General features: G+C 39.3%; 1 pseudogene; it reads right to left on the bottom strand.

Annotated features, from left to right (window-relative positions):
- Positions 1 to 109,805: 109,805 nt before the first annotated feature.
- Positions 109,806 to 110,479, bottom strand: LOC131277564 (zinc finger CCHC-type and RNA-binding motif-containing protein 1 pseudogene; annotated as a pseudogene).
- Positions 110,480 to 144,179: the final 33,700 nt, after the last annotated feature.

Raw genomic sequence — 144,179 nt, 5'->3', positions numbered from 1 at the left:
CTGGACAGCCTATCCAGCAAGGAGATGTGTGACATTGGTAAGTGGGTGTCTGGGCAGGGGAAGAACTAAAGGAACAGGGGCTGGATGAGAGGGAGGCTTACCTTTCATTATGTAGCTTTTTCAACATTTGATTTTTTTTAAAGATTTTTTTTATTTATTTCTCTCCCCTTTCTCCCCCACCCCAGTTGTCTGTTCATTGTGTCCATTTGCTGTGTGTTCTTTTATTTGTCTGCTTCTGTCTTTGTCAGTGGCACAGGAATCTGTGTTTCTTTTTGTTGCATCATCTTGGTGTGTCAGCTCTCCATGTATGTGTTGCCATTCCTGGGCAGGTGGCCCTTTCTTTCATGCTGGGTGACTCTCATTACGGGGCACACTCCTTGTGCGTGGGGCTCTCCTATGCAGGGGACACCCCTGCATGGCAGGGCACTCCTTGTGCACATCAGCACTGCATGTGGGCCAGCTCCACACGGGTCAGGAGGCCCGGAGTTTGGACCCCGGACCTCTCATGTGGTAGGCAGATGTCCTACCCCCTGGGCCAAGTCCGCTTCCCTCAACATTTGATTTTTATTAGTAATATCTTTTCCTTGTTTTGCCATTAGGATAATGTTGGCCTCCTTGAGAGTGTTAGGAAATGTTCCCTCTGCTTTGTTTTCTGAAAGAGGCTGTGGAGAATTGGTTTTATTTTTCCTTAAATGTTTGGTAGAATTTGCCAGTGAACTATCTGAACCAGGTCCTTTCATTTTGGAATGTTATTATTGATTCAAATTTTTAATGGCTATAGGGCTATTCTGATTATATATTTGTTTTTGTGTGAGTTTTGATAGCTTGCACCTCTCAAGAACTTTTGAGTGATTACATCTAAGTTATCAAATTATTGGACCTAGGGATGTTCATAGTCTTATCTGATTATCCATTTAATGTCTGTGGAACCAGTAGTGATGACCCCTCTTCTATTCCTGGTATTAGTAATTTTTATCTTCTCTATTTTATGTTTGGTTAGCCTAGCTAGAGGCTTATCAGTTTGATTAAATCTTTTCAAACAACAAACTAATGCTTTAGTTTGGGAATACATTTTCATTTCTATGTGGTCAATGTACAGGAGTACACTTGCTGGGCTGTATGATAAGTATATATTTAGTTTTATAAGAAACTGCTAACTAGTTTTCAGAGTGACTATATCATTTTACATTCCCTTATGCAATGTATGAGAGATTCAATTTCTCTGCATCCTCACCAGCATTTGATGTTGTCACCAACAGCATTTTAGTTGTTTTAATCATGTGTAGTTATATATCATAATGGTGTAGTTTGCATTTCCCTAATGGCTAATTATATACAGCATCTCTTCCTGAAGTTATTTCCAATCTATTTATCTACTATGGTGAAATGTTTGCTCATATATATTGCCCATTTTCTAATAGAATTGTTTTTTCATGGTTGAATTTTGACAATATTGGAAATTCTTTTAATTTATTCTATATATCTGTTTTTTTTTGTTTTTGTTTGTTTGTTTTTGGTGTCAGGGCCAGGGGTTGAACCCAGGACCTTGTAAGCAGGAAGCCAGTGCTCTACCACTAAGTCACATTGGCTCCCCTGAATTTTTTTTTCATTTCTTTGCTTGTTTTTTCTTTTTGTTTATTTTAGCAAGTACCTGCAACTGAACCCAGAACTTCCCATGTGGGAAGCAGGCACTCAACTCCTTGAACCACATCCACTGCTAATATTCTAGATACCTGTTCCAGATTCAGCTCCAGATATTCTAGGTATCTGTTCTTTCTTTGTCATAGTTAAGTTTGCAAATATTATTCCCCATCTGTAGTTTACCTTTATAGTTTTTTTTTTTCAGATCTGCAGTTTTAAAATTTGGTGAAGACCAATGTATCATTTTTATTTTTTATAGATCTCATTCAAAGCACTCTTCCTTTGGAATCTCTTTCCATGTTTTCAAATATCAAATAGTTTTGATGATACTCCAGTCTTTCTCTTGCCTAGCATGACAACTTCATTGGTTCTTCTGCTTCAGTGTCACAATTTTTAAAAATTTTGTTTCCCTTATTTTTAAAGGAGCTTTAAATGACATAGATGTTCCATAAAAAAATATCAGGGATACCCATATACCCTACTCCCTCCCCCTAACACTTTTCCCCAAGAACATCATCATTCATTAATGTGGTCCATTTGTTTCACATGACAAAAACATTGAAGCATTGCTGCTAAGCATGGTCTATAGTTTACATTATGTTTCACAATTTGCACAGCACATTTTTAAAAGTTTTGAGAAAATGTATAGTGACTTGTATCTGTTATTGTAGTATCATGCAAAATTATTCCAGTGTTTCAAAAATACTGCATGTTATACCTATTCTTCCCTTTCCCTCCCCTCAGAACCTCTTGTGTCCACTGTCTTTATATCAGTGTTACAAGTTCTTACATTATTAGAATAATAGTAGTCTCCTTTAATCCATAGTTGTGTTCCTCCTGTTTGTTCATTCCTCTCTCTTTTGGAGTTGAAGTTGTGTCACTTTCTTACCCCACATCATTCCAGCACCAACTACTTCAAATATGTGCAAAACCTGACCACCCATTTCCCTAACTGCTACTGCTCTGTCTCATCTACCATATCACTTGCCTGGACTACTGTGGTAGCTCCCTAACTGGTCTGCCTTTGACTTGCTTGCCACTGTGGTCCATTCTTACCTAGCAGCCAGAATGATCCTGTTGAAATCTAAGGCAGGTCTTATCTCTTGTTTCTCTTTACTGAAACCCCCATGCATTCCCAGCTTACAGTAAAATGCAATGGTATTACACTGGACTACAAGAACCTCCACAATGTGTGCCCCAAGTTTTAAAAGCTGTTTTGAGATACAGTCACATACCATATAATCTATCCATAGTGTACTTTAGTATAATCACAGAGTTGTGCATTCATCACCACAATCAAGTTTAGAACATTTTCATCACTCCTAGAAGAAAAGCCCTATGTCCCTTAGAAATCACCTCTCAATACCTCTATCAATCCCCAGTCCTACATAACCACTAATCTCATTCCATCTTTATACATTTATTTATCTTTACATTTTATGTTAATGAAATCATAGACTATGTAGTACTTTGTGTGTAGTTTCTTTCACTTAGCATAATGCTTTCTTAAATTATTGCAATTTTTTAAAATTAGGGAAGTTGTATGTTTACAGAAAATTCATGTAAAAAATACAGTGTTCTTATGTTTCCCTCTATTGTTGACTCTGCATTAGTGTATTACCTTTGTGAGGATTGATGAAGGAATATAAGATATTAGTGATAACTATAATCCATAGTTTACATTAGGTAGGTGTTTTTTATCTACCTTCCTATTATTAACAACATATAATAGTGTCAGACATTTGATATAATTCATGAAAGAACAATTTTATATATGTACTATTAACCTCAGTCCATCATCCACAACAGTATTCACTTAATTAAACAATCCCATGTTTTGGCTTCTAATTTTCCTTCTAGTAACGTATATGACCTTAAACTTCTCTCAACCACATTTACAAACATAATTCACAGTAAGGTCCTGCCATCACCACTATCCATTCCCAAACACTTATAATCAACCTAAATAGAAATTCTACACAATTTAAGCATCAGCTCTCCATTCTCTACCCCATTCTATCTCTTGGTAACTTATAATCTAGATTCTAACTCTATGATTTTGCTTATTATAATTCTTTCATATCAGTGAGATCATACAATATTTGTCCTTTTGTGCCAGGTTTATTTTACTGAATGTAATGTCCTCATGGTTCATCCATGTTGTCTCATGCATCAGAACTTCTTTCTTAGAGCCGAATAATATTCCATCATATATATTTACCACATTTTGCTTATCCATTCTTCTGTTGATAGTTATTTGGCTTCTATTTTTTCTCTATTGTGCTCTGAACATTGGCATGCAAATACCTGTCTAAATCTCTGCTTTCAGTTCTTTTGGATACATATCCAGAAGTGGGATTGCCAGGTCATATGGTAATTCTAAGTTTAACTTTTTGAGTTACTGCCAAGCTGTTTTCCAGAGCCAATGCATTATTTTATATTCCTACTAACAGTGTACAAGTTTTCCTAATTATGTGCATCCTCACCAGCACTTGCTATTTTCCAATTTTAAAAATAATAGCCTTTTGTATGGGTGTGAAGTAATAACTCATCATGCTTTTGATGTGCCTTTCCCTAATGGCTAATAGACTTGAGCAGCTTTTCATATGCTTATTTGCCATTTGTATATGTTCTTTGTAGAAATGTCTATTTAAATACTTTGCCCATTTTAAATGAGTTTCTTTGCCATGCCCTCCTCCCTTGGAGGTTACCCAGTGACTCAAGCTCTGTCTTCCTTCTCCACTTTTCACTGGCTATGTCCTTGATGTGGAAATAGCCCCTCATCAGTTGGCTGCTTCCTCCTCCTCCTTGATTCCCAGCTCTAGTCTTGTGTTCTCTGACTTAGGCAACTTTTTTTTTTTAGGTACCAGGACTGGGCATTGAACCTGGGACCTCATATGTGGGAAGCTGGCACTGAACCACTGAGCCACATAGGCTCCCTTGAGTTGGTTTATTCATTTGTTTGCTTGTTTTTAGAAGGCACCAGGAACCAAACCTGGGGCATCCTGTGTGGGAAGCAGATGCTCAACTGCTTGAACCTCATCCACTCCCAGCATCTTTCATACCTGCTCTGTTATCCTAACACTGACCCCCTCAAGTTGTATTTGCTAATTCTTTATTTCTTCCTCACTGGATTGTAAATCACTCCCATAAGGCTTACATCCATCTCTCCCTGCCCTGTGCCTAGTACAGGGTTACATACACAGTCATCACTCACTGTTTAATAGAGTATAAAGAGTGGAGATGGTGGCTCTTTCCACTGTCTCTACGATGAGTCTCCTGGCTGGGGAGGTGGTTTCAGACCATCATATTTGCAGCCCTTGAATGTAGTTGAGGCTCACCATGGGCTTTGAGGGCAGCCCAACTTGGGTGGAATTGTGACTCTTGTGGAGTCATATCCACAGTGGGTTAGCCTAAAGTCAGATTTCCCTGTACTTAGATCCTGGCATGTACTTGGTGATTCACTTCAGGGAAAGTACTTTGAGATCTTTGTACCTATCCCTCATCTGTAAAATGGTGATAAAAAAAAGCCATACCTAATTTTTAGACTTTATTTTATAAATCTAATTTTAGCTTGCCTGACTCCCCAAATAGCCTCCTTCCTTCCCTATTCTGCAGAAAGGAGACTGAACAATTCAGTGGGTCCCATGCTTTTTAAAATTAAAAAAAAAAAAAAGGAAGCACACTTGGCCCAGTGGTTAGTGCATCCATGTACCACATGGGAGGTCTGCGATTCAAACCCTGGACCTCCTTGACCCGTGTGGAGCTGGCCCATGTGCACTGCTGATGCATGCAAGGAGTGCCATGCCACGCAGGGTGTCCCTGCATAGGGGAGCCCCATGCACAAGGTGTGCACCCCATAAGGAGAGCCGCCCAGCACGAAAGAAAGTGAAGCCTGCCCAGGAATGGTGCCGCATATATGGAGAGCTGACACAACAAGATGATGCAACAAAAAGAAACACAGATTCCCATGCCACTGACAACAACAGAAGCAGGCAAAGAACACGCAGCAAATAGACACAGAGAAAAGACAACGGGGGGAGGGGAGAAATAAATAAATAAATCTTTTTTAAAAATTTATTGAAGTATATCTCATACATAAGCATACATAAACAATAAGTATATAATAATAGTTGGGAGTTTAAAAAACAAACATATAGCATCGCACAGAACTCTCATACCTCATCCTACCACCAATATCTTGAAATGTTTTTAAACATTTTTAACTAATGATTAAAGGACATTGTCAAACTATTACAACTAACCAAAGCATTTTCCCCCAACCCACCCTATTATTATCTTTATATCATTTATATATGATCATACATAAACAATAAGTATGGTAAAAATTGTGGGCTTACAAAGCAAATGTATAACATCATACAGGGGTCACACACATCAACCCTCCATCAACACCTTGAATTTTCATGAGACGTTTGTTACAAATTATGAAAAATTATTGTCAAAATCTTAAAGTCCTTATCTTACATTTGGTGTATTTTTCCCCCAACCCACCCTCATTACTTTTTAAAGTATATTTTTATGGAAGAAGTTGTAAACTTATAATCATCCACATGTGCAGAATTCCCAAACTACACCCCTCTATCTGAACATTTGTTACAGACAAGAATATCATCTGATTGTTACCATGTCCATAGTGTACATTTGGCACACATACTCCACACTGCCCCATTATCAACACAGTACATCTTTGGCATAGATGCAAGAATATTATATTATTGCTGCTAACCACAGTCCAAAGGTCCCTCTAGTTGTATTTTTCCCATGCTTCTCCACGTTCCCACCACCTTGCAGTAGTGATGTACATTTGCATTAGCTAACAAAGGACACTCTTGCATCTGTACCATCAAACACAATTCTCATCCACCTCTTGGTTTACTGTGCTATTTAGTTCCTAGATTATTCTCTAGCATTTTGTCAATTGGCATTTCATACCTAGACTAACATTTTCAACCACATCCCCATTTATAAACTAGCTTTTATAAACTAGAGTATTACCATCTACTCTATACTTTTCCACACTTTTATAGCAAAGCTAATTAAAACTTCTACATATACTAACCATCAGTAGTCCACATCTCATTCCTCCTCTTATGTCTTTTAAGAATCCACCACCTACCACCAAGTCTTGAAAATACTTTCCCACAATTTCTTCTAGAAGCTTTATGGTTCTTTTATTTTTAGATTTTTGATCCATTTTGAGATAATTTTTGGATAAGGTGTGAAATAGTGGTCTCCTTTCCTTCTTTTGGCTATGGATATCCAGTTTTTTCAGCACCATTTGTTGAATGGATTATTCTGCCTGACCTGTGTGGGTTTGACAGGCTAGTCAAAAATCATTTGACCATACATGTGAGGGTGTGTTTCTGAACCATCAGATTGATTCCATTTGTCTATGTGTCTTTCTTTATGCCAGTACCATGCTTTTTTTTTTTTTTTAACTTCTATAGCTAGGAAATATGATTTAAAGTCTGGAGATGAGAATTTTCTTTTCCTTTTTAAGATGTTTCTGGCTATTCAAGACCCCTTAACCTGGCAAATAAGTTTAATATTCATGATTTCAATTTAAAAAATGCTGGTGGAATTTTTATCAGGATTGCATTGACTCTGTATATCAATTTGAGTAGAATTGACATCTTAATGATATTTAGTCTTCCAATGTGTGGGCATGGAATGTTCTTTGAGTTATTTAGGCCTTTTTTTATGTTTTTAAAATATTGAGTTGCAGTTTTCTGAATACAAGTGCTTTACATCTTTGGTTAAATTTATTCTTGACTATTTGAGTTTTATCTGTCATATTTTTTTTTTTAATTTTTTTATTTTTTATTGACTTTGTAATAATATTACATTAAAAATATATATGTGAGGTCCCATTCAACCCCACCCCCCCACCCCCCCTCTCCCCCCCCCCCCAACAACACTCGTTCCCATCATCATGACACATCCACTGGACCTGGCAAGCACATCCCTGGGCACCTCTGCACCCCATATACACTGGTTCACATCATGGCCCACGCTCCCCTCTATTCCATCAAGTAGGCCCTGTGAGGATCCACAACGTCCGGTGATTACCCCTGAAGCACCATCCAGGGCAGCTCCACGTCCCGAAGACGCCTATCTGTCATATTTTATTTTCACCATTCCTTTGATACTTTAGTTACTTTTATTGATATATTCATTTCTAGACTCTCTTCCAGGCCTCTCTCTTCTGTCTTGTCTTTTCAGGCTCTGGCACACCCTTTAATATTCCTGAAACTCTTGTCTCTTGCTTAGAAATTCTCTCAGTTTCTGTTTATCTGTGAATATTCTACTCTTACCCTAATATTTTTAAAATATTTATTTATTTATTTTATTTCTCTCCCCTTCCCTCCCACCCTAGTTGTCTGTTCTCTGTCTATTTGCTGCATGTTCTTCTTTGTCAGCTTCTGTTGTCAATGGCATGGGAATCTGTGTTTCTTTTTGTTGCATCATCTTGCTGCATCAACTCTCTGTGTGGGCAGTGCCATTACTGGGCAGGCTGAACTTTCTTTCACACTGGGTGGCTCTCCTTATGGGGTGCACTCCTTGCACATGGGGCTCCCCTACACAGGGAACACCCCTGCATGGCATGACACTCCTTGCACACATCAGCATTGCACATGGGCCAGCTCCACTTGGGTCAAGGAGGCCCAGGGTTTGAACCACGGACCTCCCATGTGGTAGACGGATGCCCTATCCACTGAGCCAAGCCTACTTCCTTCACCCTCATTTTTGAAAGACAGTCTTGCTGAATATAAGATTCTTGGCTGAAAGTTTTTCTCTTATAATATCTTAAATATATCAGACCACTGTATTATTACTTCCATGACTTATGGTGAGAAATCAGCATGTAATCATATTGGGTATCCCTTATGTTATGCATTGCTTTTGTCTTTGTCTTTGGCATCTGACATTCTGATTAGAATGTGTCTCAGAGTTGGTTTATTAAGATTTTTTTTGATGGGAGTTGATTGTGCTTCTTGGACATGGATATCTATGTCCTTCATAGGGTTGGGAAATTTTTTAACATTTTTTCTTCAAATATTCCTTCTGCCCCTTTTCCCTTCTCTTCTCCTCTTGGACATCCATGATATGTATATTTGCATGTCTTTTGCTACATTTAGTTCCTTGATTCATTGTTCAATTTTTTTCCATTCTTCATCTGTTCTTTTGTATGTTCACTTTCAGAGACCAGTCCTTTCTTCTGCCTCCTCAAGTATGCTATTATATGATTCCAATGTTTTTAAAATTTCATTTATTGATTTTCATTCCCATAAAACCTGCAATTTTTCCATGTATTCTTTCAAATTCTTCTTTGGGCTCATGCAATGTTTTCTCAGTATCCTTAATCTCTTTAACCATCTCATTGACTTTATTAAGGAGGTTTGAACTTCTATGACTAGTTGTCTCAACTCTTGGAGGCTTATCTTGTTCCTTTAATTGGGCCATATCTTCCTGTTTCTTGGTGTGGATTATAATTTTTTGTTGTTGTCTTGGCATCTGGCTTACTAGGGTATTTATTCTGGGTGCAGTTTTTCTCTTAAGTTTAGGGCTTCCTGCTCTTTCTCCCTTTCTGTTTGTGCAGTAGGAGCCAAGCATATAGTTGGTACAATAAGCTGTGAAGGCTTAAGCTGCCCTCCTTACCAAGGGACGGATGAGGTTTCTCCCAACTTTCTCCATTGCCAGTGGTAGGGACAGAATCAGAGCTGTGTGGAATAATTCAAGTCATGCAGGCCTAGACTGTAGTTACCCAGAGAGACTGATGAAGCTTCACAGCCCTTTCTCCCCTGCCTGGGGCAGGGATGGAGCTGTAGGTGTGGACAGCAGACTATGGAGTGTGGGTCCAAGATGACTGCAGTTGCCCTAGTAGACTTCTAATTATTCAGTCTGTGTCAGCCAAAGGTACCTGCAATTACCTGGATAGGCTGGTACAGGGCCTTCCAGTGTCCTCCCTGCTGGAGGTGGGGTTGAAGCCTATGATAAGGCTGATCTGGATGAAAGAAACTGGTCCTTATGGTCACAGTGATTTTCAGTCAGGCTGGCTTCCCCTCATGCTGGGGACATAGTCAAAATGGTGGCTACCAGCCTCTTTCTGACTTGGACAGGTTCATACTTTAGCTGTTCTTAGGGTTAGACTTTAACAAGCTGAATTTACTAATCAGTAGTTGAAATCAGTGGCTAACAATCTCTTCCTTCCCTGTTTTTGAGAAAATGGAACTTCCAATTCCAGCCACAGAATAGCTCTTGGGGTGACTTGTGCTGCCATAGTAAGATATTCACTGGCCTCTGTAGCTTGGCTGGTAATTTCCTGGAAAGCCTAACACAGGTCCCCCAGCTTCCTCTCTGCTGGAGGTGTGGCTGAGGCCTGGGCTACAGCTGCAATCTGATCTGGATGGAAAGATGCCTGTCCCTATCAGCACTGGGATTTTCAGTCTGCCCCACTTCCCTTCATGCCAGGTGCAGAGTTAAGCCTTTTTCTGACGACAGTATCAAACTTTAGCTGTTCTTAGGATTATACTTTAGCCCACCAAATTTACTCATCAGTAGCTGAAGTTGGTGCCCAACCATCTCTTCCTCCCCATTTTTGGGAAGTGGACCTTTCAATTCCAGTTGTGGAACAGCTTGTGCCTCCAATGGAGGATGGGCACTGGCCTCCATGGTGCGACTTGCTCTACTTACAAGCCTTCTCTGTAGATGGGCAGTCTCCTCCTCCTATTCTTTCAGGGATGTTGCAGGATGCTCTTCTGGCCTCCTGGAGCCCCCAAACAGGTGCTTCAGCTAGCTCCAGAGAGCTCTGCATGTTTACTAACTGCCCTATAGCAGAAGCTGACTCTAGGAGCTTCTTACTCTACTGCCATCTTGCTGGATATCCAGTCCTATGCTTTTTTTAAGACAAATTGACCAGGAATATTTCATATCTTAGACATATGCATTTCACCGCTTACAGAGCAGAGGTGAGTTTTCTTCCCTTGTTCACTCTGGTCCTAGGGCCTTGATGCCAGTCCCACACTCTTTAGATGAAGCTATGATTTGTCTAAACCTTAATTAGAAGCAAAAAAAAAAAAATCAGCTTCAAAACACTAAATGTATCACATGTGTTTTATTGGGTGTACTAGTGATGATATAGCCTGTTCCACAGTCAGAGTCCCCTTCCCTGGACCCACTGTCTTGGGCCTCCACCTGTCTCCCTCCCTCCCCAGGGCCTCTTCTCCCCAGGCTCCCTGTCTACCAATCCCTTCCCCAGGCCACTTTTACCCTGGGCACCCCATCTATCCTTTCCCTGGATCCACTATATCTGGACTCCCAGACCTTAAAGTCAAATCACATTTTTTAAAAAAGGTTTTATTTATTTATTTGTTTTTCCTCCCCCCACCTCAGATCACATTTTTAATATTTATGTGTCAGGCTTCATACTCAGGTTTCATTTATTTTGCTGCTTTCCCTACCCCATTAGCTGGGACATCAGAAACTTTAAAGAGTTAAACCTGGCTTCATCTGTCTCCAATTGTACAAGTCAGTGGCTTCTCTATACTTGATTTACAGAGCAGAGATATATTATGTAAAAAAAAAAAAAACAGGTTTTATTTATAAGACATCTCTAAGACTGACAAGGAAAATGGGAAGGGCAGGAGGCACCTATGGGCAGCTGTGGGCTCAGCCGGCTCCACGTCTGGAGGGGTCAGGTCATCACCTCCTGTCCTGCCCAATTAATCTGGCTACTGCGACCCTACCAGATGATAGCCCAAACCCCCAACTTCAGGAACAAAACTGCAGGGAATGCAAAGGAAATGGAAACTTTTATCTTTGGGACTCCAACTGGCTCTAGGAGTGAAGAGAACAGGGGTTGGTTTGTATAACACATTTAAATTGGTCAATCGCAGATTCAGCCTGAAGGAAAGTGAACAAGACTCCTTTTTTTTTTATTAATTTATTTTATTTCTTTCTCCCCCCACCTCGATGTCTGCTTTCTGTGTCCATTCGCTGTGTGTTCTGTGTCTGCTTGTATTCTCATTAGGCAGCTCCAGAAACCAATTCTGGGACCTCCCAGAGTGTGAGACAGGTGACTATTCTCTTGTGCCACCTCAGCTCCCTGATCTGCAGTGTCTCTTATTGTCTCTCCTCTGTGTCTTTTTGCTGTGTCATCTTGCTGCACCAGCTCTCCACATGTGCCAGCTTGCTTTCACCAGTGGACCCTGGGCACCAAACCCTGGACCTCCTATATGGTGGATGGGAGCCCAATTGCTTGAGCCATGTCCACTTCCCAAGGCTGCTTCTTGAGGTTCCACTCCCTCAGGCCAGCTTTTGCCTCTTAGACCCTGAGATGGTGGAGCCCCACCTGGAGAGAATTGAATGAGCTGAGGGCCCACAGTTCTGTCTCATGCAAAGCCCTGCCTTGTGATGACTGAACCCTGAAAGCAAGGCTGTTCCTGGTGGGTTGGTGGGAATAAAGGGATGAATGTGCATGTAAATCCAATATGGGTTTGAGAGGTGCTGGGCCCTCCACGGGATGGGGCTCTGCCATGGCAGGTCCCTGGGTGTTGGGTAGCTTAGAGGGGCATTAGTGCCTCAAAACACAAGGTTCCTCTTAGGGGTGCTGGTTCCCACGATGGCAGTAGGGGTGCTCTGGCTCCAGGGCCCTAGGGCTTCAGGCTTAAGCTTATTCCATAGCAATTTGTAGTGTGGGACCCCCCTCCATTCTGCTTTTATACTGAGTGCTTGAATGTTGGAGCACAGATCTGTGACCTCCACTTGGTTCCCAAAGCTCCTATGTGCTGCTTAAACCCCGACTGGAGTGGTGCTGCCAAATGTTGAGATTCACTGCCTCACGTTGGCCTTGAAATTGGTCACAGCACAGGGCACGTTGGTGATGTATGCAAAATCAGATGCATTGGCTGTGCCAGAGGAGAATTCAGTAGGGGTGGACCCATAGGCCAGCTGGAGCCTGGCTTGGGTGCCCAAGGTGGAACTTGTGGGTATCAACCCCCCAAAGCTAACTGGTGCTGCCCAGGGATGGCTGGCCTTGAGGAGAGGTTGAGGTGGGAGCTGCCAGATTTGCAGACTGGAAAGAATGGTCAGAGATGATGGCTCCATGAGGCTGCCCACCAGGGACTCCAAATAGGGACTGGGGGGGTGACTCTAGGGTTAAAGGGGTCTTTACACTTTGGGGTGGGGTTCCAGAACCCAAGTGTGGGCAGGCTGGGGGTTTCTGGCTGAGGCAGTGCTGCCACTTGGGGTGTCTGAAGGGCCTGGTCAGATGGGAAGAAGGTGGCACTGGAGCCAGCTGGAGGCCCACAGAGCAGTAGGGGGGAGGGATGTTGTATTCATCAGGGTGACCCCAAGGTTGGAAGATGGCAGGAAACCAAGCCTGCAGATATGCTGCTTGGGAGTGGTTGTGGATTTTTTTCCCCCATTTTTCTTCATTTATTGAAGTATATCACTCATACATAAAATATATAGGCAATAAGTTTATTGTAATTTTTGTGAACTTACAAAGCAAACATACATAACATCATACAGGGGTCTCATACCTCATCTTACCACAATCAATTCAGTTCCGTTGGTCTATGTGTCTGTTTTTATGCCAGTACCATTGCTGTTTTTAACCACTGTAGCTAGGTAATATGGTTTAAAGTCCAGAAGTGAGAGTCCTCTGACTTTGCTTTTCTTTTTTAAGATGTTTCTGGCTATTCAGGACCCCTTCCTTACCCTTCCAAATAAATTTCCATTCATTTTTAAAATGCTGGTGTGGAATTTTTATAAGGAATGCATTCAATCTGTATATCATTTTGAGTAGAATTGGCATCTTAGTAACATTTAGTCTTCCAATCTGAGCATGGAATGTTCTTCCAAAGATTTTGGTCTTATTTATTTCTTTTAACAATGAGTTGTGGTTTTCTGAATACAAGTGCTTTACAACATGGGTTAAGTATATTCATAAATATTGAGCTTTTATCTGTCATATTTTACTTTCACCACTCTTTTTACTTCAGCTACTTTTACTAATATAATCTTCATTTTTAGACTCTCTTCCAAACCTTTCTTTCCTGTTTTTTCTTTTCAGGCTGTAACACACCCTTCAATATTTCCTGCAAAGCTAGTCTTTTGGTTATAAACTCTCTCCATTTCTTTTAATCTGTGAATATTCTAAACTCAGCCTCAATTTTTAAAGACAATCTTGCTGGATATAAGGATCTTTTCTGGCACTTTTTTCTTGCAATATCTTAAATATATAATAACTCTGTCTTCTTGCCTCCATGGTTTCTGATGAGAAATTGGCATTTAATCTTATTGGGTATCACTTATGTGTTATGCATTGCTTTTCTTTTGCTGCTCTCAGAATTCTTTCTTTGTCTTTGACATTTGACATTCTGATTAGTATGTGTCTCAGTTGCTATTCAGATTTATCCAGATGGGAGTGTGTTATGCTTCTTAGATGTGCATATCCATGTCCTTCAATAGGGTTGATTAATTTTCTACCAGTATTTCTTCAAATATCCCTTCTGCCCTTTTACTCTTCTCTTTCTGGTCTACCCATGACACATATGTTTGCATGTCTCTTGCTATCATTTATTTCTCTGAGACCTTGTTCAATTTTTCCCATTTTTTTAATCTGTTCTTTTGTATGTTTGCTTTCAAAGGCCATTTCTTCAAGCTCACCAATCTTTATGCCTCCTCATCTGTTATTTTATGGTTCATGTGTATTTTTAATTTCATTTATTGTGCCTTTCATTCCCATAAGATCTGCTAGTTTTCTATGTATGCTTTCAAATTCTTCTTTGTGCTCATGCAGTGTCTTCTTAATATCCTTAGTCTCTTTAGGCATCTCATTGAATTAGTTAAGGAGATTTGTTGGAACATCTCTGATTAGTTGTCTCAACGTTGTCCTTTATATCATCTGGAGGCTTATCTTGTTCCTTCAAGTGGGCCATAGCTTCCTGTTTCTTGGCATGGATTGCAGTTTTTTGTTGGTGTCTTGGCATCTGGCTTACTAAAAGTATTTATTCTGGGTGCAGTTTTCTTTTTAGTTTAGTGCTTCTTGTCCTTACTCCCTTGCTTGTTGTGTAGTAGGAACCAAAGATGTAGTTGGTGCTTTAAGCTGTGAGGCTCAAGTTGCCCTCATTTCCCCAGGGACTAATGAAGCATGTCCCAACTTTCTCCTTTGCCAGGTGTATGGACAGAGCCACAGCTGTGTGTGATAATCCAAGTTTTGCAGGCCTTAATTGTAGTCACCCAGAGAGACTGATGATGTCTCAAGTCCTTTTCTCCCCTGCCTATGGAGGAGTGGAGCTACAGGTATGGGCAATAATCTATGCCATGCATGTCCAAAATGATTGTATTTGCCCCAGTAGAGTTCCCACTATTCAGTTTCCCCACTGAATGTACCTGCAGTTACCTGGAGACGGTGGTGAGGACCCACCTGCTTCTTTCCTGCTAGAGGTGGGGCTGAAGCCTTGGCTTGGCCTGCAGGCTGATCTGAGTGAAAGAAGTTGGTCCTTACCAGCAGGGTGATTTTCAGTCAGCCCAGCTTCATCTTTGCTGGGGGCAAAGTCAAAATGGCCTACTGGCCTTTTTCTGACTTGGATAGGTTAAAACTTTAGCTGTTCTTAGGATTGTACTTTAGGTGGCCAAATTTACTAATTAGTAGCTGAAATCAGTGGCCAACCATCTCTTCCTTCCCTGTTTTTGGGAAATAGAGCTTCCAGTTCCAGTCACAGAGGAGCTCCTGAGATGGCTTGCACCACCAGTATAGTATGATTACTGGCATCCATGGTGTGGCCTGTATTTTTCCAGAGAGTCTGGCAAAGGTCCCCCCAACTTTCTCTGGAAGTGGGACTGGGTCTTGGGCTAGAGCTGCAATCCAATCTGGATGGAAAGGAGCTGGTCCCTACCAGCACTGGGCTTTTTAGTCCATTTGCCTCCCTCGTGCATGGGGTGGAGTTAAAATGGTGGATACCAGTCTCTTCTGACTTGGATATGTTTAAATTTTAGCCATTCTAAGGACTATACTTTAGCCTGCCAAATTTACTAATCAGTAGCTGAAGCTGGTGCCCAGTTGTATCTTCCTGCCCATTTTTGGGAAGTGGAGCTTCCGTTTCCAACTGCAGAATAATTCCGAAGTGGTTTTTTCCTCCAGTGGAGGATGGGCACTGGCCTCTAGGGCATAGGGTGCTTTACTTATGAATCTTCTCTGCAGATGGGCAGTCTCCATCACTTCAATCATTATTAAAGTATTTTAATTTTTTTCATAATAATAATAATAATAAAACAGACAAGAATGGTGAAAAATGAAAGAACCCAGATTGACTTTGTATTATTAAATTAAATTGAAATTGTTTCCTATCTACTTTTTGCTGGATTTTTATTGTATTTCATATTCAAAACCAAGCCACAGTCTCAGTTATCAATAGGATTATCTATAATATAAACAGAACACACAAAGTTAAGTAAAAACAGTACCTTGTTGTATCACGTATTTACACATTGTCCTGGGAGAACAAAATGGAGAAAATATTTGCCTTGGGGCCACACATGATCATCTCAATACGTGCAAAAGAGGGCATTTGACAAAATACAACATCATTTCCTGATAAAATCCTTCCAAAACATAGGAATAGCAGGAAACATTCTTAATACAATAAAATACATATATAAAAAATTGAAAGCTTTTCCGCTAAGATGAGGAATAAAAGAAGGGTGTCCACTCTGTCCACTGTTATTCAATATTGTGCTACAAGTTCTGGAAGAGCCATTAGGCAAGGGAAAACAAAGGTACCCAAATAGGAAAGGAAGATGTAAAACCACTATTCACTGATGATATAATCCTATAACTAGTACATTCCAAAAAATCTACAACTACACTCCTAGAACTAATAGACAATTTCACCAAAGTGGCTTGATACAAGGCTAATTTACAAAAATCAATAGTGTTTATATACATTATTAATGATAAATCTGAGGGGGAAGTCAGAAAAAATTTCATTTACCATAGTTTCTAAAATATCAAATACTTAGGAATAAATTAAAACAAGACCATAAATTACATATATTCAGGAAAGTATAAAACATAGCTAAAAGAAAGAATGATGATATAAATAAATGGAGGAATATTCTGGATGCATAACTGGGAAGACTAAATATCATTAAGATGTCAATTCTATGCAAACTGAACTACAGTTTTAACACAATCCCAATCAGAATTCCAACAGTCATTTTGGGGAATTGGAAAAGCCAATTTTTAAAAATGTCTGAAAGGATAAGGGCCAAAATAGCCAAAAATATCTTTAAAAAGAATAAAGATGGAAGATTCTCACTTCCAGGCTTTAAAAGATACTATCTTGGTACAGAGGTAATAACAGCTTGGTACTTGAATAAAGACAGACAGATTGCCAAATGGAATCAAACCAAGTGCTCAAAACAAGACCTTCAAATCTGTGGTTAAGTGATTTTTCACAGAGCTGTCAAAGCTACTCGGCCAGGTCAGTACAGCCTCTTCAACAAATGGTACTGGGAAAACTGGATATTCTTAGCCTAAAGAAAGTGCCCCCTATCCCACACCTTATTAAAAAATGAACTCAAAATGGATCAAACAACTAAATATAAACGCAAGGACAATAAAACTCCTAGAACAAAAAAATTAGGTCAGCATCTTTAGTACCTTGTGGTACATGGTGGTTCCATGGAGATTACACCCAAAGCACAGGCAATAAAGAAAAAATAGGTAAATAGGACTTTCTCAAAATTGAACACTTTTGTGCTTAAAAAATTTTACTAAGACGGTGAAAAGGTAGCCAACTCAATGAGAAAATATCTTCAGAATCCACATATTTGACAAGGGTTTATTTCCACATTATATAAAGAGATCACACAACTTGACAAAATGGCAAGCAACCCAATTTTTAAAAAGCCAAAAGACTGGAAAATTTTCCAAAGAGGTAATACTAATGGCCAAAATGCATGTGAAAAGATGCTCAACCACCACACCAGGGAGCCAAGAGTGCCTACAACTGCATGCAGGAGAATTGCATCCATCATCCATGTGGAATCTAAGCCCCATCTCAATATAGAGGTGGAGTGGACATAACCATCCCAGGGTCCACAGGATGGAGGAATAGAGATGGATTAGAGTGGACTTACTGATATTCTATTCTGGAACTATTGTGATTAGTAATGGAAGAAAAGGTAGCATTAATGTGGAAAAGTGGCCATGGTAGCTGCTGAGGGTAGGGAGAGGGAAGAAGAGATATGATGTGGGGGCATTTTCAGGATGTCCAGGGACAGTTCCTGGACATCATATGTCCTCCCATGGCCCACTGGGTGGACTGGGTGAGAGTGTAAACTACAATGTAACCACTATCCCTGTGGTGCAGCAGTGCTCCAAAATGTATTCACCAAATGCAGTGAATGTGCCACAATGATGAAAGAAGTTGCTGATGTGGGAGGAGTGGGGTGGGGGGGTGGAGGGTATATGGGGACCTCATATTTTTTTATGTAACATTAAAAAATAAAAAAAGAAAAATTGGGGTATCAAAAAATGAAAAAATGAAAAAGTTTGGTTTTTGACATTTTGCCTTTCATCACTGCTATAGGTATTGTCCTGTATGTACAGTGGCAAGGCAATTTCTTCCATTTCTTCCTCAGTGTCTATATCCTTTCTTTTTTTTCCCTAATTATTAAGTTTGTCTTCACATAAGTTTTAGATCACAGTAATTCACATGTACTCCCACATATCCAACATCATTTTGTGCCTTCCCCAGCAATGATCCTTTTATGTGTTCATATTATATTTGCTGCAGCTGATGTACAAATATTGAAACAATAGCTTTCAAACATGGTTCCATTTGAGTTTACATTATGCTTTGTATTTTTGACTATACAATTTTCTAAATTTTTAGTTATTTTATGTTTTACATTATGGTTTGCATTTTTAGCCTATAGACATTTATACATTTTTTGTGTAATTTAACATGTTCTATATCCATAATTGAATGTCTTGTGGAACACTTTTATTGCCGCACAGTTACACTGATTCCATCTATTCAACCCCTCTTTCCCCTCCCATCAGGGCCCACCACAACAATCAATCTTCATTACTTGAAGACCATATTCAGAGATACTTGCAACAATGTTGAGGACTTGACATACTTGACTACCCGAACCCATTGGGAGCCACCAATTCTCTTGAAAGATACAATTCCCTTTGTTTCAGAACATCAGTCCTGCTCAGGATGTGTGTATACCTTCACTCTCATTGTATGGGTCTCCACCCAATGATATAATGCACTATGACAAAATGAACACTCACACACTCCCTAGAAGCCTGCCCTGTGTCAGATGCCCCCCCCTTAAGCATCTTAAACAGGTAACCTTCCATATTATATTTTCTAAAGAGTTTTTCTGCATTATAATTTTAACATATACCTGACAATCTCCTATGTTCAAATGTTCCCCCCAATTTCTTGGGCCATCTGCCCCATCCTCCCATCCCTAGCCCCCCTCAAGCCCACAAAGTCCCATCCTAAGCCCCCATTTTATCCCTTCCCTGTATAAATACTTACCTCCAGCTTATCATAGATTTCTTTTACATCTCTAGTTAAATTTATTCCTAGGTATTTGATTTTATTTACTATTGGAAATGGTATTTGATTCCTGATTTCCTCCTCAGATTGATCATTATTGGTGTATAGAAATGCTACTGATTTTTTGCGCATTGATCTTGTAACCTGTGGCTTTACTGAACTCATAAGTTCTAGAAGCTTTCTTGTAGACTTCTCGGGGTTTTCTATGTATAGGATCACATTATCTGCAAATAGTGAAATTTTGACTTCTTTCTTTCCAATTTGGATGCGTTTTATGTCTGGTGATTGCCTCAGTGCTTGAACAAGTACTTCTAAGACTATGTTACATAGAATGGGTGATAATGGGCATCCTTGTCTTGTTCCTGATCTTAGAGGGAAAGATTTTAGGATTTCACCATTGTAAATGATGTTAGCTGTGGTTTTTTTTTTTAAAGATTTATTTATTTATTTCTCTCCCCTCCCCCCACCACACTGGTTGTCTGTTCTCTGTGTCTATTTGCTGCATCTTCTTTGTCCACTTCTGTTGTTGTCAGCAACATGGGAATCTGTGTTTCTTTTTGTTGCGCCATCTTGTTGTGTCAGTTCTTCATGTGTGCGGCACCATTCCTGGGCAGCCTGCGCTTTCTTTCATGCTGGGTGGCTCTCCTTGGGGTACACTCCTTGTGCATGGGGCTCCCCTACGTGGGGGACATCCCTGCATGACATGGCACTCCTTGTGTGCATCAACACTGCACATGGTCCAGCTCCACACAAATCAAGGAGACCCAGGGTTTGAACCACGGACCTCCCATGTGGTAGATGGATGCCCTAAACACTGGGTCAAGTCTGCCACCCCCCTTCAATCTTTTATATGATATATTACATTAATTGAGTTTCTTATGTTGAACCATCCTGCATACCAGGAATGAATCCCACTTGGTCATGTGTTGTTGAATACGATTAGCAAGTATTTTGTTGAGGATTTTCACGTCTATGTTCATTACAGAGATTGGTGTGTAATTTTCCTTTATTGTGGTGTCTTTGTTTGGCTTTGGTACCAGAGTAATCTTGGCATAATAGAATGAATTAGGCAATGTTCCTTCTATTTCAATTTTTTGGAAGATTTAAGAAAGATTGGTGTTAGTTCTTTGTGAAATGTTTGGTGGAATCACCTGTGAAGCTGTCTGGCCCAGGGCTCTTCTTAGTTGGGAGGTTTTAATGACTGATTCTATCTCTTTTCTTGTGTTTGGTTTGGTGAGATCATCAATTTCCTCTTTTGTCAATGTAGACTGCTTATTGTTTCTAGGAATTTGTCCATTTCCTCTAAATTGTCCTTCTTGTTGGAATATAGTTTTCAAAGTATCCTCTCATGATAGTCTTTATTTCTGTGGGGCCAGTGGTGATATCTCCTTTCTCCTTTCTTATTTTGTGTATTGCATCTTCTCTCCTTTTTTCTTTGTTAGTCTAGCTAAGGGTTTGTCAATTTTATTGATCTTCTCAAAGAACCAGCTCTTGGTTTTATTTTTTCAAGTGCTTTCTTATTTTCTATTTCATTTAGTTCTGCTCTTATCTTTGTTATGTCTTTCTTTCTTCTTCCTTTGGAATTAGTTTGTTGGTTTTTTTAAACTAATTCCTCCAAGTGTGCAGTTAGTTCTTCAATTTTAGCTCTTCTTTTTTGATGTATGAATTTATGGCCATAAATTTCCCTCTCAGTACTGCTTTTGTTGCATCCCATAAGCTCGGGTATGTTGTGTTATCATTTTCAATAGTTTCAAGGTAGTTATTAATTTCTTTTGGGATTTCCTCCTTGACCCACTGTTTTTATAAGGGTGTGTTGTTTAAGTTCCATTCTTGGTGCCAAATCTAGGTCCCTGGCCCTAGCAGATTTCCAGTTTCATTCCACTGTGGTCAGAGAAATTATTTTGTATGATGTCAATCTTTCTGAATTCATTGAGACTTTTTCTGTGGCCTAGCATGTGGTCTATCTTGGAGAATGATCCATGTGCACTTGAGCAGAATGTATATCCTACTATATTTGAGTATAATGTTCCATATATGTCTGTTAGGTCCAGCTCCTCTAATATATTGTTCAAAAGTCTTTGCTTCTTTATTGATTCTCTTTTGAGATGTTCTGTCCAAAGTTCATAGTGGTGTATTAAAGTCCCCCACTATAATTGTAGAAGCATCTATTCCTTCACTTAGTTTGTCCAGTGTTTCCTCACATATTTCAAGTCTCCCTTGTTAGGAGCATAAATGTTTATGATTGTTCTTTCTTCTTGAAAGATTATCCCTTTCACTAATATGTTGTGTCCATCTTTGTCTCTCACTATTGTTTTGCATTTAAAGTCGATTTTGTCTGATATTAATATAGCTACTCCTGCCCTTTTTTGGCCATTGTTTGTTTGTAAGATTGTTTTTCAACCATTCACTTTAAACCTCCTTGAATCCCTTGGTCTGAGATGCGCTTCTTGTAGAAAGCATATAGATGGTTCATAGTTCCTTATCCAATCTTCCAGTCTGAGTCTCTTGACAGGTGAGTTTAATTGATTGACATTCAGTGTTAATATTTTCAAGGAATTTCTTATGTTAGACATATTTTCTTTGGATTTGTGTTTGTCATATTTTGTTTGATTTTATCTGTGTTTGTCTTTTTTGTTGCTTTTACACTCTGCTCCAACTCTGTCTTTCTTGGTTTTTTCTTTCTTCCTGCAGAACTCCCTTTAGTATTTCTTGAAGGGCAAGATTCTTGTTGGCATACTCTCTTAGTTTCTGTTTATCTGTAAATATTTTGAACTCACCATCTTTTTTTTTTTAAGATTTATTTATTTATTTAATTTCCCCCCCTCCCCTGGTTGTCTGTTTTTGGTGTCTATTTGCTGCGTCTTGTTTCTTTGTCCGCTTCTGTTGTCGTCAGTGGCACGGGAAGTGTGGGCGGTGCCATTCCTGGGCAGGCTGCACTCTCTTTTCATGCTGGGTGGCTTTCCTCATGGGTGCACTCCTTGCACGTGGGGCTCCCCCACGCGGGGGACACCCTTGCATGGCAAGGCACTCCTTGCGCACATCAGCACTGTGCATGGCCAGCTCCACACGGGTCAAGGAGGCCTGGGGTTTGAACTGCGGACCTCCCGTATGGCAGACGGATGCCCTAACCACTGGGCCAAAGTCCTTTTCCCTCGCCATCATTTTTGAATGCTAACTTTGTTGGGTAGAGTATTCTTGGTTGGAAATTTTTTTCTTTTAGGACCTTGACTATGTCATACCACTGTCTTCTTGCCTCCATGGTTTCAGATGAGAAATCAGTGCTTAATGTTATGGAGCCTCCTTTGTATGTGATGGCTCTCTTTTCTCTTGCTACTTTTAGTGTTTTCACTTTGTCTTGATTATTGGATAATTTGACAAGTGTATGTCTTGGGGTAAGCCTGTTGAGATGTATGCTGTTTTGGGTGTGTTGTGCTTCCTGAATAATGTACATCCATTTCCCTCAATAGGTTTGGGAAGTTTTCAGCCTTTATTTCCTCCATCACCCCTTCTGTCCCCTTTCCCTTCTCCTCCTTCTAGGATACCTATAACGTGTATGTTTGTGTGTTTTGCATCATCATTCAATTTCCTCAGTCCCTGCTGGATTTTTTCTCTTTTTATCCATCAATTCTACTATCTATTTGATTTCAGATGTACTGTCTTCCATATCACTAATTCTCTCCTCTGCCTCTTTGAGTCTTCTGTTATTTGCTGAGAGTGTATTTTTGATTTCTTGAATTGTGCTGTTCATCACCATCATATCCATTATCTTTTTGTGTATATCAATTTCTTCTGTATTCTCTCCAAGTGTTTTTTTCATATTCCTAATCTCTTCCTTCCCTTCATTGAATTGGTCCCTAATATATGTTTTGAGAGCTTTAATTACTTGTTCTGTGTTCTGCTCCTCTTCCTGCTTTTTACTGTGTTCATTGGATTGGTGCATGTTTTCCTGATTATTGGTTTGGTTTGTAGTTTTTTGTTGTTGTCTGGTCATCATTTTATCTTGACAGGTTTAGTCAGTTGCTTAACTTCTTTGTGGGGGTTTAATTAGTTGTTTTTGTGTGTGTTATGTCTTCTCTTTGTCACTTTGTTCTTCTTATTCTATTTCCTTGTTGTCCTCTAAATTCACTTGAAGGAAAATATTAGGGCCAGAGAAAGCAAAAGGAGTAAGAAAAGAAAATGAATAATAGTAGTATTGTATACTACTATTGTATATAGTATTGATATACTAATATAGTAAATATTAACAGAAGAAACATGTGAGAGCTAGGAGAATGGATAGTAGATTCATGTAAGCTCTGTAGAGTTATAACAGTAAGTAAAGCAGAGAATGTATAATGAGACAGAAACTGAATATGGGGAGGAATATATTGTGAATTAAAAGGCCACTGTGTTCAGGAGAGACAGAAAGAGAAAAGAAAGGACAATAATATAAAGAGTGAATATAAGACAGAAAACAGAACAAAAGTATTAGAAATAAAAAGTCAGAAAAATAGGGGGGCAAACAAAGAGAGGTGTAATGTAAGGGAAACAATAAATGATGGAGGATAGAAAGATGTAGAGGAAAGGGGATAGTGTAGGTGGCCAAAATCAATACACACAGAAAAGAGAAAGTTGAGGATGAAGAAATACAGCAAATGTGAAGTGCTCCCTGCAGCACCTAATATAAAAAGAATAAAAAAGAAGAGAAAGAAAGAAAGAAAAGGAAAAAAGGGACAAAAGGGAGGGGGAAGCAAGCAACAAGAAGAAAAAGAGAGAAAAAGAAAAACATAAAAAAGGGCCTTCGGGGGATAAAGAGGAAGGGAAAAGAACAGAAACCATGAAAATATCAGACAAAGCTTCGAGCAAAGGAATCCTCTTTTCAGTTAAATAAAATGCTTAGGGATCTGACATTTGGCCTTTCTCCCTTCTCACTTCTCTCTCTTCCAGGGCAGCAGGAAAGCTACCTGCGAGGTCTGGTAGGAGATTCGAGAGGGTTCTTGTTGAACCAGCTCCACACAGAAAACAATGACTTAATTTCCAGAGAGAGAGCACCCACACCTCACCAGGAACCCCAAGTATGCTATTGGAAACTTGGAAAGCACCTCCTTCAGTCCCTCTCCTTAAGGTGTGCTACAAGAGGGCTAGTTGATTTTCTGAGTCCACCTTCTCCCAGACCAAGTTTCCTATCCCAGGGTATTTAGGTGAATAGGCTTTCTCAGCAGATTTGCCACTCCTTTCTTCCCAGGCTCTCCCCAAGCTAGCCGGTATGCTCCTCCAAGTGGAAAAATAAAAAGAACAGAAGTGGGGGGAATCACCAGAATATTGAACCCATATTAGCCAGGACCCCTGCTGCACCCCCCATCAAATCCCTCCCACCCACAGAATCAGTCCAAACCTGGAGGGCTAGGGCAATCCCGGACCTCCAGGAGTGCTGGACTAGGGAAAGGAAAATCTGGGATACTGCAAACCCAGGGTATGTAGGTCCGTGGAACATGGGCTATGGGACCTCAGGGGACACTGACCTGGGGACCATGCATCCAGGGACCATGGGGCCCAGGAATACTGCTGCACAACTGACAGTTCTCAGGGCATACCGCAGCTGCCAGCCCCAGAGGGAAGGGTCCCACCATCCCACAGCTTCCAACCTATGTACTTGTAACCCGCAATTCTACCTTTAGCAAATGCCACCTCTGTCACTGTCTCTCCAAAACAACATCCACACACCCTCCACCCTGCAAGCCCCCAAGACAGCCCACTCTGGCAAGACTCCATCCCCACTTGGCCACCTCTTTGCAGGAGAGAATGTAAGGGGCACTCACTCAAACACCATCTTGCCCTGCCTCTCCTAGCTTGTTATTCTAACCTTCCCCTTCCCAATTTCCTTTCTGAGTCATGATCTGATGATTTTAGCACAAGTACCTGAGAAATACCAAGAAGCCTGTTGCCAAGGTAATTTATTTTTATATTTCATAAAACATCAACTTTCATGCTCAAACATGGTAACCCAAGTTGGGACACCACCAGGAACACAGCTAAGTGAAAAATCATGACATGAAAGTGGGCTGAGAACTGTGGTCAGGAGACTTGCAGCTGTGAGCAACAGAAAGAAAACCGCTGTGAATTTAGCACCACCAAACAGAATCTTTTGGGGATCTTGTTACCCTGTGCAGGGGCATTTCCAACAGAAGGCCCCTCCCCCCCCAGTCCTGTGCCGCTAGGAGATACAGGTCTCTGTGAGGAGGTGATTTATGTGAGTGCACAAGCAAGAACTGGGGGATCTTCCCAAAACCTGTTCAAAGTGAGAATGGGAGCCAGGGTTTTTATAGGCAAAGGCGAGGGCTAGGGGAGAAGTAAAACAAGTAAAAAAACAAACATAGTGAGGACTAGATATTCCAGGGGCCTTGTGAGGAGGATACATGCAATTTCTCAGGCCTGTGTTCTCTCAAGCACATTCACCTTGTCCTTGGTTTTAGCACCAAATAAGTCAGAGTTTAGAAAGTGTTGTGCAGGTGCCTACATGCCAGTCTCCATGACTCCTTTCTCAGTGAGCACTCAAGGATATCAAGGTTTTTATCCTCTGATGTAAGTTACAGATTTCCTGGGTCACAAGATACTCCTGACACCATTCTGTTTGGTTGTGCTTTGAGATTTTTATTCCAGTAAGCAAAACTGAGAAGGGTTGGTTAATATTCTTCAGGGAACAAGATGCAAAATGTAAGCTTCTAAAATTAGACTAATTGAAAACTAGTTCGGTTATGTCTGGGAAGACCCAGAGCTGCTTAAGTGAAGAAATTTTTATGAAGTGTATATTCATAAAATATAAAATATAATATAGCTATCAGTCTCACTTAAGGAATCAAGTAGCAGTAGATCCATTATAGGAGTGATCCTTCACAGCCTGCATGGTTTCCTCTAGGTCTCAGGCACGTCTTAATTTTCATTTCCACATTCTGGTGCGTTCCTTAATTCTGTGAGGCTGACCCTTCTCCTGACCCTACAATGCCTACTGAGCTTCATTCCTCACCTGCATGGGGTTGTCTATATCCAGGGCACATGCGACGGTTTGCTCGGTCGGTAGAGGTGGGGTCTGGCTGCGGACAAGGGGTCGGTTCAGCTTTGGATGGGGGGTCGGTCCCACTTGGGACGAGGGATCGGTCCCGCTTGGGACGAGGGGTCAGTCCGGCAGCAGATGAGGGGTCGGTCTCACAGGGGTTGCGTGGTTCGGCTGACGGGGTCACCCGGCAAAGCCGGCGACGAAGGCGTCGCCTGGAGAAGCAGGCGACGAACTGGGGACAAGGGAGGCCAGGCCCTTGTTGGGGGCTCTCAGGACTGGAGGGCGCACGGCAGAAGAACTACCGTGGAGACAAGGTAAACAGGCAAGTCCACTTTATTGAGGGAGAGGCAACAGTTTTATAGGGCCTGGGGAAGGCTGATTGGTCGAAGCCATGCCCTGTTCTGATTGGTTGCTGGAGAAAGGTCAGTGGGCAGTACTGGATGGGGGAGGGGTGGTGGTTAGGGATTGGCTGTCGCTGTTGCTGGGGGAAGGGGCAGGATTTAGGGATTGGTGGCTGCTGTTGCTGGGGTGGAGGGCAGACTTGAGTTTCCCGCCCACACCTGGCTGTTGCTGCTGTCAGGGGAGGGGAAAAGGGCAGACTGGAATTTTCCGCCCTGCACCTGTGCAGGGAGAAAGAAGAAGAAGGGTGCCGCCCCACAGGCATCGTGTGGCGCCATCTGGAAGGAGGGGCGGCCGCGGAAGCATGGCTGCCGAGAAGGGGAGACCCGAGGGCTCTCTGTGCCCATGCCGAGCTCCCTTCAGGGGTGGCGGTGAGTCTGACCAGCCACCCTATTATGGGGGCAGCGGTTTGGAATAGGCCTACCGCGGCCGCCGCCCCTCGCCAGGCTAGCAGACCACACTTCAGCTCGAGGGGTGACTGCAGTCACAGATGGAAATTTCCAAGATTACTTGATGATTGCCTTCCATCTACACATCCTATAGGAGCTTATATGCCTAATTCCTGTTAGGTCTCTCTTTAGAAAAACTGTAATTCAGACAAAAACCACTTGCAGCCTTCTAGGAGATTTGGTTATGGTTTTGGGATAGGCAACAGAGTAGGAAGGACACTACAAACATTTCATTCCATTTGCAAGTCTACAATAAATGAATTGTTTTTTAGAAAATATATGCTTCTGTGAACTACCATTCTCTGGAAGATGACATCTGAGGGGGATCATTTGGCCCTTTGCCCAGAGACCTGAAGGTCACTGGAACACTGAGTCATGTTTAGGACTTGCTCATGGAGATGCTGCTGAAGATAAGAAGACACGGACTTGAATGCAAGGGTCACTTGGTCCCCACAGAGGTCACATGATCCCCAGCAGACTCTTGTAGCCACCCCTCAACAAGGCCATGGCTCTGTTTCTGTGGGATTCCTCTTTGCTCCTGGTCTTTCTAAGCACCAGGACACATTCCAATGGCCCAAACAGGAAAAGCAGGAGTTGCATTACTTGCCATGACCTTTCAGAAAGCAGCTGTGGGTGTTTCTGTGCTTGTGCACATGTGTATCTGTGGGTGGGTATGAGACAGAGAGAGAGGGAGAAAGAGAGAGGGGCAGAATGTATGTGTATGTGACAATAAACATTCTCAATTTTCTCTGACTCCTATTAAGATAATAAAAGCAACTCACTGATTGCCTGGACCCATTAGAAAATTCATAGGTATGTCCTCATAAACACATGTAATTATTGCCATTCAAAGGTGAGGAAAATGAGTATTAGAGAAAAAAATAAGTAGCAAACATGAAATTTGAAATTGGTCAGCTCCTGATTTCAATCCCCAGTACCCTTTTCGTGTGAACATCTTTGGTTCAGTTAACCTCTCAGTCCCAGTTTTCTCAATGTACCATGATAATGCATCTACTGTACTGCTGAAAACATATTTTGATCATTTTTAAATTACATGTTATTAAATGAAATAGATACAAGAAGGAGGAGTTTGCAATGGAAGCAGAAAACTTTATCAGTAGGCACAATGGATTGAAGTTACAAAGCTAATTATAACTGAAAAAATGATGTCCTGTAAAAGAAGAGGACCAAGTTTGGTCTCTTCCCAGAAGGTGTGAGAAATACTGGGGGTGGGCAGGTATTGACTGTAAAGGGGCATGAAGGAAAAATTCTTTGGTTGGTTTGTTGGTTTCATTGGGATAGGCCTTTATCAAAGTGTATTGGTGTGAACAGGTGAATGGTCTGGCTCGTATCTATATGAATTAAATCTCTGTATAATTGAGAAAAAATGATTATTAGCTGAGTAATATTCCATTGTATGTCTATACCACAACTTATCCATTCATCTCTTTTTTTTTTTAATGAGAAATTTTATAATTTTTTACATGGTTATTATAATTTTTTTTTTCAATTTATTTTTTTAATATTACATTAAAAAAATATGAGGTCCCCATATATCTCCCAGCCCCGCACCACACTTCTCCCCTCATAACAACAATCTCCTCCATCATCATGAGACATTCATTGCATTTGGTGAATACATCTCTGAGCACCGCTGCACCTCATGGTCAGTGGTCCACATCATAGCCCACACTCTCCCACATTCCACCCAGTGGGCCATGGGAAGACATACAATGTCTGATAACTGTCCCCTCAGCACCACCAGGACAACGCCAACCCCTGAAAATGCCCCCACATCACATCTCTTCCTCCCATTCCCTATCCCTAGCAGCCATCATGGCCATTTTCTCCACACCAATGCCACATTTTCTTTTATTACTAATCACAATAGTTCATGAATAGAATATCAGTAAGTCCACTCTAATCCATACTCTATTCCTCCATCCTGTGGACCTTGGAATGTTGTGTCCACTCCACATCTATATTAAGTGGGGGCTTAGATTCCACATGGATGCAGGCTGCAATCTTTCTGCTTTCAGTTGTAGGCACTCTTGGCTCCCTGGTGTGGTGGTTGACCTTCTTCAACTCCATGTTAGCTGAGAGAGTTAAGTCCAATACACCAGAGTGTAGGAGCTGCAAGTCTGTTAAGGCTTAGGGCCTGGCTATCACATAGTCAGTCCAGAGATTCAGGTCCCATGGGTATACATTAAACCCCAGCACCAATTACAGTTCTGGTAAAAGTAACAGGAGAGGCTTTGGACAAAGATCACATCTGAGTCCAGCTCCATCACACAGAAACACAAACTCCAAAGCAGGGCCAACTGACATGGCACTAAACTCCATCTGCCATGACCATAGAATCTGTGGGTCTCTGTAGCCATCAGAAGAACCAATACCCAGGGTTGTATCTACTTTATCTGTCTCTGGGACTCTGCTCAGGTGTGCATAAGGGCAACCCCTCTGATAACCTCCTGGCTCTTTTTGAAGACTCATAGCCCTATAAACTCATTTGTCCTTTCCATTTCCCCCTTGATTCAGGTCAAAATGTATTTTTAACTCCTGGTATTATATGTAGACTGAGATAGTCTGCTGGTCTGAGTTGACCCTTTTATTCAAGGTCATTTTCTAGTTACATCATCAGCTGGTACTTGGTAGTAATCCCTTGGTGCCAGGGAGGCTCATCCCTGGAAGTCATGTCCCATGCTGGGAGGAAGGCAACACATTTATATGCTGAGTTTGTCTTTGAGACTGGCCACATTTGAGCAATATGGAGGATCTCAGGAGGTAACTCTTAGGCACCCTGCAGCTCTAGGCTTTGTTCTTATTTCAGGTGCACAGGCTCACAAGCATAGTCATTAGTATCAAGGTCTCCTTGTTGGACCTTCATTCTCTTTTGGTCTTTGCCGTTGCACTTGGGGGATTGTTGCTGTTTCTTTAGGGACTGTGATAGAGCTCCTGGCTAGGAACTCAGCACTCCCTCAATTGTTTTTAATTTATATCCACTATGAAAATATCCAAACATTTTTATGCACCCTGGGTATATGCCCTGTAGAAATCCCTGCCAACCATGTGTTCCCTGTCAATAACATCCCACACCAGTATTCCTCTCCTGCCATTGTTGAACCTCTCTGTGATCCAAAACTTCTTGGAAAGTGAAGCCCAATATATTGCCAGGTTCCATTAATAGTAAAATGGAATATAGTGATGAGTTTAAAGGTTAGATATAGAATACATATTGATTTTTAGAAAAATTAAGGTAAAAATAAATTGGGGTATCAAAAAATGTAAAAATGCAAAAGCTTTGTTTTTGATGTTTTGCCTTCCATCACTGCAATAAGTGTGACCCTGTATGCAAATTGGCAAGGCAAATACTTCTGTCTTTTCCTCACTGTCTATGTCCTATCTTTTTCTTTTCTTTTTTTATAATTAACCTTATCTTCACAAAAGTTTTAGATCACAGTAATTGATATATACAATATACAGTACTCCCACATATCCAACATAAAACCTTTTCCCTTCCACAGCAATAATCTTTTTACATATTCATACTATATTTATTGAAACTGATGTACAGATATTAAGACAATAGCTTTCAAACAAGGTAACATTTGTGTTTTCCTTGTGGTTTATATTTTAGATGATACAATTTTCTAAATTTTTAGTTATCTTATGTTTTACATTATGATTTACATTTTAGCCTATCAGCCCCTATATATTTTTGGTGTAATTTTATGTCTTATATCCATCCTTGTGTACTCTTGTGGAACATTTCTATTGCCCACACAGTTACATTGGTTCCATCTATTCAATACCTCTTTCCCCCTCCCCTTAGGGCCCACAGTGACAGTCAATCTTCATTGCTTGAAGGGTCATGTTCAGAGATACTTGCAACAGTGTTGAGGGCTTGATATGATCAACTTCCCTAATGCACTGGGAGCCACCATTTCTCTTGAGAGATACAATTCCCTCTATTTAAGGGCATCAGTCCTCCCCAGTATGTGGGTATACTTTCACTCTCATTATATGGGTCTCTATCCAATGATATAACCCACTATGGCAAAATGAGCATTCACATATTCCCTAGGAGCCTGTCCTGCATCTGATTACCTCCTTTAAGCATCTTAAACAGGTAATGATCCTTATTATATTTTTTAAAAAGTTTTCTCAGCATTATACTCTCAACCAAATACCTAACAATCTCCTATGTTTGTATGTTGCCCTACCCTCTCCCCAATTTCTTGGGTAATATTACCCATCTTGCCATCCCTAGCCCCCCTCAAGCCTGCAAAGCCCCACACAAAGGTAAACCTATGCCCCAATTTTATCCCTTCCTTGTACAAATACTTACCTCCTGCTTATCATAGATTTCACCCATGTAGGTGTCTTGTTACATCCTTCCTCTACCCCCCAATTTCTTTTAAGTCTATCATCCAGTCTCTAGCTCTCTGAGGCAGCTTGGTTTACTTATTTCATATCATTGAGGTCATGTAGTATTTGTCCTTCAATGCCTGGGTTGCTTCACTCAACATGAGATTCTCAAGATTCATCCATGTTATCACGTGTGTTTGTAGTGTACTCATTCTTATAGCTGACTAGTACTCAATTGTATGTGTATACCACATTTTATTCATTCATCTGTTGATGGGCATTTGGGTTGATTCCAACTTTTGGCAATAGTGAACAATGCTGCTATGAACTTTGATGTGCATATATCAGTTTGTTTCCTTGTTTTTGGTTCTACTGGGTATATACCCAGCAGTGGACTTGCTGGGTCATATGGAAAATCTATGGCTAGTTTTTAGAGAAACCGCCAAAATGTCCTCCACAATGGCTGGATTCTTTGACATTCCCACCAGCAGTGGATGAGTGTTCCCATTCCTCCACATCCTCTCCAGCATTTGTAGTCTTCTGTTTTTTTCATAGCTGCCAATCTTATGGGAGTAAGATGGTATCTCATTGTAGTTTTGATTTGCATTTCCCTGATAGCTAGAGATTTGGAGCATTTTTTCATGTGCTTTTTAGCCATTTGTATTTCTTCTTTGGAGAAGTATCTGTTTAAGTCTTTTCCCCAATTTTAAAATGGGTTCATTGTCTTTTTCTTTTCAAGATATAGGAGTTCTTTATATATGCAGGTTATGTAAGTCTCCTATCAGATATATGGTTATGAAATATTTTCTCCCATTGTGTAGGCTCTCTTTTCACTTTCTTGACAAAATCCTTTGAGGTGCAGAAGGCTTTAATTTGAGGAAGTCACATTTATCGATTTGTTCTTTTGCTGCTCGTGCTTTTGGTGTAAAGTTCATGAAGCCACTTCCTATTACAGGGTCTTGTATATGCTTCCCTACACTGCTTTCCAAAGTCTTTATTGTCTTGGCTCTTATATTTAGGTCTTTGATCCATCTTGAGTTGATTTTTGTATAAGGTGTGAGATGGTAATCCTCTTTCATTCTTTACATATGGATATCCAGTTCTCCAGGCACCATTTGTTGAATAGGCCATTCTTTCCCATTTGAGAGGGTTTGGTGGTTTTATTGAATATTATATGACTATATATTTGAGGATTTCTATCAGAATCTCAATTCGGTTCCATTGGTCTGTGTGTCTGTCCTTGTGCCGATATCATGCTGTTTTCACTACTGTAGCTTTGTAGTATGTTTTGAAGTCAGGTAGTGTGATTTCTCCAATTTCATTTTTCTTTTTCAATATGTCTTTGGCTATTCGGGGCCTCTTTCCTTTCCAAATAAATTTCATAGTTAGTTTTTCTAGTTCCTTAAGGAAGGCTGTGTTGATTTTTATTGGGATTGCATTGAATGTGTAGATCAGTTTTGGTAGGATAGACATATTGATAATATTTAGTGTTCCTATCCATTAACAGGGAATGTTCTTCCATTTATTTAGTTTTCTTTGATTTCCTTGTATAGTCTTGTGTAGTTCTCTGTGTATAAGTTTTTTACATCTTTAAATTTATTCCTAGGTATTTGTTTTTTTATTTATTATTGTAAATGGTATTTATTTCTTGATATCCTCCTGAGCTTGCTCATTATTGGTGTACAGAAATGCTACTGATTTTTGCACATTGATCTTATAACCTGTGACTTTGCTGAACTCATTTATGAGTTCTAGAAACTTTGTTGTAGACCTCTCAGGGTTTTCAATGTATAGGATCATGTCACCTGCAAATAATGATATTTTCACTTCTTCCTTTCCAATTTGAATGCCTTTTATATCTGGTTCTTGCCTCAGTGCTCAAGCAAGTACTTCTTAGACAATGTTAAATAGAAGAGGTGATAGTGGGTATCCTTGTCTTGTTCCTGATCTGAGAGGGAAGGATTTTAGGATTTCACCATTGTAAATGATGTTGGCTGTGGGTTTTTCATATATACTCTTTATCATGTTCAGAAAATTTTCTTGTATTCCCATCTTTTGCAATGTTTTCATCAAGAAAGTGTGCTGTATTTTGTCAAATGCTTTTTTTGCATCTATAGATATAATCATGTGATTTTTTTTTCCTTCAATCTGTTTATGTGGTGTTTTACATTGATTGATTTTCTTATGTTGAACCATCCTTACATACCTGGAATGAATCCCACTTGGTCATGCTGTATAATTCATTTAATGTGTTGTTGAATACAGTTGGCATGTATTTTCTTGAGGATTTTTGCTTCTAGGTTCATTAGGGAAATTGATCTGTAATTTTCCTTTCTTGTGATGTCTTTGTTTGAGTTTGGTACTAGGGTAATGTTGGCATCATAGAATGAGTTAGGTAATGTTCCTTCTGGTTTGATTTTTTGGAAGAGTTTCAGCAGGATTGGTATTAGTTCTTTCCAGAATGTTTTGTAGAATTCACCAGTGATGCTGTCTGGCCCAGGGCTCTTCTTAGTTGGGAGGTTTTTAATGACTGATTCTATCTCTTTACTTGTGATTGGTTTGTTGAGATCATCAATTTCTTCTCCTATCAATATAGGCTGCTTATGTGTTTCTAGGAATTGTCCATTTCCTCTGAATTGTCATTTTTGTTGGAATATAGTTTTTCAAAGTATCCTCTCATGATAGTCTTTATTTCTGTGGGATCAGTGGTGATACCTCCTTTCTCCTTTCTTATTTTGTGTATTTGCATCTTCTCTCTTTTTTTCTTTGTTAGTCTAGCTAAGGTTTTGTCAATTTTATTGATCTTCTCAAAGAACCAGCTCTTCATTTTGTTTATATTTTCAAGTGCTTTCTTATTTTCTATTTCATTTAGTTCTCCTTTTGTCTTTGTTCCTTTCTTTCTTCTTCCTGTGGGATTACTTTGTTGTTGTTTTTTTACTAATTTCTCCAAATGTGCATTTAGTTCTTCCATTTTTGCTCTTCTTTTTTAATGTATGAATTTATGGCTATAAATTTCCCTCGCAGTACTGCTTTTGCTGCATCTCATTAGTTTTGGTAGGTTGTGTTATTTTCATTAGTTTCAAGGTAGTTATTAATTTCTTTTGAGATTTCCTCTTTGACCCACTGTTTTTCTAAGAGTGTGGGGTTTAATTTCCATATCTTGGGGTGAAATCTGGGCCACTGGCCTTTGCAGATTTCCAGCTTCACTCCACTGTTGTCACAGATATTGTTCTGTATGATTTTGATCTTTCTGAATTCATTGAGACTTTCTTTGTGGCCTCGCATGTGATCTATCTTGGAGAATGATCCATGTGCACTTGAGAAAAATATATATCCTGCTGTATTCAGGTATAATGATCTGTATAAGTCTATTAAGTTCAGCTCCTCTAATATGCTGTTCAGAGTTTTTGTTTATTGATTCTCTTTTGAGATGTTCTGTCCAAAGCTGATAGTGCTGTATTAAAGTCCCCGAATATAACTGTAGAGGCATCTATTCTTTCACTTAGTTTTTCTAGTGTTTGCCTCATGTATTTGGAGGTGCCCTTGTTAGGAGCATAAATATTTATGATTGTTCTTCCTTCTTGAAAGATTATCCCTTTCACTAATATATAGTGTCCTTCTTTGTCTCTCACAATTGTTTCGCATTCAAAGTCTATTTTGTCTGATATTAATATAGCTACACCTGCCTTTTTTGGTTATTGTTTGCTTGTAAGATTGTTTTCCAGCCATTCACTTTCAACCTCCATGAATCCCTGGGTCTAAGATGTGTTTCTTGTAGACAGCATATAGATGGGTCATATTTCCTTATCCAGTCTCCCAGTCTGAATCCTTTGACAGGTGAGTCTAATCCATTGACATTCAGTGTTATTACCTTCAAGGAATTATTAATGTTAGCCATATTTTGTTTGGACTTGTGTTTGTCATAGTTTGTTTGTTTTTTTCCTTCTCTTTTTGTCTTTTTTGTTGCTTGTACACTCTCCTCCAACTCTGCCTCTCCTGTTTTTTTCTTTGTTTCTGCAGAACTCCCTTTAGTATTTCTTGAAGGGCAGGGTTCTTGTTGGCATACACTTTTAATGTCGGTTTATCTGTGAATATTTTTAACTCTCCATCATTTTTTAATGCTAGCTTAGCTGGGTGGAGTATTCTTGGTTGGAAATTTGTTTTTGTTTTATTATCTTGACTATATCATACCACTGCCTTCTTGCCTCCATGGTTTCAGATGAGAAAGCAGCACTTAACCTTATGCAGCCTCCCTTGTATGTGATGGTTCTCTTTTCTCTTGCTGCTTTTAGAATTTTCTCTTTGTCTTGAGCATTGGATAATTTGACAAGTATATGTCTTGGGGTGGGCCTGCTGGGATTTATGGTATTTGGGGTGCATTGTGCTTCCTGGACGTGTACATCCATCTCTCTCGGTAGATTTGGGAAGTTTTCAGCCATTATTTCCTCCAACACCCTTTCTTTCCCCTTTTCCTTCTCTTCTTCTTCTGGGATGCATATAATACATATGTTTCGGCATTTTGCATTGTCATTCACATCCCTAAGTCCTAACTGGATTTATTCTATCTTTTTATCGATCACTTCTACTCTCTGTTTGATTTCAGATGTGCTGTCTTCCATGTCACTAATTCTCTGCTCTGCCTCTTCTAATCTGCTGCTATTTGCTGAGAGTGTATTTTTGATTTCTTGAACTGTGGTGTTCATCACCATCATATGTTATCTTTTTGCATATGTTTGCAATTTCCTCTCCCAGTGTTTTCTTCATCTTGTTAATCTCTTCTTTTGCTTCATTGAGTTGGTCTCTAATATATGTTTTGAGATCTTTACTTGTCCGATGTTCTGCTCCCCTTCCTGGTTTTTAGTTTGTTCATTGGATTCAGCCATGTTTTCCTGATTATTGGTTTGGTTTGTAGTTTTTTGTTACTGTCTGGTCATTATGTTATCTTGACGGGATTAATCAGTTCCTTAGCTTCTTTGTCTAGTCTTGCGGATCAATTAGTTGTTGTTCATGCATAAGTGTTATGTATTCTTTTTGTCACTTTGTTCTTCTTACTCTGTTTTTTTGTTGCTTGCTAAGTTCACTTTGAACGAAAATATTAGGGCCAGGGAACAAAAATGAGTAAGAAAAGAAAATGTATAAAGTAGTATAGGTAATAAATGTTATCAGAGCAACAATGTGAGATCTGGGAGAATGGATATTAGATCCATGTAAGTTGTGTAGAGTTATAGCAGTAAGTAAAGTACCTATAATGAGACAGTCAACTGAATATGGGGAGGAATATAGTATGAAATAAAAAGCCAGTGTTTTAATGAGAGAGGGAAAGAGAAAAGAAAGACAATAATATTAAGAGCGGATAAAAGACAGAAAACAGAACAAAGCTATTAGACATTAAATGTCAGACAATTTGGGGGCCAAAGAAAGGGAGGTGGAATGTAAGAGAAACAGTAGATGATGGAGGATAGAAAGATGTGGGGGAGAGGGGATAGTGTAGGTGGCCAAAATCAATACATACAGAAAAGTGAAAATGGAGGATGAGGAAACACAGCCAAATGTTAAGTGTTCCCTGCAGCACCTATTATATAAATAAAATAAAATAAGAAGGAAAAAAGAGAGAAAGGGTGTGGGCAAAGAAAAGGGAGGGAAACAAGCAAGAAAAAGAAAAAGAGAAAAAAAACTAAATAAATGAAAAAGGACCTTGGGGGAGAAAATGGGAGAAAAGACCAGGTTGCAATATTAGCAACCAAGACAAAAAAAAAAAAAGAACCAACGTTTTAAGCTAGGAATCTCTTTTCAGTTAAATAATACACTTAGGGATCTGACCTTCCCCCTTTCTCCTTTCCTCACTTCTCTCTTCCAGGGCAGCAGGAAAGCTGCCTGGGAGGTCCAGTAGGAGATTCAAGTAAGTTCTTTTTGAACCAACTCAACACAGAAGACTATAGTTCTTTATTTCCAATGTGAGATCACCTACACCTTACCAGAAATCCCAAATATGCTACAGGAAGCTTCGATAGCATCTCCTACAGTTCCTCATCATTAGATGTGCTAGGAGAGGTCTAATTGATTTTCTGCCTCCACTTTCTCCCAGACCAAGTTTCCTATCCCTGGATGTTTAGGTAAATTGGGCTTTCTCAGCAGATTCACCTCTCCTTTCTTCCTAGACTCTCCCCAAGACAGCTGGTATACTCCTCCAAGTTCAGGGAGAGAGAGAGAAAAAAAACACACACAAACTCCAAGGGCTAGGTTAATCAAGGACCTCAGATAGACCTCAGGGATTGGTATATTCAGGAATGGGAAGTCTGTGATATTGCAGACTCAAGGTGTGTGAGTCTCTGAAGTGTGGTCCACCAGGGTTTAGGGGACACAGGCCTGGGAACCCTGTATCCAGTTAACAGCGTGCCTGGGAGCACCACAGCATAACACAGCCTTCAGAGATCCCCACAGCTGGGTGCCAGCCCTAGGGGGAGGGGTCCCTCCCACAACCTCTGACCTCCATGTCAGAAACTCAAAATTCCACCTCTCACAAGAATCTCCTCTGTCACTGTCTCACCAGATCAACATCCTGACACTTCCTGCCCTGCAAGCCCCTGAAACAGCCCACTCAGGGTTTGGGAACACCCCACATGACAAAGATTCCAGGGATCACCAAGGCCTGGCCACCAGCCCTAGGGGGAGGGGCTCCACCCAGAACCTCTGACCTCCATGTCAGAAACGCAAAATTCCACCTCTCACAAGAATCTCCTCCATCACTGTCTCACCAAATCAACTTCCAGACCCCTCCCACACTGCAAGCCCCTGAAACAGCCCACTCAGGGCTTGGAAACTCCCCCAGCATAGCAAAGCCTTCAGGAATCCCCAGTGCCAGGCCACCAGACCCAGGGGGAAGGGTCCCACCCACAACCCCAACCTCCATGAAAGAGACCCAAAATTCTACCTCTTGCAAGAATCTCCTCTGTCACCATCCCACTAAATTGATGTCCAGACACCTCCTGCCCTGCAAGCACCTGAGATAGCCTAGTCCAGCAGGACTCCAACCCTACTCAGCCTCTTCTTTGCAGGAGAGATTATCACTCAGATGCAATCTTGCCCCCCCCCCCATTCATCTCTTGATGGACATTTGGTTTGTTTCCAACTTTTGGCAATAGCGAATAATGCCGATATGAAAATTGATGTGCATATATCTGCTTGTGGACCTGCTTCCTATTCTTCTATGTATATTCCCAGCAGAAGGATTACTGGATCATATGGCAGCTCTATAGTTAGCTTCTATAGCACAGGAACCATCAAACTGTGCACAATGGCTGCACAATTCTATATTTCCACCAGCAGTGGATAAGGGTTTCTATTCCTCCACATCCTCTCCAAATCTTGTAGTCCTGTTTTTTAAATAGTTGCCAGTCTAATGTGTGTAAGATGATACCTCTTGCAGTTTTGATTTGTATTTCTCTAATAGCTAGTGATATTCAGTATGTTTTCATGCACTTTTCAGACATTTGTATTTCTTCTTTAGAGAAGTGTCTATTCAATTCTCTTGCCCGTATTTAAAAAATGGGTTGTATGTTTCTTTTATTTTTGAGATGTAGGGTTTCTTTTAAAATTCTAGATATTAGGCCCCTATCAGATATATGGTTATCAAATATTTTCTCTCATTGAGTAGGTTGCCTTTTCTCTTCCTTGAGAAATGGACACTATAGGCAGGGCAGACAGCTCAGGATTTTGGCACCCTACCAGCAGGCCCTACTTCGAATTTATGCTCTATATGACAGAGTTGGGCTCAGTGGTGGTTTTCCTAACATGGCTCTTTTGCCTCTTCCATTCGAACCTGTAGTTAGTGCTAAAGACTCAAATCTCTGGGTTGTCCATGTACCAGGTGGGCCCTGAATCTCAACAGATTTGCAAAAGTTACTCTCCAGGTCATTGACTCACCCAGGATAACTAACCAGATGATAATTGACAACAACCATCTCAAGGAACAGAGAGTCTGCAACTGCACCCAAGATAGTCCCATCCATTGACCCCATGGGATCTAAGCCTCTTTTCAACTAGAGACAGAGTGGTCCTCACCATCCCAGAATCCTCAGAATTGGGAAATGAACAATGGACAAGAGGAGGCTTACTGTTATTCTATTATAGACTTATTGTGATCCTAGCAATGGAAGAACTCTTATCATTGAAGTGGAGGCAGTGGCCACTGGAGGTTCTGAGGGGAAGGAGAAGGAAAAATAGGTATAATTTAGGGATATTTTTGGAACGTGGGAATTGTCATGAATGACATTGCAGTGACAGGTATAGGCCATCATATATCTTGTAATAACTTACAAAAATGTGGGAGTGTAAACTATAATGTAAACTATAATCAACACTTAGTGGCATGTTCCAAGATGTGTTCATCAATTGTGGCAATTGTACCACATTAATTAAGGATATTGTTGATGTGGGAAATGAGGGCTAGGGATTGGGACATATGGGAGTCCCCTAAATTTTTTATGTAACATTTATGTAATCTACATTTCTTTAAAAAAATTTTTTAAAGTATATTAAAAAAATAGTACAAATTTAAGCATATTCTTCCCTGAATCAGAACAAATGTATGTTAATATCACATGATATTAAAAAATAGGGTGGTATTTGGGTGAAAATACACCTAAAGCAATCAATGGACTGTAGAGAATAGTAAAATATTAATATTTTTCTATCAATGGTAAAAAAAATTGACTGAAATAAACCAAACACAAAGTACTACATATTGTTAGGCTTCATTTATATGAAATGTAAATAAAAATAAATTTATAGAGATGGAATGAGATTAGTGGTTATGAATGGCAGGGGAAGGACAGAGGGATTGCTGACTGCTAATGGGTAAGAGACTTTTCTTTTTGGAGTAATGAAAATGCCCTAAAATTGAGTGCAGAGATGAATGCACAATGCATTCATTTTTACAAAAGCCATTTAATGCATACTTTAGTTGGATTATATAATATGTGAACATATCTTAATAAAATTGCTTAAGGAAAAAAAAAACTCCCAATGCAGTGAAGTCAAGGACAATAAGTCTTCACTAGTGATTTAAGTAGAATTTCTCCAAAGGAGATATACAAAAAGCCTGAAAAGATGCTCAAAATCATTGGTTATCAGAGAAATGCAGATCCGAACCACAGTGAGATACCAATTAACATCCACTAGATGGCTATCACTAACAAAACAAAAAATAGTAAATGTTGGTGAAGATACAAAGAAATACAAATCCTAATATATTGCTAGCAGCATTGTAAAATGGCACAGACTCCTTGGAAACCAGCTTGGAAATGCCACAGAAAGTTAAAAATAGAATTACCATAAAACCAGCAATCCCACTTTTTGGTATATACTCAATAAAACTGAAGGCAGGGAACTCAATATCCATAACCAAAGAATGACAGAGGACCACCATGTCAAACCTTATACAAAATCAATGCAAGATGGAATAAAGATCTAAATACAAGAGCCAAGACCATAAAGACCTTGGAAGATAATATTAGGAAGCATCTACAGGATTTTGTAATAGGAAATGGCTTCATAAACTTTATACCCAAAGCATGAGCAGTAAAAGAAAAAATAGATAAATGGGATCTCCTCAAAATTAAAACCTTTTGCATCACAAAGGGGTATGCCAAGAAAGTGAAAAGACAGCCCACACGAAGGGAAAAAGTATTTGGTAACCATATAGGGGCCAAATATGGAGCACATATAAAGAAATCCTGTATCTCAAAAATAAAGATATAACTCATTTTAAAAATAGGCAAGTGATTTGAACAGACCCTTCTCAAAAGAAGAAATACAAATGGCTAAAAAGCACATGAAAAGATACTCAACATCACTAGCTATTAGGGAATGCAAATCAAAACTACAATGAGATACCATCTTACATAATTTTAACTGGTGGCCATTAGAAACCAGAGGACTACAAATGATATAGAGAATGTGGAGGAATGGGAAACTTCATCAATTGCTGGTGGGAATGTAGAATGGCCCAGCAATTGTGAAGGATATTTTGGCAATTCCTCAAAGAAACTATAGATTTTCTATATGACCTAGCAACTCCACTGCTGGGTATATAACCAAAAGAATTGATAGCAAGGACAGAAAGAGTTATATGCACACCAATGTTCACAGCAGCATTATTCACTGTTACCAAAAGTTGGAATCAGCTCAAATGCCCATCAAGAGATGAATGGATAAATAAAATGTGGTATATACATACAATGGGATATTACTCAGCCATAAGAAAGAATACAGTACTAACGCATGGGAAAACTGATGAATCTTGAGGACATTACATTGCATGAAGCAAGTCAAGTCTTGAAGGACAAATATTACATGACCTCTCTGATATGAATTTAGCAAATCAAGATGACAGAGAGCAAGGGTCTGAAAAATAAGGTTACATGAAATAGGGAGAAGTTTGTTAGCTAATGCCCATATATGTGAAATCTATGAAAAGGTGGAAATGAGTAGTTGTGCAGTGAAGGAATATGGCAGGGGTACAGGGTTACTACTATTGGGTTGGGCAGTGCAAGCTTGAAAGGGTGGGGAGGATGTGTTGGATGCTCCATTGAACTGGGGGGATTGTTGAGGGAGGGAGGAGGTAAACACTGAGGATTGGTAGGTATGTGGCTGAAATTACAATGTTGAGAAAGCTCTTTTGGCAATATGAAAAGGGTTACTAGTTTAGGGTGTTGAATGGGGGTCATTTGGGACAGGGTGCACCTGGGACAGTCTTCTAGAGAAAGGGCAAATGATCATTTCATCATAGTGTGTTGTATCATTGGGGGAAGAACCACATAATGAGTGGGATATAGACTCCCATCCTGGGGAGGCCCAATAAGTTCTCAAAATAAGGAGAGGGTGCCTCTTGAGAGCACACACAGTTTCTTATAGGGAAAGACAGACTAGTGTGTCAAGCCCTCAGCATTGTTGCAAGTATCTATGAATCTTGTCCTTCAAGGAGTGAAGTCTGGTGGTTGCAGTGGACCCCATGGGGAGGGGGAGGGAAGAATAGAATATATGGAAGGGGGATATTTAGGGGACAATGGAAGTGTTCTGCATGATCTTGCAATGATGGATATAGCCATGTTAAATTTCATCAAAAATTTATAAAAATGTATGGTCTAAAGTGTAAACCATAATGTAAACCATTGACCATGGTTAGTAGCTATGTTTCAATATTTCTACATCAGTTGTAACAAATGTACCATCCACATGTAAAAAGTTTATTAATAGGGAAGGGGGGAAAGGGGGAGGATTTGGGGTATATGGGAATCCTCTATATTCTGTTTGTGAGTTTACTGTGACCTAAAACTTATTTGAAGAGAAAATGAAAAAAGTAAGACACTGAGGAAGAAATGAAAGAAAATTCCACTGTACATACAGGACAACAGATATTGCAGTGATGAAAGGCAAAATGTCAAAAAAAAAGTATTCATTTTTAAAAAATATTTTTTATTTGAATACCCCAATTTTTAAACTTTATTTTAGTTTTTGTTTTTTCGTTTATATATTTTATTTCTTGTGTTTAAACCCATTATTATTATTTCATTTTCCTATTAATTACATTTGGTGATATTATTGGCTTCATTTTGAAGAAGTTTTGTATCACAGAAGGGTTACAACTGTGGTGGAGGAGCATCATTGGTGTGGGGTGTCAGTGATGTGGGATACATGGAAGGAAGTTCACCTGGACATACATGTGAGGTATATACATGTGCTGGAATGTTCATGGGGCATTGTCACAGTGAGTGGAGATTCATGCAATAATTGAAAGAATATTGAATTCCCATCCTGGGAAGCTCTGCCACATTCTCTAATGGAATATCAACATTCCCCAAGTACGGAGGCAATGACTAGAGAAGAAGGATAGTCCACTGATGGACCCCTGATATTGATGACTGCTTTAAGCCTTTGCTCTTGAAATTGAAACTTAGCCTAGTGTTGTAGGGTGCCTAAGAGTTACCCCCTGAGATCCTCCATGTCACTCAGATGTGGCCTCTCTGTAAGCCAAACTCAGCATATAAATATATTACCATACCCCAGTGTGGGATGTGACTCCCAGGGATAAGCCTCTCTGCCACTCAGAGTTTATTACCAAGCACTGGCTGGTGATGCAACTTGAAAAAAAGGGGGGAAATGTAAAGACAAATGAGTTTATATGGCTAAGAGTTTTCAAAATTAGTTGGGAGGTCATCCCAGAGGTAATGCTCATGCATGCCTCAGCTGGATCTCATAGACTACCAAAGTATATTCTACCCCAAATAGTGGGGCTTCTGAGGGCTCTGGAGACACCCAGGTCCTAGAGGCAGGTAGATTTCAGAGTTTGGTGTCTCTCCAATGGGCCCTACTTTGGAGTTTGTGCACCCTAGTGTGACAGAGTTGGACTTAGATGTGACTTCTCTACACATGCCTTCTCTGTCCCTTCTATTTGTACCTATAGTTGGTGCTGACATTGGTAGGTGTACATCCAAGAGATTTGAATCTCTGGGCTTTCCATGTGCCAGCTGGGCCCTGAGCCTCAGTGGAGATGCAATACCTACTCTCTAGTTCATTGAACTCACCCTGGACAACTGACAAAGAGGTGAGGATGGACAGCCACCATAGCAAGTAACTGAGAGTGTCTTCAACTGCAAGCAAGGGTCCCATCCATCAGCCATATGGGATCAAGTTCCCTTCTCAATTAGATGTGGAGTTGCATCACCATCCCAGAATCCTCAGGATTGGTGAATAAAGAATGGACTAGAGTGGACTTGCTGGTATTTTACTATAGGCTTATTGTGATTCTAGTAATGGAAGAAATTATTTCATTGATGTGGAGACTGGAGGTGCTGAAGGTTGGGAGAGGGAAAAAGAGGTGCATTAGAATTGTCCTGAGTGTCACTTAGAATTGTCCTGAGTGACATTGCAATGAAAGATACAGGCCATTATATATCCTGTCATAACCTACAGAGTTGAGTGGGAAAGAGTATAAAGTACAGTGTTAGGTATAATCCATGCTTTTATCAGTTCTTCAGATGTGCTCATCAATTGCAATGAATGTTCCACTCCAAAGAAAGAAATTGTTAATGTGGGGAAGAGTGGATATTGTGGGGATGGGGAAATTTTGGGAGTCCCTTATATTTTTGTGTGTAACGTTTTGTGTAATCTAAGTATCTTTTAAAAAATAAAAAAATACTTAAAAAACTCTATTACAGATGACATGATCTTATATTTAGAAAATTCTGACATATCTACAACAAAGCTTTTAAGCTAATAAATGAGTTCAGCAAAGTGGCAGGAAACTAAATCACTATACCAAAAAAAGGTGGTGTTTCTAAGTACTAGTAATGAGCAAATCGAGGAGGAAATAAAGAAAAAATTCTATTTATAATAGCAACAAAAAATTCAAATATGTAGAAATTAATTTAATCAAGAATGTAAAGGACCTTTATTCCAAAAACTACAAAACACTGCTAAAAATAATCAAAGAAGACCTAAACAAATGGAACGACATTTCGTGTTCATGCATTGGAAGACCAAACATCATGAAGATGTCAATTCTACTCAAACCCATTTATATATTCAACACTATACCAATCAAAATTCTAACAGCCTAATTAACAGATATTAAAAAAGTCGATTACCAAGTTTATTTGTAAGGGAAAGTGTTCCTTAATAATAAAAAACATCCTAAAAAAGAAAAACAAAATCAGAAGATGCATGCCTCCCGATACTGAAGAGTAGTATATAGCTACAGTGGTCAAAACAGCAGGGTAAAGGAAGCTGACTTGGCCCAGTGGTTAGGACATCCATCTACCACATGGGAGGTCTGAGGTTCAAATCCCGGGCCTCCTTGACTGGTGTGGAGCTGGCCCATGTGCGGTGCTGATGCACGCAAAGAGTGCCCTGCCACACAGGGGTGAACCCTGTGTAGGGGAGCCCCATGTGCAAGGAGTGTACCCCGTAAGGAGAGCCACCCAGTGCAAAAGAAAGTGCAGCCTGCCCAGGAATGGCACCGCACACACAGAGGGCTGACTCAGCAAGATGACACAACAAAAAGAAACACAGATTCCTGTGCTGCTGACAACACAGAAGCAGACAAATAAGAACATGCAGCAAATGGACACAGAGAACAGACAACTGGGGGAGGGGAGGAAGGGGAGAGAAATAAATAAAATAAATCTTTAAAAAAAAACAGCAGAGTATTGGCATAAAGATAGATACATTGATCAATATAATGAAAATGAGAGTTCAGAAATAGACCCTCACCTTTAAGGTCAAATGGTTTTTGATAAGCCTACCAAATCTACTTTTCTGGGCCAGAACAGTCTCTTCAACAAATGGTGCCGGGACAACTCGATATCCATACAAAAAGAATGAAACATGAGCCCTATATCACCCCCTATACAAGAATCAACTCGAAATTGATCAAAGACCTAAATATAAAAGCCAAGACTATAAAACTCCTAGAAGATAATGTAGAGAAATATTTACAAGCCCTTGCAGTAGGTGGCAGTCTCCAAAGCCTTATACCCAAAGCTTAAGCAACTAAGGAGAACATAGATAAATGGAACCTCCTAAAAATTAAACACTTCTCCAGCAAAAAGGACTGTGTGAAGATGGTAAAAAGGCAGCCTACACAATGGAAGAAAATATTTGGTAATCATACATCTGACAAGGGTCTAATATTCATTATATATAAAGAGATCCTGCAACTCAACAATAAAAATTCAAATGACCTGATTAAAAATTGGCCAAAAAACTTGAATAGGTATTTTTCTTAAAAAAGAATTACAAGTGGTGAAGAAACACATGAAAAAAAATGTTCAACATCACTGGCTATTAGGGAAATGCAAATCAAAGCTACAGTGAGATTTAATTTCACACCTACTAGAATGGCCATTATTAACAAAACAGAAAACTGAAGGTGTTGGAGAGGATGTGGAGGGGCAGGAATGCTTATTCACTGTTGGTGGGAATGTAGAATCCCCACTGTGAGTCTGTTTAGTGGTTCCTAACAAAGTTAGATATAGATCTACCATGTGAACCTGCAAGACCACTACTAGGTATATAACCCAGAAGAACTTAGAGCAGTGATATGGACAGACATCCACACACCTATGTTCATAGTGACATTATTCACAACTGTCAAAAGATGGAATCAACCCAGGATTCCATCACATGGAATATTATTCAGCAGTAAGAAATAATGAAGTCGTGGAGCATATGACAACATGGATGAGCCTATAGAACTTTATGTTGAATGAAGCAAGCCAGGCACAAAAGGACAAATATTGCATGATTTCACTATTATGAACTACTAATAAATAAAATGAGAAAAATCATGGAGTTAATAATAGCAAGAATATGTCACCAGAAAATAGAACCTAGTTACAGAATGAAAAGCTGAAATTTAATCTTTGCAGAATTGGTAAAAATGTGTTTTTAAATGTTTAGAAATGAATGAAAAATGTCAAAGAACATTTTAGGATTTATAATTTATAGCACTAACATATGAGCATTATAGTGGTTTGTTTTTTGTTAATTTTTTTCTTTTTTCAAGTCTTGAAAAAGAAAATCCTCTAATATTGATTAAAATGATAAATGCACAACTCTGTGATTATATCAAATGTCATTGATTGTAAACTTTAGTATAATAATATGGTGAGTTTGGGGAAAAATACACCAAATGTAAGATATATGGTATAATTAGTAGTAATATATTAATAGTAATATACTATGATGCTCTTACATAATTTGTTACAAGTGTTTCACAAAAATGCAAGGTATTGGTTGTGGGTGATGTATGGGAACTGTATGATGTTATGCATGTTTGTTTTCTAAGTTCACAACTTTTACTATATACTTACTGTTTCTAATTGTTCATGTAAGTATAACATACTTCAATAAATTTTTAATGGAATAAAACAGCCTGTTAGAGAGAAATACATAATTTAACATGAGGTTTTGAAGATTAGACATTTGAGCTTAAAGAGAAAGCTGGGAGGCATTGTAAAGTCATATGCAAAGGTTTTATTTTAAATTGTGATTAAATCATAATGTACTTGCTATTCTCAAAAATCTAGTGAGGGGGGAAGTGGCTAAGACTTAATCAGTTGGACTCCCATCTACAATATGGGAGGCCCTGGGTTCACATCCCAGAGCCTCATTGTGAAGACAGGCTCACCCACATGCTGCGGAGAACCTCCGGCCCACAAGCACCATGGACAATCACCTCAGCAAGGTGATGCAACAACAACAAAAAAAGGGAGACAAGCAAAAAAAGAAAACGGCAGAAGAGCATGCAGCAAATGGACACAGAGAGCAGACAGCAAGCAAGCCACAAGGGCAGGGAGATAAATAAAAAGTTAAAAAATACAGACACAAAAGAATGCTCAGAGAATAGACACAGAGAGCAGACAGCAAGCAAAAAGCCACAAGGGGGGATTTAAAAAAAACCTAGTAAGGGAAGAAATACAAAAAATCATAAACTTATAATACAGGACTGGATGTGGGGTGCAGCACTAGAGGTGTGCGGTGGCTTGCTCGGTCGGTAGAGGTGGGGTCTGGCTGCGGACGAGGGGTCGGTCCAGCTCTGGACGAGGGGTCGGTCCTGCCTGGGACGAGGGGTCGGTCCCACTTGGGACGAGGGGTCGGTCCGGCAGCAGACGAGGGATCGGTCTCACAAGGGGTTGCGCGGTTCGGCTGACGGGGTCGCCCGGCGAAGCCGGCGACGAAGGGGTCGCCCGGAGAAGCAGGCGACGAAGGGGTCGCCCGGAGAAGCAGGCGACGAACTGGGGACAAGGGAGGCCAGGCCCTTGTCGGGGGCTCTCAGGACTGGAGGGCGCACGGCAGAAGAACTACCGTGGAGACAAGGTAAACACGCAAGTCCACTTTACTGAGGGAGAGGCAACAGTTTTATAGGGGCTGGGGAAGGCTGATTGGTCGAAGCCACGCCCTGTTCTGATTGGTTGCCAGAGAAAGGTCAGTGGGCGATACTGGATGGGGGAGGGGTGGTGGTTAGGGATTGGCTGTCGCTGTTGCTGGGGGAAGGGGCAGGGTTTAGGGATTGGTGGCTGCTGTTGCTGGGGTGGAGGGCAGACTTGAGTTTCCCGCCCACGCCTGGCTGTTGCTGCTGTCGGGGGAAGGGAAAAGGGCGGGCTGGATTTTTCCGCCCACGCCTGGCTGTTGCTGCTGTTGGGGGAGGGGAAAGGGCAGACTGGATTTCTCCGCCCACGCCTGGCTGTTGCTGCTGTCGGGGGAGGGGAAAAGGGCAGACTGGAATTTTCTGCCCTGCGCCTGCGCAGGGAGAAGGAAGAAGAAGGGTGCCGCCCCACAAGGCATCAGGTGGCGCCATCTGGGAGGAGGGGCGGCCGTGGAAGCATGGCTGCCGAGAAGGGGAGACCCGAGGGCACTCTGCGCCCATGCCGAGCTTCCTTCAGGGGTGGCGGTGAGTTCGACCAGCCACCCTATTATGGGGGCAGCGGCTTGGCCTACCGCGGCCACTCCCCCACCAGGCCAGCAAACCACGCTTCAGCCCGAGGGGTGACCGCAGAGGTGAATTCAGAGAGCCTACAAATGGGACTTAAGGGGCGTAGGAACCCATACTTAGAGTTGATAAAAAGAATATCACTGAAGTTTGTGTTTTCTCTTTCTGTTCTGAGCAACTGGTCAAAGTATTTTAATTTTTGTGAAAGAAAAATTGTAAAACCTTTATAATAATTCAGTAATTTATAGCCATCTAAAAATATGGCTGTGGTTATTAAAGAGAATAAATTTTATAAAAACTAACTTTAAAAACAATAAAATCCTTAGAACAGTGATCTGTTTTAATTGGGTCTATTGCATTTCAGGTCCTAGTATACAGCCCAGTTTAGAAATAATGTAATGGTAGTTGTGCAAATTGGCCAAGTCCCACAGCTCTTCTGTGGTGAAATGGGCACTCAAGCTCAGATTGTTCAGATTCTGAAATTCAAGCTCTAATTTATTCTTTTCTACTGAATCCCATTGACAGGTCATGAACATAACAAAATTAGTTATTTAGTCACCCTTCGTTAAGTGATTCAACTTAGTAAGGCTCTCCTAAATGTTTCTTGATAATCATGTCCCACTCAGTCATAGAGTTTCCAAAAATTTTTTTTCAGTGCTGCCTTTACTTCTTGTTCCTCAGGGTATAGATGAGTGAGTTAAGCATGGGGATCACCACGATGTAGAAGAGGGAAGCAAACTTTCCTTGGCCCTTGGATCTACTTTTGGCTGACTGCAAATACATAAAAATGATGGTTCCATAGAAGATGACTACCATCAGGTGGGAAGAGCAGGTCCCAAATGCTTTATGTCTTCCAATGGCTGACTTGATCTTCAAAATTGCTTGAGCAATGTACCCATAGGAGATTAGGATGAGTGACAAAGGCACCACCAGGAATAATACACTAGCCACAAAGAGCTCAGCCTGGTTGAAGGTGGTGTCCACACATGCCAACCTGATGAGTACAGGGACCTCACAGAAGAAGTGATCCACCTGGCAGTGACCACAGAAGGGCAGCTGAAGGGAGAGTGTGGACTGAATCAATGTAGTGGCCACCCCACTGAGCCATTCCATAGAGGCCAAGACATGGCAGAGCCAAAGATGCATGAAAAAATATAATGTAAAGGATGGCAAATAGCAACATAGTGATCATAGGTCATCACAGCCAGGTGGATACACTCAGTGTAGCCCATTACAAGGGAGACATAGAGTTGAATCATGCAGTCTACATATGTGATGGACTTATCTGAACACTTGAGGTTGACTAGAAGCTGGGGAATGATACTGCTGAGGAAGCAGAGGTCCAGGAAGGAGAAATGGGAGAGGAAAAAATACATAGTGTGGAGTTTAGAGTCCAAGACGGACACCAAGATGATAGCAGTGTTGCCTAGAAAGGTCATGAGGTAAAGGAACAAGATTATTCCAAAGAGAACCAGCTCTAACTGAGACTTGTCTGAAAAACCTATCAGAATAAATCCAGAGGAGGCACTCTCATTGGTCCCCTGAATTACTCTTACTTTGACCTTTCACTTCTGAAAGATGAAATCATATCATGTATTAACCTCAGGGATTTTATGACAAATCAATGACAATAAAGATTTAGTGCTAGGGGCAAGATGGTGTCTGAGTGAGTGCACCTCTTAATCTCTCTTGCAAAGAAGCAGGTGAGTACAATCAGAGTTCTGCTGGACCAGGCTGTTTTGGGGGCTTGCAGGGCAGGAGGTGTCTGGACATTGATTTGGTGAGACAGTGACAGAAGAGATTCTTGCAAGAGTTAGAATTTTGGGTCTCTGACATGGAGGTCAGAAGTTGTGGGTGGGACTCTTCCCCCTAGGGCTGGCAGCCCAGATGTGGCAATCCCTGAAAACTTTGTTGTGCTAAGGTGTTCCCAGACCCTGAGCAGGCTGTTTCAGGGGCTTGCAGGGCAGGAGGTGACTGGATGTCAATTTGGTGAGACAGTGACAGAAGAGATTCTTGTGAGAGGTGGAATTTTGGGTTTCTGACACAAAGCTCAGAAGTTGTGGGTGGGACCCCTCCCCCTAGGGCTGGCAGCCCAGCCACAGGGATCCCTGAAATCTTTGTTGTGCTACAGCATTCCCAAACCCCATGTTTACTGGATGCATGGTTCCCAGGTCTGTATACCCTAAACCCTGGTAGCCCACACTCCACAGACTCACATACCTTGAGTCTGCAATATCCCGGACTTCCCATCCCCATATCCAGCACCCTGAGGTCCATCTGAGGTCCTTGATTACCCTAGTGCTCCACGTTTTTTGTTTTTTTTTTTCTTTGAGCTTTGAGGAGTGTACCAGCTGACTTGGGGAGAGTCTGAGAAGAAAGCAGAGGTGAATCTGCTGAGAAAGCCCAATTTACCTAAATGTCCTAGGATAGGAAACTTGGTCTGGGAGGAGGTGGATCAGAAAATCAATTAGACCTCCCCTAGCACACCTAAGGGGAAGAGACTGTAGGACATCCTATCCAAGCTTCCAATAGCATATTTGGGGTTGCTGGTGAGGTATAAGTGCTCTCATGCTGGAAATAAAGAGTCACTGTCTTCTGTGTTGAGTTGGTTCAACAAGAACCCACTGGAATCTCCTACCGGACCTCTCAGGCACCTTTCCAGCTGACCTGGGAGAGACAGAAGTGAGGATGGGAGAAAGAGGGAATGTCAGATCCCTAAGCATTTTATTTAACTGCAAAGAGGATTCCTAGCTTGAAACTTTGATTCTTTTTTTTTTTTTAATCATGGTTGCTACTGTTGCATTGTCTCCTGGTCTTATCTCCTATTTTATTCCACAAGGTCCTTTTTCATTTATTTAGTTTTTTTCTGTTCATCTTGCTTGTTTCATCCCCTTTTATGTTCCCCCCTTTTTTCTCTTTTTTTCTCTCATTTTCTTCTTTTTAAATTTTATTTTCTTTATTTAATAGGTGCTGCAGGGAGCACTTCACATTTGCTGTGTTTCCTCATCCTCCATTTCCTCTTTTCTGTGTGTATTGATTTTGGCCACCTACACTCTCCCTTTCCTCTACATCTTTCTATCCTCTATCATCTACTGTTTCTCTTACATTCCACCTCCCTTTCTTTGGTCCCCAAATTGTCTGATTTTTTATTTCTCATACCTTTGTTCTGTTTTCTTTTATCCACTCTTGATATTATTGTCTTTCTTTTCTCTTTCCCTCTCTCATTAAAATACTGGCCTTTTAATTCATACTATATTCCTCCCCATATTCAGTTGACTGTCTCATTATAGGTACTCTACTTACTGCTATAACTCTACACAACTTACATGAGTCTAATATTCATTCTCCTAGATCTCACATTGTTTCTCTGTTAACATTTATTACCAATACTACTTTATACATTTTCTTTTCTTACTCTTTTTGCTTCCCCTGGCCCTAAATTTTCCTTCAAAGTGAACTTAGCCAGCAACAAGAAAATAGAGTAAGAAGAACAAAGTGATGAAGAGAAGACACTTACACATGAACAACAACTAATTAATCCCCAAGACTAGACAAAGAAGCTAAGGAACTGATTAAACCTGTTAAGATAAAGTGATAACCAGACAGCAACAAAAAACTACAACCAAACCAATAATGAGGAAAATGTGGCTGAATCCAATGAACAAACTAAAAACCATGAAGAGGAGCTCAAAACATATATATTGGAGACAAACTTAATGAAGTAAAGGAAGAGATTAATATGAAGAAACACTTGGAGAGAATACAGAAGAAATTGCAGTCACACAAAAAGATAACAGATATGATGGTGATGAACACCACAGTTCAAGAAATCAAAAATACCCTCTCAGCAAAGAGCACCAGATTTAGAAGAGGCAGAGGACAGAATTAATGATGTGGAAGACAGTACATCTGAAATCAGAGAGTAGAACTGATCAATAAAAAGGTAGAAAAAAACCCAGCTGGGACTTAGGGACCTGAATGACAATGCAAAATGCACAAACATATGTATTATAGACATCCCAGAAGGAGAAGAGAAGGGAAAGAGGACAGAAGGGGTGTTGGAGGAAATAATGACTGAAAACTTCCCAAATCTACTGAGGGAGATGGATGTACACGTCCAGGAAGCACAATGCACCCCAAACACCATAAATCCCAGCAGGCCCACCCCAAGACATATACTTGTCAAATTTTCCAATGCTCAAGACAGAGAAAATTCTAAAAGCAGCAAGAGAAAAGAAAACCATCACATACAAGGGAGGCTCCATAAGATTAAGTGCTGATTTCTGATCTGAAACCATGGAGGCAAGAAGGCAGTGGTATGATATAGTCAAGATAATAAAACAAAAAAATTTCAAACCAAAAATACTCTACCCAGCTAAACTAGCATTCAAAAATGATGGAGAGTTCAAAATATTCACAGATAAACAGAAATTAAAAGAGTATGCCAACAAGAACCCTGCCCTTCAAGAAATACTAAAGAGAGTTCTGCAGGAAGAAAGAAAAAAAACAGGAGAGGCAGAGTTGGAGGAGAGTGTACAAGAAAGAAAAAAGACAAAAAGAGAAGAAAAAAATTTTAGACAAACACAAGTCCAAAGAAAATATGGCTAACATAAACAATTCTTTGAAAGTAATAACACTGAATGTCAATGGATTAAATTCACCTGTAAAAAGATTCAGACTGGAAGATTGGGTAAGGAAATATGACCCATCTATATGCTGTCTACAAGAAACACATCTTAAACCCCAGGATTCAAGTAGGTTGAAAGTGAGTGGCTGGAAAACAATCTTAAAAGCAAACAATAACCAAAAAAAGTCAGGAGTAGCTATATTAATATCAGACAAAATAGACTTTAAATGCAAAACAATTGTGAGAGACAAAGATGGATACTACATATTAGTGAAAGGGATAATCTTTCAAGAAGGATGAACAATCACAAATATTTATGCTCCTAACAAGGGAGCCTCCAAATACATGAGGCAAACATTGGAAAAGCTAAGTGAAATAATAGATGCCTCTATAATTATACTAGGGGACTTTAATACACCACTATCAACTTTGGACAGAACATCTCAAAAGAGAATCAATAAACAAAAACTCTGAACAGCATATTAGAGGAGCAGGACTTAATAGACATATACAGATCATTACACCTGAATACAGCAGGGTATACATTTTTCTCAAGTGCACATGGATTATTGTCCAAGATAGACCAGATGCTATGCCACAAAGAAAGTCTCAATGAATTCAGAAAGATCAAAATCATAAAAAATTTCCCTGATCACAGTGGAGTGAAGCTAGAAATCTACGAGGACCAGACCCAGATTTTACACCAAGATATGGACATTAAACAGCACACTCTTAGAAAAACAGTTGGTGAAAGAGGAAATTTCAAAAGAAATTAATAACTACCTTGAAACTAATGAAAATGATAACACAACCTACCAAAGCTAATGAGATGCAGCAAAAGCAGTACTGAGAGGGAAATTTATAGCAACAAATTCATATATCAAAAAAGAAGAAAGAGCAAAAATTGAAGAACTAACTGCACTTTTGGAGAAATTAGTAAAAAAGGAAATAAAAAGCAACCCCACAGGAAGAAGAAAGAAAGAATGAACAAAGATAAGAGCAGAACTAAATGAAATAGAAAATAAGGAAGCACTTGAAAAGATAAACAAAACCAAGAGCTGGTTCTTTGAGAAGATCAATAAAATTGACAAAACCTTAGCTAGACTAACAGAAAAAGAGAGAAGATGAAAATACACAAAATAAGAAAGGAGAAAGGAGATATCACCACTGATCCCACAGAAATAAAGACGATCATGAGAGGATACTTTGAAAAACTATATTCCAACAAAAATGACAATTCAGAGGAAATGGACAAATTCCTAGAAACACATAAGCAGCCTGTATTGATGAAAGAAGAAATTGATGATCTCAACGAACCAATCACAAAGAAAGAGATAGAATCAGTCATTAAAAACCTCCCAACTAAGAAGAGCCCTGAGCCAGACGGCTTCACTGGTGAATTCTACAAAACATTATGGAAAGAACTAATGCCACTCTTGCTGAAACTCTTCCAAAAAATTGAAAGAGAAGAAATATTGCCTAACTCATTCTATGATGCCAACATTACCCTGGTTACAAGTCAAACAAAGGCATCACAAGAAAGAAAATTACAGACCAATTTCTCTAATGACACCAAAATGCTCAACAGAATAGTTGCTAACCATATCCAACAACACATTAAATGAATTATACACCATGACCAATGGGATTCATTCTGGTTATGCAAGGATGGTTCAACATAAGAAAATCAATCAATGTAATACACCATATAAACAGATTGGAGGAAAAAGTCAATGATTATATCTACTCATGCAGAAAAAGGATTTGACAAAATACAGCAAACTTCTTGATAAAAACACTGCAAATGTTTGGAATACAAGGAAATTTTCTGAACATGATAAAGGGTATATATGAAAAACCCACAGCCAACATCGTTTACAATGGTGAAGTCCTAAAATCTTTCCCTGTAAGATCAGGAACAAGACAAGGATGCCCACTGTCACCTCTTTTATTTAACATTGTCTTAGAAGTACTTGCTCGAGCACTGAGGCAAGAACCAGACATAAAAGGCATTCAAATTGGGAAGTAAGAAGTCAAAATTTCATTATTTGCAGTTGACATGATCCTATACATAGAAAACCCTGAGAAGTCTACAAGAAAGCTTCTAACTCATAAATAAGTTCAGTAAAGTCGCAGGTTACAAGATAAATGTGCAAAAATCAGTAGCATTTCTGTACACCAATAATGAACAATCTTTTGATGAAATCAAGAACCAAATACTATTCACAATAGTAAATAAATAAATTAAATACCCAGGAATAAATTTAACTAAAGAGGTAAAAGACTTATACACAGAGAACTACACAACACTATTCAAGGAAATCAAAGAAGACCTAAAGAAATGGAAGAATATTCCCTGTTCATGGATAGGAAGACTAAATATTAGATGTCTATCTTAACAAAACTGATGTACAAATTCAATGCAACCCAATAAAAATCAACACATCATTCTTTAAGGAACTAGAGAGACTAACTATGAAATTTATTTGGAAAGGAAAGAGGCCCTGAATAGCCAAAGACATATTGAAAAAGAAAAATGAAATAGGAATCACAGTACCTGACTTCAAAACATACTACAAAGTTACAATAGTGAAAACAGCATGGTATTGGCACAAGGAGAGACACAAAGACCAATGGAACCAAATTAAGAGTTCTGATAGAGATTCGCATATATATAGTCATATAATATTTGATAAAGCCACCAAATCCTCTCAACTGGGAGAGAATGACCTATTCAACAATTGGTGCCTGGAGAACTGGATATCCATATGTAAAAGAATTTAAGAGGATTACCAACTCACACCTTATAAAAAAATCAACTCAAGATGGATCAAAGACCTAAATATAAGAGCCAAGACCATAAAGACTTTGTAAAGCAGTGTAGGGATGCATCCACAGGACCTTGTAATAGGAAATCACTTCATGAACTTCACACCAAAAGCACGAGCAGCAAAAGAACAAATAGATAAAAGGGACTTCCTCAAAATTAAAGCCTTCTGTACCTCAAAGGAATTTGTCAAGAAAGTGAAAAGAGAGCCAACACAATGGGAGAAAATATTTCATAACCATATATCTGATACGAGACTTATAACCTGCATATATAAAGAACTCCTATATCTCAAAAACAAAAAGACAAACAACCCATTTTAAAAATGGGGAAAAGATTTAAACAGACACTTCTCCAAGGAAGAAATACAAATGACCAAAAAGCACGAAAAAATGCTCCAGATCTCCAGCTATTAGGGAAATGCAAATCAAAACTACAATGAGATACCATCTTACTCCCATAAGATTGGCAGCTATGAAAAAAACAGAAGACTACAAATGCTGGAGAGGATGTGGAGGAATGGGAACACTCATCCACTGCTGGTGGGAATGCAGAAGAATCCAGCCCTTCTGGAGGACAGTTTGGCAGTTTCTCCAAAAACGAGCTATAGATCTGCCACATGACCCAGCAATTCCACTGCTGGGTAAATACCCAGTCGAACAGAAAACAAGAACACAAACTGATATATGCACACCAATGTTCATAGCAGCATTATTCACTATTGCCAAAAGTTGGAATCACCCAAATGTCCATCAACAGATGAATGGATAAATAAAATGTGGTATATACATACAATGGAATACTACTTGGCTTTAAGAACAAATACACTAAAACACATGGGATAACATGGTTGAATCTTGAGAATCTTATTTTGAGCAAAGCAACCCAGGCATTGAAGGAGAAATACTAAATGACCTCAATGAATTACTGTGATCTAAAACTTTTGTGAAGACAAGCTTAATAATTAGGGAAAAAAGGTCAAAGGACATAGACACTGAGGAAAAGATGGAAGAAGTTGCCTTGCCAATTTGCACATTTATTGCAGTGATGGAAGGCAAAATATTAAAAACAAAGCTTTTACATCTTTTAATTTTTTGATACCCATTTTTTTACCTTAATTTTTCTAAAAATTAATATGTATTCTATATCTAGCCTTTAAACTCATCACTATATTCCATTTTACTATTAATGGAACCTGGCAATATATTAGGCTTAATTTTTGAAGAAGTTTTGGAGCACAGAGAGGTTCAACAATGGCAGGGGAGGAATACTGGTGTGGGGTGTTATTAACAGGGCACACATGGTTGGCAGGGAGTTCTCCAGGTATATATCCAGGGTACATAAAAATGGATATTTTCATAGTGGTTACAATTAAAAACAACTGAGGGGGTGCTGAGTTCCTAGCCAGGGGAGCTCTATCACATTCCCTAAAGGAACAGCAACAACCCCCCAAATGCAATGGCAAAGACCAAAAAAGGAAGATCCAACAATGAGACCTTGATACTAATGACTATGCTTGTGAACCTGTGCACCTGAAATAAGAACAAGGCCTAGAGCTGCAGGGTGCCTAAGAGTTACCTCCTGAGAGCCTCCGTGTTGCTCAAATGTGGCCAGTCTCAAAGCCAAACTCAGAATGTAAATGCATTGCCTTCCCCCCAGCATGACTGACTCCTGGGGATGAGCCTCTCTGGTGCTGAGGGATTACTACCAAGTACCAGCTGATGATGTAACTAGAAAATGACCTTGAATAAAAGGGTCAACTCAGACCAGCAGGACATCTCAGTCTACATATAATACCTGGAGTTAAAAATGCTTTTTGACCTGAATCAAAGGGGGAAATGGAAAGGACAAATGAGTTTATATGGCTATGAGTCTCCAAAAAGAGCCAGGAGGTTATCAGAGGGGTCACCCTTATGCACACCTCAGTCCTAAAGACTCACATCTGTCCTAAAGACAGATAAAGTAGATACAACCTCAGATATTGGTTCTTCTGAGGGCCAGAGACCCACAGTTTCTATGGTCATGGCAGATGGAGTTCAGTCCCATGTCAGTTGGCCCTACTTTGCAGTTTGTGTTTCTGTATGATGGAGCTGGATTCAGATATGATCTTTGTTCACAAACCTCTCCTGTTACTTTTACTGGATCTGTAGTTGGTGCTGGGGTTTAATGTATACCCAGGGGACTTGAATCTCTGGACTGACCATGTGATAGCCAGGTCCTGAGCCTCAATAGACTTGCAACTCCTACACTCTGATTTATTGGACTTATCCCCCCATCAGCTAATATGGAGGTAAAGAAGGTCAACCACCACACCATGGAGCCAAGAGTGCCTTCAACTGAAAGCAGGAGAATTGCAAGCAGCATCCATGTGGAATCTAAGCCCTCTCTTGATATAGATAGGGAGTGGACACAACTATTCCAGGTCCACAGGATGGAGGATTAGAGTATGTATTAGAGTGGACTTACTGATAATCTATTCATGAACTATTGTGGTTAGTAATCAAAAAAATGTGGCATTGGTGTGGAGAAAGTGGCTACGGTGGCTGCTGGTGGTAGGGAGTGTGAAGAAGAGATGTGATGTGGGGACGTTTTTGGGACTTGGAGTTGTCCTGAGTGATACTGTGGGGACATTTACCAGACATTGTATGTCCTCCCATGGCCCAAAGAGTGGACTGTGGGAGAGTGTGTGCTATGGTGTGGACCATTGACCATGAGGTGCAGCGGTACTCAGAGATGTATCCACGAAGTGCAGTCTCATGATGTTGGAGGAGGTTTTTGTTATTGGGGGAGGAGTTGGGTGATGGGGTTGGGGGTATATGAGAACCTCATATTTTTTTAACATAACATTAAAAAAATAAAATAAAAAGGGCCCAAGCAAAAAAGGAAAAAGATTCAGTGCTGCCTAAAATATGAGTGGTTATATCCCTATTATCAAATATCAATAAGTAAAGGAAAATTCCTTGAAATGTACGGAATGATCTTTCCTAAATTGTAATTTTAAAAAATTGAACAATTGTAATATATTACAAAACCTAGCATTCAGTATGCTTTTATGATTATTCACAGGTTTAGAATTTTATTCAAGAAAAATCCATTAAACCTCCTATAAAAGAAGCAAAAAGAACATTTCTGGAATAAAATATAATGGTTTCAATTTTATTTAGCTTAAATGTAATCTCCCTACATTTATGGAATATCAATTAAATAAATTAATATTATATTTATTAAACCTTTAAGATGCTGAAAGTTCTAAATCCATGTTTAATGGAATAAAGTTAAAAAAGGAAATGTAGATCTACCCTCTTTGCAATGAATGAAGTAACTTAATAGGTAAAAAAAAAAAAGATTTTGTGCTGGGAAATCAAGGCTTGGAAATAGATGAAGAAAAAGGCCACACTAGAAAATATTAGTGTGTGTGAACACAGTCTACTGGCTATAGGTTTTCCAACTACCTTGAGACAAAACAAAAGGTCATTGTGATTATAAAGCTAGAATATACAAAATTTAAGGGTTCCTATTTGGAATGATGGAAAGGTTTTGGTAATGAATGGTGTTGATGGTAGCACAACATTGTGAATGCAATTAACACCACTGAAATACATTTCTGAATGTGATTAAAAGGGGAAATGCTAGATTGTATAGCTGGTAACAGAAAATTTTTTAAAAAGTCCATGGAACTATACTACACAGTGACTGCTATGTTAAACAATGGACTCTAGTTAATGGTAAAATTGTAAAAATATCATGTTATCACTTGTAAAAAACATTCCACACCAATGCAAGGCATTGGTGGCAGAGTGGTGTATAGGAACCCTGTATTTTTTGCATGGTTGTTCTGTAAACTCACAAATTCTCTAATAAACAAGATCTTAAAAATAAATAAATTTGTGGGGACATTGCTGTATATATTGACTAAATCAAATAGCAGGATATGGTAATTAAAGGTAAGTTTGAGTCAATTTTTCAAAGACCTTAAAGGTCAGTAAACCTTATTTGTATATTATTTATCAAGTAAAAGGAAAGTCTTCATAAGAGGGAAGTGGTTTTGTTTGAATTTTCTTTTTAAAGATGTGTGTCTAAACAATGTAGTAAAATTTAAAACAGAAACCACTTTAATCCAGAAATGATGTTAAAAAAATAAATGGATAGACAACCAGCAAGATGACAGGAGAGTAAGGAGCCTAGAGTCAGCTCATGCAACAGGGCAGTTAGTAATCACCCAGAGCTATCTGAAGCTCCTGTTTGGGAGCTCCAGGAGACCAGAAGAACATCCTCCTGTATCCTTGAAAGAATGGAAGGAGGAGACTACCCACCTGCAGAGAAGATTCATGAGTAAAGTACTCCATGTCCTGGAGGCCAGTGACAATCCTCCACTGGCATTTCAAGCCACCTTAGGAGCTAATCTGTGGCTAGAATTGGAGGCTCCACTTCCCAAAAAACAGGGGAGGAAGAGATAGTTGGGCACCAACTTCAGCTACTGATTAGTAAATTTGGCAGGCTAAATTATAACCCTAAGAACAGGTAAAATTTGAACATGTCCAAGTCAGAAAGAGGACAGACTCTGCCCCTGCCATGAGGGGAAGCAGGGTGCACTGAAAATCTTAGTGCTGGCAAGGAAAGCCTTCTTTCCATCCAGATCAGATTGCAGCTCTAGCCTAAGCCCCAGCCCCACCTCCAGCAGGGAGGAAGCAGGGGGGACCTGTGCCAGCCTCTCCTGTTAACTGCAGGTATATTTGGCTGGACAGAGTTGGAAGTCTACCTGGGCAAATGTGGTCAGTTTAGACCCACACAGCATAGATTTCTGCCCACACCTGTAGCCCTATCCACATCTCAGGCATGGGAGAAAGGGACATGAAGCTTCATCAGTCTCTCAGGCAACTATAGTCTAGGCCTGCATGACTTGGATTACTACACTTGGCTGTGGCTCTGTCACTACCCCTGGCAAAGGAGAAAGTTGGGAGAAGCTTCATTGGTCCCTGGGGCAATGAGAGAAGCATGAGCTTCTACAGCTTAACAGCATCAACTATATTCTTGGCACCTACTACACAACCAGCAAGGGAGAAAGGACAAGAAGCCCTAAACTAAAGAGAGAAACTGCACCCAGAATAAATGCATCTATTAAGCCACATGCCAAGACACCAACAAAAAATTACAATCCACACCAAAAAACAGGAAAATATGGCTCAGTTAAAGGATCAAGATAAGCTTCCAGATGACATAAAGTAGTTCAGACAACTAATCATAGATGTTCAAACAAATCTCCTTAATAAATTCAATGGGATGGCTAGAGAGATTAAGGATATTAAGAAGATATTGAATGAGCACAAAGAAGAATTTGAAAGCTTACATAGAAAAATAGCAGATCTTTTGGGAATGAAAGGGGTAGTAAATGAAATTAAAAATACATTGGAATCATATAATAGCAGATTTGATGAGGCAGAATAAAGGATTGTTGAGCTTAAAGAAATGGCCTCTGAAAGTGAACATACAAAAGAACGGCTGAAGAAAAGAAAGGAAAAAATAGAGCAAATTCTCAGGAAACCGAACAACATTAAGAGACATGAAAACATACATGTCATGGGTGTCCCAGAAGGAGAAAAGAAGGGAAAAGGGACAGAAGGATATTTGAAGAAATATGGTAAAAAATTACCCAACCCTATTGAAGGACATAGGTAGCCATGTCCAAGAAGCACAATGTACTCCTTTCTGAATAAATTTGAATAGACCAACTCTGAGACACATGCTAATCAGAATTTGAAATACCAGAGACAAAGAGGGAATTCTGAGAGCAGCAAGAGAAAAGTAATGCATAACATAAGGGACACTCAATAAGTTTAAATGCTGATTTCTCAACAGAAACCATGGAGGTAAGAAGACACTGGTCTGATATATTTAAGATACAGCAGAGAAAAACTTCCAGCCAAGAATCTAATATCCAGCATTATTGTTTTTCAAAAATGAGGACTAGTTTAGAATATTCACAAATAAACAGAAACTGAGTTTGTAAACAAAGACCAGATTTGCAGGAAATACTAGAGGGTGTGCTATAGCCTGAAAAGAAAAGTAGGAGAGGGAGACTTGGAAGAGAGTCTAGACATGAAGATTATATCAGTATATGTAATTAAAAGTGTCAAGAGAGTGATGAAAATAATATATGACAAATAAAACCCAAATATTTAGGAATAAACTTAACCAATGATGTAAAGCAATTCATTGGTTAAAAAAAAACAAATTAATTAGAAGAACATTCCAATGTCAGAAATTGGAAGACTTAATATCATTAAGATGTCAATTCTTAAATAAAAGTAAAAATTTTAAAAAGGAGTTCCACTTAAATTGATATACAGATTCAATGGAATCCTGACAAAAATTCCACCAGTACTTTTTAAATAAATGGAAAACATAATTATCAAATTTATTTGCAAGGTTAAGGGGTCCTGAATAGCCAGAGACATCTTAAAAAGGAAAAACAAAGTTGGGGGACTCTCACTTCTGGGCTTTAAATCACATTACCTAGCTACAGTGGTAAAAACAGATGGTACTGGCATAAAGACAGACACATAGACCAAAGGAAGAGAATTGATGATTCAGAAAGAGACGTTCACATCTAGGGTCAAATGATTTTTAACTAGCCTATCAAACCCACCCAACTTGAGCAGAACAGTCCAGTCAACAAATAGTGCTGGGAGAACGGGATATCCATAACCAAAAGAAGGAAAGAGAACCCCTATTGCACATCTTATATAAACATTAGCTCAAAATGGATTAAACCTAAATATAAAAACAAGAACAATAAAGCTTCTAGAAGAAAATATGGGAAAATATCTTTAAGACCTGGTGGTAGGTGGTGGATTCTTAAAGGAAATAAGAGGAGGACTGAGATGGACTACTGATATTTAATGTATGTGGAGGTTTTAATTAACTAGTGTAAAAGTGTGAACATGTATAAAGTTGATGGTAACACATTTTCGTGAATAACAGCTGGTTTATAAATAGGAATGTGGCTGAAAAGGGTAATCTAGGAATGTAAATGCCAACTAAAGAAAGCTAGAGAATAATTTAGGGACTGAATAATACAGTAAACCCAGAGGTGGGTGAGAATTGTAGTTGATGGGACAGATTCAAGACTGTTCTTTGTGAGCTAAAGAGATGTACATCACTATTTGTGGGGGTGGAAATGTGGAGAAACATGGGAAAAATACAAATGGAGTGACCTATGTAATGTGCTTAACAGTAATAATGTAATATTCATACATCTATGCCAAAGATGTACTGTGTTGATAATGGGGGAGTATGGAAAAAGTGTGCCAAATGTACACTATGGTCCTGGTAATAATCTGATGATATTATCTCATCCGTAAAAAATGTTCCACCACAGTGTGGTGTGTTGCTAGAGGGGTGTTGTAAATGGGAATACTACACATGTGCATGATTGTTTTGTAAATTTACTTCTGTCATAAAAAATGTATTTAAAAAAATTAATAGGATGGGTTAGGGCAAAATATACCAAATGTAAGATAAGGAATATAATTAGTAATAAGATTTTGACAATATTCTTTAATAATTTGTAACAGGGCGGCGGACTTGGCCCAGTAGTTAGGGCGTCCGTCTACCACATGGAAGGTCCGCGGTTCAAACCCCGGGCCTCCTTGACCTGTGTGGAGCTGGCCCATGCACAGTGCTGATGCGCATGAGGAGTGCTGTGCCACGGAGGAGTGTCCCCCCCATAGGGGAGCCCCATGCGCAAGGAGTGCACCCCATAAGGAGAGCCGCCCAGTGTGAAAGAAAGTGCAGCCTGCCCAGGAATGGCACCACACACATGGAGAGCTGACACAAGATGATGCAACAAAAAGAAACACAGATTCCTGTGCCACTGACAATAACAGAAGCGGACAAAGACGACGCAGCAAATAGACACAGAGAACAGACAACCGGGGGGGGCATAAATAAGTAAATAAATAAATCTTTAAAAAAATAATAATAATTTGTAACAAATGTCTCACAACAAAGCAAGGTGGTGGTGGTCAGTTGGTAGATGGGACCCCTGTATGATGTTATGTATGTTTGCTTTGTAAGTTCAAACCTTTACTATATGTTAATTGTTTATGTATGGTCACGTGTAATAGTAATGGGGTGTGTTGGAGGAAAGATACACCAAATGTAAAATACTTTGGCTAGTAGTAATATTTTGAGGATGTGCTTTAATCATTAGTTAAAAATATTTCACACAATGTGAGGTATTTAGGGTAGTATGAAGTATGAGAGCCCTGTATAATGTTGTACATGTTTGTTTTGTAAGTTCACAATTACTACTATACTCTTATTGTTTATATATGTATGTTTATATATGAGTGGGTATCCTTCAATAAATTTTTTAAATGGATATATTTTTATATATGAATGAATACATGAAGAGCTTATTAATTTTTGAGATTATATTTTATACTCTACTTAATTTTCACATTCGGCTCCATTCATTTATAAACAACTTTTTAAGAGCACATTATACCTCTTAGAGAAATAATATTAATTATTTGTCTTTGGACATGAAATCAGTTCATGTATCCATCCTTATTTATTTAATGAATATTGTGTTTGAGGTCCTATACTACATATCAGGAATATAAAATTAAAAATACATTGCAATCAAGAACTTTGTTGGCTACTAGGAAGAAACAAGCAAGCCCCCAAAAAAGTAGAAGTTGTTTAAGGGTTAGCCATATGTTCTCCCATCCATGCCTAATTATGGCACTGCAGGTTGATGGATGTGAAATGGTTTCAGGCCATCTCTGTGAATCCTCTCTTCATAGTAACCATGTGCAGATAAGTACCTAGACATGTGAAGAAAAGGGAATAAAGTGAAGAAAAACCAATAAAGGTAAGGCAAGCAATAGAAATGTAACAAGCATTTAATCAGGATCATTAGAGAGCAGTTTTGGGTAAGAGAGTCATGATGCATTTAGCAGAGATTTAAAGATTAATTGGGAAACGGACTTTGGCCCAGTGGTTAGGGCGTCCGTCTACCATATGGGAGGTCCGCGGTTCAAACCCCGGGCCTCCTTGACCCATGTGGAGCTGGCCATGTGCAGTGCTGATGCGCGCAAGGAGTGCCGTGCCACGCATGGGTGTCCCCTGCGTGGGGGAGCCCCACGTGCAAGGAGTGCGCCCATGAGGAGAGCCGCCCAGCGTGAAAAGAAGGAGCAGCCTGCCCAGGAATGGCGCCACCCACACTTCCCATACCACTGACGACAACAGAAGCGGACAAAGAAACAAGACGCAGCAAATAGACACCAAGAACAGACAACCAGGGGAGGGGGGGGAATTAAATAAATAAATAAATCTTTAAAAAATAAATAAATAAATAAAGATTAATTAACATGGGTTTGAAAATGAGCATAACTCCTTAATTTCAGAGAAAACTTTCATAAAGCCCATCAGGTCATTTAAGAATGGATATGAATAATGTTGAGGTTGCCAGTTACAATAGCTGGGTAACCAATGTTTCATTGCACTGTATCTCAAGGGGGCTGGTGCATTTTTCTTCTTGCAGGCAGCCAGTGGGAGTCCTTTAAACTGGGCATCATTGAATATGCTTGGAAAAGCAGCCACTAAGCACTGAGTCACTTGGTGGTAGAGTGAAACCCTACTCTGTATCTGCAGGGGACTGTCCACCAACATAATCCTCTGAAAGAATCCCCAGATCAATGGGAAGCTATACCAAATGTAAGCAACAGACCATATTACTAGTCATATTTTGATGATTTTTAAAATAATCTGTAACAAATATTCCAAAACAATGCCAGGTGCTGGTAGATGGGAAATGTATGGGAATTCTGCACATGATGCATGAATTTTTGTAAACTCACAACTTCTCTAAAAAATATATATTTTTTAAAATGTTCAATTCTGGTCCAGTCATTCTGGAAATAAATCCAAGAGTACCTATCACATTGTTGAGCTTGCAAGCTGCTTCTCTCTGCACAACAGAATTCACTGTCTGGTCTGGATGTTGGGCTCAGAAAACTTCTGTCTACTCTGACCTATTTTGGAAAAGAGAAGTGTGCCCTGCCTTTTTAGGCTGGATTTTTCCTGAGAGACTGCCAGGTTTGGAATAACGGCTACTTATAGAGGTTCAAGAGTGGGGTGATAAATCTGGATACTGTGCTCAGTGTGATCACTGACTCACTCACCTTGGAAAATTATTCCTTTCCTCAGAAATGAGTTTCTCCATATGTCAAGTGAGGGTGTTAATACCAGTTTCTTGGTGCATCTAACATCTTGTCATGAGGAGTTGGAAACACATTTACTGCAAAATATGATAATTTAACAGGACCCATGAACTGTGAGTCCAGAAGATGGCTTTGAGTTCCTGGTGGCCATGATGATAATAAGAGACATTGGGCTCACCAGGTGCCAAGCTCTGTTCTGAGATCTTGACCTCTAAGGGACTATTTAGTGCAGTAACCCACCCAAGGGGACTCTAGGGGAGAGGCAGAATTTAATCACAGGAGCTCACAGCCCAAAGTTCTCTGTTTTTCCCTAAATTCTGTTTAATGATAAATTGCTATATTTTGAGTTTTAGTTTTAGGCTTCCCAACCTATGCTGATACCTTGGAGAATACTTAAATATTTAGCATTAAACACTTAATCTTCCAATATCTTTAGGAGTCCTTAACACTACAGAATTGTAGATAGAAAACAGTGTTCACCTTGGTGCTTTAACAATTCCTATTTCACAAATGTGTAATGAATGTCCTGATTTTGGATAAAGAGAGGAAGGGATGTTGAATACAAATATATTATGTAGACAGAACCAGTGGGACGTGGTCTTCTGGTAAATATTAAGGGCAGCCAATGGCATCAGGAAAGGGACAAGGAGTTAAGATATGCAATTGTGGAAGAAGTGGATATGATAAGCTTGGTCACTTTACATTAGCTTACTCAAACAGTTGAGAAAAACATGGCATGAATGAGGCCAAAATATAAAGTTTAATCTCAGGTATTATTTTCTGATTCACAAATGCTTACACAGGACAATGGGGAGGGGTATGGTAGTCCAAAACTGTTTCTAACCTTCAACATGAGGAACCCTAAAATCTATAGATCTAAGTAAATCTACTCCAATCAATGTGTATGGTTATAGATTGATTTTTTGAAGTACTTAAATGCTACTTATAGGATAAACTGGTAGAGGAAGTTATAAAATCATACATAAAAATCTAAGGACTTATATGTAATTGGTTACCTGAGCTTCCTACTGGAAATCCATAACTGAACTTTGCTCTGGTAAGGGAATACAACATCATTACTATAACAGTCATATAAAGTGATCTCTGCAATCATGTACCTTTTTTTGTGTTGAGTAGTTCTCGCTTTCTCCTAAAGTGGAATAAGAGCATAGAGAAGAAAATTGAACAAAAATGTAATCAGTGGTGACGCTGATCCAAAATGGTTGGCCGCCAGCTCATTGCAGATCCTTGAACTCATGCTTTCTTCCCTGGAAAATGAAAATTAAAAATAAAATGCTTTCTGGACATGCTCTATGGAAAAATTAAAATCATTTTTAAAGTCAACAGATAGTACATTATTAATAAAGCAAAAACAGGGCTCAGAAATAAAGCTACTATTGTCACCTTAGAAACATGTCTCTAAAGTAACATAATTATGATCACAACTAGATAGCCATAAAGTGAGCTCTCTCGTAATATCCAATTCTAAAATCATTGGAATTTCCCTTAAGCTAATATGTTAGTTTAACCACAAGATTCCTTGGAAATGTATTATCCTTCCAGATTTTGGAATACTCCAAATTTCTAGAAAATGGTGGCAATAAAAAATGCTATATTTTTAACAAGCCACATTTAGAGAAGTGCAACTTGGTAGTAGGTAAACATGTTCTGCTTCCCCTGATCTCTAAGAATAAACATGTTCTATTATGAAGCTGTCAGTTTCCCTGAAGCATGGATGCTTGCATTCTCTATTGACAGCTCATGGGTTGTTCCCTTGGGATATCAGGCTCCACTAGGAAATTCTTATTTAATACAAGATGGCCAAAGACGAGTATCCTAGGAGACCAATGTATTGTAATCCCTAAAGTCATATATTTCATCACCTGATACATCATTTTTAGACTATGAAATTTCAATATTAATTCCAAAAATGCTCTCAAGACTTAATTGAACACATGTGCACAGTCCTTTATTCATCTATCAACCTATCCATCCATCCACCATCCATCCATCTATGTATCCATCTATATGTCTTTCCATTTGCGATCTTCATTTAAGTCCCAGTAATGGTTTCTTGTTATTTTTAGAAAATTTCCTCCTACAGACTGCAATGCTCAGTTGTAATAATTTCCCTTTGCCTATTTTTTTGGTTGTAGTTACTCCAGTCTTGCTTAGTATTTTATTTATGTTCCTCACATTTCAGTTTCTCCTCCATAATGAGACACTATAGCCTACTCTACTCACAATGGAATATTCTTCTCACAGTGTGTCTTGTCTCTGTACTTCATTTCTCAGAACTTGCACAAACTGCCAGGAGCAAACAAATCCATTTTTATTGATGCTACTTATTTTACTTACTAACATGTAAAAACAGTTGAAAAAATTACATACCAATTTTTAAAGTCTGGCTTCCACTCTGAATTTTGTGCTGGCAGGAAATGAGAATATTTGGATGATCTTATTTCTAGTGCTGAGCAGAGTGCCTGACATAACAGTTGCTCAATAAATATTGTTAACTGAAGGAATTATTTGAATCCCTCCATCCATATTGCTATTAAATCAACCAACATTTACTTCACATTTGAAACACTTTATTATGCACTTATATAAAACTAATAATATGACATAACTATTTGTGTAAATATGGTACTTTGTAATAAGAGCCCATAAAATCTGAGTCATGTCTCCTAACCATTTTATGCCTCAACAACCAAAATTACATGCTGAATTAAATCAAATAATGAGTGATTAAAATGTATTAGCCATTATATGCAAAATGCCATTCCAGTCATTTCTTTTTTTAAATCGTATTCATTTGAAAATACATAGATCACAAAAAATGTTACATTAAAAAATATAAAAGGTTCCCACATAGCCAACACCCCCACACTCCTCCTACATCAATAACCTCTTTCATCATTGTGGCACATTCATAGCATTTGGTGAATACATTTTGGAGCACTGCTGCACCGCATGGATTATAGATTACACTGTACTTTAAACACTCCCCCAGTACATTCAGTGGGTTATGGCAGGATATATAATGTCCAATATCTGTCCCTGCAATATTATTTAGGACAACTCCAAGTCCCAGAAATGCTCCCACATCACATCTGTTCTTCCCTCTCCCTGCCCTCAGCAACTACCGTGGCCACTTTCTCCAAATCAATGCTACAGTTTCTTCTATTACTAGTTACAATGGTGACTAGTGACTTCTATTACTAGTCACCCATTTGTCCACTGTAATCCATATTTTATTCCTCCATCCTGTGGCCCCTGGGATGGTAATGTTATTTCACCTCTATATCGAGAGGGGGCTTAGACCCACATGGTCATTTCTTGAGTGCTTATCTTTTTCTGATCACTAAATGGAGATGTGATGGTGAACCTGTCTTTAGGTAGATCACACACTGGCAAAAGAGAGAAAAGGTTTGTAGCCAATGAAGTACCATGTAAGAAAAAAAAGCAGGCATTATTTAAGAGCAAAAGAATCTTCTGAAGAAGAGAATAATATTTTGAGGGTTTTGAGAGAAAAGTGAAAATTAGCCAGTACTATGAGGAAAGATAGAAAAGAAACATTTCATGGAAAAGAATTATAGTGGACAAAAATACAAGGAAGGAAGGGAAAAACATATGTTTTCAGGTAGTTTTACAAGGCTGGAGCTTAAAGAGGGCATGTGAGTATTCAGAAAGTCACAAGTATATAGTCAGAGTATGAAAGTCTTAGAATGTTATTTGACGTCATCCTATTCAATAAGCTCATCAACTTGAAGTAAAATGGAAATATTGTAGGTTTTGCTTATTTTAACAGAAAATTTATACTTCATTTCTGAAGAAAGAAAGAGATCTTTTTGCACTTAGGAGGCTCAAAGTTATTGGTGATACTCTGTCTTAAGTTGGGTGGTAATGACATGGATATTTAATTATCATTATATATATATAGCTAAAATGGATAAATAAATTATAACTGCAGATAAATAAGGCATATTGAGTGTATGGAATGATCTCCAACTCCCAATGTCACCATTATGGAATATAAAGTTTTTAACCTAAGAGAATTAAAAGAATAGGAGAAAGATTTTCTTTTTGGAAATGAGTTATGGATACAAGGTAATAACAAAAATAAATAAAAGTAGGCCTCAACAAGTCTAAATTTTAAATGGAAATGGGATGGAAAAAGTAAAAACCCTTCAGAAAAAGAAGAAAAAAATGGAGGAACCAGTTGTACAATAATATAGAGACATCCTATAATTACAACTCAATGTGTGTGATATCAGGGCACAAATAGGAAAATAAGCCAATGGAAAGAAGGAAGAGCCCTGAAACAGGAACATCCATCCATGAGTTATGTATGACCAGATTGGCACTGCAGATCAATGGAGGAAGGAAAAAATTTTTAAATACTTAGTCCAGGGATAATTAGGTATGTATATAAAATTGAATTGTACACCTGTGTCAATATTACACAATAAAATGCAAGGTCAATTACATGCAAAAAGCTGAAGGAAAGAACATAAAGATATTACAAAGTATTATTTGTATTATATGTTGTTTATTCTTAACAAGACACAGAAATTAATAACAACCATGAATAAGACTGAGAAGTTTATGGCAGAAAAATTAATAAGATCCAGTTAATGAAAGACAATATAAAGAAAGTTAAAGAGACACTGACTGGTTAGAGAAGACTTTACAATAAATAGAAATGACAAAGACTTATGTCCAGCATATATTAATACCTTCATAAATCAGTACAAACATACAATCCTATAGGAAAATTGGACAAGATAATTGAACAAATACTTCAAAACAGAAATAATTTAGTAAAAGAAAGGTGCTCAGAGGGAAATCTAAATTAAAACCAAAAGGTGATACGATTGCATACCTACATGTGAGATTTACCAAAATTTAAAAAGCTGACAACATGATGTGCAAAAATAATGTGAAGCAACAAATACTATCATACACCGACATTAGGACAACATAATAGACTGTTCAGGAGTCATTTTGACATTTTGTAACAAAATTGAATATCTGCATTCAATATAGCCAACAATTATGCCAACAACTTCCCTAGAGAAATCTGGGCATGTGTACACAATGATACATGCACAGAGGAGAATTGTGGGAAGATGGTGGAGTAGAATGCTCCAGGAATCAATCCCTTAACCAGAACAACTAACTATTAAATAGTGAGGAACTGTCTGAATCAACTATTTCAAAACTCCAGAGTTCAGCAGAACACTGCAGCAACCAGGCAAGGGCTGAAGGAAGATGTGTCTGCTGATATCTCCCTTCTCTCTCAGGTGTCCTTGTTTCCAGCTTCTTGCTTCTCTCTATCTGAATTTCATTCAATTCTCAAGGACTCCAGTAAGAGGATTAGGACCCACCCTGGATGAGGTGAGTCACATCTTAAGATTCTTCTCACCAAGTTTCTACTTACACTAGATCCACATCCACAGGAATGGATTAACATGAAGAACATACTTTTCTGAGGTACATACAACTACAGACCATTAGACTGCTCTTCCAATTTTTGGAAAAAATTAAGATTGGTCTTAATATTTCTTGGAATATTTGATAAAATTCCCAATGAAGTAATATGGTTTCATTGTTGGGAAGGTTTTGATGACTGTCTTTACTAGTTATTATTTGACATCTCTATCTTCTTGAGTCAATCTGGTACTTTGTGTGTTTGTGTGTTGCTAGGAATTTTTCCATTTCATCTAGCTTATCTAATTTGCTGTTGTACAGTTTTTTATATTATCCTCTTAAAGTCCTTTTTATTTGGTGGGGTAATAAAAAGGAACAGTAATAATGTTCCTCTTTTCATTTCTGATTTTAGTTAGTTTTGCCTATCTCATTTTTCTTTGTGTTTAGCTAAAGGTTTGTCAAATTTATTGATTTTTTGGTTCATGATGTATATTGTTTTTTGATTCTCCATTTAATTCATCTCCATTTCAAGCTTTGTTATTTCCTTCCTTTTGCTCCTTTTGGGTTTAATTTGCCCTTCTTTTACCAGTTCTTCCAGTTTTGTGGATAGTTCTCTATTCAGAAATCATTCTTTTTTCTCATCTTCTTTTTAAAAATTTTTATTAGAGAAGTTGTGAGCTTACAAAACAATCATGCATAATGTGCAAAATTCACATACGTCACCCATCCACTGACAACTTACACTGTTATGGAATATTTGTTACAGATTTTGACAGGACATGATTAGACTATTACCACTAACTATGGTACATATTGTACCTTTGGTATATTTTTCCATATATCCACTGTTATTAACAGTATGTATTAGTATTGTACATTTGTTATAGTTCATGAAAGAACATTCTCATATTTGTACTGTTAACCATAATCCAACTTCCACCACATGGTTCACTGTATTATACAGTCCCATGCTTGTACATTCCATCCAAAATTTATACTCAGGTGTTCTCACTTTCATCACAGGGTTGTGTAATGTTTACCCCAGTTAATGTTTGAACTTCCTCCTTATTAAAAGAAAAAATCTCATACCCCCAATATTGTCCCTTATCACTAATATAACACTTTCTTTAACATTGATGCAAGAATATCACAATATTGCTGTTAACCATAGTACATAATTCATATTAATTGGATTTTTACCTTACACTATATTCTTACTACCTTATAATAGTGATGTACATTTGTTCTAGTTCATAGAAGAACATTCTTACATTTGTATTATTAACCATAATCCCCGCCCACCTCCAGGTTCACTATGTCATTCTGTCCCAAGATTATTCTCTAGCTTTATTTCAGTTGACATTTACATCCCTAGACTACCCCTTTCAGCCACAATCCCTCTTTTTTCTTTTTTAATGTTACTATTTAGAGCTATAAATTTCTCTCTCAGCACTATCTTTGCTGAATCCCTTAAGTCTTGGTACAACGTATTTTCATTTTCTTTTACCTGAAGGTATTTCTTAATTTCCCTTGTGATTTCCTCTTTCACCCACTGGCTGTTGAATAATACATTGTTTAATTTCCACAAATATATGAATTTTCCATTTCTATCTCTGTCAGTGATTTCTAGTTCATTTCATTGTGATTAGAGAAGGTAAATACTATACTTTCAGTATTTTGGATTCATTGGGACTTTTTGTGGCTTAATACATGGTCTATCCTTGAAAATGATCCATGTGCACTTGAGAATAATGTATATTCTGTTGGGTGAAGTGTTCTATATATGCCCAGTAGATCTAGCTCATTTAGAGTATCATTCAAGTTTTCTACTTTTTTATTGATCTTTGTAAAAATATTCTATCCATTGTTGAAAGTGGTGTGTTAAAGTCTCCAACTCTTAGTGTCGAACCATTTCACCCTTCAAATCTGTATTTCTTCTATATATTTTGGTACCTTCCTCTTAGGTGTATATATATTTATTATCATGTATATTCCTGCTGAGTTGTCTCTTCTAACAGTTTTAGACTTAAAATCTATTTTATCATATTATTATTGCTACCCCAGCTCTCTTTTGTTTTATACTTGTATGGTAAGTTTTTGCAATCCTTTCACTTCCAACCCATTTACACCTTTTAATTATAATTATTGGGTAAACAGCATATAATTGGGACATACTATTTTATCCATTCTGCCAATCTGTACCTATTGAATAGAGAGTTTAATCCATTTACATTTAAAGTAACTATTGATAATTCAGGACTTATATCTGCCATTTTGCTATTTAGTCTTTGTAAGTCTTATGCCTATTTTGTCCCTAACTTCTTCCATTAATGTCCACTTATATATATTATAATTTCATAGTCATTTGGTTGGTTATTTTTTGTATTATACCATATTAAGTACCTTCTCATTGCTTTCTCAGTTTATTTTTCATGTTTTCCTATGGTTACCAAGGGCTAAAATTCACTCTAAATATGTAGCAGTCATATTTGATTTGATACCAATTTGACGTCTATAGCTTACAGATAGAGTGTTCCTATACCCCTCCATTCCCCTACCTTTTTTGTACTTGTTACAACTTATATTGTTTTTAAAATAAAATCCATAGATAAATCATTACTTTCTTTGCATTTGCATTTTAACACCTTTAGTATATGAAAAGAGGAGTTACATACTTAAAAATACAATACAATAATACTCTTATTTTATAATTATTCTTATGGTTTGTTTTATCTGATGACTTTAATGCTTTATGCCACTTTGAATTGCTCTCTAGTTTCCTTTCCTTTCAAACTGTTTAGCAGTTCTAGTGTTGATAAAGTTCCTCAACTTTTGTTAATCTTAGAATGTCATAATCTTTCCCTCATTTTTAAAAGAATGTTTTTCCAGATATAAAATTTTTGTTGGCAGTTATTTCCTCTCAATATTTTAATTATTTCACCCCACTGCTGATGTGGGCTATGGGTGGAAGGCTCTTTGTCTCTTCAGAGATAACTAAGTTGTTTGACTTGTGGGTGTGGAACGGTAAGAGGCTGCAGTCCTGCTCTTAGGGACCAGCAGCGGCTCCAGTCCCAGGAAATGTTTAACAATGCGGGGGCTATAAACTTTAAGTATTTAGGGGAAATGCAAAAACCAAATATGCTAAAGGCTTATCTAGAATGTCTGGAGTCCACGCTAAAAGCTTACCTAAGATGTGGAAGATATATGCTAATTGAAGCCTATTGAGAACTGAAACAAAGGGACCATTTGGCCTTTCCTCTCTGTATAAAAGACGTTTGAAAATCTTGTTCGGGGCTTGGGATTCAAACTGAAAGCTCCCGAGTCCGGCCGGCCATCAATAAACCATTTTTCCTTCTCAAAATCATTCCTGAGTCCTGGCCTCTCTATACTCAAATAATTGAACTTCTCTTAAATTCCACAACATTTTTGGCAACTCTGGTGGGACAATAAATGAAGGCCAGAGATGGTAGCATTTTGCTGCCCCTTCCAAATCCCTGAGGAAGCCGGGAGGACTCGGGTGAACCCCAAATCTGGGTGCCCCTGGATTAAATTTAATCCAGAAAAGATGTGGGCTCCACCAGAATCTTCCCGACAAAAATTGAGGGCAATGGAAGGTCTGAAGAGAAAGATTCTGGGAACGAAAAAGAACTCCGAACACGGAAGAAGGTAAGACTCCCCGGGTGAGCACAGTCTGGAAGGCCCTAGTTTAATTGCTAGGAAGGGGAGGCTGATCACCTCCTGAGAGAACCCTAGTAGCCCCAGAAGGCTGGGGGGAAGCCGTTCTCTCTAGGCTTGGGAAAAGGAGGAAAACTGGGGAAAAGCCCTGGTGTTTTGGGTTTGTCTAACTGCATGTTAGAATCTGGTACTGGTCTTATGTCCACTAAAGGAGTGGAGTCTCGATTTTAATAGGAAGGGTATTTATAGGTTCGAGTCCTAATGTCCTGGAAATTGGTCTAGATTAAGGAAAACAAAACTTGGTTACAGGAAAATGGATCGGCTTTTCTGGTGGAGCTTGGTCTGGGTGTAAAGTTTAAACAGTGGAAAAGTCTAGCTGAAATCTTTTGTTATAGTGCTAATTTGTGAATGAATTCGCTTTATACCAAATGTTAAGTGTTCTGAGGTTTGTGATGGCTGTGGGGGCAGCCGTGGTGAAAATAAATATATAAACTTGTAAGTCAAATTAGTGACCTTTGTGCTTCTGTCTGTGTCAGCTCAATGTTAGTGTTGGAGTTGTGTCCTTACATAAAGTAGAATTACAGCTGAGCTGGAGCCCTCCCTTGCCATTGGCAAGGGGGTGAAATGATTCTGGGGCAAAAGCTGAGGAGTCTAGATGTTTGTGCATGCTCTGCTGTCTTGTCTCTGGTCTGGCCCTTTGCCGGGGCTTGGAGGCCATCTGTGTCCGCACCAAGCACCCAAGTTTGTTGGGAATGTCCCAGTCGGGGCGGCTAGGTTCCTGGGAGAGTTGCCAAATTTGAGTAGGTTCTGTCTGCCCATTTTGGCTGAAAGCTGGAAATCGGGAAGCGGCTTGCCCCTTTCCAGTGAGTCCACCCTTCTATTCATAAGCCGCATTCCTGTTTGTTGTGCACCCGACTGCCTGAAAGGGGGGGGGGAAATTGAAGGAGGTGAAAAGCAGAGTCAGAATAAATGCAGTAAATTTCCCTCCTTAGGGTGTCAAAGCCAAAATACGTTTGCATTCTGCTCAGGTTCTTAGAAGGTATTGTAGTAACCTTAAGTGAGAGAATGTGTTCTGTGAAGGTAAAATCTGTCTTAAGGGTATAAATAATTATAAAAGTTTTACAAAGCATTGTTTAAGGTATTTAAGTGGCTAATTGCAGAAAGTCATTATTTAACAAAACTGAATTGATAATAATAATAATAATAAAAGGCAATTTTATAACAAACTTTTTTGGCAGCCAATCTCCCCTGCCAACTTGCTTCCAAAAAAACTGTTTCTGGTATTACATGCTACTAAGTATTTAAAGTGAAAAAAAGTTCATTATTTTAACAACTTGTTTAGTATTAATGGCAATTATATATTGTAAGAAGTTTGCCTGGTAACTTAGTATGTGGGATATATGGAGTGTGTTTTTATTGTTAAGGCAACAAAAAATGATTTTGTCCTAAGATAAAATAATTGATTATTGGAAAGAGTAGAGTGTGGGACAGAACCTGAATGAATACTGAAAGTGTAGAAGGTTTGTGGAAGGGAAATTTTTATGATTAAATTAAGTAAGATCAATATACAAAGAAAATATTTTATCAATAGCTTCTTGTGCTTTAACCTCATCATATCCTCAATGTTTGAAGAAGAGTCTTACCTCTTTTAAAAGAACATTTTATGTTCTAGAAATCAAATCCTGAAGAGTAGCCTTTTATTTCAAACTAACTGCAAGAGAATTATTCTTTTACTTTAAAAGAAAAATTAAAGTAATGGTTAAGTTCATTTAATATGTTATAAGTTGAATGAAAGGTATTTAAAAGTGTTATAAAATTAATAGATTTTAAAAAATTAATAAAAACTGTAACTAAGAGTTAAAATCATTTATAAATTCATTTATATTGTAAAACAGTGGAAAGACAATAACTGAAATTATAGCTGGGTGAATTTAGCCTGAAACTATTATTTAAGTGTAAATTCTACACTAACCTTTCCTTTGTTTCTGGTTGCTTCAGGCCTAACCTCGCCCTTTGCCTTTGCCTATGGTTATTTCATAATTGAGAAGAGCTGGGACATCACTGTCTCCTCTTCTAGTATTAGTAACGCTTTCTCTCATGAATTCAAGTGTAAACTAAATAAATTGCTGCCTGATGGAATAAGGTTGAATGACCACTGGAGTTTTATTATCTCCAAAACCAAAAGGGGGGTGGAGGGGGAGAAGTTTCCTGCCTTGACGGTCAGTGTTCCTAAAAGTGGCAATTCATGAGAGAAAGCAGTCTGTCTCCCTGAGGCTTCAAATAGCCTCAGTATATATATATAAAATTAATCTTGTTGCTTATCCAAAATTCTGCTAATTTCAAGGTAAAATATAAAGTTCTAAAACAAAATGGTGCTAAGGCATTGAAAACATTTTGGTTATTACAATCCATTAAGTAAGAAAGAAAATTCTTGTGGTAAACTGCATGGTCATAGTGCAAATTAAGAAGAGTTTCAAAAGTCTTCAAAAAGTTTAAAGTAACTAAAATCATGTTGTTGTGTCAAACTATTCATGTCTGCCTATTTGCTCAAATTGTTGAGGTTAAATATGCAGTTATATAAGTAATATGTATTTCTGGACCCCTAATTAATTAAGCTAAACAGTATATAAAATAATGCAAATTACAAGTAATATCAATAAGTTGTGTTTGTGTCTAACTCTTTGTGTCTGCCCATTTTTAAAAAAAATGCTCAATGTATGTCTTCATACATCAGGATAATATCAAATTAACAAATAAAAATTCTTAAAAGAGGTCTATTCAAATTGTTAAAAATTAAATATGCAGTTATATTTATAAATATTCTTAAAGCCCAAATTGAACTAAGCAGGATGAAAAAGTCATAGAAATCTGATTATGGAAACAATTGGGAAAGGGCCTCCTCTTTGCAAGAGCTTTTAAGGCAAGACTAGGTGTGGCAGATTAAGCTTATCTACTAGGCTAGGGAATTAAGAATCAGTTTGCCTGGTAATTTCCCAGTTTAAACCTTTGTCAGCCATAAATTGCAAAAAAAAAAAAACACACACAAAGATTAGATTAATTTTCACATAAGAAAAATGTTAATGTAACCTGGCAGCCTGCTGCCTCAGTCTCCCACTCCCGGGTTGGACAGCAGTGGAGACCAGTTTAGGCCAGTCCTATGGGCAATGGAAGGATGCCCAAGAAGGAGCTAACTAAGTCGGTGCCATTTCAGCACTAAATTCTATTCCTTATTTGAAAAAGGGGGGAGCAGGTAAAAACTAAAATGGTTGGAATGTGATAGAGGAAGCAGTTAAATCAAACTTTTGCGTGGGAAAGTTAAATCTCAAATAAGCTGTAACTTCTAAAGTATCCAATCTATGGAAAAACAGAGGAAGAGCTTGCATGCTAGGCTTAGGGGTATAAATTGTGTCATTTTTCTTTGTTCGGGGCACCAGCCATATCTGGCTCTGCACCCCTTCTTGCAAGATTAAGAATAAATTATTTTCTTCTCCACAATCTGGTGAGCCTTATTTTCTTCCAGAAGATTTCTTTCCAACAAAATAAGGTAATTAGTGGCTCTATTAACAAATTTCAGTAAGTAAAGGAAAGTCCATAAAAACTATAGAAAGATCTTTCCTGGGTTATGATTTTAAAAAATTAAGTAATTGTGTAATGTGTTTTAAAACCTGGTAGTCAGTATGCATGTGTTTTAAAACCTGGTAGTCAGTTATGCTTTTAAATTAATAATTTTCATAACTTAAAGAAAAAAAGTTTTTAGCTTCCTGTAAGGAAAAAAAAGAACATTCCCTGCATAAATTATTATGGTTTCAATTTTATTTAACTTGAGTGTAATCTCCCATAGTTAATTTATAAACTAAATTAACATATGTACAAAATCTTTACAGTAATGAAAATTGTAAGTTCACATTGGTGAAATTAGGCTAAAGGAAAAAGATTGTAGATATGCTCTCTTAAATAAAAAGTAAATTTCTTTCATTAGTAATTGTAATTTAGTAAGTTTATTTAAACATGAGGTGTGTCTAGTCAATGCGGTTATAGTCAATTATAAAGAGTTTGTAAAACATCTTCCAAACTAAAAATGTTTAAATAGTTCTAATTGTAGAAGTCATTGTTAACTAAAGAAACTTAGATTAGTATTGGTAGCAGAAATAACTTCATGATAATAAACCTGTCTGAAGGCCACTGCAAAATACACATTTAAGTAAATGGTAATAAAAAGTTGTCTTGATTCTATTGGAAATATTCTGTTTTCATTCTAACAATGAAAAATAATATTTTTCCTCTATTACTAAAGTAAAGTACCTACTGTTATCTTCATAGTAAAATTGTGTAAGTAAATAGTCATTTAATATATGTATTGCATTAAGTTGTTTAAAATATATATAAAACAAGGAATAAACTTTAACATTGTCAAACTCTTGTGCATTCGAACCAGGCCTTGTATACATTACAGGTGGCCTCTCCATGTGAGTTATTGGCTAGGCTGGTCACTGACCCCTCAATTAAAAATATGTGCTATATCAGTCTCTGGTTCTGCTCCTGAAGTCGATGGAAACTATATTGCAGTTTCAAGCTCCTGCAGCCAATAATGACTCGGTACAGCCAAGTGTACAATGGATATCGCCTCCAGACTGGCACTGTTCCATGGTGCCAAAAAGCACTATGCACCAGGCTAGTAGAATACTGGAAAATCTCTGGAATACTGGAAGGATGCTGCAACTTGCTCACTGCGTTGAAGAACATGCTAAGTGGAGCCATGATACCAGGAGACTGTAAGTAAAACTTAAACACAATTGGCATTATGGCCTGCTCTCATGAAGAAATAACATGTAAAGTATTACAAACCTGAAACTCAAAACTAATAATAGCAACTCTGAATCCTTATGCATTAAGTAATACATTAGTTAATATTAAGTGCTGTACCTTTATCCTGTACTAAATATATGCCTAATAATTGTAATGTTATCTTTTCTATTTTGGATCAAGTGCAAAAGTATATTAGACATGTTAAATTCCTGGTAAAATCATTTTCTAAACAGTTAATAACATGTCTATAGAATAAGGTGGCAGTCTCAGCCAGTCTCAGTTAGCAAAAGTGAGGCTTGCTTGCTGATAGTAAGTCACCTATTGAACAAGTCAAAATTACTAGAAATTGTACAATGAAAACCAAGGTGTAAAAATCTTTATTCTGTAGTTCTGATCACTCCCACAGGTGAAAACTAAGAGTATTTCCAAATTAGTGTTCTAATCCTAAGTGAAGCCAGTTGCCCAAGGAGTACCAGTTCACCAGGAGCATCTGACAAAGCGAATGAATGTCAATCATTAAACAACTTAGAATGTGTCTTCAGACAAAGCTAAGTGTCTGTTGCAATTTCTCTCTAAAGATGAATAACTTAAAAAAGAATATATATGCTGTTCCCACCAGCTTTTAAGGAATGCCATCTTTATAGGCACCTAACCTTGTCTACCTCTGTAATCCAATGTGTCCTCTTTTAAAAACAGGTATTCCAAAATTTTAATTAAGTTTGTTTCTTTCAGAGTGAACATCTTATTAACCATATGAAAACTTCATCCAACTTCGTACAGAATGCCAGATCCATCTTCCTCCAGTTAGAATAAATTAAAGAGTTTTACACCTTATTAGGCAATGACTACAGCCCATGGCCAGCAGGAAGCAGTTACAGAAAAGAAATCGTCTCCCTTCAGCACCCCTTTTAAATTAAAGGTGTAAACTCTTTAAAAGTAAAATAAAAGTAATAGATGGATCTGGAACCTGACTGGAAATCCATGTGAGTGCCAGTGGCAGCAGAATAACTGCAGAAGGCCCCTGCCCAAGATTCTGCTGTCCAAAATGAAAAGTTCTAAACTTCTAAAAACTGTCCTGGATGCTGTACTAAAGACTGATAATCAGTCAAGACAACAAACAGCCATCCACCTCATAGCTCCAACAATAATTATGCCAAAGCTTAGCAAGTAAACTTTGACAAAGGGGGGGAATGATGTGGGCTATGGGTGGAAGGCTCTTTGTCTCTTCAGAGATAACTAAGTTGTTTGACTTGTGGGTGTGGAACGGTAAGAGGCTGCAGTCCTGCTCTTAGGGACCAGCAGCGGCTCCAGTCCCAGGAAATGTTTAACAATGCGGGGGCTATAAACTTTAAGTATTTAGGGGAAATGCAAAAACCAAATATGCTAAAGGCTTATCTAGAATGTCTGGAGTCCATGCTAAAAGCTTACCTAAGATGTGGAAGATATATGCTAATTGAAGCCTATTGAGAACTGAAACAAAGGGACCATTTGGCCTTTCCTCTCTGTATAAAAGACGTTTGAAAATCTTGTTCGGGGCTCGGGATTCAAACTGAAAGCTCCCGAGTCCGGCCGGCCATCAATAAACCATTTTTCCTTCTCAAAATCATTCCTGAGTCCTGGCCTCTCTATACTCAAATAATTGAACTTCTCTTAAATTCCACAACACTGCCTTCTTGTCTCCTTGTTTCTTATGAGAAATTGATGTGGGCTATGGGTGGGAGGCTCTGTGTCTCTTCAGAGATAACCTAAGCTCTCTGACTTGTGGGTGTGATGGTAAGAGGCTGCAGTCCTGCCCTTGGTAACAATGGCAAGGACTCCAGTCCCAGGAAACAGTTTAACAATGCAAGGTCTATAAACTTTAAGTATTTAGGGGAAATGCAAACTAAATATGCTAAAAGCTTACCTAGAATGTCTGAAGTCCATGCTAAAAGCTTACCTAAGATGTGGAAGATATATATGCTAATTGAAGCCTATTGAGAACTGAAACAAAGGGACCATTTGGCCTTTCCTCTCTGTATAAAAGGGATTAAAAAATCTTGCTTGGGGCTCAGGATTCAAACAGAAAGCTCCCTAGTCTGGCCGGCGGTCAATAAACCATTTTTCCTTCTCAAAATCATTCCTGAGTCCTGGCCTCTCTATACGCAAATAATTGAACCTCTCTCAAATTCTACAACAAAATCAGCACTTAAAATAATTGAATCTCCCTTTTTCATAATGTGTTATTTTTCTCTTGCAGCTTTCTGAGCACTCTCTGTTGTACTCAGTAGTTTGAATAGAATGTGAAAATACACTTTTCTCTTCAGGTTTATATTGCTTGCTTTTCCCTTGGCTTCTTAGATATGCATATTCATGTCTTTTGCTAAGTTTGGGAAGTTTTCTGTCATTACATCTTTGAATATTCATTCTGCCTCTTTGTGTCTTTCTTCTATTCCTGGGAATTTCATAATGTGTATATTGGTACACTTGATATTTCACAGGACTCCTATGCTATTTTCCCTTTTTATAATTCATCTTTCTCTCTACTCATCAGCCTTGCTCATTAATTTTCTTGTCTTCAAATTCATGAATTCTTTCTTCTTCTACTTCCAATATGCTTTGAGACCCTCCTGGGAAGTTTTCATTTTAATTATTGTGGTCTTCAACTCCAGTAGTTCTGTTTGGTTCTTTACAAAACATTTTTATCCTTTAGCTTTTTCTCTGTATTTTCCTTCATCTCCTTGAACATATTGAATAACATTTTTTTAAAAGAATTTGTCTGGTATGTCCAGAGAAGTCTGGTCTTCATTGCTGTTTCTAGAATTGTTTTTTCTCTTATGAGTTCCTCTGTTTGCAAGCATTTGAATGCCCCTCTGGACTTACACAGAGGCAGACCTTGCTTCTCCAGGTGTCCCACTGTAGGATTTAAAGCAGACAATTCCCTGCCACAGGCTGTCTGCCTCAATTGTTTTTTACACTGCTTTAGTTGTCTCAAGCTGCTTTTGCCTGTAGGACAAATTCTGGGAGGAGAGAAAAGCTGGATGGAGTTTCCCAAGAAAGTCTTTTCCTGCTAGATCAAGGCCAGGAACCAGAAAACCAGAACAAGCCAGAGTAGCTTTCAGGGTAGAGGATCAGATAGAGGCCACTAAGTATGTCAGGAACTTCTTTCATAGCTCCACAAAGCTATACTTTCTTGACTTGGTACCTTTCTACAAAATGTAGTCCAACTATCTTCCACAGGTCTGAGGAAGCATTCTTTCTTTAAGTCTCCTCTGTCACTTTTGCTGAGGATGGGGAGGCATGGAACAGTAATTGCCCTTAAGGCCATGCCCCCAGAGACCAAAAGTAGCTAATCAAAAAGCAGTGGGAAGCTTTGGGCCTGTGCTGTACTCCCTTCAATCTTGGGAACCAGGTTTTACATGTCTCTGTCTGGCACCAGCAATCTATGGCAGTGACTGGATCCCACTGCTGCCTAATGTGAGAGTAGGGGATGGGTGTCAGTAACCAGTGAGTAAAGAGAGCAATTTCTTGGTATTTACAAGGAATAAGTTTAAGAACATGTGTTTCTGGGGTACATATAGCTCCAAACCACCACACCATTTCAAAAATGGGTAAAAGACTTGAATAGACATTTCTCCAAAAACAACATACAAATGACCAGAAAGCACACGAAAAGACATTCAAGCCATTAAAGATGCTTAGCCATTAGGGAAATGCAAATAAAAAACACAATGAGATACCATTTCACACCCACTAGAATGGTTACTATTTCAAAAACTGAAAATTACAAGTCTTAGAGAGGATGTGGAGAAATAGGAATACTCATTCATTGTTGGTAGGAATGTAAAATGGTGTCACTGTGGAAAATATAGAATTAACATTTGGTCTGGCAATCGCACTCATGGGTGTATAGCCAAAACAATTGAAAGCAGATATCTGCACATCCATGTTCTTAGTGGCATGATGCCAAATGATGGAAGGACTCCAAGTGTACATTAATTGATGAATGGATAACCAATATGTGGTAGATACAGAAAATTGAATATTATTCAGCAACAAATGGGAGTGAAATTCTGATACAGGCAACAACAGGTTGTACCTTGAAGACATTATATTGAGTGAAATAATCCAAACACAAAAGGGCAAATATAGTATGATCTCATTGAAATAAGTAAAGTAAGCAAACCCATAGAATCAGAATTTAGAATGTAGGTTAATAGAGTGGAGGTAGGAAATAGGGAGTCAATGATTAAAATGTACAGAGGTTCTTTTTGGGATGGTGGATAGGTTTTGGTAATGGATGGTGATGATTTTAGCACAACATTGTGAACACAATTAACATCACTGAGTTATATATTTGAATATGGTTAAAAGTCAAAATTTTAGGTTGTATATATGGTAATAGAACAAAAGAGCAAAATGCAAGGCACAAATAAATATATAAGTCACGTCTTATAGAAAGTTCAAAAACAGGAAAAACTTTGCAATATTGTACAGGTGCTTTAAAAGGTGGTTACGTGTGGAGCTGGCCCATGTGCAGTGCTGATGCATGCAAGGAATGCCATGCCACCACGTGCAAGGAGTGCACCCCATAAGGAGAGCCACCCAGTGTGAAAGAAAGTGCAGCCTGCCCAAGAATGGTGCCGCACACATGGAGAGCTGATACAACAAGATGACACAACAAAAAGAAACACAGATTCCCATGATGCTGACAACAACAGAAGCAGACAAAGAAGATGAAGCAAACAGACACAGAGAACAGACAACCAAGGTGTGAGGGGAAGGGGAGAGAAATAAATAAATAAATAAATCTTTTAAAAAAATAAAAGGTGGTTAAAAATTAAAAACAAGAATGCAATTCCTATAATGTCAATTGCGTGGTAATTCCTGGGAAAAGTAAAGTATTGACCATTGGGATGGATTTGAGTTATTGGCTATATTTTCAATTATATGGGTGTTTGCTTTAATAATGTTTAAATTGACCATTGTGTTCTATGCATTTTTATGTTTACAAAAGGAAAAAATGGTTAAGAATAATATGACTCTGGAAAGGTAAAAAGGTGCAAGCTCAGTGGAAAACATTTTGGTAATTTCTTAAAAATTTCAATGTAGAATTACCTATGATCAACAGCCATTCTTCTAGGTATATACTTAAAAGGAATGAGAACAGAATCCCTAATATATTGTTAAACATAAATGTTCATGTCAGTATTATTTAAAATAGCCCAAAGGTGGAAACAACTTAAGTGTCCATCAAAAGATAAAAGGATAAATGGAACATAGTGTGTGTGTATATATATATATATAAACATATTTAATGGAATAATAATAATGGAATAATATTCAGTCAAAAAAAAAATGAAACTCTGATGCATGCCACAACATGGATGAATGAAACTATTATGCTGAAATAACTAGATACAAAGGACAGATATTCTATGATTCCACCTACATGAATAAACTAATACATACAGGCAGAAAGTTGATTAGAGATTATCAGAGCCTGTATTGGGGAGAATGGAGAGATATTGCTTAATGGGTATAGAGTTTGTACTTGATGTGAGGAAAAATTTAGGCAATGGTTGGTATTGATGGTAGCATAGCATTATGAATTTAATTAATACTTCTGAATTGTACACTTAGAGTTTTTATTGTATCCATTCCTTTTTTCTTTTTTTTTTTGCCCTATTTCCTTTACCAAGTTTTCAACCTCCTTGGGGTTTCCAATATAACTCTTCAAAATATGGAGAAATATCCCAGGAAAACCACAGACTGAGTCATTTAGATGCTGCCTTACCCTCTCACTTGTGCATAAAGTATTTTGGGTTCATTCAAATGTAAAGAGCAGTTTCTATGTGTTTTACATCATATATCATATTTTCTAAGAAGCAGCTATTATGCCATGCAAATAATGAATGTATCTTTGCCTAAAATTCTAATGTCAAATTATTATATATATTTAATATGTTTCAGGGTAGTAAAATGCCATTATATAAAAAAGAACTTGACGGAAATTTTCAAGAGACATTGTGGTATTATATGAAGCAAGTTTAAGTCTCTTACCATCTCCATGGTATGGTGCTTTTCCTGACCACCATCATCTCTACTGGATTCCTGCATGAGATTCAGTCTGTTCCCCTGCTTCCAACATCAGTCCATGTATTTCATTCACAATGCAGCAGTCAAAGACATTTTTAAGATAAGCCATACAATAACTTCAAAACTCTCTATTGGCTTTCCATCTCATTCAGAATAAAATCAAAATCCTTTAAAAAGCCAGTAGGTATTTTGGGGATATTAAAGTCTTAAATGGGAAGTTAAGACTTAAACTGTACAGAGTTTGGAACAGTGGAAATGTTTTGGCAATGGATGGTGATGGTGGTAGGACAACACCGTGAATGTAATTAATAGCTCTTAAATATATATCTGATTGTGGTTAAAAGGGGAAATGTTAGCTTGTATACATGGCAATAGAATATGTATTTTTTAAATTCATGAATCTATACTACACAGTGAACCCTAAGTTAAATCACAGACTATAGCTAATAGTACAATTTTTTATATGTGCTTTCACCAATTGTGGCAAATGTACCACACCAGTGCAGGGTGTCAATAGTGACATGGTAAATGGCTATTCTGTATTTTATGCATCATTATCTATAATCCCACAACTCTAAAAACAGAAAAATTGGCCAGTAGTTTTCTACCCAAACTGACTTCACTTTTCTTCTGCACCTCATCTCATCCTAAGCTCTCACTTGCTAATTGGGATCCCTCCACAATGTTTTATATCTTTTCCATGTTCCCTCCTCAGTCCTGAATGATTGGAATATTTGTTCTCATATATTTGCAGGATGAATTCCTTCACATCCTTCAAGTGTTTTCTCTATCATGTCTGTCTTGGTTTGGCAAAGGGATACAGATGCAAAGTAACAGAAATCTGTTGACTTTCCCAATAAAGCCAGCTTTTGAAGCAAGGTGGTGAGTGATCTCTACCTGGATCTCAGGCCCAGCTGCTCTGCTCTCTTCACAAATTCAGCTGTAAGCTCTCAGGCAAATGTCTCTTCTCTCCCCAGGGCCTCAGCTTTGTTACCTTCTCCTTTCTGTCACATGGCAGGAAAAGAAATGAGAGCTCTCTCTTTCTGTGTCTTAACAAATGTCTATTTATATCAGACTAGCAAAGGGGTGAGGACTCAGATGAGTCACACCTACTGATGTAGTCCAATCAAAAGCCCTAAAGCAGGTGTTATTTACAAGGGGTCAATGAGCTTGAATTTAAATTTAAAAAACATTATTCTTGTGGGGATGGGTTATGATGCCTACAACTGAAAGCAGGAGGATTGCATCCAGTAACCATGTGGAATCTGAGCCTCCTCTTGACATAGACGTGCAACGGACACAACCAATCCAAGGACCACAGAGAAAAGGTGGCATCGGAGTGGAGTGGGAAAAATGGACATGGTGGCTGATGGGTATGGGGAATGGCAGGAAGAGATGAGATGTGGAGGCGCCTTTGGGACTTGGAGTTGCCCTGGATGGTGCTTCAGGGGCAATCACCGGACATTGTTAATCCTCCCAGGGCTCACTGGATGTAATGGGGGAGAGTGTGGGCCATGATGTGGACCAATGACCATGAGGTGCAGAGATACCGAGAGATGTACTTACCAAATGCAATGGATGTGTCATGATGATGGGAGTGAGTGTTGCTGGGGGGGGAGGGGTGCGGTGGGGGTGGTGGGGTTGAATGGGACCTCATATTTTTTTAATGTAATATTTTTACAAAATCAATAAAAAATATATATATATGTGTGATATATTTATTAAATAATACACCTTATAGTGTGGACTTCATAAGGGGTCTGTGGTTTTCACCTGACTGGCAAAGAGGTCCATGGAACAAAAAAGGTTAAGAACCCCTGCTCTAAAGCAATCTTAAAAAATAATTTAATAATTATTTAATGCAGTTAAAGGGTATCACACCCAGAGGAATATATTAGTTTACAAACAATCTTTCTCTTTTTAGCATACATAAAATAATCTCAAACTGCCACAATCCCTTCTTAATGAGTACCTCCCTGGAAATCCCATTTAAAATGACAACACCTTCCCAACATCCTATTCTCCTAATTCTTAATTAATTCCTGTTTTTCATAACCTTGATAATACAGTCATACTATGTAATGGTTATTTAATGAATTTATATAATACCATAATGAAAAATACTATAGCATACATTATGATGTTTGTTGCTTATTTAATGCCTTTACCTGCTAGAATGAAAATGAACTCCACATGGTAAGGGATTTATGTTTCTATTTAAACTTAACACATCATAAGTCCCAATAAGGATTTGTGGAATAAAGAAATGGAGAATTTGAATGAGAAAATTTCAAGACCTGAGAATACTTGTAACAGGGGAATGCAAAGATTTAACAAATGCTAGGCACAGGGACATTAATTAAGAGTCTATTTAATGAAGTTAGAGGTCCTTATTCCCTCTCCTTCATACTACACCCAGGAGACTAATTGCCAAATAACCACCCTTCAGTGGATACTGGAGGATTCTCTTCTGGAGAAACATCTATAGGAAAATGGTTCCCCAAAATGAGTGTTCTATAACAATCCACCTTTTGATAAGAATGAGCCTTCAAAATTTTTCAGCATTGTTAAATATGAATGGATATATTGGTCACTCAAAAGGGTACTGGTGCAAAGTACCAGAAATCTGTTGGCTTTTATAAAGGATATTTATTTGGGGTAGAAGCTCACAGTCAATGCCTTAAAGAGTCCAAATCAAGGTACAATAAAAGGTACTTTCTTACCCAAAATTATTTGCCACATGTTGAAGCAAGATGGCAGGTGATGTCCATGGGGGTTGAGCCTTCCTTTTTCCTCTTAAGAGTCTGTGGTCCCTCAGCTGTAGGCTGGCATAAGGTTGTCTCTCAGGGTTTCTCCACTGCTCTGCTTTCCTCAGCTGCAAATGATCAGGCTCGTCTCTTCCCAGGGCTTCTTCCATATGTATTCGCTGTCTCTCTTCCTCTTTGTCTTCTCTGTCTCTACTTCTCTGTTCTTGGTTGAGCATCCATCTATATAGCCCACCAGGGGGGTGGGGACTCAGCCCTGCACACCCTAATGACATGGTTGAATCAAAACTTTAATCTTGATTTAATAAAGCAAAAGTGAAACTTCTGAAGGACTCACACCCAGGGAAACAGACCAGTTAACAAACACAATCAGCACCTCTTTTTGGAATGCATAAATAATATCAAACTGCCACATTCCACCCTCTGAATTCCAAAAAGACTTCACCATATTAAAAATAAACCCAAAACCTTAAAACAGTAATAATGCTAAGTACAAAATCACATCATAATCAGTTTCTAGAAATACAGTTTGTCTTGGGGCAAAGTTCTACCTGGCTGTTGGCCTCTGAAATTTACAAAACAATTTATCTGATTCCAATATACAAAGGAACAGGCAAAAGATAAACATTTTCATTACCATACAGAGGATTTGGGAGGGAAACATGCATCACTGGTACCCTACAGTTCCAAAACCCTGTAGGGTACACTTCATTATATTTCAAAGTCTTTGAGTCATTCTGTGTGTGTGTGTATTTTTTAATATATTTCTTATTTTTAAAAAACAGATTACATAAATGTTATATAAAAAGCAAAGGGAATTTCCATATACCCTGCTCCTTACATCCCCCACATTTTTCCACATTAACAACATCCTTCAATTGATTAACACATTTTGGAGCATTGTCACTAAGCATGGATTATAGCTTACATTGTAGTTTTCACTCTGTCCCACACAATTTTGTAGGTTTTGGCAAGAAATCTGTATCTGTCATTGCAATATCATTCAGGACAATAATATGTTTTTTCTTTTCCCTGGGGTCTCATGGGTCCCACCCTTTCCACAGGCTTGCCAAATGGCCATTTTCCTGGTTCCACACTTATTGAGCATCTGGGTGATGGCTCCAGAACTCACCATCCAAGAATGTTAGGGCGATGGCCACACTTTACCCAATCTCTTGAGTATTCTCAACCCCTTAGTACAGTGATGGGGTGGCAACAGTCTCCCTAAACTCCCAAGTACATGCCCAACTCTTTCAGAGAATTAGGCTGGCAACCTCACCTTCCCTCATCTATGGGAGACATGCCCACACTTCTCAGACCTATGGAGTGTTGAACTGCAGAATGTTCTCCACCCTCTCTGTAGCCTGGGGCAGCAAAACTCTTCCTAAACAGGATGGAACATCGACCTTCTTCAGCTGCTGGGGAAAACTCACTCTTTCGGTACACATAGGTGGGTTTCCTCTCTTGGCCCAAGGAGATGTCTTAATTCCAGACCTCAGCTTCCATGGTTTTCCTCTTAAAACTGTTTTCCCTTTCATCTTTCCCCTCCATGTCCCTTTTAGTCCAGGCTGACAGTGTTTTTCTTCATACAGCTTTCTCAATAAGCTTGTTGGTTTAGCATGCTGGAAGCAGGGGACCAGGCCATCAGACAATAAAACTTTCCACAAGTCTTTCCTAGATAGCTGCATTTTCAATCCTGACTTAAAAGTTCCATGTTTAGTTAATTCTTCAAATAGGGAACTATATTCTGGGGGCTTGATTGCCATAGGCTTGAAATTTCTAGAATGAGTTCCTATTTTCTTTGTGTCCAAGTCAGCTATCATCTTATCTCTTTCCTCTAACATTTTGTTATAAGCTGCAGGGATAAGCCAGGCTGTATTTTCCACATTTAATTTGGAAATACCCTTCTCTAAATGTCCAAGTGTGTAGATTTCAAATTCTGTCTTCAATATACTATCAGGAGTCAATCTTGCTAAGTTCTCTTTGGCTTTAAAACATGGATCACCTTTCATCCAGTTTCCAATAATAGTTTCATCATTAACTTCTAAGGCCTCATAAAAAGTCTCTTTAGCATCCATATTCCTATCAAAAGTCTCTTCAAAGAAATCTAGGCTTTTTGCATCAAGCATCTCACAATTCCTCAAAAAAAAAAAAAAAAAAAACCCTTCTCCATTTATAAAAACTTTCCAGCATTTTGGTAATTGCAAAAGCACCACCACACTCCTGGTATCAAATTCTGTATTTGCCAAAGGGGTGCCATGAGAAGTACCAGAAACGTATTCTTTCATAAAGGGTATTTATTTGGGGTAGAAGCTTACAGTCACAAGGCCGTAAAGAGTCCAACTTAAGGTACCATAAGTGGTACTTTCTCACCCAAAGTCATTTGCCACATGCTGAAGAAAGATGGTGGGTGATGTCTGCAAGGGTTCAGTCTTCTTTCTTCTTCTTAAGGCTCCATGGTCTCAGCTTCTTCTGTACTCAGCTAAGGGCTGGCATATGGCTCGTCTCTCAGGCTTTCTTAGATGCTGTATTCTATTCTGCTTCAAGCTATCGGGTTCATCTCTCCTCCCAGGGCCTCTGCCATATCTATGGACATGTGTCTCTTCCTCTGTGTTCTTCTTCCTCTGTGTTCTACTTCTTTGTTCTTGATTGAGCATCCATTTACATAGCCCATCAAGGGGGCAGGACTCAAACCTTCACACCCTAATGGCATGGTTGAATCAAATGCTAATTTTGATTCCATAAAGTGAATGTGAAACCTCTGAATTTAATAAAAAGGATTGTCACTCCCAGAGAAACAGACCAGTTTACAAACATAACATATATCTCTTTTGGGAATTCATAATAGTATAAAACTGTCATGGTGGACCAGCAAGTATTTGAGGAAATTCTATAATATGGGAGATAGACTGCAAAATCAAATACACAGGTATTTAAAAAGGAACTCACAGGAAACAGACAATTCATGTGCAGTAGAAGACAGTCTACCTAAAATAAAAATTTAATATCCTTAGAGGGAGAACAAATGATACTGCATTCATAAAACAAGACCAAGATTCTATAAAATAGAAACAATCTTAGAGGAAAAATAGTTACTAAAATTTAAATAATGAGAGCTGAAAAAGTATTTAATATAAGTTTCTAAAGATAAGCAGGATGATTCAAAGTAAAATAAAATTAATAAAAGGGGAAAAGAGATATGAAAACTAGAAAATCAGTTAAAATGGCTAAAGCTCTATTAATATGATTTCAAAATGTCATATATTTGTGGTTTATATTATGGCACAGGCCAATTCCAATTTACATTTCTCTTTTAGTTATGGTGAACTAGGCTGCAGCAACAAATTGACCCAAAGTTATAATGAATTAAATGTAGTTAAAGTTTATGTCTTATTCAAATAACAGTGTAGTTTGTTTCCAGATCAGCAAGAGTGGGGACAGACTTCAATTCATGCATAAATTCAGTCCTCAGGTTGATCAAAGTTCTGAATATGCAATAAACATGTCACCCAGAAATAGATTTGAATATTAAGTGAAATCTTGGGAATCTTCTATGAGATACACTTGGAAATTTCACTCATCATTCCACTTATGTTCAATTGACTATCACTTAGTTATGGACCTAACTATCATAATCATCCCAGGATCCACAGGATGGAGGAATAGAGTATGGATTAGAGTGCACTTACTGATATTCTACTATGGAACTATTGTGATTAGTAGTGGAAGAAAATGTAGCACTGATGTGGAGAAAGTGGCCATGGTAGCTGCTGAGGGGAGGGAGAGGGAAGAAGAGATATGATGTGGGGGCATTCTCAGGACTTGGAGTTGTCCTGAGTGGTACTGCAGGGACAGATGCTGGACATTGTATGCCCTGCCATGGCCAACTGGGTGGACTGGGGGAGAGTGTAAACTATAATGTAAATCATTATCCATGTGGTGCAGCAGTGCTCCAAAATGTATTCACCAAGAGCAATGAATGTCCCACAATGATGAAGGAAGTTGTTGATGTGGGAGGAGTGGGGTGAGGGGGTGGGGGTATATGGGGACCTCATTTTTTTAATGTAACATTAAAAAAAAGAGAGAGAGAAAAAGGCTGGGAAATATATATTCAGAAAAAAGGAAAACTGATTTTTATTGCAGTTGCTTGCACATTTCTATTTCATGCCATATTCTATTCTTTGGAGACCCTACTAAGCCTTTGCTCTTGCTTTGCTATCTCCTTCATCTCAGTCTCATTAATAATTCAGCTTCATAGATCCTGGTGGTAGGGAGGAAGTTGAAGACTCCACAATGTTCTCTGCAATAGCCATTACCAGAGCACCCTAAATAACGATGTTAAATTCACCCATTCTGACCCACTTGGGGGAAATCACCAAAATGCTAAAAGGAGTAAGAGCAAGCAAAACCAAGAACTTAGGTGTCATAGTCTCTATTTGCAAAACCCTAATTTGAGCATCTGATAAATTCTGTTAGCTCAAGCTCTTTAATATATCCCCGAACTGCCAATTTGCCCGATCCCATCATTATCAACATAGTTTAAACTACCATAATTTTTTATGGAACAATTGCCTGGTAACAATTCTACCTGTTTCGTATTTTGCCTCCAATGCAATCCATACACAGAAAACAATAAACAAATTTTTTAAAGTCTCAATTAACCAATAAGTAAATAAACTTAAATAAATGTATAGAGATTAGTTAACTTCATGTCACAACAAAGTTTAGTCACAGTTTATGTATTAACAGTAAACCATAAGGTAAACCATGGACTATAGCTAATAGTACAATTATAAAAATATGATTTTATCAATTGTAACAAATGTACAATGCAAATGCAAGGTTTTAATAATAGGGTAGTATATGGAAACACTGTATTTTATACATGAGTTTTCTGTAAAACTACAACTTCTCTAGTAAAAAAGTATATAGTAAATGAGTATTTTAAATTTGTATATTTACATGTAAATTTATATATTTTGAATTTGAAGATAGCTTTATATGTATTTCTGTATATCTATATCTATCTTTTTTTCTCTCTCTCTCTCTCTCTACTTCTACCCCCTCTTTATTCTTGAGTACTACTCCAAATAGAACAGTGAATTTGGATAAGACCTTTTTCTGGTGGCTAATTGCATGTGTCACCTTGGCTAGTTTATGGTGTACAGTTTTTTGGTCAAGCAAGCACTGATCTGATTGTTACTGTGACGGTATCTCATAGATGGGTTAGTATCTATATCATTTGATTGCACATATGGGTGTTTGCATCTACAAACAACAAAAAAGATTGCCCATAGAAATGATAGAGTTTTCCTCATCTAATCAGTTTTCTGATTAGTAAGGCAGAACTTAGGATTTCAGCAGTCAAAAAGTTTGTCTATGTCTGCATCAGTCAGCCTATTTCTCCTGCAGAATACAATTTCAACTTCACTGGAATTTCTAGCTTGTGGCCTGTCCTATGGAATTTGGACTTGTTAATCCCTGATCATGTGAGTCAATTCCTTTAATATTTATATATGCATACATATCATATTGGTTCTCTTTTTCTAGAGAACCCCAATACTATCTTTATAACATCAGAGTAGAGAAATAAATCTCAGACAAAAAAACAAAAAGAGCAAATCATAATGACAGTAGAAAGTTTACTAAAGTAAAACCTATCCCCAAAAGACACCAAAATTAAAATGCAAACTATGGTCCTGTGATTTATATTCTCATTGAAACACTTAAAACTCATTTGTATGCAGAATATATGAAGATCACACTCAAATCAGTAAGAAAATGAAAACAACCAATAGAAATATATGCAATGGCAATTCATAGAACAGGAAAACTGAACTTCTTTTAGCTGTTTGAAAAGGTGCTCAACATAACCTAATCAGTGAAATGCAAATTAAAGCAATAATGAGATGCTTTTTCACAAACATCTGATTGGTGAAAATTTAAAAGGGGAGGAATGGGAATTATCTTCCACTGCTGATGGGAGTATAAATTGATCTCCTTTGAAAATCATTTGGCTATATAGCAAATAAGTTGGACAAACACATTTCTCACAACTAAGTAATCCCACTCCAAGAATTATACCTTATTGGAATATGTATAGATATGTACAAGGAAATATGCATCATTAATCACCACAGCATTGTTGGAAATAAGAAAACATTTGAAACCACCTTGTTTTAATTTTCTAAAAGCTGCTAGGAACAAAATACCAGAAAAATGCAGGCTTATATAATGGGAATGTATTAGGTTAAAAGCTTACAGTTCCAAGGCTTTGAAAATGTCCCAATCAAGGCATCTTCAGAGATGCTATCTTACCCAGGGTTGGCTGCTGGTGATCCTGGACTCCTGCCATGTGACATGGCACAATGGTGGGCAGTCTCTGCTGAGGTCTCTGCCTTTCCCTCCAAGTTCACTTTTCCCTGAGCTCCACTGTGGGTGCTCAGGCATATGGTTTGTCTCTCCCCTCTCCTCTGGGCCTCATCTCTCTCAACCTCTCAGGGGTCTCTTTCCATGCCTCTATGCTCCACTGATTCCAGCTTCTTGGGGTCTCTCTGTTTCTGCTGCTTTTCCCTGCATGTCTCTTCTGTCAGCCCCTCATTTAAAAAGGACTCCAGTTAGAGGGTCAGGACCCACCCTGGGACACACCTCACTGGAGCAATCTGACCACAGTGCCCCAAACCCACAGTAATGGATGAGCTCCAAGAAAATGATCCTTTTTGAGATCCAGAAACAGCTCCAACATGTCACACTCACATCAATGGAAAAAAGCTATTTATTCATACATTTTAGTTAAAATCTATGCATTAGGATCAGTCATGATCATTTTCTTCTCCTCCTCTCTCAAACTCTCCTTTATTTTTTCTCTCCTTTTACCTCTTTGTGCTGCATTCAGATCTAGCTTCCATTTCATGAATTCTCTCTTCAGTGGTGTCTACTATTTAATCCATAAAGTTTTTAACTTCTATGACTATTTCCATTAGATTTTGATTTGGACTAATTTGATATTACCATATATTTCCTCACATTTTCCATTCCTTATTTTATACATCTAATCACCTTAAAGAATGTGGGTTGTTTTTTTTTCATGGCCTCTCTTGGCTAGCTGTATTCTGAGAGGTTCTTAGGGATCTAAACCCTGTTATTTGTTTTTTCTCCTAATTCTTACTAGAGTTATTTTCCCATTCATTTCTTAATTTCATATTGTGAGCTCAATTTAGTCATGGCTTGATCTATAGGAATTATTTAAAAATATAACTGCAATACCATTTTCTCTAAGAGCACCACCAGTTCAGATTCACTTTTTTTAAAAAATTTTCTTCCTATCCCTTTTATTTTCTTTAAGATTTATTTTTATTTACCTATTACTCCCCTCCCTTGTTGTTTGCACTCACTGTCTTCACTGTCCACTCTCTGTGTCTGTTTTTTTTTTTTTTTTTTTTTTTTAAGGAGGCACCCAGAATGAAACCCCAGGCTTCCAATCTGGTAGGCAAGTGCTGAAATGCTTAACTCACATCCACTTCCTTCTTTTATTTTCTAGTTTTCTCTAATCTGCATGCAACAATTTTTAATTGAAAAAAATGTTTGGCCATTTTGTGGCTCTTTTTTCTCTTCAGCAGCTTTGGCTCAGATTCACAAGCCCTACCCAGCTCAGGGAAGGGGGCAAATAAAAACAAGGAGGGCAAGTGTCTGCCACCCCCTCTGCTGCAGCCTGAGGGTCAAGGAGCAGGGGGAGGTGCAAATGAACTGATGACCCTTGGTCTCAAAGTCAGAAACCCAGATTCCTCAGGTTCCTGTGAAAGGAGAGAGCTACACCCACAGCCCAAATGGGCTCACCTGCTCCAGGCACCCCAAACAGAAGGAGGCCAGAGCTCACAGGTCATAAACACAGGGCTAGGAACTGAAAGAGCCACTGCACTGCTCAAAGGGTCATACTTCCTCCCCACAGCACTAGGCCAGGACCAGCACTGATGCCTGAGAGGGGGTTGGTGTGCAAGGCCCCAGGAAGCCCCAGGGAGCCCTGGGAAACCATCCCCCAGATGGCATAGCAGTCTCAATGTCCTGACAGGGATATAACCATAATTCCACCTGCTGGGCACTGATCCAGGCTCTTCCAGCCCTTTGTGACAATAAGTCAACAGTGGCACTGTGGGGGCAGAGCCCACCCAGGCTGGAATCTGGGCTGAGCCCCCAATGCCCACTCAGGCCCTGCAGCAGCCCTATGCAGCTGTCCACTGTCTCCTCCTACCACTTCCCATGACCCCACGAAGCCTGTTGTCTCCATTTCGCAGACGAGGACACAGAGGCACTGAAGGGTGTATTGCTCAGCCAGGGCCCTCTTTCTCTTTCTAGCAGCCAGCACAGTCCCCCATGACCACCTCTAGCCCACCTTGCTTCTTCTCCAGCTGCACTGGGCCAACAGTGAAGGCACAGGCACCCTTGTTCAGACAGAGGACAGGCTCACAGGAGGACAGTTCCCCTCCACTCCTTCTGGCCCATTCCAGGACACCCTCTGGGATGGCTATTTGCATCTGACTGCCCTCAGCTGGAATCCCAGCTCTGCCACCTCCTGGCTGTGTCTCTGGCCAAGTCATCCTCCTCTCTGAAGCTCCATTTCCTCCCCTGTGAAATGGGGCAGCAACAGAACCTCCCTCCAGGAAGGTGGAATTAGGTGATCTGTTGTGTGTACAGGGGCTGCCAGTCAATCCCTCTCCAAGGCAGGCCCCTCAACAGCCCCAAGCCCTGCCAAGCTGCCGGTGCCTGGCCAGGGAAGCACAGGGGTCTAGGGGCCACAGCTCTGCCTCCTCTCCAGCCTCAACTCTCCTCCACCTCCAGCCAATCCTGCCCAGCCTCATGGCCCTGCTCAGAGTTCATGCCCCCATAGCACACCCCCCCAGCTCCAGTCGCGTCCTTCTCAGCACCCACCCTCACAAGAACTCACAACTCCACGAGGCCCCCTGTCTTGTAATTGTGTGTGTGTGTGACCTGCAGGCTGTGGAAGCAGGTGAGGCTTGTTCTAACACATCTGCTGCTTACCAGGTGTGCAACTGGGGCAAGTTACCTGGAACCTCCAGTTCTCTTGGTTCATTGAGGCCCAAAAGAAGAGCAGAACAACACCTACCATAGGGCTTACTTCAAGGACAAAGGAACAAGGGGATTTAAACACTCCTTTTTCCCCACAGGATGGGACTTCTTTAGGCCTCCTTACAGTCAGGGAGCCCAGGCCTGGGTGGCTCTTGACAACATGCACCGAGGCAGGCCCAGAGGACAAGCACACCTGGTCCCGGGCCAGGTCACGGCCAAACAGCCATACCCATTGCTAGATGTGTGCTGCCTCTGTGAAGGGGGCCAGCCCCCCCACACACACACACTTGGGCAAATGCCCAGGGCCCACAAGACAGCTCAGCCCACCTTTGCCCCAGAGGTCTTCACCCCAGAGCAGCTGGGCACTGGTCTCTGGAACCCACAGAAGCTCGGTTTGGTTCATAGGTCACCTGGAATCCCAGTCATTTCCTGTGGGCAAAACACCCAAATCCCACCTGGGGTGGACACAGTCCCACAGCCCCAGCAGTCCAAGGCTCAACTGTGCCCACCACTCACCCCCTAACAAGGCAGGTGATGAGCCCATGCCTGGCACACAGCAAGCACTTGTAACAGGCTTCCACAGCAGAGGCTGCAGCAGATGCCACTCAGAGGGCCTGTGAGGTCCCTTTCTTCCCTCATCCTGAGAGTCCAGCATCTGTCCCATCCCACTGACAGACGCTGACTTAGGTGACAAGAGCCTGCCCAAAGCCAAGCTCCTCTACCAGAGGCTCCCTCCACAGTTCCAGAACTGCCTGCGAGGAGAGGGCACGGTTCTGAAACACCTAAGCTTAACTGCAGGGCACCACCAACCATCTGAGAGTTAAATTACCTCATTACCCCACAGGTGTTCAAGCCTCAGGGGTCACAGCTGCCACAAAACACTCCTGGAGGTATAAGTGCCCAGGGCTGGTGGCCTGTCCTGGCTGTTCTGCCACACTTCTGGCTCTAATCTACTCAGGCTCTAAGCTGGGCCCTCTCTGAACATCAAATTTCAAGTTCTTAGAATTTAGGATTCCAATATCCTTGGCCTCCAAGTCCTTTCAGAGCCATAAGTTCATGTTTTTATCCAATGTTGACTGGGCACCTGCTGTTTACCTTCCCAGGTGAGAGGACTCAGCTTGGACAGTCCCTCATGGGGAGATGGAGTCAGCCTCACTGACAGTGATGACACCACAATCACCATAAGAACAGAGAGAGCACGAGAGGAGCAAGGAGCACAAGCCACGGAGTAGGGAAGTCTGCCTGGAGGAGTCAGAGGAAGCTGCCCAGGGAGGCAGCACTTGAGCTGGGACTGAAGGAGGGCTTGTGGGTGTTGGGGGACAAGTGAGTAGGGGATGGCTTTGCAGGTACAGGGTAGGGTGGAGGTGTCTTGTTGGCCAGGGGAGGGCTGGAGGCCAGGGGAGGAGACAATGAGGAGGTGTATGGTCATGGAGTTCTGATCTCAGGCTCCTGTGGATGGCTCTTCTCCCCGGAAGCTGCCAGGCCTTGCTGGGACACTCAGGGGCAAGCTCTGGGTCAGAGCAAGTGGAGGCCAATCCCTATTCTGCCACTTCCCCACTGGCTGTCCCTGGGTAAGTCACTTACTTCTCTGAACCTCAGGCTCCTTCCTGTTCAGTGAAATGGAAATAATTTTCCCACCTCACATGGTCTTACTAGGATTAAGCTGAAGCAACACACTAAGGCACCTGGCACAATGTAAGTGCTCAGTAAACACCTACGCCATTAGCATTGTTCTTCTTGAAGGCCTACTGATGTGGGCTATGGGTGGAAGGCTCTTTGTCTCTTCAGAGATAACTTAAGCTGTTTGACTTGTGGGTGTGGAATGGTAAGAGGCTGCAGTCCTGCCCTTAGGGACTATGGCAACAGGCTCCAGTCCCAGGAAACAGTTTAACAATGCAAGGGCTATAAACTTTTAAGTATTTAGGGGAAATGCAAAAACCAAATATGCTAAAAGCTTATCTAGAATATCTAGAGTCCATGCTAAAAGCTTACCTAAGATGTAGAAGATACATATGCTAATTGAAGCCTATTGAGAACTGAAACAAAGGGACCATTTGGCCTTTCCTCTCTGTATAAAAGACGTTTGAAAATCTTGTTCAGGGCTCGGGATTCAAACAGAAAGCTCCTGAGTCCGGCCAGCCATCAATAAACCATTTTTCCTTCTCAAAATCATTCCTGAGTCCTGGCCTCTCTATACTCAAATAATTGAACTTTTTTCAAATTCTACAACACTACAGGCCATGGGGGCAGGGTCTGTCAGAGGGCAGGAGGAGGGACAGAGGCGAGGGGGTGGCTGCCTGGAGATGCTGAGCAACAGGCTGGGGGGCCTGGAGCAGATGGCCCCTCAGACCCCTCCCATTCCAGACATTGGGAGCCAGGTGCCAGGTAGGCATGCCAGGCTGGCATTTGCCATGAACGTGTGTTGAATGTGTTACTGAGGAGTCTCCAATTGCTGCCCAAAGTGTCCTGACACCTTTTCAGAAAAGAAGCCAAAGAATGCCCTCTTCCCTCCACACGTGGAAAGCCTGCCCATCCCCACCCTTCAGGAAAGCTCCATTCCAGGGAAGGCGGGGCAGGGAGCTGCTCACTCAGAAGTGCCCTATGCTAATCCTGTCTCCTATAAAAATAATTCAAATTTATTTCCTCCCCTCACTCAGGCCTCCTGGGAATGGCCCAGCCTGCTCAAGAGCCTGGAAATCCTGGGGCTGCCAATCCCTGGCTGCCCTGTGACCTGGGGAGGGAGCTGTGTGCATTGACTTTTTGGGACTCAGTTTCCCCAAATATGAAGGGGTACTGGTGGAATCGTGAAGGGTGGCATTCTGCACTCAGCAAGGCAGTTGCTCCCCTCCTAAATCCCCAGCTCTTACTGGAGGGGCTGACTGCTGAGAACGCCGCATGGAGAAGGGAGGGGTCTTTGCAGGAGAAAATGACAACCCTGAGACTGCAGAGGAGGGGGCTCTTGTCTGCTGCCATCTGGGAAGACCCATCAGTGAGGGAGTACCTCACGCCCAGCGGTGGGAGGCCCCACCCACACCTTCAGCCAAGCCCCTTCAGCCAATTCCAGGCACCCCACGCCGCCCAGCCCAAAGCGCTCCAACTGGGGTGCCCCGGGAGAGGCAGTGGCCCGCCTCCCTCTTTCCTGTGGGTGGATTCAGGGGCCTCCACCCAATGGATTCCTAGCGGGTGTGGAAGGACTTGAGGGGTGCAGGAAGACCCAGGCAGGAAGGTCCCCCTAGCCCGAAGGCTGGGCCTGCAGTGACGGCCAGGGTCTCCCCACACCCCGCGCCCACACTCCCTGCGACGGCCTGAGGCCCTGGGGCCGGCTTCCAGGGGAAAGACGGGGACTAACGGGCCACGGAGAGGAAGGCCATGGAGAAGAAAGAAAGACCGGACAGAATACAGACAGCCGGACAGAGGGAGGGAGACACGGAACGCCGCCAGGACGCAAGCGTGTGGCGCAGCTCCAGGGGCCAAAACCAGTGACAGGGACTCGGGGGCACAGAAAAACCTAGAGGCGGGCGCTCGGTGCCGGGGGGTGCGGCGAGAGGGGACACAGGCTTAAGGGACATCAACACAGACGGACACAAACCCAGAGGCAGACACAGAGGGGGACTGGGAAGTACGCACAGCGACGTCACAGATACACACGGGACAGACACTCCCAGAGGCGGGCACGCGCACAGGCCCCGCGGAGGCGCTCTTCCCGCCGCCCGCCCCGGCCCTGCCGCCGCCCTCCCCGAGGCCGCAGGCGGAGGCGCCGCCCCTGGCCGGGGCAGCGGGGGCTGCGGGAGCTCCTCACCCCCCACCCCGCGGCTCGGAGGCGGGAGCGGCACGCGTTGAGTCGGCAGCCCCGCGGGCGCAGAGGCGCGGGGGACACTCGTGAAGCCGCTCAGATTCACTTTTTTTTTATTTTTTTTATTGACTTTGTAATAATATTACATTAAAAATATATATGTGAGGTCCCATTCATCCCCATCCCCCCACCCCCCCTCTCCCCCCCCAACAACACTCGTTCCCATCATCATGACATATCCATCGGATTTGGTAAGTACATCTTTGGGCACCTCTGCACCTCATAGACAATGGTCCACATCATGGCCCATACTCGCCTCCATTCCATCCAGTGGGCCCTGTGAGGATTTACAATGTCCGGTGATTACCTCTGAGGCACCATCCAGGGCAGCTCCATGACCCAAAGACGCCTCCACCTCTCATCTCTTCCTGCCTTTCCCCATACCCATCGTCCACCATGTCCACTTTTCCCAATCCAATGCCACCTCTTCTATGTGGACATTGGATTGGTTGTGTCCATTGCACCTCTATGTCAAGAGGAGGCTCAGATTCCACATGGATGCTGGATGCAATCCTCCCATTTTCGGTTGTAATCACTCTAGGCTCCATGGTGTGGTGATTGTCCTTCTTCAACTCCATCTTAGCTGAGTGTGGTAAGTCCAATAAATCAGATTTTAGGTGCTGGAGTCTGTTGAGGCTCAGGACCTGGTTATCACATTGTCGGTCCAGAGATTCAAATCCCCTAAATATATCTTAAACCCCAACGTTAACTGCACCTCCAGCACATTAGCATGAAAGTCTTATGAAGGGAGATCCCATCTGAGTCCAGATTCATCACACATAAACACCATTTCCAAAGAGGGGCCATCTGCCCTGGTAGTCAACCCCATCGGCCATGACCATAACTCTCATGGGTCTCTTTAGCCTTCATAGGAACCAATATCTGGGGGTTGTATCTGCTTTATCTGTCTCTCTGACTCTGCTCAGTTGTGCATGAGGGCAATCCTTCTGCCAGCCTCCAGACTCTTTTTTGGAAACTCGTAGCCATATAAACTCATTTCTCCTTTCCATTTCCCCCTTACTTTAGGTCAAACAGCATTTTAAAGTCATATTATTTTATGTAGACATGGATATTCTGCTGATCCGCATTGAATCTTCCGTATAAGGTCCTTTTCCAGTTGCATCATCAGTTGGTAGTTGATAGTGGTCCCTCGTTGCCAGGGAGGCTCATCCCCGGGTGTCATGTCCCACGCTGGAGGGAAGGCATTGCATTTACATGCTGAGTTTGGCTTCGAGACTGGCCACATTTGAGTAACATGAAGGCTGACAGGAGGAAATTCCCAGGCACAATGTTGCTCTAGGCCTTGTTCTTATTTTAGGTTTATCAGCTCACAAGCATAGTCATTAGCATCAGGGGCTCACTGTTGAACCCTCACTCCCTCCCGGTCCCCGCCGCTGTACCTGGGAGACTGTCGCTGTTCCCCTAGGGACCACGACAGAGCACCACTGGCCAAGAACCCAGTACCCCCCCTGCTGTGGTTTTTAATTGTTGCCACTATGAGTGTATCCAATCATTACCATGCACCCTGGACATATGTTCTGTACTGCTCCCTGTCAGCCATATATCACTTGTCATTGGTATCCCATACCAGTATTCCTCCATTGCCATTGTTGAAACACTCTGTGATCCAGAACTCCCCGAAATTTGAGGCCCAATATAATGTCGTGGTCCCTTACTAGGGAATGGCATATAGCGATGGGTTTAAAGGATAGATAAAGAACTTGGATAAAGTTAGATAAAGAACTTAAAGAATGTTGACTTGAAAAAATTCCACATCCTATCCTTTTTTTTTTTTTCCCCCCCTAATTATTCAGCATTTCTTCATAGGAGTCCTTTTTAAGTTAAGTTCTCGATTTGAGGTCTTAGGATATTTTAAATAGGATAAAATCAAAGTCCTAAACTACAGAAATGAAAGCCTATGGATATATTGCTTGGGTGGAACTTTTAAGTACTCCTCCCTTAGAGATCAGGATAAAATGGAAATTGTGGGAGCTGAAGGAAAAAAAAAGAAAAGATTGTGAATTACAGACATGAACTATGATTGTCATGGACCTTACAGGACTTAAGAAAAAAGCGTTTCTGCTTATTTTTTAAAAATTTTTTTCTCTGGTTTAAAATTGATTTTTTAAATTTTATGTTTATTTTAGGGAGAGGCACGTAAGCAATTTTTAAAAATCTAAATTATCAATATTGTCACTAAACTTGCACATATGTGCTTGCCCAAGAACTCATTTTACATTAAAAAATATTTTAAAACTTTTGCAATAAAATGTCAGGTTCCATGGGGTGACATCATTAAATGTAATTACACGTGCATGTATAAAATAGTGTATAAATAGTATCTAACAGGAAGCAGACTTGGCCCAATGGATAGGGAAACCGCCTACCACATGGGAGGTGAATGGTTCAAACCCCAGGCCTCCTTGACCTGCATGGAGCTGGCCCATGCGCAGTGCTGATGTGCACAAGGAGTGCCCTGCCACACAGGGGTGTCCCTGGCATAGGGGAGCCCCACGCGCATGGAGTGCACCCGATAAGGAGAGCTGCCCAGCGCTAAAGAAAGTGCAGCCTGCCCAAGAATGGCACCACACACAGAGAGCTGACACAGCAAGATGACACAACAAAAAGAAACACAGATTCCCAGTGCCGCTGATAAGGATAGAAGTGGTCACAGAAGAGCACACAGCGAATGGACACAGAGAGAAGACAACTGGGGGGGGGGGGGAGAAATAAATAAAAATAAATAAATAAGTTTTTAAAAATAAATAAATAAATAGTATCTAACTATGCATACTATTTTATAATCTATTTTCTCCATTAAACAATATACTGTGTACCTTTGCCCATTGCAAAATGTATCTACCTACCACCTATCATCTATCTGCAACTATCTAACTATCCATCTATGTTTATGTATGTGTATTATTAATACTTGGAAAGTATTCTATTATAAAATATGCTATATAATGATTTGTCAAACAAATATTCTAATGTAGGACATGACAATTTTTCTTTTTTTACAATTACATATAGCACTTCAACAAACTCTCATATGAACAATGTTGCATGATGGCATGATACTTTTCAAAATATCTCTACTGTTTTCTTCAGTTACAAGAGACAGTGTAAAAAGAGTTTATTCTACCACACCATTGCCAACAGAAGAATTAAATTTCATTTTTGTGTATATTTCAGATGACAAAGATATTCAATTATTATTTAACATGTTTGATTGTTCACCAGTTTTAATATATTTTCTCTGCATAGTGGTACCTAAATATCTCAGACAGTTCCTTTTCTTAACTTGAACACTTTTTCCTGCTGGGTTGTTCAGCTCTTCTCCGTGGTTTGTATGTTAGCTTTCTGAATTGATAATATAAAAATTTAAATAGCAAGTCTGTAGTAAATATTTTCTTTATGTTTTGTTTTTAGGCTTTTAACTGTGTTTTATATTTATGCAATAATTTTACATTTGGGTTGTAACCAAAAATTCTTTTTTGTTTGGTTTTTATGTTCACTATCTCACTTTTTTCTTTCACTGAAAATCCTTTCTTGTGTGGTTTTCATGTTCACTATCCCAATTTTTTTCTACCTACATTCTTTAAAATGACTTGAACAGCACTGAATGTTTGACTCCCTCATTCCTTTACAGCCTCTCCTTGCTGAAAATTCCTGCTGCTCACTTTACTATCTGAAAATATTGAATTGATTCCAATTTATGTCATATCTTTTTTTTTTAGGAGATAAGGGCATCGAACCTGGTACTTCACACATGCAAAGCAGGCAATCAACCACTGAGCTACTCCCACACCCCCAAAAAGCTCTTTCTAAATATCCAGTCCTTGATCACAGTTTCTTTCTGTCTGACACTCCCTTCCCCCACTCTCTACCAAGCTCATCCCACTCATCGTTTGCTGATCCTGATGATTTCTACACAAAATCCATCACCGCTTTAGTCCTTAACTTATTGAAACCGAATTTGTTTGAGAAAGTAATGTGACCAGACTTAAATGCTCAATTATCTACCTAACTTGGAGCTAGAGGTAGCCCAGTTTTGGACAAAAAAAGTATAGGAAATCTGTGGGATTTAATCTTTATCGTTAAAATTCTTAAAAATGGAGAGAATATATATTTCTCCCTGTAGCTGACTGCTTCTTCTTGCCTGGAACAAAAACATGATGCCTGGTAGTAAAAATGTCATTAGGTAATCTTAGGGCAAATGTATGTGAATGAAGACTTATGCTCAAGATGTCATGGGAGAAAGAGAGAAGACTGGGGCTTATTTTATTCATTGAGTTCCAAACTATTTTTTACTCTTCCTTGTTCTGGTCTGTGCAGGGGAAGCTGATCCCTATGGACTGTGTCTCCCTTATTCAATTTGGTTGCTTGCTGAATTGTAGTTAGGCTTCATGTTTGAAAGCACCAGAAGATCGGAATGGTGAGAAAACTTGAGAGGAAGAGAAGAGTATTTCCCCCTGCTTTCTCTTTGCTTAAACATATCACATTCCTGAGAGTAGCTGCATCCCTTCAAGATGTGCCAGGCAACACTCCCCACAGTTCCCAATCTCTTTTGACTTCTAAACACTTTTCCTTCCCTTGTCCTTCCAAGCCAAGTGGTGGTCACAAGCTGTTCTCTTTGTTTACACTCTCTGTACCTTGCCATCCCTTCTTTATTGTCACATCTCTAGAGTAGCCCTCACCCTAACACCAGGGATGACCTTTCTTACCTGCCAGAATCCTACCTGCTGCTTAAATGATACTATCGGTGCCACTGAGCCAGCACGCCTGCACTTCAGCAGCCCTCCAGTCTCCTTGGTGCCTTAGAAGTACAACTTATTTCTGTTGGCCAGAGTTCCTCATGCCTACCCCAAATTTCATTCCTTCATTCTTCAGGTTTTATATTTATTTTAGTCTGCTAAAAATGGCTGGGAACATTATACCAAGCATGTGTTGGTGTGAATTTATTAGGTTAAAAATTTACAGTTCTGAGGTCATGAAAGTTTCCAAATCAAGGCATCATCAGAGAAGCTGTCTCACACCAGCTCCAGCTGTGGGTGGTCAGGCACATGGCAGTGCGTGATGGCAGCTCTGTCCAGATCAAGGCATCAAGCCAGGCTCCCTCCCTGAGCATTTACTTTTCTATTTCTTTAGTTCTACCTCTTAAACCATGCTTGTATCCCCTCAATTTTAGAACATAACAGTGCTTTTAGACTTCATTTTGTCCTTTCAGTTCTTTTCACCTTCTATCCTCTTTTCAATGAGGATGCAGATTTATATGATTTCCATATCTACATGTAATCAAAATGGTCAATTTTCTGATTTCATATTTGCACAAGATAGCAGCTAAAGCTGCCCTTCTTACCACATTTCTACATTTCATTCTCCTATATATGTTTTCTGTCCTTTGGGTTTACTGAAACAGAATTCACAAAGTTTGCAATCATCTTGTAACAGGAAATCCAATGGATTTGCCTCATTTCTATTCTGCCTCATTGTTATTAATAATGAAATATATTAATCACTGTGCTTCTATTCTTTAAATTCTGACCATAATGGAATTCTTACCAGTTTTAATTCTTCCTCCATTAAGACAGATTTCTCTTTTCTATATTGAATTTTATTCTTTCTTCTCCTTCTTATTATTGTCATTTTACAGATTACAATATCTGCTTTCATGGTTCAGTTTTGAGATATTATAATTGTCCTGTATGACATTAAAATGAAAGTTATAGGCCATTATACATTTTGTCATAACCTATAAAATTGTGCATGGCAGAGTGTAAACTCCAATGTAAACAGTAGTCCACAGTTAGTAACAATGCTTCAATATGTGTTCTTCAATTGTAATGCATGTACCACACCAATGAAAGATATTGTTAATGGGGGAAAGTGTGGGAGTGGGAGGGGGTGGGATATATGTGAATCCCCTATATTTTCTATTAACATTTATGTAATCTAAAGCTTCTTTAAAAATAAGAAAAACCTGCTTTCTTCTCTTTTATGTCAATTCTTATCAAAATTTTTACTCAATCACATGACTTCAATTCATTGCTCCCGATCATGAGTTTATCTTCAGTTCTTTTCAGCAGTTTTTATTATGAAATTTTATTATGAATTATACTAGTATGTCTGTTTTTATGTATACATATTCTAATGTCACCTTTCACTCAACATATCTAGCCATCAGTCCAAGTTCCCACCACCAAAGTTTTTTGATGACTTCCTTGAAAATAGTGTATAACATTCTCCAGGCTGCTGAACTGAAAATGTAGCTTCATATTTGACCCCAACTTCTACTTCCTGTATCTCCAATAATCCCATCCTACTGCCATCACCTTATATCAGATCCTAAAAATTCACAGAAATATGACTCTATCATATTTCTTCCAAGATAAAAACATGCAGCAGCTTCCCAGTTTATGAAGTATTTAAATCATTACTGTTTTAATGTATGTATTCCTCTGTGAGCTTCTGAGGTTTTTTGTGTTTAGCAGTCACTCTGTATTTATGACACACTGACTTTTATATCTACTGTTTTCCTATATTACAGTTAGCCTTACCATGCATAATATAAGAATCTTGCAGGAAAGAGCAATAAAAAATGTTTTAAAGGCCTATAGCCAAGATTTAGGTAGAAAGCAGGTATTTTTCCATCTCTCTGCTTTCCTTTCTCTACAAGCTCTTTCCTGCCAAACTCATTTACATAAGGGTGTCAGTTATCACCTCTAATCAGAACATTCAAAAACACGTGCAAACACACACACTTCATGCTTATCCTCCAGTCTCACATTTTCCCTTCACTTAATTCACTCTAAAAATAAAAGTCAAATATTGTCTTTGTCTTTTATTTTTATCAAAAGATTGTTGTCTTCTGACTCAATATTGTGTCCTGCCAAAATTAAGTTCTTTTTTTAGCACAAAATAATACTGAAAATTTTATTAATATTTAATAACAATAACTCAACTCTTTTTTCAGTTTTTATGAAGTTTTTGTGGTAAAGATTAAACTAATTTCAAAAGTATTCATGTAAACCAATCAGATACTAAGAAAGCTTTTACAAAGAGCTTCTCAAATCTTTTTAATATCTACCTTCTTTCTTGGGTTGAACAGTAGTATTACTATGATAATATTACATGTTCTTATTCTTATTAAAATTAGTTGTTTTCAGGATTAATAGTTATTAGCAAATCCTGATTTTTATTATCTGCTAAGATAGAGAGAGACATGATATTTAAAGTTATTTTTCAGATGCTTGTGAACTATTTTATGGTAAAAAAAGAACTGTTTGAGGGGAATGGGTGTAGCTCAGTGGTTGAGTGCCTGCTTCCCAAGTACGAGGTCCCAGGCTCGATCCCCAGAACCTCCTAAAAAAAAAGTAACCTTCAGTCTCCAGCTGAACTTTGTACTATAAGGTTTTTTTATTTTTATGGTATTTACATAACAAATATTAATCTTAATCACTAAGTTCTTCTTCGTCACTGAAATATGTGCTTTTCTTTATCCTTGGGCGTCTTGAATCATCTGAGGTTGAGGCGTCCCCTGAACTGGGTTTCCATCTTTTGTGTTCTTCTTCAATTTTGGCTTGCTGGAAAGCTGTGGCCTGACCGAGACTGTCAAGAGCAGGATCTTCCCCTTCATCTTCACTTTCTTCTACTTCCTCAATTTCTTCTTCTGGTTCAGGAATTTTCTTTTTTTTCCTTTTTCTCTTTCTTCTTTGGAGGTTCACGTGCTCCCAGCATATTTTTAGGACAGGCATAACTTAAGTGCCCACTTTCTCCACATTCATAACACTTAGATTTATCAAAGTAGTTTCGCCTTCGGATGAACTCAGCTGCTCTTCCATTGTCAGTAGCAATGCTTGCTTTTATCACTCTACCAAATAACTGTTTGTTGTTTATTGCTCTTGTACAGTTTTGAGCAGATTCTTTATCCAAAAATAAAATAAATGCAACCCCTTTACTCTTCCTGGTATCTTTATCTTTCATTATAGTAACCTTTACAACTTTGCCAAACTTGGAAAATATCCGATATAAGTCATTGTTTGTTAGGGAAAAGGGCAAGTTGGATACATACACTGTACTTTTACTAGGAGCCAATCCACCACACATTCCTTCAGGTGAGTCTTGTCCGAGAGACCAGAAGAGTGTGAGCCCTCTGCCCAGCTGGGGCTCAACCCCGACTATTTCTCGCCCCACGCGGCAGCTCTGGCATCCCGAGACCCGGGAGAGTGCAGGCGCCCAAGTCAAGAAGATGACAGCGCCTCCGTCTCTCCCTTGCTGCAGTCGGGACGCGCCTCGGATGCGGTCAGAGCCCCGACCCGGAGGCGGGCCCAGGAGCGGGCGTAACAGTTCTTCATGAATGAAATAGATATCCTGAAAGACATTCACCTCCAGAGATTTTCCTTCTGAACCAAGTTAAGTTACTCAGGGATGTTGCATCATGGTTAGAAGTTTGTCAGTAGTTTCCATCTGCCAAGTTTCCTCTTGGCAAGGGAAACCCTTAAACAAGACTATAATGTAGAATAAGGAGAAAAATTAAAGTAGGACTGATCACTCCTAAAAATTACTTGTGTCTATGGATTCACAAGGAGTACTGTCCATTTTTACTCTCTTAATGGGAACTTAAGCAATTGCTTTATATTTCCTAAAAAATTAATCTAATTATAAATGATCCATAAAGTTATTTTCTTCTACAGAATAATATACATTCATATGTTGAAAGAGGACAGAGTTGTTTACTATATTAGCATCATATTCAGATAACACATTTTCTAATTAGCACTTTCTCCATGAATTTTAGTAGCTATTAGTAGTATGGGATCTCTATACAAAGTTTATTTAATCAATTCAAATAAGTGAAACATATATTTGTCTGATAAAATACTTAAAAAATAATATACACCTCTCTTTAATCTGATTAACAGGAGATAATTTACTTACTGATTTCTTGTAAAGAGCCACAGACAATTAATTGACTTTGTCCCCATAAACATTTTGCCTGCAGATTTTAGGGACACTTGCAGGTAGAAAGAAAAATGTAGGCATTCTTGGCAGAATGGCTACCATATTTTATCTAAGTTGAAAAGCAGGCACCAAGAATGAAGAAATGTGTAAGCTCATAAAAGGAGGGGAATCTTCTTTTTCTTTAAAGTCATGAGAAAGTGAGGAAGTCACAACAAGAGATATGTGGTGTATTTACTGGCCGAGGTCACTTGGGCAAAGAATCCCAAGGAAGCAATTAATATCTGCTTTCACTAGGACACTGTTAGCCAAGAATCACTTTGGGAAAAGGAGGAATATAGGGCAGATATTTTTATCACTCTGTTCTAATTGTTAAAAGACCAGTTGAAGTTTTCAGATGCAGATAAGATCACTAGTTGGGACCTGGCATCACCTGACTTGTAAATCATAATCTTGCTCAAAACACACCTCAGGGTTTGTCTTCTATAGAGATTCACAAAACTGCTCCAATCACCCCAATCATTCTAAATAAAGATACCAGAAATGTAAAAAGACCTACTAGAAGAGCTTGTGAAGGTATATACCACTGATTATAAACTCAGTGAATGAGGCTTTTCAAAAAGTAACCAAAAGGAATAAATACACAATTGAATTAATGGGCAAATTAAACTTAGTCAAGACACTGAAACTGAAATATAAAAATAACTGCAAGTGACAATGGAATATAATTTTGGATAAAAAACAAATTGGAAGATGATGGATAGTATCACACAAGAGCCTCTTCTCTGGAAACAGAATATAAATTCAGAAAAACAGAGGAAATTCTAGCACTGCCCATGATTTACACACAGATACACACCACACACACACAAATGCACAAGGCTTAGCTCACTTGTTACTTTCCTATGAAGTCATCCTGAGTTTCCCAATCACAGACAGTCTCTGCTTACAAAGAAACATACCACTCTGTGTGTTCCATTCTTGTACTACATTTTTTGTTGAATCCTGGCAGTAATCATTTGACTATAGGTTATTTCTTCTACAAAATCATATAGTTTAGAGCTGAGAGTGAGCATGTATCCCTTAGTTTATAAATATAGTATTCTTTTAAAATTATTTCACCTCTACTTTTAACTTGTATTGCATTGTTATTAGACAATGACACATAGGAACTCATCAAATTTCTAAAATTGTTAAGATCTTTAATATTGCTACTCACCTTTTTGTTATGTATAATTATATGCCAATAAAAGAAGTGAACAGGGAAACGGACTTTGGCCCAGTGGTTAGGGCGTCCGTCTACCACATGGGAGGTCCGCGGTTCAAGCCCCGGGCCTCCTTGACCCGTGTGGAGCTGGCCCATGCGCAGTGCTGATGCGCGCAAGGAGTGCCGTGCCACAAAGGGTGTCCCCCGCTTAGGGGAGCCCCACGCGCAAGGAGTACACCCATAAGGAGAGCCGCCCAGCGCGAAGGAGGGAGCAGCCTGCCGAGGAATGGCGCCGCCCACACTTCCCGTGCCGCTGATGACAACAGAAGCGGACAAAGAAACAAGATGCAGCAAAAAGACACAGAAAACAGACAACCAGGGTAGGGGAGGGGAATTAAATAAATAAATAAATCTTTAAAAAAAAACAAACAAACAAAAAATGGATCAAGTGTTAAAAAAAAAAAAAAAAAGAAGTGAACAATGGTCTAGAAACATTAAAGTCTCCAAACTTGATTGAATAATAGAAAGCCTGAGTGGGACAATTAAAACTGAACCTGCCTTGTGAGGTGTGGGTTCTCTTGAAGATGTTGAGAGTCATTTTTTCCCTGTGGTGAGTTAAGTCACCAGGGTCCTATTTGAGTTTTAAAAGGGAACTCTCACAGAGGCTATTGCATCCTGCTGCCCTGGGAGAGAAAGCAGTAAGAAGGGCAGATTCCTAATCAGCAGGAATTTATCCAATTTGAAAGACTCAATCCTGATCAAGGGAAATGGACTCTCTAGCTTTCTGAAGAGCTAATAGACCTAACAAGAAAGTTTAGCTCCATGGAGGAGTTTCCACCTTGAATATACAAGGTCTCTAGTGCAATTCCCAGCTCCTTGTAGAGAGTAGTGACCCACTGGGATATTAAACATCTAGCTGATACCTTGGGACAGGGAAAACATAGAAATTATTCTTATATTAGCATCTCTTGGGTCTCTTCTTTTTCCTAAAAAAAGAAAGTTACCTTTGTTTTATAATTTAACTTAGTTTACTCACTAAAACTCACTTCAAAATCTGCAGCAGGAAGGCTGCAGGGTAATTGATTGATAAACACTGGCAGTCTGAGAAGCTCCATAGGGACTTAAGAGGGAAGGCTGCTTTTTCTTAGTGTTTGGTTGACTCCTTACTTGTGAGCTTGTCTGTTTTCTTGCTTTTCTTTACTCTTTATCACCTCCCCCCTATTTTTCAAATTAAGTGATGCCAGCTTATTTTTTGTTTGCTGTGTTTCCTCTTCCTCAATTTCCTCTGTTCTGTGTGTACCGATTTTGACTAACAATGCTATCTCTTTTCCTTCCTACATCTTTCTATCTTCTGCTTCCTATTGTTGCTCTTACATTCCACCTGTTTGTTTAGTCCTTAATTTTTCTGTCATTTTATTTCTAACTCTACTATTCCATTTTCTATCTTTTATAAACTTTCACTTTTGTCCTTTCTTTTCTCTTCCCCTCTCACCTCCTCATGCCAGCCTTTTCAGTCATTCTAGGAGGCGGGGCAAGATGGCATCTGAGTGAGTGCACCTCATAATCTCTCCTGCAAAGAAGCAGCTGAGTAGGGTCAGAGTCCTGCTGGACCAGGCTGTTTTGGGTGCTTGCAGGGCAGGAGGTGTCTGGATGTCAATTTGGTGAGACAGTGACAGAAGACATTCTTGCAAGAGGTAGAATTTTGTGTCTCTTACACAGAGATCAGAAGTTGTGGGTGGAACTTTTGAAATCTTTGTTGTGGTGCTGGTTCCCAAACCCTGAGTGGTCTGTTTCTGGGGATTGCAGGGCAGGAGGTGTCTGGATGTTGATTTGGTGAGACAGTGATGAGATTCTTGTGAGAGGTGGAATTCTGGGTTTCTGACATGAAGGTCAGAAGTTGTGGGTGGGACCCCTCCCCCAAGGCTGGCAGCCTGGCCACAAGGATCCCTTAAGGCTTTGTTGTGCTGCAGTGTTCCCAAACCCCAGGTTAACTGGATGTATGGTTCCCACATCTGTGTCCCATAAACCCTGGTGGCCCATGCTCCAGAGACTCACACACCTTGAGTCTGCAATACCATGGACTTCCCATCCCTGAACCCACCACACCCTGAGGTCCACCTGAGGTCCTTGATTACCCTAACCCTCCATGTTTTTGGTTGTTGTTGTTGTTTTTTCTCTCTCCTTGAGCTTGGAGGAGTATACCAGCTGACTTGGGGAGAATCTGGGAAGAAAAGAGAGGTGAATCTGTTGAGGAAGCCCTATTTACCTAAATGTCCTGGGGTAGGAAACTTGGTCTGGGAGAAGGTGGAGTCAGAAAATCAATTAGACCTCCCCTAGCATGCCTAATGGGGAGGGACTGTAGGACATGTTATCCAAGCTTCCAATAGCATATTTGGGGATTCTGGTGATCTCACGCTGGAAATAAAGAGTCCTTGTTTTCTGTGTTTAGTTGGTTCAAAAAGGACCCACTTGAATCTCCTACCAGACCATTCAGGTAGCTTTCCTGCTACCTTGGGAGAGAGAAATGAGGAAGGGAGAAAGGGGGAAGGCCAGATCCCTAAGTGTTTTATTTAAGTGCAAAGAGGATTCCTAGCTTGAAACGTTGGTTCTTTTCTTTTCTTTATTTCTTTTTTTTTTTTTTTTTTTTGTCATAGTTGCTAATATTGCATTGTCTCCTGGTCTTTTCTCTGGTTTTATCACCCAAGGTCCTTTTTCATTTATTTAGTTTTTTTCTCTTTTTCTTTTTTTGCTTGTTTCCCCCCTTTCTCTGCCCCCACTTTTTTTCTTCTCTTTTTTTCTTTTCTCTCTTTTTCTTCTTATTTTATTTTATTTTCTTTATATAATAGGTGCTTCAGGGAGTGCTTCACATTTGCTGTGTTTCCTTATCCCCCATTTCCTCTTTTCTGTGTTTATTGAATTTGGCCAGCTACACTATCCCCTTTCCCCTACATCTTTCTATCCTCCATCATCTACTGTTTTTCTTACATTCCACCTCCCTTTCTTTGGCCCCCAAATTGTCTGACTTTTTAATTCTAATACCTTTGTTCTGTTTTCTGTCTTTTATCCACTCTTGATATTATGTCTTTCTTTTCTCTTTCCCTCTCTCATGAAAACACTGGCCTTTTAATTCATACTACATTCCTCCCCATATTCAGTAGACTGTCTCATTATAGGTACTCTACTTACTGCTATAACTCTGCACAACTTACATGAGTTTAATATCAATTCACCTTGATCTCACATTGTTTCTCTGTTAACATCTATTACCAATACTACTTTATACATTTTCTTTTGTTACTCATTTTGCTTCCCCTCACCCTAATATTTTCCTTCAAAGTGAATTTAGCCAGAAACAAGATAATAGAGTAAGAAGAACAAAGTGACAAAGAGAAGACGTAACACTTACACATGAACAACAACTAATTAATCCCCAAGACTAAACAAAGACACCAAGGAACTTATTAAACCCATCAAGATAAAATGATGACCAGACAGCAACAAAAAACTACAAACCAAACCAATAATCAGGAAAACATGGCCAAATCCAATGAACAAACTAAAAACCAGGAAGAGGACCAGAGCATTGGATAAGTAATTAAAGATCTCAAAGCATATGCTAGAGACCAATGTAACGAAGTAAAGGAAGAGATTAACAATATGAAGAAAACACTAGGATAGGAAATTGCAGACATATGCAAAAAGATAACAGATTCGATGATGATGAACACCACAGTTCAAGAAATCAAAAATACACTCTCAGCAAATAGCAGCAGATTAGAAGAGGCAGAGGAGAGAATTAGTGACATGGAAGACAGTACATCTGAAATCCAACAGATAGTAGAACTGATTGATAAAAAGATAGAAAAAATCCAGCCGAGACTTAGGGACCTGAATGACAATGCAAAATGAACAAACATACGTATTATAGGCATCCCAGAAGGAGAAGAGAAGGGAAAGAGGACATAAGGTGTGTTGGAGGAAATAATGGCTGAAAACTTCCCAAATGCACTGAGGGAGATGGATGTACATGTCCAGGAAGCCCAACACACTCCAAACACCATAAATCCCAAAAGGCTGATTCCAAGACATGTACTTGTCAAATTATCCAATGCTCAAGACAAAGAGAAAATTCTAAAAGCAGGAAGAGAAAAGAGAACCATCACATACAGGGGAGGTTCCATAAGATTAAGTGCTGATTTCTCATTTGAAAACATGGAGGCAAGATATAGTCAAGGTACTAAAAGAAAAAAATTTCCAACCAAGAACACTCTACCCAGCTAAGCTAGCATTCAAAAATGATGGAGAGTTCAAAATATTCACAGATAAACAGAAATTAAAAGAGTGTGCCAACAAGAGCCCTGACTTTCAAAAAATACTAAATGGAGTTCTGCAGGAAGGAAGGAAAAAACAGGAGAGGCAGAGATGGAAGAGAGTGTAAGAGCAACAAAAAAGACAAAAAGAGAAGGAAGAAAACAAACAAAATACGACAAACACAAGTCCAAACAAAATATGGTTAACAAAAATAATTCCTTGGAAGTAATAACACTGAATGTCAATGGATTAAACTCACCTGTCAAAAGACTCAGACTGGAAGATTGAATAAGGAAATATGACCCATCTATATGCTGTCTACAAGAAACACATCTTAGACCCAGGAATTAATGGAGGTTGAAAGTGAATAGCTGGAAAACAATCTTACAAGCAAACAATAACCAAAAAAGGCAGGAGTAGCTATATTAATATCAGACAAAATAGACTTTGAATGCAAAACAATTGTGAGAGACAAAGATGGATACAGCATATTAGTGAAAGGGATAATCTTTCAAGAAGAACAAACAAAGGTACCTCCAAATATGTGAGGCAAACACTGGAAAAATTAAGTGAAAGAATAGATGCCTCTACAATTATACTTGGGGACTTTAATACACCACTATCAACTTTGGACAGAACATCTCAAAAGAGAATCAATAAAGAAACAAAACCTCTGAACAGTATCTTAGATGAGCTGGACCTAATAGATCATACCACCTGAATAAAGCAGGATATACATTTTTCTCAAGTGCACATGGATCATTCTCCAAGATAGGCCATATGCTAGGCCACAAAGAAAGGCTCAATGAGTTCAGAAAGATTGAAATCATACAAAATAATATCTGTGACCACAGTGGAGTGAAGCTGGAAATCTTCAAGGGCCAGAGGCCCAGATTTCACACCAAGATATGGAAATTGAACAGCACACTCTTAGAAAAACAGTGGGTCTAGGAGGAAATCTCAAAAAAAATTAATAACTATCTTGAAATTAATGAAAATCTTGCTGAAACCTTTCCAAAAAATCAAAACAGAAGGAACATTACTTATCTCATTCTATGATGCCAAAATTACCCTAGTACCAAAGCCAAACAAAGACACCACAAGAAAGGAAAATTACAGACCAAATTCTCTAATGAAACTAGATGCAAAAGTCCTCAACAAAATACTTGCTAACCGTATTCAACAACACATTAAACGAATTATAAACCATTACCAAGTGGGATTCATTCCGGGTATACAAATATGGTCCTACATAAGAAAATCAATCAATGTAATACACCACATAAAAAGATTGAAGGGAAAAATCACATGATTATATCTATAGATGCAGAAAAAGCATTTGACAAAATACAGCACCCTTTCTTAATAAAAACACTGCATAAGATTGGAATACAAGGAAATTTTCTGGACATGGTAAAGAGTATGTATGAAAAACCCACAGCCAACATCATTTACAGTGCTGAAATCCTAAAATCTTTCCCTCTAAGATCAGGAACAAGGCAAGGATGTCCAATATCACCTATTCTTAGAAGTACTTGCTCAAGCACTGAAGCAAGAACCAGATATAAAAGACATTCAGATTGGAAAGGAAGAAGTCAAAATTTCATTATTTGCAGATGACATGATCCTATACATAGAAAACCCTGAGAGGTCTACAACAAAGCTTCTAGAACTCATAAATGAGTTCAGTAAAGTCACAGGTTATAAGATCAATGTGCAAAAATCAGTAGCATTTCTGTGCACCAATAACGAGCAAGCTCAGGAGGAAATCAAGAAACAAATACCATTTACAATATTCAATAAAAAATCAAATACCTAGGAATAAATTTAACTTATACACAGAGAACTACACAATGCTGTTCAAGGAAATCAAAGAAGACCTAAATAAATGGAAGAATATTCCCTGTTCATGGATAGGAAGACTAAATGTTATTAAGATGTCTATCCTACCAAAACTGATCTACACATTCAGTGCAATCCCAATAAAAATCAATGCAGGATTCTTTAAGAAACTAGAAAAACTCACTATGAAATTTATTTGGAAAGGAAAGAGGCCTCAAATAGCCAAAAACATATTGAAAAAGAAAAATGAAATTCGAGAAATCACACTACCTGACTTCAAAACATACTACAAAGCTACAGTAGTGAAAACAGCATGGTATTGGCACAAGGAGAGACACACAGACCAATGGAAGTGAATTGAGATTCTGATAGAGATCCTCATATATATAGTCATATAATATTCGATAAAGCCACCAAACCCTCTCAACTGGGAGAGAATGGCTTATTCAACAAATGGTGCCTGGAGAACTGGATATCCATATGTAAAGAATGAAAGAGGATTATCAACTCACACCTTATACAAAAATCAACTCAAGAGGGAACAAAGACCTAAATATAAATGCCAAGACCATAAAGACTTTGGAAAGCAGTGTAGGGACGCATCCACAGGAACTTGTAATAGGAAATGGCTTCATGAACTTCACGCCAAAAGCATGAGCAACAAAAGAACAAATAGATAAAAGGCTTCTAGGGAGTGTGTGAGTGCTCATTTTGCCATAGTGGGTTATATCATTGGATAGAGACCCACATCCTGTGGAGGACTGATGTTCTCAAATAGAGGGAATTGTATTTCTCAAGAAAAAGATGGTTCCCAATGCATTAGGGCATTGCCAAGCCCTCAACACTGTTGCAAGTATCTCTGAACATGGCCCTTCAAGCAATGAAGATTGACTGTCACTGTGGGCCCTGAGGGGAGGGGAAAGAGGTATCGAATAGATGGAATTCAATGTAACTGTGTGGACAATAGAAGTGTTCCACAAGATTATGCAAGGATGGATGTAAGACATGTTAAATTACACCAAAAATATATAGGGGCTGATAGGCTAAAATGTAAGTCATAATGTAAAACATAAGATAACTAAAAATTTAGAAAATTGTATAGTCTAAAGTATGAACAACAATGTAAACCCTAATGTTACCTTGTTTGAAAGCTATTGTCTCAATATCTGTACATCAGTTTCAGTAAATATAGTATATGTAAAAAGATTATTGCTGTGGAAGGAAAAATGTTTTTATGTTGGATATGTGGGAGTACTGTATATTGTATATATCAATTACTGTGATCTAAAACTTTTGTGAAGCTAAGCTTAATAATTAGGAATAAAAGAAAAGATAAAAGAAAAGATGTAGACACTGAGGAAAAGACGGAAGAAGTTGCCTTGCCCATTTGCATACAGGGCAACACTTACTGCAGTGATGGAAGGCAAAACACCAAAAACAAAGTTTTAGAATTTTTTAATTTTTTGATACCCCAATTTACTTTTACCTTAACTTTTCTAAATTAATATGTATTCTATATCTAACCTTTAAACTGATCCCTATATTCCATTTTACTATTAATGGAACCTGGCAATATATTTGGCTTCATTTTTGGAGAAGTTTTGGATCACAGAGAGGTTCAACAATGGCAGGGGAGGAATACTGGTGTGGGATGTTACTGACAGGGCACACATGGTTTGCAGGGAGTTCTACAGGGCATATATCCAGGGTACATAAAAATGGATATTTTCATAGTGACCAAGAAAGAATGAAGGTCCAACAATGAGCCCTTGATACTAATGACTATGCTTGTAAGCCTGTCCACCTGAAATAATAACAAGGCCTAGAGCTGCAGGGTGCCTAAGAGTTACCTTCTGAGAGCCTCAGTGTTGCTCAAATGTGGCCAGTCTTGAAGTCAAATTCAGTATGTAAATGCATTGCCTTCCCATCAGCATGGGACATGACTCTTGGGTATGAGCCTCTCTGGTGCTGAGGGATAACTACCAAGTACCAGCTGATGATGTAACTAGAAAATAACCTTAAATAAAAGGGTCAACTCGGACCAGCAGAATATCTCAATCTACATATAATACCCGGAGTTAAAAATGCTTTTTGACCTGCATAAAAGGGGGAAATGGAAAGGACAAATGAGTTTATATAGCTATGAGTTTCCAAAAAGAGCCAGGAGATTATCATAGGGGTTGCCCTTATGCACACCTGAGCAGAGTCCCAGAGACAGATAAAGTAGATACAACCCCAGGTATTGGTTCTTCTGAGGGCTACAGAGACCCACAGGTTCTATGGTCATGGCAGATGGAGTTCAGTGCCATGTCAGTTGGCCCTACTTTAGAGTTTGTGTTTCTGTGTGATGGAGCTGGACTCAGATGTGACCTTTGTCTAAAGCCTCTCCTGTTACTTTTAACAGATCTGTAGTTTTTGCTGGGGTTCAATGTATACCCAGGGGACCTGAATCTCTGGACTGACCATGTGATAGCCAGGCCCTGAGCCCCAACAGACTAGCAACTTCTACACTCTGGTTTATCAGCTAACATGGAGGTGAAGAAGGTCAACCACCACACCAGGGAGCCAAGAGTGCCTACAACTGAAAGCAGGAGAATTGCATCCAGCATCCATGTGGAATCTAATCCCCCTCTTAACATAGATGTGGAGTGGACACAACCATTCTAAGGTTCACAGGATGGAGGAATAGAATATGGATTAGAATGGGCATACTTATATTCTATTCATGAACTATTGTGATTAGTAATCAAAGAAAATGTGGCATTGGTGTGGAGAAAGTGGCCATGGTGGCTGCTGGGGGTAGGGAGTGGGAGGAAGAGATGTGATGTGGGGGCATTTTTGGAGGTTGGAGTTGTCCTGGGTGGTACTGCAGGGACTGTTACTGGACATTGTGTGTCCTTCCATGGCCCACTGGATGGACTGTGGGAGAGTGTGAACTATGGTGTGGACCATTGACCATGAGGTGCAGTGGGGCTCAGAGATGTATTCATCAAATGCAATGAATGTCTCATGATGATGGAGGATGATGTTGTTATGGGGGAGGTGTGGGATGAGGGGGGTGGTGGGTATAGGAGGACCTCATATTTTTTTAATGTAACATTAAAGAAATAAATAAAGACAAAAAAATTAGGTCATTATACTTCTCCATATTTGTTTTCCCACTTCATTGTAGGTACTCCACTTTTTTATTCCTATAACTATACACTGCTTATATGGGTTAAATATTCATTTTCCTAGGCCTTACACAGTTCCTTTTCTAACTTTTTCTATCAATATAGTTATTATCTTTTTTCTTTTCTTACCTCTTTTTCTTTGTTTGGCACTAATGTTGTTCCTTCTAGGAAACTTAGATAACAATAAGGAAATAAGAACACAGTGTCAAAGAAGAACCATAACACTCACACAAAAACAGCAACTAAATAAAACCTGAGACTAGAGGGAGAAACTAATCAATTGAACAAACCCATCAAGATAAAAAGATGAGCAGATAGCAACAAAAAATCATAAACCATACCAAGAAAAAGGAAGACATGGCTGCCCAATGAACAAACTGAAAACCAAGAAGAGAAGCAGAACATCGAACAACTAATCAAAGCTGTCCAAAAAATAGCATGGGCCAACTTAATGAAGTGAAGGAAGAGATTAAGGATATTAAGAAAACACTGAGAGAGCATACTGAAGAAATTATAAACATACATAAAAAGATAACAAATATGATGGTGAGGAATGGCACATTCCAAGAAATAAAAAATACACTCTCAGAAAAAACCAGCAGATTTGAAAAGGCAGAGGAAAGAATTAGTGATGCAGAAGACAGCACATTTGAAATCAAACAGCGGAACAGATAATAAAAAGACAGAAGAAATCCAGCAGGCACTTAAGGATTTGAATGACAAAACAAAACATGCAAATATATGTATTATAGGCATCCCAGGAGGAGAAGAGAAGGGAAGGGGAACAGAAGGGGTGTTGAGGAAAGTAATGGCTGAAAACTTCTCAATCCTGTTGAGGGAGATAGATGTACATATTGGAGAAGCACAGTGCAGCCCAAACAGTATAAATCCCAATAGGCCTACTCTAAGACATATATTTGATAAACTTTCCAATGCTCAAGACAAAGAGAAAATATTGAAGGCAACAAGAGAAAAGAGAACCATCACATAGAACTGATGCTCACTAAAATTAAGTGCTGATTTCTCATCTGAAACCATGGAGGCAAGAAGGCAGTGGTATGACATAGTCAAGGCATTAAAAGAAAAAACTTCCAGCCAAGAATTGTCTACCCAGCAATCTTGGCATTCAAAAATGATGGAGAGTTCAAAATATTGAAAATCATACAAATTCATTTCTCTGACTGCAATGGAATGAACCTGGAAATCTACAAGAGCCAGAAAACCAGATTAGGCACAAAGATATGGAAGTTAAGTGACACACCCTTACACAAACAGTAAGTCAAGGAGGAATTCTCAAAAGAAATCAGTAACTACATTGAAACCAATGAAAAGGACAAAGCAACATATCAAAATTTATGGGCTGCAGCAAAAGCTGTATTAAGGGGGAATTCATAGTGATAAATTAATGCATAAAAAGAAGAAAGAGCTAAAATCAAAGACATAAATGCCTACTTAGAGGAATTAGTAGAAAAACAACAAACTAACACCAAAGAAGTAGAAAGAAAGAAATAACAAGATCAGAGCAGAAATAAATGAGATAGAAAATAAGAAAGCCTTAGAAAAAATAAAATCAAGAGCTGATTCTTTGAGAAGATCAATAAAGTTGACAAACTCTTAGCTAGACTAACAAAAAAAAAAGAGAAGATGCAAATAACAAAATAAGAAATGAGGAGACATAACCACAGATCCCACAGAAATAAAAAGTGTCAAAAAACAGTACTTTGAAAAACTATATGCCAACAAGTAGGATAAATCAGAGGAAATGGACAAATTCCTAGAAACACATAAGCAGCCTGCATTAAGAAAAGGGAAAACTGATTATCTCAACAGACCAATTGTATGTAAAGAGAATCATTTGTTAGAAACTTCCCACCTAGAAGAGCCCAGGACCTGATGGCTTCATACATGAGTTCTACCAAACATTCCAGAAAGATCTAACACCAATCTTGCTTATACTGTTTCAAATAATTGAAGAATAAGGAATATTACCTAACTCATTCTATGATGTTAACATTACCCTAATACCAAAGCCAAACAAAGATGCCACATTAGAGACTACTATTAGAGAGACACTGATGTCTCTAATAAACCTAGATGCTAAAACCCTTAACAAAATATTTGCCAATCACATTCAACAACACATCAAATGGGTTATACACCATGACCAGGTGGTTTTTATCCCAAGTATTCAAGGATGGTTCTGCATAAAAAATTCAATTTAACATATGACATAAAGAAATTAAAGAAAAATATCACATGATCATATCTATAGATGCATAAAAAGCATTTGACAAAATACAGCACCCTTTCCTGATTAAACACTGCAAAAGATAGGAATAGAGGAAAACTTTTTGAACGTGTTAAAGTGTATATGTAAAATATCCACAGCTAATATGATATACAATGGTGAAATCCTAACAGCTTTCCCTCTAAGTTTGGGGAAAAAAACAAGGATGCCCACTATCAAGCCTCCTTTTTAACAATGTATTAGAAGTACTTGCTCAAGCACTGAGGCAAGAAAAAATATAAAATGCATCCAAATTGGAAAGGAAGAAGTCAAAATTTCACTATTTCCAGATGACATGATCCTATACATAGAAAGTGCTAAAAATCTACAACAAAGCTTCTAAAACCTATAAATGAGTTCAGTAAGATTGAAGGTTAAAAGATCAATGTGCAATGTGCAAAAATCAGTAGCATTATGAACACCAATAATGAGCAATATGAGGAGGAAATAAAGAAAAAAATACCATTTACAATAGTAAATTAAAAAATCAAATACCTAGGAATAAATTTAGCTAAGGATGTAAATAACTTATACTCAGAAAACTACACAGATTTTTTACTGAACTGGAAAAACTGAAATTTAGTTGGGATGGAAAGAGTCCCTAAATAGCCAAAGACATATTGGAAAAGAAATATGAAATCAGAGAAATCACACTACTTGACCTTAAAACATACTACAAAGCTACAGTGTATGCTATTGTCACAAGGAGAGACATACTGACCAATGGAACCAAATTGAGAATTCTGATATAGATCCTCACATATACAGTCATCTGATATTCAACAAGGTCACCAAGCACACTCAACTGGGAGAGAATGGCCTCTTCAACAAATGGTGCTTGGAGAACTGGTTATCCATATGCAAAAGAATGGGAAGGGAACACCATCTCACACCTTATACAAAAATAAACTCTTATACAAAGATCTAAATATAAGAGCCAAGATCATAAAGACCTTGGAAGACAATGTAAGGAAAGATCTACAGAACATTGTAATAGGAAGTGACTTCATGAACTTCACACTCAAAGCACTAGCACCGAAAGAAAAAAATTAGATAATTGGGACCTCCTCAAAATTAAAGCCTTTTACCCTTCAAAGGAGTTTGTCACGAAAGTGAAAAGAGAACCTATTCAATGGGAGAAAATATTGATAACAAGATATCTGATAGGAACCTAATATCCAGCATATATAAAGAAATCCTATATCTTTAATAAAAAGGCAAACAACCCATTTAAAATATGGGCAAGAGATTTAAACAGACACCTCTCCAAAGAAGAAATACAATGGCTAGAAAGCTCATGAAAAGATGCTCAAAACCATTAGCTATTAGGGAAATACAAATCAAAATTACAAAGAGATATATACCATCTTACACCCATTAGACTGGTGACCATTAAAAAAACAGGATGCGAAGGAACAGAAGCCCTCACCCCTGGCTGGTGGAAATGTAGAATGATCCAGCCATTGTGGAGGACATTTTGGTGGTTTCTCAAAAAGCTAACTATAGATCTGTAATATGATCCAGCAGTTCCTCTGCTGGATACCCAGAAGAACTGAAAACCAGGTCATGAACCAATATATGAACACCAATGTTCAAAGCAGCATTATTCACCATTGACAAAAGCTGGAATAAACCCATATGACCATCAACAGATGAATGAACAAACAAAATGAGGTATATTCCATAAATGGAATACTATTCAGCTGTAAGAAGTAATGCAGTATTAACACATGGGATAACATGGATGAATCTTGAGAACCTTATGTTGAGCAAAACAAGCCAGGCATTGAAAGACAAATACTATAAGACCTCTCTGATATGAATTAAGTAAATCATGCTGTCTCAGAGAGCTAGAGTCTGGAATATAGGCTTAGAGAAAATAGAGTGGAGAGGAAGGTTGTAAGCCAATGTCTACATGGGCAACATCTAATATAAGGTAAAGGTAAGTAATCGTGCATTGAAGGGATATGATGGGGGTATAGGGATACTATTGTGTTGGGCAGTGCAGGCTTGACAGGGGCTAGGGTTGGGAGGATTGGTCAGGTGGTCCTTGGAAGTGGGGGGAGGTTTAGAGGAAGGAGCAGGTGAACATGGGGGATTGGTGGGTATGTGGGTGAAACTATAATGTTGAGAAAAATCTTTTGACACTGTAATAAGGAAATATTACTGGTTTTGGGTGTTGGATGAGAGGCATTTAGCAGAGGGTGCACCTGGGGCAAGCATCTAGGGAGTGTGTGGGTACTCATATTTTCATAGTGTCAAAATATCAAAAAATTTTCTATAATATTTTTAATTTATTTAATATCTCAATTTTTTACTTTTAGTTTTCTAAATTATTATGTATTTTATTTCTAATGCTTAAACCTATCATTACTATCTCATTTTCCTATTAATTGAATTTGGCGATATGTTAGGCTTCATTTTGAGCAAGTTTTGTATCACAGAGGGGTTCATCTATGGTAAGGTAGGAGCATTGGTGTGGGGTGTCATTGATACTTGATACATGGGAGGGAGTTAATCTGGGCATGCATATAGGGTTTATAGATGTGTTTGGATATTCTTTGGGTATTGACACAGTGTGTAGAGATTCACATGACAATTGAGGGAAGCTGGGTTCCCATCCTGGGTAGCTCTGCCTCATTCCCAAGTGGAAAAGCAACAATCCCCAAATGCAAGGGCAAAGACCAGTGAAAAATGATGGTCCAATGATGGGCCCTTGATACTGATGGATATACTTATAAGCCTCTTGCACTTGAAATTTCGATTTGGCCTAGTGTTGCTGTGTGCCTAAGAGGCTCTCAGCCCCCATGTTGCTCAAATATGGCCATTCTCTAAGCCAAAGAGCATATAAATGCATTACCTTCACCCCAGTGTGGGACATGACCCCTGGAAATGAGCCTCCCTGGTGCCAAGCAATTACTACCAAGAATCAATCAACTGGTGATGTAACTAGAAAAATACCTGGAATAAAAGGGGAAATGGTAAAGACAAGTGAGTTTATATGGCTAAGAGTCTTCAAAATGAGTCGGGAGGCCATCAGAGTGATCATGTTTATACACATCTCAGCAGGATCTCAGAGAGAGCCAAAGTAGATACAACCCCAGGTACTGGTGCTCCTGATGGCTACAGAGACACCCAGGTCCTATAGTCATGACAGATGGCTCTGGAGTTTGGTACCTTGCCAGAGGGCCCTACTTCGGAATTTGTGCTCCTGAGTGTGATGGAGATGGACTCAGATATGACTTCTCTACACATGCCTATTCTGTCACTTTTACTGAACCTGTGGTTGGTGCTGGGGTTGGCGTATGCTCAGGAGACTTGAATCTCTGGACTGTCCATGTGCCAGCTGGGCTCTGAGTCTCAGCAGAATTGCAATACCTACTCTCCAGGTCATTAGACATACCCAGGTCAGCTAACAGGGAGGTGATGATGGTCAGCCACCAAACCAGGGAACTGAGAGAGTCTATAGCTGCAAGCAGGAGAATTCCATCCATCAGCCATATGGGACCTAAGCCCCCTCTCAATTTACAGGTGAAGTGGACATCACCAACCCAGGGTCCTCAGGATGGAGGAATGAAATGTTGATTAGAGTGAACTTACTGGTATTCTACTATAGAATTATTGTGACTCTAGTAATGGAAGAAATTATATCATTGGTGTGGAGATAGTGGCCATGGGAGTTCCTGCAGGCAGGGAGAAGGAAAAAGAAGTGTGATATTGGGCCTTTGGGGGACTTGGTGTTGTCCCCTGCAGGGACAGGTACAGGGCATTATATATCTTGCCATAAGACACTGAATGTAAACTACAGAGTGTAAACTACAACATAAAGTATAATCCATGCTGTGTAGCAATGCTCCAAAAAGTACTCATCAAATGCAATGACTGTACCATACTAATGAAAGAAATTGTCAATGTGGGAGGAGTGTTGTAGGGTGGCACCGTGTGGGAGTGCGGCGACAGCAAGGGTAGGCTCGTCTCCAGGCGCCGGTGCGAGTCGGACCCGGGTGGCGGGAACAGGCATTAAGGCCCTCTGCTTGGGGTTCGGGTATACTGCCCGCCCCTCTGCCCAGCTGCACCCGCTTCCCCCTCGGTGGCCTAACCCCGCCTCTACCCCGAGGGCGACCGCCGCGCCATGACAGCCCCGCCTCACTGCTGCCAAGAACCCTGGCTACCCCGTCTTCTGCCCACAACCAGTGATGCACCCCTGCACGAACCTATCAGCCCTCTGCCGCCCCCCAGCCATGCCCCCTGCCCCTCCCCCATCTTTGCCGTATATTAACCGCTGTACTTCCTGAATAAATCAGACTTGCGCACAGATCCTGGTCTCCTCGGTAGTCTTCTTCCTACTGCGCGTCCTCTGCACCTTGCCGGCCCCAGAGCACCTTCTCGGAAGGCCCCTCCGTGTGTTGCAGCCCTCTGCCCAAGCCCACACCGCCCCTGCAGTGGCCCTCCGGGCGAGCCCACACTGCGACAGAGTGTGATGTGGAGAGTGGGGTATATGGGAACCTCATATTTTTTATTGTAACATTTTGTGTGATTTAGGTATTTTTTAAAAGAGATAATAAAATAAAACACAATAAATCTCAATAGAGTTGCAACACCTAGTCTCCTGTTCATTGGACTTACCCAACAAACAAGGAGATGATGATGGACAATGACCATCCCAAGGAACAAGGGGTGTCTGCCACTACAAGCAAGACAGTCCCATTCATCTACCCCATGAGATCTAAGTCACCTCTCAATTTGAGGTGGAGTGGGCATCAGCATCCCAGAATCCTCAGGATTTGGGAATGAATGAAGGACTTAGAGTAGAATGGCTGGTATTCTACTATAGACTTAATGTGATTCTAGCAATGGAAGAACTCATATAATTGATATGGAGGCAGTGGTTTCCTTATGATAAATCTGATTTGATTATAATGTAATTTTCAATAAACTGCTGACTTTGGCAAGCTAAAAATAAAATAATGTACTTTATGGGATCTCTGTATTATGCATGATTTTTCTGTAAAAACAATTTTTCTAATAAAAACATTTGAGAGAATCAACAGAAAAAATGTCTATTTCTTTCTAATTAGACTACAGCATTTCAGTTGTGACTAAGAAGTCCACAGCAATTTAATGTCATGCTAGATCATTTTAAAGGAATCTTATGTGATCTGGAGTAAATTATTACAAAATTCTTGTAAGATCTTTCAAAATTCATTGAGGAAAAGATAATACCTTTTTATCCCCAAATTCCTTGAGGTCAGGAAACATACTTTGTACAAAGGATGACTTGAAAAAACTGCTTTGCCTACTTACTCACTTATGAAAATAACTTTTATTTTTATGTTCATTTATTGATCACTATTTGCATCATTCATACCTGAAAATGTCAGGCATTCATTAAATATATTTTATTAAATGAGTCATTGAGAAAAACTAACAATACTACCTTCTGTTCTCAGAATATTTGATGTAGACTGTGCCATACACACTTAATTCTTAAGTTCTCATAGTTCACTTTAATTATGGAATTGTATTTGAGATAAAAAGAAATAATCCATGGGAAGCAGATGTGGCTCAAGTAAATGGGCTCCCATCTACCATATAAGAGGTCCACAGTTCATTACCCAGGGCCTCCTGGTGAAGGCAAGCTGGCCCACGCAGAGTGCCAGCCCATGCAGAGTGCCACCCTGTGCAGGAGTGCTGCCCCACACAGGAGTGCTGGTCAACATGGAGAGCTGATGCAGCAAGATGATGCAACAAAAAGAGACGCAGGGGGCGGCAGACTTGGCCCAGTGGTTAGGGCGTCCATCTACCACATGGGAGGTCCATGATTCAAACCCTGGGCCTCCTTGACCTGTGTGGAACTGGCCCATGCACAGTGCTGATGCATGCAAGGAGTGTCGTGCCACGCAGGGTGTCCCCATGTAGGGAAACCCCACATGCAAGGAGTGTGCCCCATAAGGAGAGCTGCCCAGTGTGAAAGAAAGTGCAATCTGCCTAAGAATGGTGCCGCCCACATGGAGAGCTGACACAACGAGATGATGCAACAGGGAAACGGACTTGGCCCAGTGCTTAGGGCGTCTGTCTACCACATGGGAGGTCCGCGGTTCAAACCCCGGGCCTCCTTGACCCGTGTGGAGCTGGCCCATGCGCAGTGCTGATGCGTACAAGGAGTGCCCTGCCATACAGGGGTGTCCCCCATGCAGGGGAGCCCCATGCGCATGGAGTGCACCCATAAGGAGAGCCGCCCAGTGGGAAAGAAAGTGCAACCTGCCCAGGAATGGCGCCACCCACACTTCCCATGCCACTGACGACAGAAGCGGACAAAGAAACAAGATACAGCAAATAGACACAGAGAACAGACAACCAGGGGAGGGGGGGGAATTAAATAAATAAATAAATCTTTAAAAAAAAAAGATGATGCAACAAAAAGAAACAGATTCCTGTGCCACTGACTACAACAGAAGTGGACAAAGAAGGAGACAGCAGCAAATAGACACAGGGAACAGACAACCAGGGTGGGGCAGGGGGAAGGGGAAATAAATAAATAATTAATTAATTAATAAAAATCTTAAAAAAGAGAGAGAGACACAGAGGAGAGACAATAAGAGACTTAGCAGACCAGGGAGCTGAAATTGTGCAAGAGAATGATTGCCTCTCTCCCACTCCAAATGTGCCAGGGTCGGTTTCCACAGCTGCCTAAATGAGAACACAAGCAAAGAAGAACATACAATGAATGGACACAGAAAGCAGACAATGGAGGGAGGGGGGAGAAATAAATAAATCTCAAAAAAAGAAATAATCCAACGCAATTCTTGAAAACAGGCGAAATATTCAGGTCTCTAATAATGGCTACATTTACCTTCATCAAGAGACACAATAGACAATTTTATTGTTTGTAATAAGCCTTCTTCCATAAGAATTTGATATGGCTTATAGAAATATATGAATTTCAAAAGAAAAGAAATGCATGATTGAAACAGTAGGAGGGAAAGGAACTTATAGGGAAAGAAATAAAAGTAAAGCTTGCACCCAAATAAGTGTGATCTAGGGTCTTATAAAATGGCTACAAGTGAGACTAGAGAATTTTTCCAACTCCACTTAGAGGGGTTAAATATTAATAGTATGTATTACAAAACCAAAATCTTTTTACAATATTCTTTCCCAATAAAATATTAGGAAGATGAGGTTATATGTAACTGCTGTTTTCAATCACTAACGTTAAAATACAGTGCAAGATTCTCTCTAACAGTAATGGAGAAACCTGGATTTTCTATTTCCCAATCCACTTACATAGATGGTATGAATAGTACAATTATAATATTCTCCCATCATGTGTAACAGAGGTACCACACTAATGCAAAATGTTAAAAATAGAGGCAGATATAAGGGAACACTGCATTTTCTGCATGGTCTACCTGTAAACCTACAACTTCTTTAATTAAAAAGAAAAAAAGAAAATAAACAAAGCATGGTATGGAAGCAGCTACATGAAAACCTAGTGATAGGAAATGAACTACTGTGTCCCGTTCAGCTTTTCATCTTTAATGCCTAACACTGCTATCATCGTTCTCTTTATAAACATTCATTGATGAATGAATAAATGAAGGGCAAGAATGAATGAAATAATAGAGAAATGAAAAAGAAAGATCTGGAGATCCTGCTGACTTCTTAAGCTTTGGTATCACTGTAGAACAATATCTGCCAAGTGTACTTACAGCTGTTTCAATTTTTTTATATGCAGAAAACTCAGAATCACATTAAACTGTAAACCCTTTGCTGGGGCTTAAGATATATCTAGGGGATTTGAATCTCTGGACTGACAATATGATAGCCAGGCACTGACCTCAACAGACTTCAGCTCCTACACTCTGATTTATTGAACTTACTCCACTCAGCTAACATGGAGTTGAAGAATGTCAACCATCACACCATGGAGCCTAGAGTGCCTACAACTGAAAGCAGGAGGATTGCATCCAATATCCATGTGGAATCTAAACTCCCTCTTGACATAGATGTGGAATGGACACAACCAAGCCAAGGTCCACAGGAAGGAGGAATACAGTAAGGATCAGAGTGGACTTAATGATAAGCTATTCAGGAACTATTGTGGTTAATAATCGAGAAAATGTGGCAGTGATGTGGAAAAAGAGCTCATGGTGGCTGCTGGGTGCGGGGAAGGAAAGGAAGAGAAGAGATGTGGAGGCATTCTCGGGACTTGGAGTTGCCCTGGGTGGTGCCCTAGGGACAATTGTTGGATGTGGTATATCCTCCCATGGCCCACTGGATGGAACGTGGGAAAGTGTGGGCTATGGTTTGGAACACTGGACTTGGGGTGCAGCGAAGCCCGGAGATGTACTCACCAGAAGCAATGGATGTGACATGACAATGGGGGAGAGTGTTATTGGGGGGGGGAGTGGTGGGGTGGGGGCGGTAGGGGTGAATGGGGACCTCATATTTTTTTAATGTAATATCTTTTTAAAAAATGAATAAATTGAGTAGAATTTGAAAAAAAATGTAAACACTTAAGATTTGTGATTATGGCTTACTCATCTTTTACCTTCCCTCATACCCTAGCCCTCCCAAAAATAGCACTGGTCATTTATATAAACACAGCCTCTATTCCAGGTGCTTTTCATTTATCTCATTTAGTCTTCTACAAACCCTTCAAATGTAGAATGTTACTGAAGCAAATAGGCATAAGTTTGGTATTTTATATTTTTGTATAATTTCTTTGCCTAACCACAATCTAGATTTAATCAGGATTCAGAGCTAATCAGGCCCTAGAAAACAAATTCACCCTAAGCAAATCCTCAAGCTTGATAAATATTTGAAACCAGAATGCCAATTTATTAATTTTCCACAAAAAATTACTCTTAAGCAGTCAAGCAGATAGAGCTTGACTTGACTAAACAGTAAAGATTCTCCTAGTATGAAAATGAAATAAGAAACTAAATTTTGGACAAAAGTTCTAGCTAATTAATTTATTTCTCCAGGCTTTCTATAGAGAGAGTTTTCATTAATTATTTGTCCAATTTTCCATATGAATTCTGGAAGAAATAAAATTATTCTATGGGGGGTGACTTAGGTACTTGAATGAGTGATGGCTGCAGTCAGTTCAAGAGCTTATTCTTTTGTTACAGTGTATTTATAGATTCAAGTTAAAAGCCTTTGTCAACACAAAGCAACTCTCATCTGTTCCTAAATTCCTAATTTTTGAATATTTTTTCAGTCTTGGTTTGGTCAATAAAACAGAATGACTCTGAATATTATTGAATACAGGTGTTTAATAAAGGAAACAGGTCATACTTGAACATAACAAGAGCTGGATGAGCAAAGGTCAGGAAGAGTGACAGAAAGTCAAGGAAGGGAAGCAGACTTGGCCCAGTGGATAGGGCATCCGTCTACCACATGGGAGGTCTGCAGTTCAAACCCCGGGCCTCCTTGACCCATGTGGAGCTGGCCCACATACAGTGCTGATGCATGCAAGGAGTGCCATGCCACACCAGGGTGTCCCCCGCATAGGGGAGCCCCACATGAAAGGAGTGCACCCCATAAGGAGAGCCACCCAGCACAAAAGGAAGTGCAGCCTGCCCAGGAATGGTGCTGCACAATGGAGAGTTGATGCAGCAAGATGACACAACAAAAAGAAACACAGATTCCTGGTGCCACTGACAACAACAGAAGCAAACAAAAAGGACAAACAGTGAATGGACACAGAGAACAGACAACTGGGGCACGGGTGGGGGGAAGGGTAGAAAAATAAATAAAATAAATCTTAAAAAAGAAAAAAGTCAAGGAAACAGTCATTGATGACTTCAGCTTGATTCAAGTTTTTCTGGACATTGCTGCAATTGTCAAGCCCCTAGGAAAGGTCTGCACCAGCTAAGCAGGGACTTGTGGAGAAATCTGTGAAGCCTTTTCATCTGGTTGCCACAACCACCCTGGAATGATGACTTCTCCACTAACCAGTTCACTTTCTAAATACTGTGTAAGTTCCTCTCATTGGCAAACTTTAGCCTGAAACTATACAGAGAAGAATCTTCTGGAAAATGAATTTCCCAGTGCAGAGGAGACCATAGAAGAGGATGGTTGTAATACAAAGCTGATATCTGACAATCTGGCACAATGGTAAATTAATTTTTCTGGTTATATTGAGATGGTTGCATGGAATCTTTCTTTTTATTCACTCAATATGAGAGTTACATTACTATATATCTTTTTGATGTGGAATGTCCTTAAACTCCTATAATACATCCTATTTAGTCATTTTTACTCTTTTTACTTTTTAATTTTCTTTTTTTAAAGTTAATAGATCACATAAAATGTTACATTAAAAAACATAAAAGGGAAGCAGACTTGGCCCAGTGGTTAGGGTATCTGTGTACCACATGGGAGGTCTGCTGTTCAAACCCTGGGCCTCCTTGACCTGTGTGGAGCTGGCCCATGCACAGTGCTGATGCACATGAGTGCCATGCCATGCAGGGGTGTCCCCCACATAGGGCAGCTCCACGCACAAGGAGTGTGCCCCATAAGGAAATCCACCCAGTGCGAAAGAAAGTGCAGTCTGCCTAAGAATGACACTGCCCACATGGAGAGCTGACACAACAGGATGACACAACAAAAAAAGAAACACAGATTCCTGGTGGAGCTGACAACAACAGAAGCAGACAAAGAAGAAGATGCAGCAAATAGATACAGAGAACAGACAACCTGGGTGGGGGGAGAAGGGGAGAGAAATAAATAATCTCTAAAAAAAAACATGAGGTTCCCATAAGCCCCAATCCCCACCACCCCACCCCCATCATTTTAAAATTGTATTCTTTGAAGATACATAGATCATAAAAATGTTACATTAAAAAATATAAGAGGTTCCCATATGCCCCACACCCCTCTACCCCACTCCTCCATCAACAACCTTTTTCATCAGTATGGCACATTCATTGCGTTTGATGAATACATTTTGGAGCACTGCTGCACCACATGGATAATAGTTACATTGAAGTTTATAATCTCCCCCCAGTACATTCAGTGTGTTATGGCAGGATATATAGTTTTACTCTTTTTAAATACACTTTGAAATCCAATTAGATGAAAAAATTCAAACTAAACTATGAAATATATTTACCATACAGATACTCTTTGAAAGAAATCTGAGGTGAAGTACTCCACTGAGAAAGGAAATTAATTTATGGTAAAGTGTTGTGCTATGGGATGTAAGAATAAATAAAGGGTTTAATAATGATCATTTTCAAAATTAGCAATAGCAAAAGTGTTTAGCCATGGAAATCTGCATTTAAAATTCCAGACAATTTTGATTCATAAATATTAGTATGTATTTATTTTTTAAAATGTTTATTATTTATCAAGCATTAGCTGACCTACAGATATTAATTCATTTAGGTAGATAATATTATTATTTCCAATTTATAGATGACAAAACTGAGGTATAGAGAGTTAATTCATTTGAGATCATAATTCTAACAGCTGTGGATCGAGGGATTATTCCCAAGCAGTAAGGTCCTGGTAGTGCTATTAACTACTATATTATGTGTCTCAATGGCAAAGTTTGGTGGAAGGAGAATGGAGAGAGACCAGAGGAAGATACAAACAAAACAAAATTCTTTTCTTGTTCAAAAGGAAAATGTGGATGCTGATAAGGAATGAATACTGCTGGAAAACAATGTTAGGCATTGTTCTTTTGCTCTTTAGATCAGATGCTTATATTCATGACAAGACTGAATTTGACCATCCTGCAACCACTGAAATTACAAATTATATTTCCAGCCAACCACGGGTACTAACTGGTTGTGGTTATGATTCCAAATTTGGAGCTTACACATGCTGATGGGCCCACCAGGGGCTATGTGATTACTCCTGGCCTAGTGAACTGTGGTGACAGGGTTATGAGTATAAACATGTCTGATGGTGATCAACCTTAACTGGACTGGAGGTAAGTTCTCAAGAAAAAGGGTAATTGTAACTTGGGCAGAAATCCCAAAAGGTTTTACTAAGGTAGCCAAAGCCTAGATATATTATAGGGCCCTCCAATCCCCTCCTGGACTTTAAATTCTTTGAAATTGGAACTACATCTTATTTATCTTCCTTCTTCCCCCCAGTGCTCAGTGTAGTACCTTGAAAGAGATAAACTTACAACAGTCATAACTAGTACCAAATTTCAAAAGATTGGAGGGTCTTCCTGCTCTCTACTGAAATCCTGGAGTGATCCCCAATCTAGTCTTCTTTGACCCTGTCCTATGAGGTTGTCACAAGCTTCTCTTCTTTAAGAAGGAAAGAGCCACCAAGTATTGATCACACTCCTCTGTGTCCCTGGGATCTTGGCCTCTGAGGTCTTCACTTGCTTATTACTTGTTCCTGTGTGCCTTGTCATTGTTAACTAGAGCACACAATCCTTGGCACTGTCTCTCAGCAATCCTTTGAGGCCTGAGATAAAAATACCTTCCCACAGAAGAAAGTTACATTCTTCTCTCAGTTGCCTGAAAGTACCCAAATCCTAATACCATTTAATTAAACATACTTGATTGAGGATTTACCACCACATATGTGGCCTGCATGAAAACACACATGAGGGTCTTATGATGGCTCAGATTTTCATGTAATATTTCTTTGTTCCTTTTGCTAGCATGATCATTTAATACTGGCTAGTTTTCTCACTGTCATTTTCTACATAAGGGGTTTATTTCTCATGAGCTTGTGGGACAGTTAAGTTCATGTGTCAACATGGCTACATTACAATGTCCAGTTGTTTGGTCAAACAAGCTCTGGCCTGATTGTTACTGTGTGGATATTTCCTGAGAGATTTACACATATTGTCAGTGGATTGCATCTATAGCTGATTACATCTACAACCAAGAAAGAAGACTGCCCTCAGCATAAGGGGAGTCTCCTCATCAATCAGTTGGAGGTCTAAGAACCAGAACTAAGGATTTCAGAAGTCAAAAAGAAGACTTTATCTCTGCTTCAGCCAGCCAGCTTCACCTGGAGAATTTCACTTCAACTTCATTGTGGTTTCCATCTTGTAGCCTGTCCTATGGAATTGCAACTTGTTGACAATCTCCACAGGCACACGTGCCAATTCCTATAATAAATCCTTTATTTATGTCACACACATGTGCATGTATATACAGACATACATTCATACATATATATGTAGGTATGTATGTGTATATGAATTATTCCTGCCAGATCTGTTTCTCTGTAGAATCTTGATGAATACGGATTGTAGTACTGAGAGTGGAATGCTGCTCTAACAAACATCTAAGTATGTAGAACAGGCTTGGAAATTAGGTAATGAGTAAAGCTGGAAGAATCTGAGGTGCTTGATAAGAAGACCAAGTTGCTTTGCAGTCTGTCGGTAGAAATATGGATGCTATGATGTGGGCTATGGGTGGAAGGCTCTTTGTCTCTTCAGAGATAACTAAGTTGTTTGACTTGTGGGTGTGGAACGGTAAGAGGCTGCAGTCCTGCTCTTAGGGACCAGCAGCCAGCGGCTCCAGTCACAGGAAATGTTTAACAATGCGGGGGCTATAAACTTTAAGTATTTAGGGGAAATGCAAAAACCAAATGTGCTAAAGGCTTATCTAAAATGTCTGGAGTCCATGCTAAAAGCTTACCTAAGATGTGGAAGATATATGCTAATTGAAGCCTATTGGGAACTGAAACAAAGGGACCATTTGGCCTTTCCTCTCTGTATAAAAGACGTTTGAAAATCTTGTTCAGGGCTCGGGATTCAAACTGAAAGCTCCCGAGTCCGGCCGGCCGTCAATAAACCATTTTTCCTTCTCAAAATCATTCCTGAGTCCTGGCCTCTCTATACTCAAATAATTGAACTTCTCTTAAATTCCACAACAGTTAAAGATACTTCCATTGAGAACTTAGAAAGAAATGATGAATGTGGTTCTTGTTATAACACAGCAGATAACTTGCTGAAATTGTGTTCTCATGTTCAATGGAAGGCAGAACTTACAGGCAATGAACCTGGATGTTTAGCTGAGGAGATTTTCAAGCTAAGTGTGAAAGCTACAGACTTGTTTCTCCTTGTAACTTACAGTAAAATGAGAGCAGAAAGGGATAAAATGAGAACTGATTTCTTACACTCATAGGAACCAGCAACTGATAATGTGGAAAATTCTCATTCTATCCAGATAGTGTTCTCTGAGACCAGGGCCAAAAGTGACTCTATCAGGGTCCTCCATGAACTATTGAGAGTGCATTCCCAGAGAATGGGACTCCTGATGAAGGTATGGCTAGGAAATTCTTTGCTAACGAGGCTGTGGGTGAGCATGGGTCCAGTCAGCATTGGGGTGGCACCAATGCTTGGAGAAACTGGAGCACACACAGCAGTGCTCAGGCAGAGTGAGATTGCCACTGCTGTCCTCAGACTCAGTGTGACCTGGGCTCCAGCACTGGGGAGAGCATGGCTGCTCTCACAAGCTCTTGGAAAGGGTGGGGCTGCCCCTCCAGCAGGCTCAGAGGACAAAGCCTCAATCCAGAGATGACCTTGAAATCTAATGAAGTTTGCTCTGCTGGGCTTTGGCCCTACTTGGAACCTGTGACCCCCTTTTCCTTCCAGTTTCTTGTTACAGAATAAGCATGCCTATCCTCTGCATGTTCTATCATTGTGCTTTGGAAGCACATAACTTATTTTCCAGGTTTCTCAGGTCTACAGATGGAGAGGGATTTTGCCTCAGGAGAGATCACAGCCATAACTGATTTTGATGTGATGTTGAACTTGAGTTATTTTTAATCTTCACAGAATATCTGCTTCCACTTTGAAGTTTTCTTTCTTTTAGGACCACTTTTGTTTGTTTGTCTCTGTACCTATCTATTTTTTAGGAGATCAACAATACTTTTAAAATGTGATTCTGAAAACATTTTACTCCAGCATTTTAAATTGTTTTCATTTTAAGAGAGGGTACATACCACTGCAAATAGAAGTATAATATTGTTGTTTAAATGAAGACTTTTATTTAAGGAAACTTGATTTGAGAAAGTTTCATCTTCCTAAAACTGGTGTAATCAGGCCTCCTTCAGAGTGTCTTACAGGATGGGTAAGGGCAAACACAGTTTGTGAATGCTTTTTATGTTTTCCCCTAAGACAATTCTAAATCAACATATTTTTAGTAGAAACTTTCTGAACTGACTCCTTGTTGCAGAATTTGAGAGAGGTTCAATTATTTGCATATTGAGAGGCCAGGACTCAGGAATGATTTTGAGAAGAAAAATGGTTTATTGATGCGGTCGGCCAGACTTGGGAGCTTTCTGTTTCAATCCCGAGCACTGAACAAGATTTTTGAATCCCTTTTATACAGAGAGGAAAGGCCAAATTGTCCTTTTGTTTCAGTTCTCAATAGGTTTGAATTAGCATATATCTTCCACATCCTAGGTAAGCTTTTAGCATGGACTTCAGACATTCTAGATAAGCTTTTAGCACATTTGGTTTGCATTTTCCCTGAATATTTAAAGTGTATAGACTTTGCATTGTTAAACTATTTCCCCGGACTGGAGTCGTTGCCATGGTTACCAAGGGCAGGACTCCAGCCTCTTACAGTTCCACACCCACAAGCCAGGACAGACAGTTTAGGTTAAGGTTATTTCTGAAGAGACAAAGAGCCCTTCCACCCATAGCCCATATCAACTTGACATTCTTTATAATATGTTTATGCTAGAGAGTGCTGAATGATTAAGGAACTCAAGAGAGAAAGGCATACAGTTACCTCTACTTCCAACAGAAAAACTGAATTCAGTTCTTACTGGGTCATTACTTTTTCTTTGGTTTTCTGAAAATGTACCTCCATATAGAGCCATTCCTTAATGTTTACTCTGTGTAACACTCTTATCTATATGAGAGGAATATCTCACAGATGGGATTCACATGTAATAAATAACTAAAGAACCTTTTACTAAGAAAGCTTTTCCAAAGGCCAAACTGTGGCAATATTTATATGATTGGAAGAAAACCTTGGGAATATTTTTAAAAGGTTGAATATACAAAAGTTGATAAGTCTAATTGCAATTGTGAAATGCTCCCAGTGGTAGCTCTAGAAATAGAACTTCCATCTCCTTTCCTGCCTTCTTACCTTTATCCCTCTAGTCTTGAGAATTTGCTTCCACCTTTAGAAACCCATCCTAATGTCATTGTATTCATTCCTGTCTTTTGAATAATGACTAGAAAGCACACCAAAGGCTTTTAAAGAGGTTGGGGTCACATTGGGCAGCATAAATTGAGAGATTCAGAGATGTGAGGTTCCAAAGAGGGGAGGAAGTTTAAAGGACTAACTTTAAAACTCATTTAATTACATCAATCAGTTTAAGGAGATTAATATCTCAGAATAAGGTTCTAGTCAGAAACTGTGGCTGTCCTCCTTTTCTCTACTTTCCTTAGTGCAAAGAAACACAGAGTCATGAAAATACAATGTGGAAAGTGATCCTAGATACTCAAAAGAGAGAAAAAATATTCTTTTGCTGCCATAGTAATGAATAGGATGTAGGGGGAAAATGGGTGGATTCATAATTCCTACTCTTCTAAGGTCTTCAATAAGTCAATTCTAAAGTTTAGTATCTGCTATTTGTATCATCACCTCACTGATTTCAAAGTTTTGTCACTCAGGAATTAGGTCCAACAGCATATAAAAGGAAACTATACTTGAAGTAGCTGAAAAAACAGATTTTTAAAATTTTAATTTTTTTCTCACACAATGGGGAATTTGAAAGTTGGTAATCCAAACCTGGTGCATCAGCACAACAGTCCCATTAGTGCCCCTGGCTTACAGTATAACACAATAGGGCATAACTCCTGTTCTCATGCCACAAGATGTCTCTTCCCAAACTCCCCTGGCATCACAACTATGGCAGAGGAAAGTCAGCTGAGGCTGTGTCTGTTTTACAGAGCATTCTTAGAAGCCCCACCTAATGGGGTCCACTGATATGTATGGTCAGCCCTGTGTCAATTGCTACCTCTATCTACAGAAGAAGAATTTTAAAATGCAGTTTTCAAGTGTTCAGTTTACTATCTCAGGGAAAATAGTATTTCTTGTAAGGGATAAAGAGAGATTGGATTTCCAGTAGCGAATTGAGTACAGTGCTCTATATGGCATATAAACTTCATTATCTGCACTGTGACACTAATAGTATCATGTGTTACTTGGCCAAAAATTTAAGATTCCCACATTGCAGGATGGTATTTCTCTACCTCCTTGAAATTAGATGTGGATCATGCTTCTTAATTTGGCCAGTAACATTGAAATAAGTGATATAGATCATTCCCTGGAAAAACTAAGAGCAAGTGTTGAATTTTCCACTCTGGAATGGATCTAGTGATATTCCCAAAGGTTGCTGCTTCACCAGCCTGGGGCCTGAATGATGGCAATGAGTTGAAGCCCTCTGCTAACTCATGACAGACACATAACATACAGTAAGCCACAGAAGTTTGGGGTTATTTGCTACTACAGCATTATCTAGCCTACCACTACAGTTGTCTTCTAGCACTAGCTTCTAGAGAGTGTCTGGTTATTTCTATTTCCTTATCATATTTTTATTACCTGTTTTAAAGATACATAAATTAGACAAAATGTTACACTAAAAAATATAAGAGGTTCCCATATATCCCATTCCCCATACCCCCTACATCAACAACTTCTTTCATTAGTGTGGTACTTTCATTGTATTTGATGAGCACATTTTGGAACATTGACACACAGCATGGATTATAGTTTACAGTGTAATTTACCCTCTCTCCCAGTCCATTCAGTGGGTTATGACAGGATATATAATGTCCAGCATCTGTCCTTGAGTTGCAACACTTACTCTCTGGTTCTTTGGACTTATCCAGGCCAGCTAAAAAGGAGGTGAGGATGGTCAACCATTACACCAGGGAATCAAGAGAGTCTACTACAGCTGCAAGCAGGAGAATTCCATCCATCAGCCATGTGGGATCTAAGCCCCCACTCAATTTAGAGGTGGGGTGGACATCACCATCCCAGGATCCTCAGGATGAAGGAATAAAATATGGATTACAGTGGACTTACTGGTATTCTACTATAGAATTATTGTGACTCTAGCAATGGAAGAAATTATATCATTAGTGTGGAAACAGTGGCCATGGGAGTTGTTGAAGGCAGGGAGAGGGAAAAAGAGGTGTAATATTGGGGCATTTTCAGGACTTGGAGTTGTCCTTATATTTTTAATCATATTTTTCCTTATGCCTCTTGTTTCCTTTTCCTTTATCTTTCCTTTCATTAAATTTCCCCTGCTTTTCTCCCTTATCTCTTTCCAACCGAATAGAACCTGGGAAAATATGTATCTCCATCATTAGCACTGAGGTAAATAAAAGTTACTTCCTCTGAGCTATGGACTAAGATAGCATAAGCTATAGCAGTTCTACCTTTCCTCTACTTAGCACATGTTGAAGCTGTAAATTTAACCAGCCAAGTGCTCTGTCCAGTTTCTGAAACTGTTCTCCATTTCTTTTCTAATTTTCTGGTAAGATTGAAGGTTGGCACATAAAGAAGTCACTACTGTATAATTTTATTACTAGATTAAATCTGATGATTGCTGAGAAAATAAAAAATGGTTTTAATTTAAATTTCTACTATACAAGCCAAGAACACAAAGGATAAATAGGGAAGGGGATGACAGATCACAGGATGTATGAACTGAAGTCTAATTGAAATGACATAAAAGATCATGCTTCTTGAAACTTCACATGTTCTATGTACGGTAGGCTGAATTAGCTATATACTGCTATATTTAGAGGTCATGATTATGATAGGGTTTTTTTCTTCTTTATTTTCTTTTAAATGTTACATTAAAAAAATATGAGGTCCCCATATACCCCCCCCCCCACATCAACAACCTCTTCCATCATCGCGGCACATCCACTGCACCTGGTGAATACATTCTGGAGCACCACTGCACCACATAGACAGTACAGATAAGCAACATATTCCACAACTAAGAAAGTTTTATGATGATTACAGCCAACAGACAAGACAAAAAGCATCTAAATGTGTTTTGCTTGAGAGATAATATATTGTGCGGTAATTAAGTCATGATGAACAGATTTATAATGAGTATATTAAGTGCACTTTAAAAGGAGAGGTATGAAAGACTTAGAAATAATTTTTGTTAATTTAATTTTTAACTCAGGGAGTGTGCTGAAATGAAGATGAAGAGTTAAAGCTCCTGTTTCTACCACACTCTAATGCTTTAGGATTCTCATTAATAAGTCATAATCTTTTCTCTATCTTGGTAACATTCTCAGTAAAATTGAGAAAACAAAGCACATTCATTCCCTTGGGGCAGCATAACATTGTTGTTGGTTTTTGCTTTTTCTCTCTTAACTCTGGGTTAATGACCCATAGCAAAAATGTGCATAATTTCATTAAAAATATTCAGAAGTTTCACCATTTGTAGTAGACATTAATTGTTTTTGCTTTTTTAGTTTTTTATTTTTGTCAAATTCCCATCTTCCTCCTGGGAGCTACCCCTTTTTCTATGTGGTTCTTCTGGGATGATTAATCCCTGTACTCCAGAGATAATATATCATGAATTATGAATTATTTCATGTGATCTGCTAATATTTTGTTAAGGACTTTTGCATCTATTGACATCATGTATATCAGTGTGGTATATTCTTTTTTGTGATACACTTATCAGAATTTATTATTAGCATTATATTTGCCTCATGAAATGACTTGGGCAGTGATCCTTCTTTCTCTAAATCATTTATGTAAGATTGGCACTATTTCCTGATTGGATATTTTTGATAAAACATACCAGTGAAATTAGCCAGGCCTGGAGTTTTCTTTTTGGGAATCTTCATGCAAATTTTAATTTCTTTAATAGGTATAGGGTTGTTCTTTCCTGTGTTGATTTGATAAATTGTATTTTCAAAAATTTGTTCATTTCAAGTTGTAAAAATTATTGGCATAGAATTGTTCATAGTATTATCTTATTATCACTTTAAAGGCTTTGTTCATTGCCACATCATCCTAATATTTAAACTAAGATCTTAAT

Source organism: Dasypus novemcinctus, unplaced genomic scaffold, assembly GCF_030445035.2.
Source record: "Dasypus novemcinctus isolate mDasNov1 unplaced genomic scaffold, mDasNov1.1.hap2 scaffold_151, whole genome shotgun sequence".
Lineage (NCBI taxonomy): Eukaryota > Metazoa > Chordata > Mammalia > Cingulata > Dasypodidae > Dasypus > Dasypus novemcinctus.
The sequence above is the reverse complement of the archived record's forward strand: the minus strand, read 5'-3'. Positions and strand labels throughout refer to the sequence as shown.